Here is a 144,179-nt window from a genome sequence, read left to right as displayed (position 1 = left end):
AACCTCAGCCTTAGATACACTCAGCTGGTGACCTCCCTACTGTGAGTACCGGTTGGTTACTTTGGTCCCTCCTCTGACTTTTGTTGCCAAAATTCAGATTATAGAACATGGAACATAGAAGAGAACAGCACAGGAACAGGCCCTTTGTCCCACAATGTTGTGCCAAATTAATTAAGCTAATGATATCTAGTCCCTTCTGCCTGCACATGGGCCCATATCCCTCCATTCTCTGTATATTCATGTGCCTATCTAAGAGCCTCTTAAATGCCTCAGGAAGAAGCTCGTCGAATTTTTCTCGGGCAAGAGGACACACTGGATCCCTGCCTCAGTTCTGAGTCTCCTGATTGAGGAGGGTGGTCTGTTGTTAATGTGTGTCTGTACCCAGGTTCCAACTCAGCCACTGGACTCTGCAGAGATACCTGTACATAGAACACTTTCTTCTTCCATGGGTACTGCCTTCAGGATGACACACGGCTCCCATCAGTAAGTGTAAGGCACTCATCTCTGTACCAGCTCACCGAGATTTTTTTCAGAGTCTGGGACATAGTCGTCTCCACTCAAAGTGCTTCCCTGCTACAAGAGGAAGGAAATCTGGCTGTCAGGGTGGCCAGAACTGGGGATGGACAGGTGACAGAGAAGCAAAGCAGAAGCCTCAGAGAGCCCAATCACTCTGTGTGTTGTGGGGTCTTAGCACTTAGGGGTCTTGAGGGTCTTAGACAGGCCCAACCAAGCTGAACTCTGCTCAGCCAGATTTGTTCATCAGTCCCGGTCCTTAAAATCCTCATCAGGAGTTGGTCCCACACAACCTGAACTGTGTCCCAGAAATGCCCTCTATGCCATTCCAGGATTTCCTGTATGGACAGCTTCTGCACACTCTACCCTTCCTTGCCCTAGTCTGCTGTCCGACACACCATGACAGTCTGTTCTGCCACCTGACACCAGAGAACCTACCCAAAAAAATTCTCTTAAACCTGGGTTTAGTGTAAATGTGTGGTTGATGGTTGTGTGGACTCAGTAGACCGAAGGGCCTGTTTCCATACTGTATCTCTCTACAACTCAAATAAAGGAATCTTTATACAGGAGACCACCCCCTTTACATTGTGGACCTAGGATGGAGAGCACTTCACAGAGCTTTCCCATGTAATCTGTTTTAAAACTCATGGGCTCCCAGGTTGCCTATAATTTTTGCAGACTAAGTGAGCCGTAGCGGTTAGCGTAACGCTATTACAGCGCCAGCGACCCGGGTTCAATTCTGTCCACTGTCTGTAAGGAGTTTGCACGTTCTCCCCATGTCTGCATGGGTTTCCTCCGGGTGCTCCGGTTTCCTCCCACATTGGTTGATATAGTTATAATTGGCTATAATGGATAATAAAGAGATGGCAGAGGAACTAAATGAGTATTTTGCATTGGTCTTCACTGTGGAGGACATCAGCAATATACCGGTTACTCAGGGGTCTCAAGGGATGGAACTGAGTTCAGTTAAGATTACTAGAGAGAAGGTGCTAGGAAAACTAAATGGACTAAAGACTGATAAGTCTCCCGGACCGGATGAGGTACATCCCTGGGTTCTGAAGGAGGTGGCTTTTGAGATAGCGGAGGCATTGGTGATAATTTTCCAGGAATCGATAGACTCCGGCATGGTTCCAGAGGACTGGAGGGTCGCAAATGTAGCTCCACTGTATAAGAAAGGTGGGAGGCAGCACAAAGGAAATTACAGACCTATTAGTCTGACATTGGTGGTGGGAAAGTTATTAGAATCGATCCTCAAGGATGAGGTTATGGAATACCTAAAGATGCAAGGCAAGATAGGTCCTAGCCAACATGGTTTCATGAAGGGAAGATCCTGCCTGACCAACCTATTGGAGTTTTTTGAAGAAATCTCAGGTAGGGTGGATAAGGGAGAGGCGGTGGATGTTGTGTATTTAGACTTTCAAAAGGCCTTCAACAAGGTGCCGCACAACAGACTGATTAATAAGATGAGAGGTCATGGAATTACAGGTAGGATATTAGAATGGGTGGAGCATTGGCTGGTTGGCAGAAAGCAAAGGGTGGGAATAAAAGGATCCTGTTCTGGTTGGCTACCAGTTACTAGTGGTGTTCCACAGGGGTCGGTGTTGGGGCCGCTTCTTTTTACCTTGTACATTAACGACTTGGATGATGGAATAAATGGCTTTGTGGCTAAGTTTGTGGATGACACCAAGATAGGTGGAGGAGTAGAGAGTATTGAGGAGACAGGTAGGTTGCAGAGAGACCTAGATAGTTTAGGAGAATGGGCAAGGAAATGGCAGATGAGATTTAATGTTGAGAAATGTGCAGTTGTACACTTTGGAAATAGAAATAAACAGGCAGATTATTATCTAGAAGGGGAAAAAATTCAAAGTACAGAAGTATAAAGGGACTTGGGGGTACTCGTGCAGGATACCCTGAAGGTTAACCACCAGGTCAGATCGGTAGTAAAGAAAGCGAATGCTATGTCGGTATTCATTTCGAGAGGTATAGTGTATAAAAGTAAGGAAATGTTGATGAGGATCTACGAGGCACTAGTGAGGCCTCATTTGGAATAATGTGTACAGTTTTGGGCCCCATATCTTAAGAAGGATGTGCTGATGTTGAAGAGGGTTCAGAGGAGATTTACGAGGATGATTCCAGGAATTAAAGGGCTTACAGTTGATGAGCGTTTGTCGGCTCTTGGACTGTACTCACTGTTGTACAGAAGAATGAGAGGGAACCTCATAGAAACATTTAAAATGATGAAAGGACTGGACAGAGTAGATGTGGCCAAGCTGTTTCCCTTGGTGGGTGAGTCCAGGACCAGAGGGCACAATCTTAGAATTAGAGGGTACAGGTTTAAAACAGAGATGAGGAAAAATTTCTTTAGCCAGATGGTAGTGAATTTATGGAATTCCTTGCCACGTATAGCAGTGGAGGCCAGATCATTGGAGGCGTTTAAGGAAGAGATAGATAGATATCTAATTAGTCAAGGTATCAAGGGATATGGGGATAAGGCTGGAAATTGGGGTTAGAATAGTTTTTTTTTCATTGCCTCCCACCCCATTTCTCATTCTTTTTCTTTTTTTTCCCTTTTCTTTGGAACAGACTCGATGGGCCCAATGGCCTGCTTCTGCTCCCTTGTCTTGTGATCTTGTGATGTGAAGAAATAAAGAAATCTTATTTTATCTTACCTTAAATGCAGTGTGTGAGGGTGCAATCCCTGTTGGAATATTTAAGGAGCTGCTTCTCAAGGTCTGACTGCACCCAGTGAGGGTGGAGAAGTGGGTCAGTCAGGAGACCTCCTTGTCGGTCTGTCCTGGGCCTGGCTAAAGTGGCCATTCATGGGCCCAGGCTGTTGGCAATCAGGAGTTCCACCTATCCCGACTGCCTGCCCCACTTTCCAAGGTTATGTTGTGCCCAGGTGTGTCCCTGGAGGTGGGACACATGGTTTCTACTGGTTCCCTTGAGGCTTTCCGAGACAGGTAGGTACCTCAGAGATGGAGAGCATCATGGAAACCAAGAGCAGCATTAAGTTTTTATTTAATAAAATTATATAAATAAAAACACACACAAAATGGGGCCCTGGGTATAAAGGGCAAAAATAAATAAATATGGGTTGGATGCAGGGTAAAGCTCCCTGTACACAGAACAAGCAGTAAACCACGGTGGTGTGGTTTACTCCTGCCTTCCTGTGGTGTGACTTTCCACCTTCCTGAATCCCGGTGGTGTGCAATGACCCTGAGGAGGTGTTTCACTTCAATTCTCCGCGACCACACAACTGCATCAACAGTGGAAGTAGGAGGAAGGCAAGCGCTTCATTTGCCAGCAGCCAAACTGAAGGTCAGCTCCCTTCTGACACTCCCCTCATTAGTTACTAGCTCAAAGGTTGCTTTTGTTTTGTCTTCTACATTAACTGTTAATATCACAGTATTTGATTCAAGCAGTAGTATTATCTCCCTTCGGCATCACAGAAGTATATTCTAGATGATTTAATATTAAAAATATTAAAAAATTCAAGTTAACTTTTCCCATAATAATTTCCGATACCCTTGCTAAGAACAGACACAGTGCAAACCTTGGTGGCGCAGTTGGTCTTACTGCCTCACGGCTCCAGAGACTCAGGTTCAACCCTGACCATGGGTGCTCTCTATGTGGAGTTTGCACGTTCTCTGTGACCACGTGGGTTTCCCCTGGATGGTCCGGTTTCCTTCCAAATCCCAAAGACGTGCAGGTTGATGGGTTAACTATCTGCTGTCAAATGCTCCAGGTATGTAAGTGACTAGTAGAATCTGGGGAGAGTTGATGGGAATGTGAGGAGGACAGGTTACAGGGAAATTTAATGGGAGAGTAGGAATGTTCTGAGAGTTGGCAAAGAATCCGTGGGCCAAATGGGCTCCTTTGATGTTTTAAGAAAAATACAGAATTTTCTGACACTATTACAACCTTCCACCCTTTGGAATTGCTTGCACACAGACAGAAGGGGAAATGGACATGTTTCTAAAGGCAATCCCCTTGGAAAGATGGACATTGGCATTTGTAAGGGAAACAGAAATATAAGGACAGAAAGTAAAATCACGGACAAATCTCTGATGTGTTCTGATCCAGTTCTCTCTCCTGGAGTATTAAGTCTTGCAAGTAAGTCACATGGTCAGAGGAGGCAGTGACGTCATTACCTTCACATATAAGATGTTAGCACTACTGGGAGGGAGTTCTTTGCTGTTAGATTTGGAATAAGCACTCTAGTTCAAAGCTCCTGTATCCTCCAACCGTTATTGTAACAAGATCCTACCAGCATTGCCCCAGCATCCAAGGTCCACTTTAGTGTACATTATAATTGGTGACGGGGTGGATTAAAAACAGCAGGAAAACAAAAATTGCAAAAAAAAAATTTGTTGTGCCTTTGAAGCAGCATTCTCACCTCGCGATCTCTGTGAAAACTCCAAGGCCGTGATCAAAACCAACAAAAAAACTGAAGAAAACAGGAGCTGAAGGTTCAATGTCCCAGTGGCGGGCTCAGTGAGTCCAGTCTGAGCAGGTCCCAGGAGTCAGATCAAAGGGAGCCAGGGACAGCTCCAGGCAGCTGCTTCCAACTCTAGAGCCGCAGCGTTCGTTCTTAAAGCTGCACCAACCAACTGTTGACGTAACAGTAAAGTGAGGTAGGCAGTGAGTCTGCAGTCGGTGGAACAAGGTGAGAATTAAAGTGCAGCACAGGAAGTTTCAGCATTGCTACAGCTCTTTGGTGGGAGAGAGAGGAAATTATAAGTCAGACAAAACAGGGTCTATCGAAATGCCTGGGTATGTGTGACACGACGTACAGTATGAGTCACTCACCTGAAGATGTTTCTCAAGGCCAACAATATTATTGAGATGAAGGCAGTTCTGAAAAAGCACAGGCATTGAATACAGCAGCGTGAGTCTAAGAAAGCAATATTACTGGTGAGCATAGATTCTGGAGAGTATCACACAGGCACTAACCTAGCAGCTTTGCAGAACGCTGGAGAGCTCTCATTTCCAGGGAAGATTCAGAGGATGGAAAAATAACCTGCAGCGGAGAGCTATAAATTTAAAGTTGAGCAAAACCCCAGTGATTGCATCACCATATTAGACTATTGAACGGTCCCCTTGTATGATAAGATGGACTCTTGACCTCACAATCTATCTCGTTATAGCCTTGCACCTTATTGTCTGCCCGCACTGCACTTTCTCTCTAACTGTGACACTTAATTCTGCATTCAGTATTCCTTTCCCCTTATTATATCAGGGTGACTCCCTCATGTCCACGACCTTCACTCACTGGTAATATCAATGCAGATTGTTCTCTCTCTTTACTAGACTGGTACCTTGAATGGGCTAGTTGTCCCATGAGCAGATTACGTGTGTATCCACTGGAATTTGGATCAATGAGAGGGGGCTTGATTGAAATATATAAGATCTTAAGGGTGATCGCGTAGACAATGCCTCCTCTTGTGTGAGGACCAAGAGGTCACTGTTTCAAAATCAGGGCTCACCTGTTTAAGACAATTGTTTTTCTCCTGGAGTCAATCTCCTCAAAGGGCAGTGGAAGCAAAGTCTTTCAATATTTTTAAGACAGAAGTTGATAGATACTTGATAAGCCTGGGGGTGAAAGGTTACAAGGTTACAAGGTTACAGGCTCAGTTTGTACTCACTGGTGTTTAGAGGGGACGACTGAAAATTAGGAGATCATATGGGGTCTTGACAGGGGTCCACATGAAGGGTCTCGACCCGAAACTATCTATTTCCCTCCACAGATGCTGCCTGATCCTCTGAGTTCCTCCAGTAGTTTGTTTATTGCTCTTGACAGGGGTGGGTGTGGCAAAGATATTTCCTTTTGTGGGTAAATCTAGAACTAGGGGCTACTGTTTAAAGATAGGGGTTTCCCATTTAGGATAGAGATGAGGCATTTTTTTTTCGCTCAGAGGCATGTGGAGCTCTCTTCCTTAAAGGACAGTGGAAACTGTCTTTAATTATTTCTAAGACAGAGGTGGATAAATACTTGATAAGCAGGGGAGTGAAAGTTTCCATGTGTCGGCAGAAATGGTGAGTTGAGGTTACAGTCAGAGCAGCCGTGATGTTATTGAGTGGTGGAGAAGGCTAGAGTGATCAATTGGCCGAATGTTGTTAATAATTTGTACGCTCCGACGTATTCTTGCTTCGTTCTGCAATGCCATGGCTGCTGTGACTCAAAAGGAAGCTGCACTGCAATAAAAGCTGCCTAAGGTAGATCAATGCACAGAACCCTTCACAATGACTGCTCAACACTTCCATCAGGCCAGCTAACCACAGCACCTCCCAGTGGCAGGTTATGACTTGGCCCTACTTCACTCAAAGAAGTGACAACAAAGTGGCAGTCTTCCTCAATCACACTCCTTGCAAAAGACAAACAAACCCTCAGCCTCAAAGGTACAGACGACAGCCCATACCTGATTGAGGCAACAGCCCAGTGGTGATTGAATGAAAGGCTCTGTAAATGAAAGAATCTGCTAGTCAGATTATAATGACTGTCCCTTGTTTATCCTAGCTCTTAGTGTAATTATGTAATGCAGCATTAATTAAGAGATTATTAGCAATGTGCTTCACTTGGAGTGTTATAAGATATGTCAGTGGGAAACGGAGAAGGAGTGGATCCAGACTGTGTCACCATCATCAGCAGGATGTGAAGGCTCTGCTTCAGTCCTTGGGAATTAGTTCCAAGATTTTAATTGCCTGCATTCCAAAAATAACAAATTTAACATGCTCCCGGGTTTCCAGGCATGCCTGAACTCTTTTGTCTTGTTTTAGCTTTGCAGAGAGTGATTTTATTCATTGGCTAACCACCAACATTCATTGCCTGTACCTACTGCTCTTGAGGTGGTTTTCTGGCTTTCTTCTTAACTGCTGCATCCTGTGTAGCCAAGGTATTCCTGAAGGGAATTCCTAGATTCCAAATCCAAGACAGGAATGTTCCTATCAATAATCTCCTGCTGAATAAATTGGTTAAATTATTACATTAAAGCCAAAGCAAGGTACAGTATGATTATTTTTAATCCTGTACTGGCCTTGAAAGGGAGAGTTCCTATGGAGGAACAGTATTACAGCTGATGGCATAGGAATCAGACATGAAAGGGTTTGATACACAAAGGACAAGGAATCTGAAATGATACTGGAACTAACCTGCTTAACAAAATGGGATAAGTTATTTAATGGGAAATGTCTTATTTTCCCTGCTTTTCCTAACTAAGAGCAAATTTCCTACAAAACATTATTTCAGTCCTAATGGGAACTCGTAACACAGCTCAAGGAAACTCTTAAGATAATTCCAGTGCTGAAGTGCACACTAGCAAGTTGTGCACAGATTAAAATACAGAATAGATTCCTATTCATTTTACTGTTAAACAATCCAAGGCAAAAATGCCCAGGTGTCCCTGAGAGAGAGTACACAGTATCCATTGGGTCCCCGGAGGCCTTCCAGGACCACTAGGAGTCTGCTGCAGGGGCTGGACTGCATCCTGGACAAGGCTGGCAAGTTTTTAATTTGTTGGAATGTTCGTAAATATGAAGTGAGAAGTATGTAGATATTGTTAATGTGTTAATAGAACCTTTTTTGGAAAAAAAAGACAGATATGGAGTATAGCTCCCTAGATATTGCTTCATTGAGCAGTCGCAGGCTGTACGTAGCCTGAGGTGAGGATAAACCAGTACAGGCCAGAACAGTGTATCATGAAAAAAGTGGCTGACACAGTCAGTACAGCGAGTTAAATCAGCAATGTTAGTGATACAGCGTATCAGTAAGAAATTTACTTAAGAAACTTAAGTTACTTTCACCCTTCAATACAGCTCTGAGCATATACAAAAAAGACAAGAATACAAAGAATATAAGGCTTTTTATCCCACTGAGCTGGTTCCGTGATTCTTTGACATCATGATTGATCTGTGTCCTATCCCCATACACTCATCCACTCACCATATCCCTTAAAACAAAGAATCTATCAGTCTTGGATTTAAAATCAACTTTCTAATCTAATATCAATTTACGTTATTTGAAGATCTTATATTTCTACCACATGTAGAAATTTTTCCTAACTTCACTGCTAAAAAGTATAGCTCCAGTTTATAGACTATACCCATTGTTCTAGATTCCCCAAACAGCTGAGATAGTTCCTATCCACCCTATTGGTGCCCTTTAATATGTTGAAAACTAATTAAATCACCTCTTAATCCTCCAAATTCCAGGGACTATAACTCCAGTTGGTGTAATCTCTCCTTATATCTTAACCTTTGGAGTCCATCTGTCTTCCTGGTGCATCTACACTGCACTCTCTCCAAGGCCAATATACCATTCCTAAGGTGCAGCCCCCACTATTGAAGAGAATCCTTCTAGTGTGGTCTAACCAGGGCATCATATAGTGGTAGTATAACTTCAAATCCCTTGCATTACACTTCTCTCTATATGCAGATCAGTAAATCATTGGAAGTTTTGATTTCCTCTAACTGTTCAGGATACAGTCATGGGCAAATAGAATTGGTGTAGATAGACAAAAGGTTAGCATGGACGTGGTGGACCGAAGGGCCCATTTCTGTGCTGCAAAACACTATGACCATGGCATTTTAATGATCTACGGACATGGATGTCTGTCCCCTTAGACTTCATCACTTCTATTAACTACTTAAAAGGTGGTCTTTTTTTTAATCCTTTTTAGATCCTCGTAGGTGCCCACATTGAAATCCATTGCCATAGTTTTGCCTATTCAGTCAATCTGTTGATGTTTCTTTGTAATTTAATGCTGCCCTCTACAATGTCCCAATGCCACTTTCCAAATCTGCAAATTTTCTACCCCACCATTTAATGTTTTTATAATTAAGGTGTATAGTTGAGGCCCCCTGTACAGTTCCCAGTTGGATGTCATAGCATGGAAGCAGGCCATTCGACCTAACTCATCCATGCCAACCAAGATATCTATCTGAGCTAGTCCCATTTGCCTGCGTTTGGCCCATATCTCTCCAAGCCTTTCCTATCCATGTACCTGTTTAAATGCCTTTTAAACTTTGCAATTGTTTCCACCTCTACAGCTTCCTCTGGCAGCTCCTTCCACATACCCACCACCTTCTGCGCGAAAAAGCTTCTCCTCAAGTCCCTTTTAAATCTTTCCCCTCTCACCTTAAACCTTTGTCCTCTGGTTTTAAACTATCCTACCCTGGGAAAAAGACTGTGAACATTCACCTTTACTACACCCTTCATGATTTTAGATACCTCTATAAGGTCACCTCTCAGCTTATTACACTCCAGGGTAAAAAGTCCCAGCCTATCCAGCCTCTCCTTATAACTCAAACTCTCCAGTCTAGGAAATATCCTTGTGAATTTTTTCTGCACGCTTTACAGCTTAATGACATGCTTCCTTTAGCTGGGCTACCAGAACTATGCACAATACTCCAAGTGTGGTCTCACCAGTGACTTGTACAGTTGCAACGTGATGTCCCAACTCCTCTATTCAATGCACTGACGTATGAAGGCAAACATGCCAAATGCCTTTTTCACCACCCTGCCTACCTGTGCCACCACTTTCAGGGAACTATGCACCCCTAGGTCTCTTCATTCTACAACACTCTCCAGGGCTCTACCATTTACTGTTCAGGTTTAACTGACCAAAATGCAACACCTCACACTTCTCAGAGTTAAATTCCGTCTACCATTCCTTGGCCCACTTCACCAGTTCATCTAGATAACCTTCTCCACTGACCACTACACCACTAATTTTGGTGTCATCTGCAAACTAACATACTATGAAATGCAAGAACTTACAGCTGATGGAAATCTGAAGTCAATGGGGGTCAACACGTCACATCTGCCCACCGAGGTCTCCACTGCCTCCTCTCCATCAGTCCATTTCCCCACCTAGTCGCTATGTTTTCCTTCAATTCCATGAGTGCCAACCTTAGTCAACAGTTTCCTCAGCAGGACTTAATAAAAGTGACATCCACAGACATTACCCTGTCTACTACTTAGCACACTCCTTCAAAAAGCCCAGTGATGTTCCCCCTTCACCGTCCCATCAAATGCTCCCAGAGCAGGTACAACATGGGTTAGAAATAAGTATCTTGTACAACATCCCATGTAAGTGTACTAGTGAAAATCTTGCCTGAGTTAGTTACAGGGTAAATCTCACTTTATTCGTTCTTGAACTAACAAATTCAGTCAGGTTTAATAAAGCACTTTACTCCTGCTTCATTCACACTATAGCTGCCCAACAGAGTACAAGAAAACATGGGTATGTGTTCTCCACGTCATACCGACAGCAAAGGTAGAATGTAAATTGTAGATGTGCTGGGCTGGAAGGTTTTGCGAAAATGTCACTGCACCGGGGATCTGTACCAGTTTAATCAAGGGCTGCTGGAGAGCAGCTTTCCTACAGGCACAATATACAATGCAGCATGCAAATAATTACTGTGAATCTCAGCCATGTGAGAGGCGGAAACTTTAAAGTGTGACTTTGCACCTTGGTCAGAGCTCTTAAAGCAGCAGCTCTCAATGAGAATTCCAACTTCAAGTAGTGAGGCCAGTTTGGGGCAGCATGGTCTTCAGGTGGTGAGTCAGAAATGGGGGTGCACCTCACACACCTCTGACACACCATGGGCACTTGTTTAGGCCCCACCATTGGCTATTCTCCAGTTTACTGGGACCTCGCCTGTGGCTAAAGAGGGTACAAAGATCTCTATTAAGGCCACAGCAATGGAGAGGCCTGTGGTGAAAGCTGCTGATCTGTGAGTGTTGTTTTACACAATGTTTGCTTACATGCACTGTATGATACTTCTTCTCTGCACTTCTGAGGAGACCACGCAGCGGAAAGATCAGCCACAACAACCATTACATTTCTTTGTTCTTACAGTTCTCTAATTCTTTCTGCTTGAGCTTGAATGTATCTGTTCCTGTCGGTATTATTTATTCTTTTCACCTTGCCCACATGAGGCATTAATTTGTTTGTGGACCTGAAATAGCCTTGACAGCAAAATGCAGATACACCATCTCTCGCAGAAATTATCCTTACCTAAGCACCAACATGTGGATTAAACAAGAACCACGAAGGACCTGGACTGAAGCCTACAGAAGCCCAGTTAGCCAAACTAACACTCATTCATAATCTGGATCATTAGACCTTCCTCCACTGAACACTCACTCTTCAATCCTGACTGAATGCAGTGGACAAAGTTAGAATTAAGCAACCTCCATACTCCTTCTGTTGACCTATCTTGTGCTTCTCACGTGCATAGAAGACTGTTCCTATTTTCTTTTGTTCTTACGTTACCAGTTGCCGATACTTGTGGCTGCTCGCTGTTGGTTCAAAAACCAGTGGGCCACTGCAGTGCTGCAGTTTAATAGGTATCTTATCTCAAGACTGTGCCTGCTGCTCCTGTTCATTCATTGGTAGCCCAAGATTCATACTTGGTTACCAACTCCCTTCGGTCAACAATTTCACTTAATGTCACCTTTTCTTGGTTTATCTCAAAATGATGATAATCTTCAGGGTTCTAGATTCCAGAGTACTTTGCATTAAAGCTCTTCTCCTTGCTGGTAATATGTAAAACAAATGTTTCCTTCTGTTCCTCCTCAGGTCTACTGATAGACATCCCTTTCAGATGCACATCAGTAGAGATCTCATTATCCACTTCTTTTATATTTGAAGTAGATGACAACGAGGCTTGCTCTTTTACTAATGATTTTTCAGTAATCACATCATTATAATTTGATATCTAGATCGTTAACATACAAACATAAGAATTAGGAGCAGGAGTGGATCAAAAGGCTCTTTGAACCTGCCCTGCTATTCAATAAGATCAGAGCTGATTGTGACCTCAACACTTCAGTCCTGCCCACCCACACCAACCTTTCACGCCTTTGCTTATCAAATATCTATCTATCGCTGGCATAAAAATATTCAAAGTCTCTGCTTCCACTGCCCTTGAAGGAAGAGAGCTCCACGAGCCTCTTGAGAGAAAAAATTTGCCTCATCGCCACCTTAAAGGGGAAACCCTTATCTTTAAACAGTGGCCCCCTAGTTCTAGGTTCACCCACAGAAGGAAAAAATCCTCTTCACACCCACCCTGTCAAGACCCCACAAGATCCTTTCAATCAAGTCCCCTCACACTCTTCTAAACACCAGCAGATACAAGCCTAGCCTGTCAGTCTTTCCCCATGAGACACCCTACCCATTCCAAGTACCAGCTGAGTAACTGCTTTTGGCACTCCTTGCCGAAGCCAATAACATCAGGTTATAAACAGGATATTCAAGCACAGGCTGTCCCTGAATAACGAATGGGTGCCATTTTTACAGATTATATCCATAAACTGGAAAATATACAAAAGTCACTTGATATGGTAACAATACCTCCACAGTATTGTAATGAACGGCATCAAAAGCACATAAGACTGATAAGAAAGAACAATTACTAAAAGTGGAGAGAGAGAGGAAACAACTTCTCCCATTTGTAGAAACGAACATATGTACGTACATCGGACTTTTGAATTGAATAAAGTTACAGGACCTCGTTTATATGTAGATGTATTCATAAGTTGGGCGTTCGTAGCTCAGGGATCGACTATAACTCTGACAAAAATAAAACAAATGAAATAGAAAGTCCCAGGATTTCCTCTGCATTATAAATGACTTCCTCCCCTTCGTGCTTACCCAGTTCCTCTCAATTTTCCCATTTTTTACATAAAATATTTGAGAAGCCACATCTTAGAATAAACATCAGAGCTGGGATTGAGTGTCCTAACCATTTTGATTTCCTCTCTTATGGATATTATTTTGCATTTGGATCTATGTATTTTGGTGGATTTTGTCAAGTACAGACACCTCAGCGTTGACCTCCAACTAAACCCAACTCTTGGCCTCCTTGTCAAATCATGAAGTCAGCTTGTACCTGTCCAGATCCAGATACTGTATTAAGTCATCTTGAGGAAGGATAGATCACTCACTCTTATTTCCTAGCCTTCTGCAAAAAGCCCAATATAATTAAATTATTGGCATAGCGATTGAGTCTTCTAATTGCACATGGCAAGCAATATCATAAGCAGTTACCTACCTAGGGTACTCCAACAGCACCTCCCAAACTGAAAGAGTTATCTACTATAAACCTATACTCCCACAACTATCTTGACTACACCTCCTCCCACCCTGTTTCTTGTAAGAAGCCTCAACAACTTCTCTTTCCATTCTTCCTACTTTCTATAAATCAGAGTTCAGCCATGGGCAATCACATGGGATCCAGCTATGTCTGCCTTCATGTTGGCTATGTGAAACAGTCCTGATTCCAAGACCACTCTGTCACCCCTCGCCAACTCCTTTTCCACTACATCGACAACTGTGTTGGTGTTGCTTCCTGCACACATGTGAAACTCATCAACTTTATGCACCTTCTCGTTAGGGATTAGGAGAAGGACCGATGGGCCGATACTTGCTGTTGTCAGCAGATAAGTTTGTAAATCCTCAAGGACACTCTTTCTCTTGCTCCACCCATTTACATGGTTCGAAAGGCCATGATCACATATTTCAAAGAAGCCCCCTGTTGCTCTGCTCAAAACCCCCAAGGGGTTCAATTCAGAATTTGGTTCCATTGCCTGGGGAAAAAAATGAACTTACATTAAAAAAAATTAAAGCATAAATTCTGATTGTTCCAAATTATTTGGCAAATTTTGAAAGAGATTTTCTTGAGCTAAAGTTTGCTTCCTTGTTATGAGAAACGGCTGCCCACAATAAACTGGACAAACCTGCCTGCGGGTAAAACCACATCAGAGTATAAAGGGCTGCTCAAAAAGCATTTACTATGATAGAGAGCCAATTTGTACCCTAAGGGGCAAGAGCTCACACTGCCAAAAAAAATTCCTGCAGAAGATTAGATGTTAGGACTTACATAAAACTAAAATAAATAGCGTTCAAAAAGGCAAATTTTAGTGCAGGTCTTTGCAGCTGTAAGAAATACAAAATAGCAAATAGTGACAACATTGCAAGAACTAAAATAAATATACCAAAGTCAATACAATTTTTAAGTATGTTGGAAAGAAAAGGATGGTCAAAATAAAAGTAGAGCCCTTAAAATAATGATGGTGATAATGATAATAGTAATGATTTTGCAATAATAAATGAAAATAAGGTATCAGCAGGCTTGTTGAATGATTACATTGCATTAGTATTTTCAGTAAAGACTAGGGAAGTAATCTCTGTCCTTCCCAAGAAAACTAATTATTAAGTCTGGGGTAGATACTCATCAAAATCAACTGAAGCAAAGTAATGGAAACATGGAAAATAGTGGCACTTCAGACTGGCAGATCTCCAATACCTGATGGTTTTTACCACAGGGATTTAAAGGAAGGAAGTACAACATTGCAGGTGCCCTCTTTATAATTTTCCACAGTTTTTGCCATTCAGAAATCTTCCTTTAGATTGGAAAACTCTGCACATCACTGTTTTTTTAAAAAGATTAGAAGAGGAAACCAGGGAATTGTAGGCCAGTCAGCCTAACATCTGTTGTCAGGAAATTGTTTGAATCTGTAATTAAGCACAGAATGACTGAACACCTTGAAAATTTTCATTTGATCAGAGATTGCTGGCATGGATTTGTGAAAAGGGTAGGCCATCCCCAAAGAACCTGAGTGAAATTTTTGAAGAGAAGACTAGAAGTGCTGTGCAGAGTACGTCTACAGATGATGTATATTTTGACTTACAAAAGTCATTTAATAAAGTCTTTCATGAGAAACTGTTTTCTGGTGTTGAAACTCATGGGATTGAAAGCAATATATTCACTTGGCTAGCTAAAATGACTGAACAGCCACAAACAGGAGTAGATAATGGTCAGATACCACAACTGGGAGGATGTGATTAGTGGGATTCTTCAAGGGCCACCGTCAGGGTTGGAATGATTCACCACATTATAAATGATGGAAAGGTTAGGATAGAAACTCCATATCAAACCTTATTGGCAATGGTTTTAAGCAGTGTGCATGGGAACATTACATTGCAATGACGTGTTAATGTGCAAATGTATTTCAAAGTAGGCAAACTTTGGGCTTAAAACAAATACAATGCAGCACTTTCTAAAGAGTGAAAAAGTGCCAAGATTGGATGATCAAAGAAGCTTGTGGGTTCATGCACACCAATCACCAAATATCATGGGCAGGTGCAGGAAATAATCAACATACAAATCAAATAATCATGGAATGTCAACATTTATGTCTAGAGGAATGAGATACAGGGGGGTGCTACAATCATTCACTGGCTGGACACCTTGGGGAAATGTATAGCCTGGGAGGGCGTGCAGCATAGGTTTAATGGTAAAACACCCGCACAACAAGGGTTCAGTTATCAAGCAAGGTTAGAGAGACTGGAGTTGCATTTAGAAGGTGGAAGGGTAAATTAATAAAGACTATTTCCTCTGGACGGGGAATCTGGAGCATGTGTCTAAAGATTATAGCCAGCCTTTCAGCAATGCAATTAGGAAACACTTTGTACATGCAGGAGTGGCTTAAAATTTGTAACTCTCCCATAAAAGCCAATTCATGGTAGATCATTGTTAACTTCAAACTTATGATGGACTTTTATCAACCAAAGGTATTATTAAGGAATATGCAGGAGTGCCAGATACATGGAGTTAGGTGACAGACCAGCCGTGACCAGTGATCAGCCTACTTCTGTACCTTGTCTTATCTTCTTCTGCTGACCCTTGAGATTGAGGATGACTTGATTCCACTCTGGTTTTGTGGGATCTGAAGTCATTGATGAAACCAATATAGGAATTATAGACTCTTCCGCAAATGGACCAAGAGGACCCATGGGGTGGACAGGTTTGTGAGATGACTCTCTCCTTCTGCCACTTACATGGGGCTGCTGTGTGCCCCCAATGCATGGACCTGAGGTTCTCAATAAAATCCCATATGGCTATCTCCACTTTGAACGGTCAAGGACAGAGGTTCCCAGGAGTCAGTGGGTTGTTGCATTTATTCAAGGAGGCCTTGGAAACATCCTTGAATCGTTTCCTCCATCCACCTTGTATTGTCTTCCCATGACAGAACTCAGAATAGAGAGTCTGGTTTGGGAGTCTGGTATCAGGCATGCAAACATGGCCTGCCCAATGAAACCATCTGAGAGTAACTAGGGCTGGGATGTTGGCCTGGGAGAGAACACTAACATTGGTTTACTTCTAGTGGATTCGGAATGTTTTGCAGGTATCTTTCCAGTGCCTTGAGATGCCTGCTGTAGGTAGTCCAGTTTTCAGAAGCACATAGGAGGGCAAAGGTCACTGTTACCCAATAGACCATGAGATTTGTGCCAGTTCTGAGGTCTTGCTCCTCAAACACCTTATTCCTCAAACAATCAGCTATGCTGGTGTATTGAAGGCAGTGGAAAATTTCATCATCGCTGTCTGCCTTTGTGGATAGATACATGGAATTAGGTCACAGATCAGCCATGACCTGCACTCAACCTACTTCTGATCTCTGATTTCCCACCTTGAGAGAGGTGAATCCTGAGACATGGGAAGCAGCCCACATTTTCATGAACCCTTTATGGTGGGAGATGAGTGTGGTGCAGCGGGGGCCAGTTGGTAGAGGATGTCATGTGTAAGGCACATACACAAGGGGGTAGGCCCTACACTCAGCAAGTATTCCCGAGGTAATTAAAGAATCACCTCATGTGCCCCAAAGTTCCAATTCAAATCAAATCTATTAATTTTTATAACTGACAGTCTTGTTCAGAACTGGATTCTTTCACATAATTTACAGAATTTTACCAACACCATGGTTTTCATGATTTCATGGGTTAGTTAATCCTAATAATTGTAATTTAATTCAGAAAAAAAATGTTATTACTGAACATATAAAATAAGACAAAAGCAGCATGTGAAAATGGCAAGTTATATCATCTATCTTCAATTTTCTTCAGGTCACATTCTATACTGGTGTAAAATACTGAACAGATACAGTTAATGTGAATCACAGTCTGTCGAGGTCTTCTTCCATTTGGCCATATCCCTTAGACTCAAGGAGTTGTGCAGAGACGCAGCACAGAAACAGGCCTTTCAGTCCACTGAGAATGTGTTGACCATCAACCACCCATTTACACCAATCCAACATTAATCTCTTCTGTCCTTATCATGCAGAATAAATAAACCAGGACTAAAATGATAGGGCCTGCCTTATACTAATAGTGTCCACATTGTCGTAACAAGATATGACCATATTCAATATGTTTGTGATTTGGTATTGGTATTGGTATTGGTTTATTAAAGTCACTTGTACTGAGGTACAGTGAAAAACTTGTCTTGCAAACTGATCGTACAGATCAATTCATTACACAGTGCAGTTACATTGAGTTGGTACAGAGTGCATTGATGTAGTACAGGTAAAAACAGTAACAGTAAAGAGTAAAGTGTCACAGCTACAGAGAAAGTGCAGTGCAATAAGGTGCAAGGTCACAACAAGGTAGATCGTGAGGTCATAGTCCATTTCATTGTATAAGGGAACCGTTCAATAGTCTTATCACAGTGGGGTAGAAGCTGTCCTTAAGTCTGGTGGTACGTGCCCTCAGGCTCCTGTATCTTCTACCCGATGGAAGAGGAGAGAAGAGAGAATGTCCCGGGTGTCAACCATGTTGGGATAATTGTGCGTTAAATCTCAGCAAGTGGTGTATGTAATAGTGCAAACTAAATGAACTTTAAACCATGAACAATATTTAGCTACAAAGTTGGCATAATTCAGATAGTACTTCAATCCAACTAACATGTTGATATATGCAACAATATATATATTTAACAGTGAACTGTCAAACAAAGTAAGAAGTTAAAATGAAAGGCGCTATGTCTGAATGCACAAAGCATTTGTAGCAAAATAGATGATCCAAAGGCACAAATATAGATAAATAGGTTTGGCCTCTGAGGTTACAGCCAGAACTGTATAATGGCCAGCGTCAAGGATTAAACTTCCAGGGTGTTTGATGTTTAGAAAGAACAGACAAAATGGAAATGGAGTGGTGATGTGGTGGTAGTGGGGTGGGGGTGGGTGGGAAAGAGGGATTGGACTGGAGGAGTAGTCCTAATGATAAAGGCTGAATTAAGGGCAGTGATGAGGAATGATCTTGGCTCAGATAAATAGAAAGGTGATTCAATACATTGGAGATGGGAGATAACAAGGAACACAAAACACTGATGGGAGTGATTTGCCAATCCCCTAATAGCTACAACACTGTTGGAGAGAGAACTAATCAAGAAATGAAAAGAACTTGTAAGCAAAAGTAATCATGGGAGACTTTAATCTTCATATAAACTTGGCAAATCAAATTAGCAAAAGTAGTTTGGAGAATGAGTTCATAAAATGCATTTGGGACTGCTTCCTGGAGCAATATGTCATGATACCAACTAAGGAACAGATTATCTTAGAACTTACCTTGTATAATGAGAGAGAGATAATTAGCATTCTCCAAATAAGTGATCTTCCAGGGAATACAGATCACAATGATAAAAATTTGTATTCATTTCAGTAGAGACACATCTTAACAGTAGAGACATAACATTCAAAGAAGGCAAAGGGTCAATTTTGTCCTTCAGGAAGCTTATTTTTTTCATACTGAGTGCTCATGACTACAAACATTGTCCTTGGAGAGATCAACTAAACTGCCCTCTGCCAATGATGAAAATAGTGATACAAGCACCCCAAAAGCACAATGACCCCTGCTGGCTCAGAGAACAACTACAACTATAGACTTTCAATTAAGTATACCACATAAATATATTACTACAGTTGCATGCATCCACCACCAAAGTAATTCAACATTGTTTAATAAGGCCTTTCCAATGCACAGATTTCCTCTCTGGTCAAGCACTTGCCCTCTACTTGAAGCAGAACAGGTGTCCATTGTCTGATATGCAGAGTACTACAGGTAGAATGTTCAGATGATCTGTCATCAGCACTTGGTCCTGCATTCCTTTGTCAGCAGTTGTCTCTGTCACCAATGACTGAGAGCACCTACGGTATATCCATGGTGTTTCCTGGCTTTGGAAATAATAGTAAGGTCAAAGCTCATCTTTGAATTCATGGTGAAACCATTTGAGGCACTGGCTTGATTCCATGTGTGAGGGAAATCAGGGGTTGGGGATCTTTATAAGTTGTGAAATGTGTCCGTAAATATACTTAAGAAAATGCTGCACTCCAAACGTGACGGCTAAACTTCCTTTTCCAGCTGAGAGTACGTTTTCTCTGCACTGCCCACTGTCCTGGACATGAATCATATCAGCTTTTCAGAACCAGCTTCCATTCGAAGAGATAACACAGCACCAGCACCGTAGGGTGGTGTATCACAAGATAGAATTAACTCACCGTCTATGGAGTAGTGGACTACCACATCAACAAACTGCAGCAGTTCTTTGGAATGCAGACAAAACTGCAAATAAGTTTTCTATTCTCGGAATGGGATACTGTTCCAGGTATGAGCCTGTAATCTCTACAAATCTTGAAGAATCCACTGTGCTTCAATCCTGGTGCAATGGATGCTGCTCATTCAGAGTTCCTTAACATGTTCAACTTTGAGAAGCCTGACAACTTCTCCTTCCAATTTTGGTTTCATTGCATAAACTACTGACCATGGTTTCAATAAATGTGGTGGAATGTTGTGATCAACATCAGTTTTCGTTGGGTGCCCTTCAATACGCCCAGCTCACCTCTTCCTATCTCCCTAGCATCTCCTGTAATGTTGCAGCCTCACCCATTGTAACACGACAAGTGTTCCTCCAAACCAGGGGAATTTCTTTCAGCCAGTCTCTTCCCAACTGGTTTGGTCCAGAGCCTGCAATAACTACTGGTGGTAATGTTTTAACCTGTCTTTGGTATCTCACTATCACATCTCAACTTCCTGCATTCACCTCCATAGGTTTTCAGCTTTCACTGTGACTGTGTCTTGTTTCCTGGCCACCCTGGTACATGTCCGGTCAGGTTCAACAATGTAACATCACACCCCATGTCAAGCGTTGTCATTCACATTGACAATGATCTGCTCTTAAGTCACACACTCTTCATTAAACATGGTGCACTCTACCTCTGTGTTGCAGCCTCCACTTGCTTTCTTCAGGTGGTGAGAATGGTGGAAAATGGGAATCTTGTTCACCTTCCTTTAACTTCTTACTTTCACCTTATTCGCTCAAGTTTAGAACATAGAACATAGAACAGTACAGCACAGAAACAGGCCTTTCAGCCCACTATGTCTGTGCCAATCACAATGCCATTTTAAACTAATCCTTTCTGCCTGCACATGATCTATATCCCTCAATCCCCCACCTGTTCATGTGTCTGTCTAAATGCCTCTTTAATATTGCTATCATATCTACTTCCACCACTACCCCTGGCAGCGCGTTCCAAGCACCTACCACACTCTGTTTAAAAAAAACTTGCCTCGTAAATCTCCTTTAATCTTTCCGCCTCTCACCATAAAGTTATGCCCTCCAGTATTTGACATTTCTACCCCGGAAAAAAGATTCTGACTGTCTATCCTATCTATGCCTCTCATAATTTTATAAACTTCTATCAGGTTGCCCCACAGCCTCCAATGCTCCAGAGTAAACAATACAAGTTTGTCCAACCTGTCCTTATAGCTAACACTCTCTTATCCAGGCAACGTCCTTCTGCACCTGTTCCAAAGCCTCCACTTCCTTCCTGTAATGCGGCAACCAGAACTGCACACAATACTCCAAATGTGGCCTAACCAAAGTTTTATACAGCTGCAACATGATTTCCCAATTTTTATACTTAACACCCCGACCAATGAAGGCAGGTTTGCTGTATGCCTTCTTTACCACTCTATCTAGTTCTGTTGCCACTTTCAGGGAGCTATGGACTTGCACCCCAAGGTCCTAAGGGTCCTGCCATTTACTGTATACTTTATTCATACACTTGATCTCTAAAGATGAAGGGTCTCGAGCTGAAACATCGACTGTCCATTTCCCTCCACAGATGGTGCCTGACCCACTGAGTTTCTCCAGCCTCTTGTTTGTTGCTCCAGATTCCAGTATCAGCTGTCTCTTGTGTCAACACCTCTACTTGTCAGGTTTAAACTCCGTCTGCCATTTCTCCAGCTATACTTCCAACTGGTCTATATCCTGCTGAGCCCTTGGACAATGTTCTTCACTATCCACAACTCTGATCATTTGTGTCATCTGCAAACCAACTAATCAGCCTGGGTCAATGCTGGGACCTCTGTTAATTATGATATAGTATATAAATGATTTGGATCAAGATGTAGGAGGGCTGATTAGTTGGTTTGCAGATGACACAAATTACAAGGATGTTGCCAGGGCTTGAGGACATGAGTTATAGGGAAAGGTTGAATAGGTTAGGACTTTATTCCCTGGAGTGCAGGAGAATGAGGGGAGATCTTATACAAAATTATGAGGGGTACAGATAGGGTGAATGCATGCAGGCATTTTCCCCTCAGTTTGGGTGAGACTAGTACTAGAGGATGTAGGTTTAGGGTGAAAGGTGAAATATGTAATGGGAATCTGAGGGGAAACTTCTTCACCCAGAGGGTGATGTAAGTGTGAAACAAGCTGCCAGCGGAAGTGGTAGATGCGGGTTCAATTACAACATTTAAGAGAGGTTTGGATAGGTACATGCATGGGAGGGATTTGGAGGGCTATGGTCCGGTGCAAGTAGATGGGACTAGGCAGAATATCAGCTCGGTATGGACTATATGGGCCAAAGGGCCTGTTTCTGTGCTGTAGTACTCTATGACTCTATTGATTCCACTGTTTGGAACACTTTCAGTGAGCTCCCAGAGATCAGATTCCTCTCTAATAGCAACCACCTCTGAATCTGGTCAACATTAATTCCTCACGCCAACCTCTCCCTTCACGTCTGAGAGAACACACTGCCATAATTGCAGCCTTGTGGTAACTTCCTCAAATCAGCCACAAACTCAGCACTAGTTTGTTAGGTTTTCTTAACTGTGAATCAGACATAAATATTTGCACATTCTTGTGTGGCTTTGGGTTAAAGTGATCCTTCAAAAATTCCATCAATTCCTTATTGTTTTTGTCACTGGATTTCTCCAGGTTCAGCAGGTTTGTCATTAAACTGTACATCAGGGCTCCCATAATGCATAATGCATAAGGACATCCGTGTTTGTTTTCATTGTTAATATTGTCTGCAGCAAAGAAATGTGATAATATCTCAGAATATCCCTCCCATTGTCTGGGGTTATGAGTCAAATTCTGCAATTGTGCCATTTTCCTTCATTTATTCTTTTTTGTTTAAAGAAGATGGTTGTTGGTCTTTCCTTCTCTGCCCCTGGGTTTTTCTCTTTTGGAAAAGACCATAAGATAAAGGAACAGAATTACATTATTTGACCCATTGAGTCTATTCCTCCATTCATTCATGGCTTTTTTTTCAACCCCAATTTCCCGCCTTCTCTCCATAACCCTTAACCCCTTTACCTCTGTCTTAAATACACCCAATGACTTGGCCTCCACTGCCCTCTGTGGCAATGAATTCCACAGATTCACCACCCTTTGGCTGAAGAAATTCCTCCTCATATCAGTTTTAAAGGGACGTCCCTTTATTTTGAGGCTGTGCCCTCACATCCTAGACTCTCCCACTAATGGAAACATCCTCTCCATGTCCACTCTATCCAGACCTTTCAGTATCCAACAGGTTTCAATGAGGTCTCCCCTCATCCTTCTGAACTCCATTGAGTACAGGCCCAGAGACATCAAACACTCCTCATAGGTCAAGCCTTTCATTCTTGGGATCATTCTTGTGAACCTCTGTACCCCCTCCAGGGTCAGTACATCTTTCCTTAGATACAGGGCCCAAATTGCTCACAATATTCCAATATTCCAATGCCTTGTAAAGCCTCAGCAGTACATCCTTGCTCTTATGTTCAAGTCCTCTTGAAATGAATGCTAACATTGCATTTGCCTTCTTTACTACCGATTCAACCTGCAAGTTAACCTTAAGGCAATCCTGAACTAGGACTCCCAAGTCCCCTTTGCACCTCTGATTTCTGAATTCTCTCCCCATTTAGAAAACAGTCTGCACCTTTATTCTTCCTACCAAAGTGCATGACCCTGAGCTGTATTCCACTTGCCACTTCTTTGACCACTCTCCCAACCTGTCCAAGTCTATCTGCTGGCTCCCCACCTCCACAACACTACCTGTCCCTCCACTTATTTTGGTAGCAGTTTCTCTTCAGTCCTGTCTGACTTTAGGAATAATTTTCCTCAGTGTCAATATGCTATATCTTAACATGCAAAGAGGGTGTAGGCTGAGATTTGTCCTTCAGGAAATTGATTTCTTCTCTTCAAGCCTGCTGAGTGCACCTGTCTGCAAATGCAGCCCTTACCAAGATCGACCAAAGTGTCTTCTACCAAAGACCAATGCACTGGAGCATTCTGCTACAAGGTGGAGGAGAACTGACAAATGTTATACATTGAATTACATATACTACATAAATAATATACACTACCATACAGATCATGTCAATAAACTAAGGGGCCTGGCTTCTTTTGCCCTGAGATTGCTGGTTGCTGTCTCTGCACTAGGCTGACTCCTCCAGCTGTGGCCCATGCAGAGTCTACCATTAGGAGCTCGTGACCAAGGTCCCGGGCAGTACAAGACTCCTCTGTGTGCATGGTACAACACCTCTGTCAGTGGGTGAGGACCTACCACCACACCACTGCCTCACTAGCTGCCAAACCTGCCACTTACCTTGAACTGGACATTTGCAAACATTCAGCCCCATTAAGACCTGTAAATAATGCTAAAATAATTGCAAATGTGCCCACTTGAAACTATTCATCACAAATAAGTTAAATACGAACCTTCATTATTCTTTCTCTTGACAGCTGATTCAGGGTTCTCTGGATGGAATTTCCCAGGAAGCCCATGGGAGTTCACGCTGTCCTATTGGATTTGGTGAGGAGCCTGTGGGCAGGGCTCCGCTGAATGAAAAGCACTGCTACAGTCGCCAGTCAGGGATAATCCAGGCACAGGTGGATCTTGGCGGAAGATTTGTTCCCATTATTTTCAAACTTAAATAAAGTAAAATGTGGGTTGGGATTATCAGGTAGAAGATACAGAAGCCTGAGGGCATGTACCACCAGGCTGAAGGACAGCTTCTACCCCACTGTGATAAGACTATTATACGATGAGATGGACTCTAACTTCACGATCTACCTTGTTGTGACCTTGCACCTTATTGCACTGCACTTTCTCTGTATCTGTGACACTTTACTCTGGTACTGTTATTGTTTTTACCTGTACTACCTCAATGCACTCTGTACTAACTCAATGTAACTGCACTGTGTAATGAATTGACCCGTACGATCGGTATGCAAGACAAGTTTTTCACTGTACCTCGGTACAAGTGCTAATAGTAAACCAATACCAATAAGGAAAATTAAAAGGTTTGCCAGTGGATAAATAATAGCTGATATTTAAATTAGTATTTCATATTCTGAGAAGTAGCAGCTCCACGGAAGAAGTAATCCATGGCTAACTAAAGAGACCAAGGTTTGTATTAATTTAAGAGGTTTAATTGTTTCTAATTTGAGGAATGGAGGTCTTTAGGAACAAGCAAGAGATGACTAAGACATAAGTTGAGACAAAAATAGCAAGAAGTTTTTAAAAAAGACTCCAAGAGCTTCCACATGCATGTAGAAGGGAAGCGAATAGCAAAAATAAATGTAAGTACCTGAGAGACAAAATGACCTCAATAACACAACAGACTTAATGAGGAGCCATGTGTTTAATGACAGTGAGCAACTTAATGCAATTAATATCACTAAAGAGTAAGTACAAGAGCAATTAAGAAAACTGAACACTGACAAATCCTTTGGGCCTGTGGTCTACATCAAGAGTTTCAGAATAGGTGGCTTCAGAAGTAGTGGTGATCTTTGAAAATGTCTGAGATTCTGGAACTGTTCCAGTAGATTGGAAGGCACAAAATATGGCATCACTACAGGAAAGGGAGAGATAATGTGGAACCAATCAGCCTAATAACAGTTTTTGGGAAAATGCTTATAAAGACATAGCATTTGGACACATAGAAGATCATGATGAGATTCAGTAGTCTAATAACTTTGCAAAAGAGAAATAGTGTCCAAGTAATCTTACCATTTCTGAATTTGAACCTAGCAGGGTAGACTTCAGGAAACCAATGGATTTTAAATATCTGGATTTTCAAAGGGGATTTAATAAGTTGTATTGCAAAAGGTTTCTGGGCACAGTCAGGGCCTCAGCTTTGCGTCCCACCACTGAGAAGGGATTGCTTAAAGGACTCAAAACAGGAAGAAATGAGTCTTTCAAGTCAACGGGTGGCACGCCATAAAGGTCAACAGCTGTCCCTCATCTATTCACATTCGTTGCAATGGTATGGAGGAAAAGACAGAACGCACTGGGTACGAGCAGGAATGTGAGCCATGAGGAGGGCCATGCATGAAATTTCTGGCGCAATGGACAATGGAAAATATGCCACCAGGACCAAGGTAGGGACTAAGGGTCAGTGGAGGGAGGTCCAGCAGCCAGAGGACGAGAATCAGGATGAGGGGACCAGAGGCATCTTCACTGTGAATTGGCAATAGGGTTCAGAGGGACCTTTGCAGAGAATTGAGTCCAGGAATCAGGGCAGCAGTCATGTAAGTGTCTGGGTGGGGAGCTTGTAGAGATCACACCAACTGTCGGAGGCCCCAGGGTTCCTGTCGGAGGCCCCAGAGGCCCCCATTGGTTGGGCACTGAGCCTTGGAAGGCTGAGACATCAAAGGGTCTTTAGAGGGTCAGGGGAATTGAAGAGTCAGGGAGTAGGGGTCAGGAGTAAAATCAGAGGGTAGTGGGAACATCAGTGCCTGGAGGGAGGGAGCAGATAGATGGATCAGAGATTCAGGAGTCACGATCTAATACTGAGTTACCAAAATACCATTGCATGGGGAGTGCCCAAAAATGGGCACTCAAAGGACAATTCTTAAGTTGCATTACTTGGGAAATAATGTCAATCCATGCACAGGCAATGAGGAAATAGCATCAGGCACATCTAATATCAGGAAATGTCTGGTTGAATTTCCAGAGTAGCTCAAAGCAACACAGAAATGGTCATTTTTCTAAAAGTTAAACGGCAATTGTCCAGGGCTTTGGTGAGAGCAGAAGCTGCAGTACAACAGATAGGGTTTGGGTCTCCATAATCAAGGAATATGTGCCTTGAAACCAACACAGGATGAGGGGATAGATCTATGAGGAGGGAGGAAGAATGACCTCTACTCACTGATGTCTGGAAGAATGAGAAGTGACTGAATTCCAGGGGATTCACAGGACAGATAAGATAAGATATCTTTATTAGTCACATATACATCAAAACACACAGTGAAATGCATCTTTTGAGTAAAATGTTCTGGGGTCAGCCTGCAAGTGTCGCCACGCTTCCGGCGCCAACATAGCATGCCCACAACTTCCTAACCCATACGTCTTTGGAGTGTGGGAGGAAACCGGAGCACCTGGAGGAAACCCACGCAGACACGGGGAGAACGTACAAACTCCTTACAGACAGTGGCCGGATTTGAACCCGGGTCACTGGCCCTGTAATAGCGTTACGCTAACCGCTACACTATATGCAGTGAGCTCTCTCCTCAGATTGGAGAGTCTAATTTTTCCACTCCTCAGATAGGACTGAGAAGAGGAAAAATTTCCTTATGCAGAGGGCTCTAAATGTTTGGAATTCTCTCCCTCAGAGGGACACAGATGCTTGGTCTTTGGAAATGTTCAAACCTGGGACTGACAGATTTTTGCCCATTAAGGGAATCAGGGGTTATGAAGTCAGGAGGGAAAGTGGGCCTAAGGTATAGAAAAGACCAAGATCTGGTTGGATGATGGAGCAGGTTCTTACACCTTGTGTTCATCGGGCATCCCGTCTCTCCACAGGCACTTGGCGACTACAGGGCCCAAAGTGCCCACCTGCACTGCTCCCTCCAGCCAGGGTAAGCTGCTGCTGTGAGTTAACCTGTCATCACCCTCCACACTTCTACCTCCAGCTGTCCCGGACAGAGGGTGACAACAGCAGGGGATCACCCCCACCGTCATAGCCAATGGATTTCTCCCCACACACTCCAAGGGACGAGGCTGCCACGTTAGCCTTTAATCCTTTTATAGAATCATAGAATCATAGAACAGTACAGCACAATACAGGCCCTTCAGCCCACAATGTTGTGCTGAACTTTAAACCTCGCCTAAGACTATTTAACCTCTACCTCCCCCATATCTATTTTAAGTTCCTCCATATGCTTACCTAGCAATCTCTTGAATTTGACCAATGTATCTGCCTCCACCACCGCCCCAGGCAGCGCATTCCATGCCCCAACCACTGTCTAGGTAAAAAACCTTCCCCGGTATCTCCCTTGAACTTCCCGCCCATTACTTTAAAGCCATGCCCTCTTGTATTGAGCATTGGTGCCCTGGGAAAGAGGCGCTGGCTGTCTACTCTTTTATTTTTTACAATGACTTCCATCCCTCCATCTTTCTTCCAACAATTTCCTTACCACGCTGAGGGCCAGCACCAATGATGCTAACTAACACTCAGCAAATACCTGCCTCGTTCGGGGTACCATTGACCCAGCCTCCACTCCTTCATCCTCTCTAGCACAAAAATGAGCCCTCCACTCACCATGTCCGTGCCAATCTGTTTTGACCCTCCACACCAATCCCATTTGCCTGCAGTAGGACTATATCCTTCTAGGCCTTGCCTATTCAAGTGCCTGTCTAAATGTCTCTCAAATGTAGTGATTGTATCTGACTCCATCACCTCCTCTGGCAGCACGTTCCAGATATCAACCACTCTGTATAAAAAACTTTCCCTTCAGATCTTCTTTAAAACCCCTTCCTCTCACCTTAAACCTTTGCCCTCTTGTTTTTGATACTCCTACCATGGGAAAACGATTTTGACTATCTACCCTGTCAATGCTTCTTATAATGTTATCTTCCTCCCTCAGGTCACCTCTCAGCCTCCCTCGCTCCAGGGAAAACAAGCCCAACCTATCCAATCCCTCTCCATAACTAAAGCCCTCCAATTCGGGCAACATCCTGGTGAATCTCCTCTGCAGTCTTCCGGCACAACCACATCCTTCCTACAGTGTGGTGATCAGAAATGCACACAGTAGTCCAAGCATCATACAATGTGATATTCACTCTGCTCCCTCAATAAACTGAAACCTACTTACACTAGTCTGTGCACTTTATCCTGGGGTTTGCTGGCAACTTGTCAAGGGATATCATTTTTCAAATAACTACATTCATATCCTGGCTACGTACTTTACGGGAAGAAAATCAGGCAGTTTTATTCCTTGTTCAGCTGCGACTACTTAGTGTACAATTAAACATAGGTCTACCCCTTCCACATTGTGTTCCTTCCATTTTCCCTTTTTCTACTTTCGAACTTGGCATGCCAAGTACCTCAGTCAGATTTAGTTGTCGTCTACATGTATTTTCACAAGGGTTGTGACAAGGTCCCTCATGGCAGCGAAATGAATGTCCATGTCCCCAAGAAGGTTGAGTTGGATCCAAAACTCCCTCAGTGACAGAGAGTAAAGGAGTAATGGTCAAAGAGTTTTATTGACTGGGTTTTTCCTAGGCTCAGCACAAAGTCACTCATGGTTCTTGATAGTTATCTGTGATTTGGAATTAAATGTAGATGTTATGATTAAGAAACTTGCAGGTAATGTACAAAATAACAGAGAGGTTGATCATGAAGAAAAATGCCGTGGACCTCAACAAGATGGTCAGAAAAGTGGCAAATGAAACTCAGTCTAGAGATGTATTGGGGGAGGACAAATAAGTAAGGGAATATACGATGAATTGCTGGAAACTGGTAAGTGTCAGGCGGGAGAGGAACCTCCAGATCACTGGAGGTGAGAGGCCCAATGGTCAATGTTTTACAGGCCAAGTTTTACAGGCCAAGCAACAGAATATAACAGCAGGGAAGTCATGTTTGAATTGTATAAAACAGTGGTTAGACCACAGCTAAAATACTGCCTATAGTTTGCTTACCACATCGCTGCACTCTTATGTTTGCACTAGAGATGAGGTTAACATGTTGCCGGGACTGGGAAGATTGGCCTGACTGGAGTTATTTGCTTTGGAACAGAGGTGGATGAGGGGAGGTTTAATTGAGATGTACAGCATTAAATGTGGCTTCAATAGAATGGATGGGAAAGACCTAGCAGAGAGGTCCATAATTAAGGACAAAAGTTGAGAACAATTGATAGAAACATTAGAGAGATGTGAGGCTGTTTTATCGCCCAGAGTGTAACGGTGATCTGAAATTCACCGCAGAGGTGGGAGAAGCAGAAACTATTATTGTATTTATAACTCCCTTCCTAGTTGTGACCTGAAAGAACCAGTGGTGGGAAGTGGGATTAGACTGGAGAGCAGTTCATTAGCTGGAATGGGCTGAATAACTTCTTACTTTACTGCAAATCTACAGTCAGGTGCATGCTTCCTTGGCACTCGTCTTTGTGAGGAGATGTATTGTCCTGCTCGATATCCCGTGTGAATGTCATTCAGTTCCACTCCTTCACTTCTTGTAAATTCCACCAGATGAGGTTGATCAGAATTATGATACCAGTGCTCTGTTAATCAAAGCTCTGTCCTCACTTCCTCTTTTCTTCATGATCTTTATCTCCTGATTCTTATTCTCCCTCTTCCTTGCCACATTCTCCTCAGTCACTCACTCTTTCACACACTGTCCATCTTTGTTTCCCTCTATTCCTCCTTCCCCCTCTCTTTTGCTCTCCCTCTTTAGTTCACTCCTCTTTTTATCACGTTTCCCTTCTCCCTTTCGTCTCCTTGCCTCATTTTCCTTCCTTTTCCTTACTCCCACTTTTTTCTCCCTTTCTCCATCCCTCCTTTTCCCTTTCACTCTCCCTGTCAATTCCTCCTTCTTCTGCTTTCCCTTGCTCTCCCTCCATCATAGTTGGCCACAGAAAGACATACAATGATGAAGCATTCCCGGTTATGTGTGTTACCACTGCCACCTTCTGGTTGCTATCAGATATTTCCATAAGAACATAAGAATTGAGAGTAGGAGTAGGCCATTTGGCCCTTTGAACCTGCTCCACCATTCAACAAGATTATGGCTACTCTTCTAATGGCATGTTTCTGCCCTATCCTAAATCCCCTGAATATCTGGAAATTTATCTGTCTCAGTTTTTAATAAACTCAAAGACTGAGCCTTCACAGTCCTCCACGTTGCAGACTTCCAAAAGTTCACCAGCTTCTGAATGAAGAAATTTTCCTCATTTCAGCCCCATTTTGCAACAGTGACCCTTAGCTCTAAACTCCTCCGCCAGGGGAAAATCCTCCCTGCATCCACCCTATCAAATCCTCTAAAAATTTTGTATGTTTCAATGAGGTTCAATTCTTCTAAGCACTATAGAATAGAGGCTCCTCATGTGACAGACATATCCTCCCAACAACCATTCTGATAAAAATTTGCTGCATTCCCCCTAATGCAAGTAAATTCTTTTAGAGATAAGGAGGCCAAAACTGTGCACAATTTTCCAAGCTTAGCTTCACTAATACCCTATATAATTGTAGTTAGACATACTTACTTTTGTTTTCAGATCCTCTTGCAACTAATTCTGTATGGTTTAATTACATACTCTAAAAACAGGAATCCCCTTAACTAATTCTCTAACAGACTGAAGGTAGCTTTACTCTGTACCTAACCAGAGATGTCTCAGGAGCAATCAGCAAGAAGCTGGAGGAACTCAGCAGGTCAAACAGCATCTGTGGAGGGAAATGGACAGTCAACGTTTCGGTCAAGACCCTTCATCAGGTCTGAGCTGCCCCTGTGGATAAATGGATGGGATAGTGGATTGGGAGCAACACATGGGTAATGGAACAAATGGTCTTCTTATGCACTTATAAATGTATGCAAAAAGATTGAAGCTGCTGGTGAAAACAGGAGGCCCCATCGCTAAGGAACTAAACTGCGCCTGATTGCCTGACACAAGCAATAATACTTCACAGCAGCACCGACACAGTCTGAAATAAACTGCCAGGAGATCTTTGGACCCTTTTACAGATGAATGCTTCTATTTACTCTAGTGAAGGAAGGAGGAGATCTTACAGGATGAGGTCCCTCGCTGCATCTCATTCTGATGTGATGACTCGGCTGAGCTACTGGAAGTGAGCGAGCCATTGCATGTACATGAACTATGTGTCAAAAACTAATGACGGTAGTTTTGTTGATAGAGTAGATGAAAGAGTATGAGTGTTTCACCCAGTTACTAACTAGTAATAGCTGCATTACATCTCCAGCTCTATTACCCAACATACACCTATGAATTTGTCATACATAATATTTTTGATACTTCTCTTTGTCCAACATTACCTGAATCACTCCTCTGATTTATTTGCTTGCTTCTGTGCTCGGTGCTGGTGAAAGAGATACTCTCTCGTTTTATGTTCTTATTTCAAACTGCAGGTTTCTCTTAAATTTAAACAGCATTCAGAATTAAAAATCATCAATTTTCCTGATATTCAGGCACAGAGCAACAAACAGCATAAATCTAAAGTCCCGGAGGAAGCAACGCACCTGTTCTCTGCAGAAAGGGACCCTGTCGCATCCTCTGGCTGACATCCATCTATTAACCAGGCAGTGAGAGGATGGAGACAAGCCAAGGGATGTAAAAGAGCCATCAGAGTACAGGGCCTGTCCTTCACCATGGTGAAATCTCACCAACGGATGCTTTTCTGGTTAGTCTTCCACAGGTTGTATGCTGAACTGTCGTGGCTAGTTCTTATTGCTCATCCCTATCTGCCCTTGAATTGACTGCCCCTATTAATGGGGATTAAAAGTCAACAACTCTTAAAGTCATACAGTCATAGAGTAATACAGCATGGAAAAAGGCCCTTCAGCCCAACTCCTCCAGTCCGACCAAGATGTCCATCTAAACGAGTCCCATTTGCCTGCATTTCACCCATTTCCCTTTAAACCTTTCCTTTCCATGTACCCGTTGAACTGTCTTTTAAATGTTGTAACTGTACCTGCATCAACCACTTCCTCTGGCAGCTCTCTGCATCATGAAATTACCCATCAGGTCCTTTATAAGTCACCTTAAACCTATACCCTCTAGTTTTTGATTCTCTTCCCCTGGGAAAATGACATGAAAGTGTACATTCATCCTACCTTGGCCTTCATGATTTTATACACACAGAGAGAATAACGGCAAATTTCCATTCCTGGTTGATGTTAATGAACCAATTGCATTGTTGCAACAACACAGTAACCATTACAGATACAGGGTGATTATTTCAGGTTTATCTATCTTCTTGGAAAGCAAACTCACTGGTCTGGATCATTAGTCTGGGCCGCTAGATATCAGTCCAGAAATGTAACTGAAATGGCACCATACCTGGTTCTCAGACTGTATTACCTAAGCCACCAATGCAAGGCGGATATAGTATGTATGACCTAGGTCCCCTCTCCAACATTGCACCCCTGGTATGGAGAAGGGTAAAGACCAGCAGGTGCACGGGAACATCATAGCCCATTGGTTCTCTTGCTTTACACACGAACCCAGCTGCTGAAGTACTCTCTCTGTTGTGGGTCAATATCCTAAATTGCTCACCTAGCAACATCACGGATGTGCTATCACTGCACAGACTGTAGGAGATGACCCACTGGTACAACCAGTGATCAAATACACCCTGTTTTCTGAGAACAATACAGAAATATAGGCACTGGTAAAACAGCAAGTGACTCTGCACCCATTTAAGTGACAGCACATCCTGGATTTCTTGTTATTTAAAAATAAAATTATCATTTTTTATCGTTTTAGTTATTTGCTTCATTTGAATAGTTTTTTTTCAAATACTGGAGGGAATCAGGGATATTTAAAACGATTCACGGCTTTGACAGCTGGCACAACTGTGGACAGGGTTTTACCAGCTATCACAGGCTTTCACTTAAGGTTTGAGGATGGCCCCTCTTCAGTGCACCTTTGGAGGCACTGCTGATGCCTAGGCCACATCACTGGAGTCCAAGACATTTTGGGTCAACAAAGAAGGCCCCAGAATCTAGGCTATGCATATAGGGTGACTAGAGGCATTGGTTACAGGCAATAGGCCCAGGTCAACGAGAGCTGGCCCAACCGTCCCTTCAATCAGACTGTTTTCCATCTCATGAAAATTTAAAAAACTGCAGGTACTGGAAATCTGAAATTAAAGCAGAAAATGCTGGAAATACTCAATGGGTCAAGCAGCATCTGTGGAAAGGGAAACAGCTTTTCTTTCCACAGATTCTGCCTGACCTCCTGAAATGCTGTTTCCTGCATTTTCTGCTTTTATTCCTGTTTTTCATCACAATTGCTTTTGTTGATGTCCTGATCCCACAAATACCTTCCATTACCCAGCTGACCGTAAGTCTCCAGATCTGAGTGAGAGTGGGTTATACAGCTGTGGCAAGGTCATAACTGAACCCATTCCTGTCCTCACCTATAATTCTATTCCTTTCTTGGAAAACTGTTTGTCTTCCATCACTGGTTGTACCATTACCATCTCCTTTGGACTCACGCTGTCACCACTTCTGACATTTCACCTTTCTATTGTCTTTTTTTAATCTGTTACTACAATAGCTACAAGTCGTAACCTTGTTATCTAGTTTTAGGTCTGGTAATGCTTTGCAATACAACGCTATTGTTTTATAAGAGGATACATACAATAGCAGAGTCTGATAATTAACTACCCACATTTATGATTAACAGACTGCTCACATGTGAATTATTTGTATGAGTTACACTAAATCCTCACACTGGACAAACCTAAGGGGCAATTGGTACCCAAGCCCTTATCCCACCTCCTGCTCACTGCCTACCACCCTCCTTTACCACCCACCCCCCCCCCCCACCCACCTTTGAACTTGCTTACAACTTATGGCATCTCTTACCTTCCTCAGGTCACCCTTTCTGCCTCTGGTTCTCTTTGTCTCTGCCCTTCTCCTCTGTCACTGTCCATTGCTCCCTTTCTCTATCTCCACGTCTCTCTCCCCATGTCTTTCTGTCTGTTTCTCCTTTTCTCTTTCTGTCTCAGTTGTGTGCTTCCCTCTCCATGGTCTAATGAGCATTGCCTTATTACCTGTGTTTCTCATCTTCCCCCGGGAACATGCAATTTTCTCCCACTGAATAAGATCAAAACTGTATGTAAGTCTAATTCCCTTTTTATTCCTGCTGCCTGCTCTACCCCTAGAATGGACAGATGGTCCAGATCCTCTCACTCTTTAGTTATTTAAACATGTATAAAATCTTAACAATACTCATCAACTAATGCACACCTGAGAGGTGTTAAACTGGTGCTACACCGACCTGATGAGGTGGTGAGACTACTGCCTGATCTTGGTGAGCAAAACATAGACACCCTTAGACTGCAGTGCCCAATGCAATTCCTACTCCAAGAACTGTATTCTAAAATTCATGATTTGGCTGACTGTGTGTCAGTCAGATGATTGCATTTCACTATTCTAGCTGACAGGATCTCTCTTATCACATCCATCCAGTTATACTCTTCCCCTGTAGCTGACTGACCACCTGTCCCCATGGTCCAATTTAGACTCCCCAGTTCGTTCCCCTTTGGACAACTGCAAGTCATAACTTTGTTGCCTAGTTTCAGGTCTGGTAGTGCTTTACAATACCAAACTATTGTTTTATGATACAATGCATACAATAGCAGAGCCTGATAATTAGCAACCGACATTATGATTAATGTATTGGTCACATAGTAAGCGATTTGTATTTGTGTCAATTACCCTGATACTCACAGTAGATAAACCTATGGGCCAATTTGTATGCAGCCAAATCCCTGGATGCGAGGTACCATGGACCCATAATTCCATGATTTATCCACCAGGGAATTACATTCAAATTTCTACCAGCTTGGGAAAACCTGCAGGGAACCTTTCTGTTCCCCAATTCTTCCAGCATCACGGTTCTCTTATTCATATCTGTGAGTGAATACAAATTTAGTCTGGTCTCAGTGGCTGCATCAACCCCGCTTCTAACTAAAGATCAGAATGGATGGGTAACCAAGGGAGAAGCCCCTCGGGATAAAATACTCTGGTTCATCCACAATTCCAATACCTTGTGTGTCACAGGAACAAAACTCCGGAAACCTTCAAAACTTCATTAACCCCTGGAAAACAATCAAAAGCTGATAAAATCCCAGGTTGATTTGTGGGGAAGTGTCTGGGAAATTTCTTGCTGGGCCTTTAGGGGATCGAAATTCCTCCAGGAGATCAACACAATGCTGAATTTCATTGTGCACCTCCCCTAGTATTGGGTGATGTCCATCCAACCAGCTCTACTCACCCAACATGCCTCAATAGTCATGGACCTTGTCTGGGAGGGTTTAGTGCAATGCTTGCCTCTGGATACAGAGATAAAAAATTAAATGAAAGAATAAATCTGTTCTCAATAGCAACCTCATCCATATTTCCATATTTCCTTACCACATAGAAGGACTCTATACCAGCTTACAGTACAGTCCCATTCCCCACTAATGCTCCCTATAACCAATTCTCCTCACATTCCCATCAACTTTTCTCAGATTCTACACACAAGGGGCAATTTACAGTGACCAATTCGTCTACCAATCTACACACCTGTGGGAGGAAACTGGAACATCCAGAGGAAATTCACATGTTCACAGGGAGAATGTACAAATTCCACACAGGCAGCATCAGAGCTCAGGAGAAATCTTAACTGTGCATCAAACCTAAGTATATCTGTCCCTAGCTTATGAAGGATTCTGGTGAAAGGTCATTGGCCTCAAACGTTAGGCCTAATGTCTAAACTGATCATCCATGAGCAGGGAAACTTCCTTCATTTCAAGAATCATCAACATAGAAACTTTTAGAGTCATCGAGCCATACAGCACAGAAGTAGGCCCTTCAGCCCAACCCATCCATGCCAACCAAGCTGCCTGCTTGAGCTAGTCCCATTTGCCTGCATGTGGCCCATGTCGCTCTGAACCTTTCCTATCCATGAACCTGTCCAAACGTCTTTGAAACATTGTACTTGTACCTCCTCTACCCTGGCAGTTCGATCCATATGCCCACCTCCTCTGTATGAAAAGGTTGCCCCCCAGGTTCTCTTTCAATCTTTCCCCTCTCCTCTTAAGCCTACGCCCTCTAGTTTTAGACTCCTCTACCCTGCGAAAAAGACTGTGATCATCCACCTTATCTGTGCCCCTCATGATTTTGTAAACCTCTATAAGGTCACCCCTCAGCCTCCTACACTCCAGGGATAACAGCCCCAGCCTATCCAGTCTCTCCTTTTAACTCACACCCTCCAGTCCCGGTAGCATCCTCATGAATCTTTCCTGCAGCCTTTCCAGCGTAATGACGTCCTTCCTACAGCTGGGTGACCACAACTGTGCACAATACTCCAAGTGTGGTCTTGTACAGTTGTTACATGATGTCCCAACTCCTGCACTCAATAGCCCTATCGCTGAACGCAAGCATGCCAACTGACTTCCTCACCTGCCCCTACCCCACCATCTCTCAGCTTCTTTTTTGGGGTGGGGAGTGGCCTCATACACAACCCCTCCCACCCCAAAAAGAGACACAGCAGAAAAATGTCACCAGGGTTTCCAATTCAACCACCTGGGAGGAACTGGGAGGAAAAAAAATGTTAAAAGTATTTAAAAGTATATAAGTTCCAAGTGTTTTTTTTTACTTTGCTACTGACACCTCTATTTTGTTGGTTCATACTTAAGGCAAATAATTATATGAATATATGATATTTACAAAATGTACTTACCTCGATGTACTTAAATACGGAATGATCCATCTGGATGGCATGCAAGCAAAAGCTTTTCACTGTATCTTGGTACGTGTGACAATAATAAACCAATTACCCTCCTACCACCCACCCAGACTGAGCCAGAAGCACTGCAAGTCTCACACAGCCTGAGACCGTCCACTGGTCCGCCCCCAGGTTACAACTGAGTTCCGTTCCTGAGAACAGCCTGTAACCTGAGCTGTTCATAAGTTGGAAATGGACATCAGCAGTGCTTGGGAAAGGATCACGGAAGCAGCTGTGACGGGGAGAGCAGCCACCAGCCGGCCTCACTGGCTCAGGGAGTGAGTGAGCGAGCCTGCTCAGTTCGACCCAGACCCCGACTGTTGCAGGATTGGTGGGGAAGAGAAGACAGGCGGAAATTCCCCATTTTGTTCCCACCCTGCAGCCCTGCATCAGCCAGCAAATCTATCCTGCCAGTCTCCCATACGTTCGCCCGTACGTACAGGGTGTCCATAACCCAGACCTGTACATCAATAAAGCTCAGTGGAGTCAGATTGCTGAGTGGAAAGGCTGTGAGATTCTGGTTCCCAGTGGCGGGGCAAGAATTTGGTTTCACCCACATCTGGCTGGCTCAGAGAGGGTGAGCAGCAAGCCACTCCACCTGTCTGAACACCATCCCACCAGAAGCAAAGACAAGTCCTCATATTTACTCCAGTAACATCCAATAGGTCTGCCAATCTGGTCCCTGAACTCAGTTTCTCTCCCCACAGGTGCCGTCTGGCCTGCTGAGTATTTCCAGCACCATTTTTATTTCATATTTCCAGCTGTCTCAGTTATTTGCTTCTGTCCGTAGCGCAGTTGGACTTTTTGGGCCGATCTGGGTGTCCCTGCCAAGGCCAGCATTTATTGCCCATCCCTAAATGGCCTTGAATTGAGTGACTTCCTGGGCCATTTCTGAGTCAAATCCAGAGGTGGGTTTGGTGCCGGACTGGAAAAGAATGGCGGATTCCCTCCTCTGAGGGACAACGATAAACTAACTAGATTTTTTACAACAATCCAGTGGTTTTGTGGACAAGGTTAATAATTGTCACAGAGACACAAGGGACTGCAGATGCTGGAATCTGGAGCAAAAAAAAACTGCTGGAGCAATTCAGCCAGTCAGGCAGCATCTGTGGGAGGCAGAGAGGTGGTCAACATTTCAGGTCAAGACCCTGCATCAGGATGCATGATAATGTTTAGCTTTCCTTGAAGTTCCTTTGAAGTCCACGGCTGGTGGGTTTTATGAGATAAGATTTCTTTATTAGTCACACGTACGTCGAAACACACAGTGAAATGCATCTTTGCATAGAGTGTTCTGGGGGCAGCCTGCAAGTGTCGCCACGCTTTCGGCGCAAACATAGCATGCCCACAACTTCCTAACCCTTAGGTCTTTGGAATGTGGGAGGAAACCAGAGCACCCGGAGGAAACCCATGCAAAAACAGGGAGAACGTACAAACTCCTTACAGACAGTGGCCGGAATTGAACCTGGGTCGCTGGCACTGTAATAGCATTACACTAACCGCTACAGTACCGGGCCTGCTCAGATCTCTGGATTATTATTCCAGGCCTCTGGATTACTAATCCAGTAATTTAATGTCTGAATCACCACTGTATGCACTAGATGTCCAATTTGTGAGTGATGAGATATCCAGATAAAGAGAAACAATTGCAATTTTTTTGGCACCTTCTTTCATCCCAAAATGCTCCCCTGGCAATAAGATCGGAGCATTGTCATCAAGATAATATTGGAAAAGCTGCTGTTTATTTGCACACAGTAAACATCCATAAACAACAATATGATAATGACCATTTTTTTTATTAATGAATCATAAACTGCAGTGATTCATTAATATTCTTTAGGGAAGTAAAACAGTTTTCCTTTCCCAGTACAAGGGCAAATGTAACTCATGCCTGAACCCAGAGACATGTTATTTGACTGCAGTAGGTAATCTTGGTGATTTAACCACAAGTGCACTTGCAGAGGAAGGGGCGGGGCCCAAGCCACAGAGAAAACCTTAAGGTGACGGCTGACAGGGATTTAACCAGGGCCCTATGAATGTATAACAACCTAGCTGCCACAACAACTGTGGGACTCATGGACTCATTCCCTGCAGACATATTGAGCTGTTTTATGACAACAGTACAAACAATATCCACAGCACTGCGCACAGAGATTGCTTAAAATCACTCTTCTTGCCTTTCACTGTGACAGGCCTGCTTATTTTTAATCTATGTAGACTACACCCCACCTTCCATATAGTTCCATTCAGCTCTCCCAGAGGAGATACAGCATGTATTAAATGTAGAACCTAATTCCCTCCACATAGTCCCATCAAAAACACCTAGGACAGATTACAAAATGTCCAAAAACAGACAAAATTCCCTCTGCATTGCCTCATCAAACATTCCCAGGGATATGCAGCACATGTTAAATATGAGTAAAGCTCCTCCACAGAGTCCCATCCAATGTTGATACACCGAGGGGTACATACAATGTAAAGTTCCCTCCATCCTGGCTCATCACGAACTGGCAGGTAAACTGCAATCTGCATCAGATACAATGTAAATATTTCTCTACACTGATCCATAAAACATGCTTAGGACACGTACAGCGCAGGTTAGATTGTTGGATTTCTTCATCACCCACAAACCTGTCAAAGTATTGGTGCCATGCACTCCTCCAGGTTCACCCCTCTGAAGTTGAGTTAATCTCAGAAATGTTTGTGTAAATAAAATCAATTCCAGGACAAAAAATGGTTAGATACCATATAAAGCTCCTTCCACGCTCTCCCTTCAAACCTTTTGAGGGCAGGTACAGCAGCTGTTAGAGGCACAGTAAAAGCTTCCTCAGTACTGTCCCACCTGGTCATGGATGTGGATGATGAGACCCTCTTCTGGAGGCATTTTACTAGTCTTAGATCAATCAGAATCCATAAATAAATGACCCATGACCTGCATGCTGTCAGTCGATGTATGCTTGTGAAAGCAAGATACTCTGTGAAGTGTCATTCATCACAGGAAGTGTAATGCTCTTTGACTGTGACATTATAGCAATCGTTTACCCTTTTCCACATAATCTTTCCCCGGGGGAAATAATTAGATCTGACCCAGAAGGGATTCTTTCAGATCCTTATGTTTTACTTCAGTGATAAAATTGCCTGGTGTAATTACACTCAGCTCAGGCACCCGCGGGCTTTGGGTAGGGTACACACTGAGTGTGGTGATCACAGGGTCCTAATTTCCTACAAAACTATCTCTATGGTAATAATGAAGGTAAATTAGGGCTATTACACTGTAGGAGCTCCCCTCTCTCCCGTTCCTCTCAGTTCTTTAATAATGTGACTTTTCAGAGCTCTTCCTTAGACTCTCATTCCCTGTATCTCTTGTCTGCCTTTCTGATTGTTTCTCTCCCTTCCTCTCTCTTGACCTTTCTCCATGACATTGTTTCTCTGTGTCTTTATCTGTATATCTCTCCCTTGCTCCCTCAACGTTTTACATTCATTTTCTGGAATGTGGTCTCAATGGTCAGGCCAGCATTTATTGCCCCTCCTTAATTGCCCTTGAGAACGTGGTGGGGAGCTTCCTTCTTGAACCACTGCAATCCTTCCAGTGAAGTTATGCCCACAGTGTTTTTACTCAATGAGAAGCTGAATCACAAGTCTGAGTATTCGGGCTTCCTCTCCAGGCCTCCATCTCTGGCCTGTAGGTCTCCAATGCCACTGGCAGCAACCAACTTGTGCTTGGGTAGGGAGAGACAGTAAGTTCCTCATTGATATTTAGTAGATCCAGCTGGGTAGGGTGGATCCCTTCTGCGGAAATCCTTATCTGTGACTATGTATACTCGAGTGACACCACCCTCCCAACGTCCCTCCATGTTTTCTACCCTCAATAAACCTCAGGTCATCCACATATCTGCTGTCCCTATCCTAACTCTCACCTGACCCCGGACTGTTGACGCACACTGGCACCAGCTCAACAACAAGTTGATTTCAAAGTGCTCATCCTTATTTCCAATTCTTCCATGAACTTGCCCCTCCCTATCTCTGTGACAAAGAATCATAGAATCATGGCCATTCAACCAAGCAATGAGCACCATTCCATAGTAACCCCATCACCCAGCACTTTCTCTACAGCCCTCTATGTCCAGGTGGTTCAAATGCTCATCTAGACACTGCATAAATGCTGTCAGCAATCCAGCTTCAACCATTCACTCAAGCAGTGCATTCCAGGCACTTGCAACTCTCTTGGTGAAGAAAATCTCCCCCATATCCCCTCTGAATCTCTTCCTCCTTATCCTAAACTTCTGTCCTCTAGTTTTATCTGTCTCTGATATGGGGTGAGGTTTCCCTGTATATATCCCTCATAATTTTATACACCTCAATCTTGTCCCCTCTTTATCTCCTCTGCTTCAGAGAGAAAAGACCTTGTTTCTCCAGTCTCTTCTCATAATTGAACTGTTCCATCCCAGGCAATGTCCTGGTGAATCTCTTCTGCACCCTCTCCTGCACTATCACGTCCTTTTTCTATGGTGACCAAAACTGCATGCAATGTTCCAGCTGAGGTCTGACCAAGGCTTCATAAACTTGGAGCATAATCGCCCTATGCATAATTGCCTCAATTAATAAAGGCCAATATCTCATAGGCCTTCCTAACCATGTTGTCTACCTGCGTTGTCATCTTCAAGGATCTATGGATTGCACTCCAAGGTCCCTCCATTCCTCAATACTGCCTAAGACCCTAACATTCATGGTGCACGTCCTAACTTCATTAGTGCTCCCAAAATGTATCACATCACACTTATCTGGATTACAACATTTTTGAGCCCATTTCACCAAAACATCAATATCTTTCTGCAGCCTAAGTTCCACACCATCAACAACTCCACCAATCTTTGTGCCATCAGCAAACTTACCGACTGTGCCTCCAACATCCACATCCAAATCACTCAAGTTTATTGCAAGTAGCAAGGGTCCCAGCACCAATCCTTATTGGCCATTTGCATCCAATCACAAGAACAACCCTCTACCATCACCCTCTGTCTCCTATTGCTAACCCATATAGGACCTTATCAAAGGCTGTACTAAAGTCCATGTAAATCATATCTACTGCCCTGCTCTCATCAATACATTGCTACCTCTTCAAAGAATTCATCAAATTAATCAGACAAGGATCTGCCCAACAAAGTCACGTTGGCTGTCTCTGATTAGTCCCTGCTCTTCCAAATGATCATTAATCCTCTCCCTCAGAAATTTTTCCGGTATATGCCCTATCTTTGATGGTCAGTTCACAGGTCTATAACCAGGCTTTTCACTACTGCCTTTCTTGAAAAGAAGGATCACATTTGATATCCTGCAGTCATCTGGTACCTCACGTGTCCAGCAAAGATTTAAAAATCTCAGCCACAGTGCCAGCAATCTCCTCTCTTGCCTCCACAGCATCCTGGGATAAATCCCATCTGGTCCCAGGGATTTATCCACCTTTAACCCTGCCAAGGCAACAAGTACCTCCTCTTTATTTCTTGAGATTTGCACTGGACTTTCACCTACCCCTTCAATGGATTCTCCAACTACAAAGACTGTTTCTTTTGTGAATACCAGTGAAATATATTCATTTAGGACTTCACCTATACCTTCTGACTCCATTCACAGGCTGCCCCTGGTGTCCCTAATAGTCCCTACTTCTTTTCTGGTTATTCTTTTGCCCTCAATATACTTACAGAATGACTTTGGATTTACCTTAGTCCGGCATGCCTGTGATTTCTCGTGACCCCTCTTTGCCTTACTAATTTGCTTTGTAAGCATCTCCCTACACTTTGTATACTCATGGCAGGCCTCCCACATCAATAGTTCCCTATACCTGTTGTATGCTTCCATTTTTCTCTCTATCCAACCCTCAAATATTCCTCAATATCCAGGATTCCCTATACTTGCTACTCCTGGCATTTGCTCTTCCAGGAACATGTTAGCTGTGGACACTTGCTATTTCTCCTTTGAATGCTTTCAACTGTGCAGATGTAGACTTACCTGCAAGTAGATGCTCCCAGCCTACCATTTCCAGGTCCTCCCTTATGTTAATGAAAGTAGTCTTCCCCCAATTTAAGATCTTAATTACTGATCCACCCTTATCCTTTTCCATAATAACTTTAAAACATATGGAATTATGGTCACTATCTCTAAAGTGATCCCCCACTGACACTCCCTCTACTTGACCAGCTACATTCCCCAATATAAGGTTCAGTAATGCTTCTTCCTTCATTGGACTATTTACATACTGCACCAAAAAGCTTGCCTGGGTACACCTCAACAAGTTCGCTCTCTCTGAGCCTTTAACGCTAAGGCTGTCCCAGTTAATATTTGGGAAATTGAAAGCCCCCAGTACAATAACGTTATTTTTATTGCATCTCTCTGATATCTGCCTACATACCTGTTCCTCTATATCCTGTTGACTGTTGAGAGATCTGTAGTACATCCACAGCAAAGTGATTACATCCTTGTTGTTTCTAATCTCCACCTATATGTCCTTGCTTGAGGAGCCTTCCAGGATATCCAGGCTCAGTACTGTAATCTTTGACTTGGAATTGGAATTGGTTTATTATTGTCACTTGTACCAAGGTACAGTGAAAAACTTGCCTTGTGTACCATTCATACAGATCAATTCATTGCACAGTGCATTGAGGTTGTACAAGGTAAAACAACAACAGAATGCAGAATAAAGTGTAACAGCTACAGGGAAGGTGCAGTGCAGGTAGACAATAAGATGTAAAGTCATAACGAGATAGATTGTGAGGCCAAGAGTCCACCTTATCGTACCAGGAAACCATTCCAAAGACATATGGTTTAGTAGGTTAATATGGGTGTAATTGGACAGCATGGGCTTGATGGGCCAGAAGGGCCTGTTACCATGCTGTATAAATAAAGTTTTAAAGTTTTAAAAGTCTTATAACAGCAGGATACAAGCTGTCCTTGAGGCTGGTGGTACATACTTTCAGGCTTTTGTATTTACTGCCCAATGGGGGAGGGGAGAAGGGAGAAGGACTAGAGGAAGTCACTATAACGTCCCATGTTGCTCTAATTCTCTCCGAATGTAACTGCTCTACCAATGGTGGCCTCAGCTGCCAAGACCCTGAGGTCTGGAATTCCCTCAGAAAACCTCCCCACTTCTCTCTCATTCGTTAAATACACTCTTTAAACCCTACATATTTGGCCGTGCTTTGGGTCACCTGCTCTAACATCTCCTTATGTGGCTGAGAGTCAGATCTTTTTTGGTAACATTCCTGTAGAGAGCATTGAGCTATTGGATTACCTAAATGCACAATCTAAATAGGTTGTTGCTGTTATTTGGACATTACAATAAGACCCTCTTCTGGTTGAATAAATTACCAACATTCACTGATTGGATTATTTAAATGAAGTAGACAATCTGGAGGAATTTGGCTCATTTGTCCTGCTCACCTCAGGGGTAAACACAATTTACATTCCTTTCCAGTATTGTTATCTTGCTCACCATGCTGATTTAATCCGCTGTTTGGACTGTAACGGCCACTTTCTTATCACTATACTGTACCTTCATCTCTGGCTCACTAATTCTGAGGTCCCGAGGCCAATTATAGACCCTTTATTTTAGCTGAAGTCAGCTAACTCAGTACATACAGCAAAGAACATGAGGCAGTCAATTCAACTTTCAACAGATGAAATGGATTGCCTTTTGTTTGGTAGACCTCAGCTCATGGTTGCAATTCATGCTTTAACTGTTTCTCAGCTGCTGGGACCTGGGATTCTAAGTCTTTACAAAATTGTTAGTAGCTGCTGGTACAAAGTAATCACCCTTCTGTCAATCAAGCTTCCCCAGTTTATTTAGCCATAAACTGCAGGCAAACTGGAATGAATCCCAGCAGTGGCAATGCTCACTGCTTTATAATTGGAAATGCATGTGACAGGCAAAGCCTGGATGCTGTCAGGGCATTAGCCTTGGCTCAACGAATAGCATTCCCCCTCTGCTTCAGCAAGTTATGGGTTCAAATCCCACTCCAGAGACTTGACCACATAAACCAACAGGGTGAGACTCAAGTGCAATCCCAAGGGAATGCTACATCATCAGAGATGCTGTCTTTCCAGTGAAACATTAAGCCTGTGGTTTGTGGGCTGGAGCCTATATCAGTAATCAAGGATGCAGTGAAAATCTAAAAAAAACACAGATGCTGGAAATTTAAAATAAAAACAGAAAATGCTGGAAATACTCAGCAGGTCAGGCCGCATCTGTGGGAAGAGAAACAGAGTCAATGTTTCAGATCGGAGACTCTTCATCAGAACTGGGAAGGAGACAAGAGAAGCTTGTGAAGCTGCAGGGAGAGTGGGGAGACAAGATGTCTCTGATAGGGTGAAACTGGGGCGATTATGGGGATAAACTGTGACCAAGGTTTTCTGGTCAGTGAGTGAGTGGGAGCAGTTAGGGTGTGAGAACGAGAACATAGACATAGACATAGACAGAAGAATGTAGGAGTGTGAAATGCAGAGCAGAAAGACATGCACGGCAGGTCAGCCTGGACACGTCTGCCACTTCCAAAGAAATTTTAAAAAGGAGAAATAAGAAAACAAGCTGAACCAATATTACAGATGGACGACTGATACAGACGAATAAATCATGTTACCTTAAGTTGTGGAATTCAATATTGAGTCCAGAAGACTGCAACATGCTCAGACAGAAGATGAGGTGTTGTTGTTGGAGCTTGCATTGGGCTTCATTGTAACAGTACAGGAGGCCACAGACTAATAGATCAGAGTGGGAGTGGGATGGAGGATTAACATGGCAGGCAGTGGGAGACTCAGGGTCACCCCTGCTGACTGAAGGATACAGAGTGAATTGAGTCCCTCAAATTGAGGAACTCTATACGAGAGAATTGCAGTGTTATACAGTGGATCAAGAAGCCACTTATGCTATGGGGTGTACTTGTCCCTCCCAAACTGATCACCAGTCACATGAGCCTGAGAGACACCAGGAAGTCTGGAGATCACAGGCATGGCTGCAGCCTGTGTGGTTGCAGTAAGTACGACGGCTACAGTACAATACCTGAGAAGGTGAGTGAAGGTATAACTTGGGAGGAAAACAGGGCAGGTTAGCATAATGCTTTACAGTGCCAGCGACCCAGGTTCAATTCCGGCCGCTGTCTGTAAGGAGTTTGTACATTCTCCCTGTGTCTGCGTTGGTTTCCTCTGGGTGCTCTGGTTTCCTCCCACATTCCAAAGGTGTACAGGTTAGGAAGTTGTGGGCATGCTATATTGGCGCCGGAAGTGTGGCAATACCTGCGGGCTGTCCCACAGAACACTACGCAAAAAGATGCATTTCACTGTGCATTTCACTGTGCGTTTCAATGTGCATATAACTAATGAAGATCTTATCTTATCTATCTTATCAAAGACCAACTGCTTCCTCCATTTGTGTAAGTTTTGCAACCAAGGCATGGGTAGCAATGCATTGGCACCATTTCAGATATAGTTTGGTGATAGCTCATCTGAAGGCGAGTGTGAAGCTTGAGTTAAAAAGCAAGCACTGTATAAACATGAGACCTTACTGGGAGGAAATAACCCAGAAATTGGGCCAATGCATACAACAATAGTGAGCCAATAGTGATTGCAAAAAGGTTGAGTGACACTGAGCCAGAGTTAGGTGAAATCACACAGTGATATTCCCAGATGTGGGCTGTTGTGTGAATTAGTAATATCAATAAAAATTGCACCTTTCAGGATAGTAAGAGAACATTAAGTTCATTTGTTGAAATCCAGGGTTTGGAGTGTTGACTATTTGGGTGTCTGCCAGCAATAGTTGATTACTTACTTGCTAATTCCAACACAGGAGGCTTTTCACCCCAACAAGTCCATAGTAACTCCCAGCACAGCAATTCCTAATGTTTTGGAATGACTTGTATAGATGGCTGCAGAACAAAGTTTTTTCACTATATCTCAGTATACTATAACCAATTACCATCAGAACCATTCCACACTCTTTATTTCCCGGTAGCCCTGCTACTTTATTCTCATGCTCATTAACATCCCTTTAATTCTTTTGCTGCCTACCTATGCTGAGGGATAATTCACATTGGAACCTACCAGCACCTCTAAGGATATGGGAGGAACCCTGTGCACCCAGAGGAAGCCAGTGCAGTCACAGGGAGAATGTTCAAACTCCGCATGAGGTCAAGATCAAACTCAGGTCCTCGGAGTTGTGAGACAGCAGTATTAATGGCTGCGTCACTGTGACATGCACAAGTTTGCTTTGCAACTAAGCAGTAAAGAAAGCCAAAGCTACAGTCCACTGGCAGTGAGGTATTTTGGCAGAAAGCTGGGGTGCAAATGTGTGCAGAAGCTACCCAAATGTGGAAGGGCAAAGTTATTGAGCACAGCATCCAACTACACAGAAATACCAAGTGGGGTGTGATGTCCTGGATATTGAACAGACCCCGACGAGCAGATTGAGCATAGGCTTGCTTGAGATTGTGATTTTGCCTTTTCCCAGCAATGGGAATATTCGTAATCCTCAGTAGCAAAGAGACTGAAAGGACCTGGGATTTGTTTGGAGGATATGAGATAGTCAGTTTGCAGGGTGCTAGGAGAAGAAGAAACCACAGCCAAAGTGGGAGGTGAGAAGCTCAGCAGAGAGTGTAGCACTGCTGCTGTAGGTTAGACTTCACAAGCCTTGGAAAAGAACAGGTTTTCCACCAGACTTCTATTATTCATGCTGAATCATGATCAGATTGAACTGGGTACCTTCAGGGAGGATTATGTTACAATATGAAGGCAATTCAAGAGTTCTAATGATCTCATGAATGATGTTACACTAAAACTAGACCTATTTGTGGCCAAAGTATGCCAATTAAAACTGAAAAACCCTTCTGGTTGGAGCATAAGAATTGGAAATAATCCAGAAAGGAAAGTCAGAAATAATGACTTTCAAATTCAAAAGGGGCAGGGTAGAACTGAAAATATCCAGTACCCAAGATGTGAGAGAACATGCAAAAGCATGAGGATGGGGATACTTAAAAGTGGTTTAAATTGGAAAATTTTATTACTGAGCTTAGAGTGCTTGGGGATATATAGAAAATAAGTATAATTTAACTGTAAGGTTTATACTGTTCCTCAGAACTGATACCAATACAATAAAACTCTGTTAGTACAGCACACTTGGGATTTGCGACCAGATTAGCAGACTTTCTGGACTATTTTCTCACCACCCAACACAATTTACTTTACACTTTTTTAAAAAGTGTTACATCATAGAATAACATATTTTCCAGTGAACCTGGTAAGTTTAAAGCGAGGACGGGGAACAGAACCAAGTGGGTTTAAATGGAGTATAAGAACCAGGGTCCCAACGAGTGTAAAGAAGCGTAGGAACAGGAGCCCTGAGTAAGTGGAAGGAGCACTGGAACCGGGGCTCAGATGAGTGGAAGGGAGAAGGAATCATCACCCAGTGAGCCCAATATGAAACCATTAGGATTTCTCAATAGTCAGATAGTGGATTATCGGAGTTTTACTGTTGTTTGCCCACCACAAAAGCTAAAATAACTGTCCTATAAATACTTGGTTTATTCCCTTCTTCCCTTTTCAAACAATGTTACCATTGTATGACAAAGCAGGCAGATTTCAACTCTACCATCTCACTGATGCTGCTTTGCACCAAGGTGTTAAAGTCAATGTAAGAATCTTAGGTTTCTGATTCCAGTCCTGGACAGGCCAGAAAACCTTCCAGTTATATAGCACTTCACCTTTAGACAAAATACTTCACAACCAATAAATTACTTTTGAAGTGCAGTCACTGCTGATTTCTGTTAACGTCAGGAGAAGCCCTTCCGAAATTATTGGCAAATATGAGTGGCTCTAACCTTGCTCCTTAGAGGTGAGAGGTTTACCTGAGACAAGGTTGGCACCTGGACAAAGCCTCGTTCAATAAGGCCAAAACACAAAACTGACTAGCACCTTCAAATGGAGTTAACATAGCTCCAGAGAGGTACCATGGACACTGTCCCTTGACATATTCCTCCATTACTTTTTGGTGAGGAGGGAAAATAAGTGTTTGAAATCTACAGCCCAATTTAGATCAATGCAGTTCAAAGAATCCAGAGATCTTGGGGATAATTGTGTGTATGCAAAAATTTTATTTTTATGTTTATCTTTATAACAATAATTTGCATTTATTTAACATAAATATCACTGAAGTCAATAGACAATAGACAATAGGAGCAGAAGTAGACCATTCAGCCCTTCGAGTCTGCACCGCCATTTTGAGATCATGGCTGATCCTCAACAATCAATATCCTGTTCCTGCCTTGTCCCCATATCCCTTGATTCCCCTATCTATAAGAAACCTATCTAGCTCCTTCTTGAAAGTGCCCAGAGAATTGGCCTCCACTGCCCTCTGAGGCAGTGCATTCCACAAATTCACAACCCTCTGGGAGAAGAAGTTTTTCCTCACCTCTGTCCTAAATGGCCTAGCCCTTATTCTTAAATCATGCCCCCTGGTCCTGGACTTCCCCAACATCTGGAACATATTTCCTGTCTCTATCTTGTCCAATCCCTTAATAATCCTGTATGTTTCAATCAGATCCCCTCTCAATCTTCTCAATTCCAGCGTGTACGATCCCAGTCTCTCCAACCTCTCAGCATAAGACAGTCCCGACATCCCCGGAATTAACCTCGTAAACCTACGCTGCACGCCCTCTATAGCCAAGATATCCTTCCTTAACCCTGGAGACCAAAACTGTACACAATACTCCAGGAGTGGTCTCACCAGGGCCCTGTACAAATGCAAAAGAATCTCTTTGCTTTTGTACTCAATTCCCCTTGTAATACAGGCCAACATTCCATTAGCCTTCATCACTGCCTGCTGCCCTTGCTCATTCACTTTCAGTGACTGATGAACAAGGACTCCTAGATCCCTTTGTATTTCCCCCTTACCTAACTCCACACCATTCAGATAATAATCCGCCATCCTGTTCCTGCTCCCAAAGTGGACAACCTCACACTTATCCACATTAAACTTCATCTGCCAAGTATCTGCCCACTTACCCAACCTATCCAAATCACCTTGAATTCTCCTAACTTCCTCTACACATGTCGCACTGCCACCCAACTTTGTATCATCAGCAAACTTGCTAATGTTATTCACAATGCCTTCATCTAAATCATCAACATAGATCGTAAACAGCTGCGGTCCCAGCACCGAGCCCTGTGGCACCCCACTAGTCACGGCCTGCCATTCTGAGAAACATCCATTCACCCCTACCCTTTGTTTCCTATCCGCCAACCAGTTTTCTATCCATGTTAATACCCTCCCCCCCAATTCCATGAGCCCTAATTTTACCCATCAATCTCCTGTGCGGCACTTTATCAAATGCCTTCTGAAAGTCGAGGTATACAACATCCACTGAATCTCCCTCTTCTATTTTCCTGGTTACATCCTCAAAAAACTCCAGTAGATTAGTCAAGCACGATTTGCCCTTGGTAAATCCATGTTGACTCGACCCAATCCTATCATTGCTATCCAAATATGCCGCTATTTCATCCTTAATAATGGACTCTAGTATCTTCCCCACCACAGATGTTAGGCTAACTGGACGATAGTTCCCCGTTTTCTCCCTCCCTCCTTTCTTAAAAAGTGGGATAACATTAGCCATTCTCCAATCCTCAGGAACTGACCCTGAATCTAAGGAACATCGGAAAATAATCACCAATGCATCCACAATTTCTAGAGCCACCTCCTTTAGTACCCTGGGATGCAGACCATCTGGACCTGGGGATTTGTCAGTCTTCAGCCCCATTAGTCTACCCATCACCATTTCTTTCCTAATGTCAATCCACTTCAGTTCCTCTGTCACCCTCTGCCTTTTGTCCATCCTTACCTCTGGGAGATTTCTTACGTCTTCCCCCGTGAAGACAGATCCAAAGTACTTATTAAATTCGACTGCCATCTCCCTATTTCCCGTAATAATTTCACCCGATTCGGTCTTCAAGGGCCCAACATTGTTCCTAACTAACTTCTTTCCCTTCACATACCTAAAAAAGCTTTTGCTATCCTCCTTAATATTCCTGGCTAGCTTGCCTTCGTACCTCATTTTTCCTTCCCGAATTACCTTTTTAGTTAAATTCTGCTGCACCTTAAAAATTTCCCAATCTTCTATCTTCCCACTCAGCTTTGCTCTGCCATACTTCTTCCTTTTTAACACAATGCTATCTCTGACTTCCTTTGTCAGCCACGGTGGCCCCTTTCCCCTCTTTGAGTCTTTCCTTCTCTGGGGAATAAACTGATCCTGCACCTTGTACATTATTCCCAAGAATACCTGCCATTGCTGTTCCACTGACAATTCTGCTAGGATGCCCGCCCAGTCAACTTTAGCCAGCTCCTCCCTCATGGCTCCATAGTCTCCTTTGTTCAACTGCAAAATTGACCCTTCTGATTTACCCTTTTCCCTCTCCAATTGCAGATAAAAACTTATCATGTTATGGTCACTACCTCCAAATGGCTCCTTTACTTTGAGTTCTCTTATCAAATCCTGCTCATTACACAGCACTAAATCCAGAATAGCCCTCTCCCTGGTCGGCTCTCGTACCAGCTGCTCCAAGAATGCATCCCGGAGGCACTCTATAAACTCCCTTTCCTGGGGTCCAGTACCAGCCTGATTTTCCCAGTCCACTTGCATATTGAAATCCCCCATAACTACTGTGACATCACCCTTGCCACATGCCAACATTAACTCACTATTCGGCTTGCACCCAATATCCATGCCACCGTTTGGAGGCCTGTAGATAACACCCATTAGGGTCTTTTTGCCCTTACAGTTCCTCAGTTCTATCTACACTGACTCTACTTCTCCTGATTCAATGTCACCTCATGGAAGCTTGTGAAAGTGGATTCCAAACTGGAAGGGGGAAATTAAGTGAGTGTGACTGAAGAACTGTGTTTTAAGAAGGATTTAAAGGAGTGGAGAGGTAAAGCAGTAAGGTGGGGTAACGACCATTGTGGAAGAAGGAAAGGAATGCACAGAACAAAAAGGAATAGATTGTTTGGTGGTGGGGAGGAGGCTGAGGCAAAATAGCATGCCAAAGTTCAAATAGCCTAGGTTTAGTCAAGGAAAAAAGTTTTAAGTTCAGTACTAAAGATTTAATTTTTTTCAGTGCGTACAGAGGTGTTAGAAGCAGGACTATGATATGATACAGTCAGCAGTGTTGAATAAGATGAAGTTTATTGAGGATGGAAGATGTAAGATTGGTCAGGGGATAACTGGAACAGTCAAGGCTGAAGACAACATTAGCCTGAACAAGGGTTTCAGCAGAATATGGCCTGGAGCTGGAGAGGAAGGGCAGGAGATGTTATGTAAGTAGAGGTGGTTGGTCTTTGCGACAGTGTTGAATATTCGTACCAAGACTGCAAATGTAAATAGAGATGTAGACATAGAAACATACAGCAAGGAAACAGGCCCTTCAGCCTACTGAGTCAATGCTGAACATCAACCATCCATTTACAGACTTACCTACTTTTGTCCTCCTTTGCTCTGACAATAAAGCTGAACTCCTATGAGAGGAGTCTGAACAGTGTTTATAACCCTCCCCAATTCTTCCTTCAATGCCAATTTCCTATACGTCAAGATACTCAAACGTGGATTCTTTAAAAAGAAAATAATAATTCACTAAACCAGGAAGGGATTTAATTCAGAAAAGCAAATAAAAATTATGCCACTTGAAAACTGAGATCTCTAATGATATGTTTTCAACACAAACTGATATACTAATCACTGTTCCACAGAGAATTTGTGAAGTTTGGCAGTGACAGGGTTAAGTCACAGACACTGGCTGTTGGTGGAGATGAATGAATGGAGTTTGTGTCAAAAATAGTGTTTGTGGTGAGAGACAGAGTCGATAACTTTGGCTCTCCTGATAGACAGAACATAGAACAGTACGCCACAATACAGGCCCTTCAGCCCACAATGTTGTGCTGACCTTTAAACCTCGCCTAAGACTATCTGACCCCTTCCTCCCACATATCCCTCTATTTTAAATTCCTCCATATGCTTATCTAGTAATCTCTTGAATTTGACCAATGTACCTGCCTCCACCACTGCCCCAGGAAGCACATTCCATGCCCCAACCACTCTCTGGGTAAAAAATCTTCCTCTGATATCTCCCTTGAACTTCCCACCCATTATTTTAAAGCCATGCCCTCTTGTATTGAGCATTGATGCCCTGGGAAAGAGGCGCTGGCTGTCCACTCTATCTATTCCTCTTAATATTTTGTATACCTCTAACATGTCTCCCCTCATCCTCCTTCTCTCCAAAGAATAAAGCCCTAGCTCCCTTAGTCTCTCCTCATAATCCATACTCTCTAAACCAGGCAGCATCCTGGTAAATCTCCTCTGCACCCTTTCCAACACTTCCACATCCTTCCGGTAATGAGGCGACCAGAACTGGACACAGTACTCTGTGTGGTCTAACCAGAGTTTTGTAGAGCTGCATCATTACCTCGTGGTTCTTAAACTCGATCCCTCGACTTATGAAAGATAACACCCCATAAGCTTTCTTAACTACCCTATCCACCTGTGAGGCAACTTCCAGGGATCTGTGGATATGGATCCCCAGATCCCTCTGCTCCTCTGCACTACCAAGAATCCTGCCATTAACTTTGTACTCAGCCTTGGAGTTTGTCCTTCCAAAGTGTACCACCGCATACTTCTCCAGATTGAACTCCATCTGCCACCTCTCAGCCCAGCTCTGCATCCTATCAATGTCTCTCTGCAATTTTCGACAATCCCCTACACTATCCACAATGCCACCAACCTTTGTGTCGTCTGCAAACTTGCCAACCCACCCTTCTAACCACTCATCCTAGTCATTAATAAAAATCATGAAAAGCAGACGTCCCAGAACCGATCCTCGTGGGACACCGCTAGTCACAGCCCTCCAAACTGAATGCACTCCCTCCACCACAACCCTCTGGCTTTCTACAGGCAAGCCAATGCTGAATCCACATGGCCAAGCTTTCCTGGATCCCATGCCCTCTGACCTTCTGAAGAAGCCTACCATGTGGAACCTTGTCAAATACCTTACTAAAATGCATGTAGACCACATCTACTGCACTACCCTCATCTATCTGTCTGGTCACCTCCTCAAAGAACACTATCAGGCTTGTGAGACATGATCTGCCCTTCACAAAGCCATGCTGGCTGTCCCTGATCAGACCATGATTCTTTAAATGCCATAGATCCTATTTCTAAGAATCCTTTCCAACAGCTTGCCCATCACAGACGTAAAGCTCATTGGTTTATAATTCCCTGGACTATCCCTACTACCTATTTTGAATAAGGGGACAACATTCACCACCCTCCAATCCTCCAATACCATTCTCGTGGACAACGAGAACTCAAAGATTGAAGCCAAAGGCTCAGCAATCTCCTCCCTTGCCTCGCGGAGCAGCCTGGGGAATATTCCGTCAGGCCCCGGGGACTTATCTGTCCTAATATTTTCCAACAGCTCCAGCATATCCTCTCTCTTGATATCAACATGCTCTAGAACATTAACCTTACCAACACTGTCCTCAGCGTCATCAAGCCCCCTCTCCTTGGTGAATACCGAAGAGAAGTATTCATTGAGGACCTCACTTCTACAGCTTCCAGGCACATTTTCCCACCTTTATCCGTAATCGGTCCTACCTTTACTCCCGTCATCCTTCTGCTCTTCACATAAGTGAAAAATGCCTTGGGGTTTTCCTTAACCCTAACTCACCAAGGCCTTTTCATGTCCCCTTCTCGCTCTCCTCAGCCCCTCCTTAAGTTCCTTCCTTGCTACCCTATGTTCCTCAAGAGCACTATCTGATTCTTGCTGCCTAAACCTTATGTTTGCTGCCTTTTTCCTCCTAACTAGATATTCCACCTCTCTTGTCAACCATGGTTCCTTCACCCTGCCATTCTTCCTCTGCCTCACCGGGACAAATTTATCCCTAACATCCTGCAAGAGATCCCTGAACAACGACCACATCTCCATTTCCACATTTCCCCTCAAAAATGTCATCCCAATTCACACTCACAAATTCTAGCCTTATAGCCTGATAATTTGCCCTTCCCCATTAAATATTTTCCTGTCCTCTTTGCTCCTATCCTTGTCCATGACAATGCTAAATGTTAGGGAACGGTGGTCACTGTCCCCCAAATGCTCACCCACTGAGAGATCTGTCACCTGACCCGGTTCATTACCTAATACTAGATCTAATATGGCATTCACTCTAGTCAGCCTGTCAACATACTGTGACAGGAATCCGTCCTGGACACACTTAACAGACTCTGCCCCACCTAAACCTTTGGTACTAAGTAGGTGCCAATCAATATTTGGGAAGTTGAAGTCTCCCATAATAACAAGCTGGAGGGAACAGGATTCTACTAACCCAGCACCAGATAGCTGCAAACCAGTGTCATAGTGATTAGTGTAGACTTCAGTGAGTAGGAAGCAGGAAGCTCGTCAGGACCATGTGCATGAACTATGTGGTTTAGTTCATTAAACTCCAACTTCTCTCTACACCATGATCTACCCCAAATCTACAACAACTATACTCTCTGTGTGGTCTACAGTTAGAAGACTTTTCAATTCTCAGTTGGAATCTACTTACTTTTGTTTTAAACAGATGTGTAGGTTGACTTAATCGCAAATGACAAATGTTGAAAATACAAAATAGAAGAATAGAACAAGAAGGGTTAATAGCCTTTGAAAGGAGAAGTTCATGCTTTGGGACTGGTAGCCACATGCTACTTGCAAAAGTCTTCCTAAAACACTAACTCATCTTGTTCTCTTCCTGTGTTCCCACTTCTAATATTTTGTATTGTTCGCCATTGTGTATTTATTACAGCCTTTAAATGAACTCACTGCAGAACCCAGAATATAACCAGAAAATGCTGGAAATACTCACCATCTGTAAAAGTAGAAACAAACTTAATGTTTCAGGTCAATGATCTTCCATCAAACACTTTAGAAACAATGCATGTTTTAATTTGCAGAGAAGGTGGGGGGATGGCGACAGCAAATAGAATGTTTGTGAGAAGTGACCAAGCCAGAATGGATGGCAGCTTGGTGTCCACTGAGTGAGGGTCTGGTAACTAATCTTGATGGAGAAGATGTAAATCAAGGGAGAGAGAGGAAAGAGTAGCAAACAAAAATGTACTAGAACATGAGATACACAGCACTTGATGGAAATCTGAAATGAGGGAGAATGTTGGGAAAAGGCTAGTAGGTCAGTCAGCATCTGTGGAGACAGAAAAACTGTGTTATGTCACAACTGGCTAGGCACTGAAAAGCAATGAACGATGCTAGAAAGACCAGGTAGCATCCACACAGTGAAACACAGCTAGCGTCCCACTATTAAAGGTCATCAGCCCAAAACACCAGTTCTGTCCTCCTTCCAACTGTTGTCACCCAAACCATCAAGAAACAGCAGCATCCCCTACTCTTATAACAGAACTGTCCAGCTGGTCATCTTAAATGGCTGAACTCGCTGTTGAGGCCCGAAGTCTGTAGAATGCCTAGACCAGTGATCATCACTGTTTTCCAAGTGGGGCCACTTGGCAGAAAACCACATTAACAACTAAATTAACACATTCCCTCAGACTCCTTAATGGCCTGTTGTTTCCCACTTTCTCTGGTATCTTCTGATTTTGTTTCACACTCAGTCTCACTTAATTGTGTGCCTGCTCCTCTCTTAATATATTGTTCTTTCCCTCTTGCCATCTCCCTCTCTCTCCCTTTTTTAGGTTTGATATTTTTTCATGTTTTCTCTCCTTCCCTCTCTTTCTGTCTGCCTTGCTTTGTATCTCTCTCTGACTCTCTCGCTCACTGATTTGCTATGAGTCTATTCTTCTCTCTTCTGCACACACACCATGTTACTTTTCCACACCTACTCTCTGTCTCTCTTCCTCATTGTCTTCCTTTGACTCATTCTTTCTTTGTGTCTATTGTTTACTATCCCTTTGGGTGTGGTTGTGCACAACAGAGAGAGAAGAAAAAAGGGAGTCTCTCCTGCTCTGTCACACTACTGTTCTGTTTGTTCTTCATCAAGAGACAAACTTCGTGTGGGTTTAACACCTGACATTTTTATTAACTAACACACCAGACAGGCTGATTTCCCTCTCTTTTTACAGCCACTTCCTGTTCCCCCATGTGACCCCTTGCATTGCCTACTGGGAACTGTAGTTCTTTATTATAACTACATAATAACACATAGCAACACATCTTTCCCCTTTAAAGAAAAACAAACACAATACTTTGTCCTTATAAACCTGCCAAGAACCCTTGTCCACTCAGCAGCTTTCAACCAGTCTCTGAGGTGGTTTAATGGTCCTATTTGGTCTGGTACTTGTTTTCGCAGCTGTGTTGCTTTCATTTGCTGCATTACTGTTGGTATTTTCCTGGGAACTCTGGTCCACATGATCATTTTCTCCATATGCTGGCCCCTTTGGTGTACTGACAGGGGATGGGTCACAGCCATGGGTTGGAGCTTGTGGTCGTAGATCCACGCAGTTCCTGCTCAGAGGTGTCCCTCGCTCCGTCTGGGTCTGGTATGAATGTGGATTTACTTCCTCTTGCACAACTCCTTGCATGGACCATGTGCCAGAATCATGGTCTCAGATTCGCACTTGATCCCCAGGCTTCAGGATTTGTAGGCTTTTCGATGTCTTGTCATGATTCTGTTTCTGTTTTTCTTTCCTTTCCTCTTTAGCCTGTTTGACCTTGTGTGCTCCTTCAGGTGTCAACAGGTCTTCATGTATTGGAAGGTTAGTGCATATGCATCGATCCATCAGCATTTGGGCTGGTGAAAGGCCGTCCTGCAGTGGTGCCCTTCTGTAAATCATTAGACTTCTGTGGAAATCCTCTTGTCCATCTTGCGCTTTCTTCATGAGGCCCTTCACCACCTTAACTGAACTCTCTGCTAGGCCATTAGATTATGGATGACGTGGGCTTGAGGTTATATGTCGAAACCCCCCCAAACATTGGCAAAAATTCACATTCACAGCTCAAAAATTGTGGACCATTGTATGATACTACTTCACGTGGAACTCCATGCCTCGCAAACACAGCTTTTAGGAACGTGATAACTGCTATGCTGGATGTTGATTGCAGTGTCGCAACCTCTGGGTAATTGGAAAAGTAGTCTGTTACAACATATGGCTCTTCCCATTACAGTCAAACAAATCCACTCCAACTTTGAAATACGGCCTGTCTGCTACAGGGTGTGGTGTAAGTGGTTCTGCTTGCTGCTTTGGTCTGTAGGTAAGGCATATTTCACATGAAGCAGTGGTCCAGCTGATGTCTTGGTTCATTCTTGGCCAGTACCTCACTTCAAGTGCTCTACGTTTACATTTTTCCTCCCCAAGATGCCCTTTGTGTATCTTCTGGAGCATCTCCTTGCGTAGTGACATTGGAATCACAAACCTGTTCCCTTTGAAGACCATATCTTTCACTACTGACGGTTCAGCTCTGCATGCCCAATAATCCTGAATACACATTGGACAGTCATCTTTTGCTGCTGGCCATCCTTTCCGTATTGTATCCTTGAGTATTTTCATTGTTTCATCTGCCTCTGCTGCTTTCCTAATCTGCTCTGTTCTATCCGGAGATACTGGGAAGTGACAATCATGTCAGCATAGGCCTGTATATCTGCATTAACCTGCTGGTCTCTCTTTTCTGTCTTGTCGACTGCTCGAGACAGAGCATCAGCAGCAAACATATTTTGCCAGTGTGTAGATCATCTTCACATCATATTTCTGCAGCCTTATCAACGTGCGCTGTATCCTCATGGGACAGTCATTCAGTGGTTTGGACATAATTGAGACCAATGGTTTATAGTCTGTCTCCATTTCAATAGCTTGCCCATAGATGTACTGATGGAACCTTTCACAAGCATATGTACTGGCGAGAAGCTCTTTCTCTATCTGTGCATAATTGGTTTCCACACTTGTTAAAGCCCTTGATGCATAGGCCACAGGTTGCCATGTGCCATCATGCTGCTGCAGTAGTACTGATCCAAGGCCGTGCCAGGACGCATCAGCTGATATCCTGATACACCTTTCCGGATCATAAAACTTCAGCACGGGCTCTTCAGTTAGGACCCTTGTCAACGTCTGGAAACACTCTTCTTGCTCGTGAGACCAAATCCATTCATTTTGTTGCTCAATGAGTGACCTACGTGGTGCTGACACTGTTGACAATCGAGGGATGAACTTAGCTAGATAAGTCACCATCCCTAAGAAACGTCCAACCTCCTCTTTGTTTTGGGGCGCCTCCACGTTTTCAATGGCTGACGTCTTTCTTTCTTGGGTCAGGCTTCACTCCCTCTTCAGATATGACATCTCCTATGAAGATCGGTGTCTTAACACCAAACTCACATTTCTCTTTATTTAATTTCAAATCGACATTCCTTGTCACGTCAAGCACTTGTCTCAGTCGAGTATCATGTTCCTCCTTGGTGGACCCCCAGATGATGATGTCATCCATCACGGTCTTGACACCAGGTACGCCCTCAAGAATCATGTAGATGGTTTTATGGTAGACTTCTGGTGCGGACAGGATCCCATATGGCAGTCGAAGATAGCGATATCTTCCCTGTGGTGTGTTAAAAGTACACAGTCTCGAACTTGCCTCATCAAGCTTCATCTGCCAAAACCCAGACGGTGCGTCGAGCTTGCTAAACCATTTAGCACCTGAAAACTGGGACATGATCTCCTTCCGTGTTGACAATTTACAGTAAAATGCTCTCTCTTGATGGCTTTATTGAGATCTCTTGGGTCTAGACATATCCACAATTCTCCATTTTTCTTTTGCACAATGACCAGTGAACTCACCCAATCTGTTGGTTCTTCAATTTTCTGTATGACATTCATTCATTCCATGCATGCTAGTTCTTGTTTAAGTTTATCTCTAAGTCGAAACGGAACTTTCCTGCATGCATGGACAACAGGAGCCACTGCCTCATCTATGTAAATTTTGTGTACAACAGGTAAGCATCCAAGCCCCTTAATGACATCTGCATACTCTTCCATGAGTGTTGTGTGGTCATCTTTGGTATGTGAAGCTACTATGAAAACTCTTTTCACTAGGTTGAGCTTTTCACATGCACTCTGATATTGGCTGTATTCTCTTTTCTACAGTCAATAGCTGTGATTTCAAGTGCTGCCCCTTGTGCTTAAAGGTCACCATACAGCCCCCTTTTACTGGAACTTTCTCTCCAGTGTAGCTTGTCACTTTTAACTTCACAGGGTAAATCTTACTCTTTACTGTGAAAGTCTTATAATCATCCATGGATAACATTCACCTGAGCTCCGATGTCAAGCTTGAATGGAATTACTGTCTCATTCACAGTTACTGGAACAATCCATTCTGTTTTACCAGCAGCCACAGTCTGTACAGAATCTACAAAGAATTCCTCCATTTCCTCATCAACTGTGTGCATCTTTATCTTGTCAGCCCCAGCTTTGCAGCACCTTGCAAAGTGATTCTTCTTCCCACAGCTATTGCAGGACTTCCCATAAGCAGGACACATCTTTGGAATGTGTCTACCTCCACATCTGCTGCATTTGCTGTTTGAGCCTTCCCCTTTGCCTTGCTTTTGCTTTCGGAAATGCCTTGTGTGCTGCCTCTCTGTTTTCCCAGTATGCACTGTTGTGTCTACCCTGTGCAGCTCCTTAGCTTGTGCTCATGTGGTTTCTCCTGACCTACTCATATTCACTGCCTTTTCCAGGGTCAAATCTTTTTCATGTGACAGTCTTTCTCTGAGTCCATTATCTGGAATTCCACAAACTATTCTGTCTTTAACTAGTGAGTTTCTCAAATCTCCAAATTCACAAGACTTACTCAATGTGTGAAGCTCAGCTAAGTATTGGTCGAAGCTTACACCTTGTTTCTGGTCACAGGAAAAAAATTTATATCCCTCAAATGTGATGTTTTTACTTGGGATAAAATACTCAAATTTTTTCATCAAAGTGCCCAACTCAAAAGCTGTCTCATCAATTTGAAAGCTGTTATAGATGTCCAAAGCATCTTCACCAATCACATGCAGAAAAATAGACACTTTCAATTTTTCTTCATTCCCTCTCACTCCACTAGCATCTAAAAATACTTCGAATCGCTGTTTGAAGCGTTTCCAGTTATCGGTTAGATTGCCAGTAAACTGCATAGGCGTGGGAGGACTTAGCTTACCTATAATGGGAACTCTCGGCCTCTCACCTGAGTCTCTCTTGGCAAATCCGGTGACTGCTGAACTTCAGGAACAATGAGCTCCCTCGCCATGCCGGCCAGCTTTTTCTCCGTCTTATTACAGCTTTTCTTTCATACTCACTGCGTTTCTTTCTCAATTGCATACAGTATTCATCTACTCTCTCTGTTCAGACCTCACACCAACTTCTGACACCATGTTATGTTTGTTCTTCGTCAAAAGACAAACTTGGCATGGGTTTAACATTTGAACATGCTTATTAACCAACACACCAGACTGACTTGCTTTTCCTCTCTTTTTACAGCCACTTCTTGTTCCCCTATGTGATCCCTTGCATTGCCTACTGGGAACTGTAGTTCTTTATTATAACTATATAATAACACATAATAACACAACTACCCTTGTGATTCTTAGAGTTTCCTTTCAACCCCAACATTGCTCCCTGAGCCCCGCTCCCTCCATTCAGCCTATACACCCGCTCTGTCTCTAAGGCACAACTGGCCTGTATCCGGCCACATTCAAATCCCCCGATCCTACCATACCCTGCCCCTGGTTCCAGACAATGTATCTGCCTGTGTTGCCAACCACTCCCCTGCCTCAGCTCCAGACAGCCACAGTCATGTTGTAGGGAGCTACCAATGGCTCATGGGCCTCATAATGAAGAACATTGGCCTAGACAAGTGATGAGATGGTGTTCCTCGAGCTTGTCTGGGGCTACAATGAAAACTTACACTACTCCAACAAAGAAGTCAGAGTGAAAGTGAGATTAAAAATTAAAGTGGAAATTGGCACTTAACTCGGTCATCCATTTTTTTGAAGTTTCCACCCCAAGGTAGATATTCCCTTGATTCTCTCCACCCTCTCCCTACAAACATGCCTGATTTTTTTAATCGACCCAGCTCTGACAGGTCATCAATGTGAAGCATTAATTCTGCTTCTCTCTCCACAGATGCTGCCTGACCTGCCGAGCATTTCCAGCAGACTTCAGTTCTTATTTCATTTCATATTTGTCACATCTGCAGGGTTTTATTTCTGTTTTTCTATCTTTGCAGTGTCCATGAGAGTAATGGGGTGGGAATAGCACTGGAAAACTAAAGCAGAGACAGAGAATGCTGGCAGCACTCAGCAGCTCCAGCCCATCAACCACCCATTGGGATTGTCCCAATGACCAAATGGCGAACAACGCACATGAGCACATTCCGGAGAGAACGACTCAGAAGTTCCGTGACGTCAGGATGCGACTGCGGAACTTGCGCACGGAACCGATGTGCGTCATCAGAAGTTGTGTCCTTTTGGTGATCCGATCCGAATGGGGGGCGGGGGTGCAAAATGGCGTTTGTGATGTCGGGAGGTAAGAGGCGACGGGTGGGCAGGTACGGTTCTAATGGTGTCAAACCGAATTTTTTTTTATCTGTGCGCATTGTGAATCTATGTTATTATACACGTCGACAACAAACATTGTGGAGTTGTTCGTCTCTCCGCCTTGCCTTGTTTCCAGTGGGAGTTGCCAATTCCGGTTGGACATGTTCATATGATGATTATTACGTTACCGCCCTCTAACGTTTCTTGTTGGCCAACTGAGACGTCCATCTTCTGCCCCCAGATTCTTATGATTGGTCAGTTGGCATGTCAATCTTCACAGGGTTCTTTCCCCTCCCCCTGTATTCTTATGATTGGTTAGCTGACACTTCCATCTTCATAGGGTTCTGCCCCCAGATTCTCGTGATTAGTCAGCTCGCACGTCCATCTTCACAGGGTTCTGCCTCCAAATTCCCAGAGTTAGCAAATTGTTCATTTTCATAGCATTCTTGACTTCAGGAGACAAGAGACTGCAGATGCTGGAATATGGAGCAACACACAAAGTACTGGAGGAACTCAGCGGTTCAGGCAGCATCTGTGGAGGGGAATGGACAAGTTGTGACCTGAAGTGAGAGTTCCTCCAGCGCTTGTGTTGCTCTTGACTCCAGATTCTCTGCATTCCCACCAAGGCATTGCCATCCCTATCGGGTTCTCCCACCTCTCCAATCGCACCATTTGTCCACAGTGTAGATTACTGGGAGGACGTTCTCCCTGGCTGAAGAGTCTAGGAGTATGGTTACACTCTCCAAATACCGGGTAGGCCATTTAGGACTTAGTCACAAAGATGGTCAATCTGTGGAATTCTCCATTCTGGAGGGATGTGGAGGTGCAGTTATTGATGGACCAATTTCTGATATTGGAGGGCTTGAGGAAAATAGCATTCAAAAAGATTGTAGAAGGTCAAGCACAATCTTTTTGAATGGCAGAGCTAACTTTTAGAGCCAAATGGCCCACTCCTGTTCCTATTTATGTTCTAACATTTCCATCATGATGCTCTGTATACAAGAACTAGGAGCAGGAGTAAGCCATGTGACTCTGACTATGGTCTTCAATTTGATCACAACTTGATCTACCCTAAATCCACTTAATGTCTCGATTCTTAACTTGCCTAGACTCAAACAGATTTTCCCTCAAGATTGAAGTTGATAATGACTGCCCTTACAGAACCCTCTGGGGTGTTCACAACCCTTTAAGTGAAGAAATTCCTCCTGATCTCAGTCCTAAATATCTGACCCCCTCAAGCTTATACCATGTCCATTTGATTGATATCCCATCCACTGTTCTAAACATTCATTCACTCCCACCATTGACTGATGGTGACTGCAGTGCTAACTCTGACAGCACTCCCAAACCCATAACCTCTACCACCAAGTAGAACAAGGGAATACCACCATCAGTAGGTTCCACTCAAACTTGCACACCACTCTGATTTGGAAATATATTGCTGGTCCTTTATTGTTGCTGGGTCTAATCCTAGAATTCCCTACTCAACAGCACTGTGGGAGTACGTGAACTGCAGCAGTTCAAGAGGACAGTTAATCACCACCTTCTCAAGGGTGGTTAGGGGTGGGTTATAAAACTGGCCTTGCCAGCAATGCCCTCTAGTTTTAGATTCTTTAGCCAAGCAACAGTGTTTCTCAGCTTCCATCTTTCAGAATCTTGAATATTTCACTGAAATTACTTCCCCTAAACTCCAAAGGATATAAACCTATCCTACCCAATCTTCTGTTGGAGGACACTCCGCTCACACTAGGAATCAAATCTAATAAACCTGCACCATACTGCAACCCAGACAAGAACATCCTACTCAAGCAAAATAACGCAGATGATGGAAATCTGAAGTTAAAACAGAAGATGCTGGAAAATCTCAGCAATATCTATGGACAGAGACACACAAGTCGATGGCCTTTCATGATTAAATATAATTGATCTGAAATGCTAACTCTTCCTACATATATGGCCTGATCTGTGAATATTTCTAGAACTTTGTCTTAATTTTGTATATTCTTCCAGGGATGAGACCAAATCCATAAGCAGAGTTCCAGCTATGTCTCACTAAAATCTTCTTGCAAGGCTTCCCTATTTGTACTTTAATTCCTCTCCTCTTCCTGAATCAAAGCGAACATGCTGCTTGCTTTCCTAATTGAATGCCAAGCCTACATACTAACTTTGTGATTCACATGCAAGGATTCTCAAATTTATCTGAACACCAACATTTAAAAGTTTCTCACATTAAAAAAAATGTGAATGTCTTTTCTTCCTGCTAAGTGATTAACTTCACATTTTCCCATGTCATAATTCATCTACTGCTTTGCCCATTCACTAAGTCTGTCTAAATCCCTTTTCAGCTTCTTTGTCTTCTTCACGGCTTTCTGTCACCAAGCTTGGATATATTACAATTTGTCCCTTCATCTAAGTAATTAATGCAAATTGTAATAAAAGTTGAAAATAGTGGAAATACCCAGGCAGCCATCTGTGAGAGACAAGCAGAGTTAACATTTAAGTTCACCGACATTTCAGAGCAAGGAAAATTTAGTAAACAAGCATGTTTTAAATTTCGGAGAAAGGGTAGGGGTGGAGAGAACAAAGGGAATGTTTGTGATAGGGTGAAAATAGAGTGAGAACCTAAATGGCAGCATTGCCAGCTGAGAGAGGCCAGTGAGGCTTGATAATTGCAGCTATCTGTCTGGAGGAGGTGTAAATACAGAGAGAAAGAACAATGCTGGAGCTGTGAAATACAGAATACCACAGTGCTGGTAATCTGAAATAAAGGAATGCTGGAAGTACCCAGCAGGTCAGGCAGCACCTGCAGAGGGAGAAAGTCTGAGTTGGAGAGCTAGCTAATTAGATCCAAAATTGGCTTAGTGATGGGAGGCAGAGGGCAGTTGTGGAAGGATGTTTCTCTGATTGGAAGTCTGTGACCAGTGGTGGATGACAGGGATCGGTGCTGGGACCTTTACTGGTTGTGATTATATATTAATGACATAGATGTGAATGTAGGTATTGGTTAGTGAGTTTGTGCATGACATGAAAATCAGCGGTGTTGTGGATAACAAAGGAAGTTGTCTAAGGTTACACATCAGCTGGAAAATTGGGCTGAGCATTGGCAGATGGAATTTAATCCCGACAAGCACAAGGTAATGCATTTTGGGAAATCAAAGAGGGATAGGACAAACAGTAAATGGTAGGGCACTGAGGAATGATGAACAGAAAGATCTAGCGGACCAAGTCCATAGTTCCCTGAAAGTGACAACACAAATCGATAGGATGGTGAAGAAGGCATATGGCATGCTTGCCTTCATAGGTCGGAGCATAGAATATAAGTGTGGCCGTTATGTTGCAACTTTACAAAACACTGGTTAGGCTGCAACTGGAGCATTGTGTGCATTTCTGGTCTCCACATGGACAAGGGTATAATTGCACTGGAGAGAGTGCAGAGGAGATTCACCAGGATGTTGGCTGGATTGGAAGACTTCAGTCATGGGGTGAGATTGGATAGGGTGGGCTTGTTTTCCCTGGAATGAAAGATACTGAAGGGGTGACTTGACAGAAGTATGCAAGGTAATGAGAGGCATAGATAGGGTAGATAATCAAAATCTCTTTTTCCATGGTTGGCTATCAAAACTAAGAGGCCATAGGTATAAGTGAGCAGGAGTTTTAAAGGGGATCTGAGAGTTAAATTGTTTCCTCCCCAACCCCCCCCCCCCCCCCAAAGGGTGGTTGATATCTGGAATGTGCTGCAAGAAGAGGTGATAGAATCATTTACAATTACTAAATTTAAAAGACAATTAGACAGGTACTTAAATAGGCAAGGCATAGAAGGATAGGGCCCTAATGCAGGGAAATTGGATTAGTGTTGATGGGTAAAAAGGTTGGCATGGATGTGATGGGCTGAAGGGCCCATTTCTGAGCTGTTACATTCTATGACTAACGTTACAGGTGACTGGCCAGTTCCCCCAAACAGGGAAGAGTAGTACTCTGAAATTATTTACTTCACTATTGAGTCCCAAGGGTTACAACTGCCTAGGTGGAAGATGAGATGCTATTCCTTGAGCTCACTTCAGGCTTCATTGGATCAGTGTGGGAGTCCAAGGACAGAGGTCAGAGTGGTAGTGAGATGGAGCATTAAAGTGACAGGCAATTGGAAGCTAAGGGTCACCCTTAAAAGTGTAAGTAAATTGCTGCTTCATCAGGAATGAGAGAAGGAAAGAGGTCACTAAATAGTGGTAAGGGGAGGTGTTGCATGTCCTGCAGTTGCATGAGAAAAAGTCTTGAAAAGAGGAGTTTTTGATCAAACCAGTGTTTGGTGGAGGGAATAGGCACTTGGAATGCTGAAAGGGAAGGAAATGGTGATATCTTTTTAACAATGGCTTAAGGTGGTGGAAATTATGGAAAATGATATATTGCATGTGGAAACTGGTAAGGATAATGGGGTGAGGGGAGATGGGTTGAGAACAGAAGGGCAGGAAATGGAACGTAACCAGTTAAGAGTTTTGTTAAATGTGATTGAGAGGAAGTAATGGTTAAGGAAAAAGGAAGACATAGAAAACCTACAGCACAATTCAGGCCCTTTGGCCCACAAAACATCTCAGAAGTGCTGGTGTGGAAGGTCCCCTCATGAGAATGGCTATAACGGAGGTGGAGAAACTGCGACTATTAAGTGGAGCCCTTCCAAGAAGCAGGATAGGAAGAGCTGTGGAAACAGCTCAGCTTCTCAGAAAATTTGATTTCTGACCCATCCCTTAATTTGAAGAGAAGTAAGAAGGGGAAGGAAGAGTCAGATATGCATCATGTGAAAGCAACAATAGGATGGAAGTCAACAGTAAATGCTATTACATCTTTGAGATGTCTAAGGGCAGGAAGCAGCACTAATACAGTCAATGTACTGGATAAAGAGGTGAAGAAGAGGGCCCGAGTTGGACTGAAACATTAACTGTTCCATGTACCCCACAAAGATGGGTGCAGCTTAGATCCATGGTAAAGTGATTAGAGAAGTTACTCAATGCAAGAAAAGTTCAGTCAGGCAAATTATGCCGATGGCAATGGGTGGGAACTGGTTGGACCTTTTATTTTCAGACCATCTTGGTGTGGGTTGGAGGTGTAGAGGGGTTGAATGTCCATAGTGAAGGTGAGCCTGTTGGGATCTGGAAACCATCAAAGTAGCTCAGAAGGGTCGCAGATATAATTGGGAATGGACAAGACAGGGAGGGAAAGAACAGAGTCAAGATGGGTAGAAGTAAACTATGAGACAAGAGCAGACAGCAACGATGAGTCCACCAGGACGGTCCTGATTGTGGATCTTGGGGAGGAGGTAGAAGGTGTGGGGGTTGGGGAACCATGAGACTGGAGGCTGAGGAAGCAAATTCCCTTGAGGAAGTGAGTGACTGTCTGGGGTAAATGACCTGATGTTCAGCGTGGAGGTGTGAGAAGGTGTCTGAGGGCTGACATTTGACTGCCAAAAGGTAGAGGTCAGTTCATCAAACACCACCACCTCCCTTGTGAACAGGTTTGATGAAAATGTTGGGGTTGGTCTGTGTTGAGTGGAGCTCAGAGGGGGCTGAGGTAGAGTTTACGGGTAGTGGGAAAAATTAAGACATTAGCAGTGAATGAATCTAGAAATGAAACAGTAAGAGGCCAGAGGGAGGGGTTGCAGTTGGATTCTGAAGGAGGAGAAAGGGTCCACAGTCTGGGGTGAAAACTCCTAGCCAAAGAAATGGGCAGGGAGGTGAAAGTGGAGAAAAAGAGCAAGCATGTGTCAGACTTGTGAATTCACTAAGATGGGGACATAGGAGGAAGGTTCTACTCTTCAGGTAGAGAGGAAAGCAAAGGTTATAGGGGATTCAAGGAGCAGAGATGTGGTTCTTTGGTTGCAGGCCCAATTATCCACATTGTTTTGTGATATTGTGATAATATCAGATCAGACTGAAGAAAATGGGTTGTTCAGGAGAGATGGTTTTAGGGCCTGTTCCTGAGTTGTACAGTTCTATGTAGTCACCACATTTTAGAAAGGGCATGATTGCTCTGGAGAGGGTGCAGAGGAGATTCACCAGGATATTGCCTGGGAGGGAGTGTCCCAGTTAAGAAGAGAGACTGGATGGGCAGGTTTGTTTTCCTTGAGCAGAGAAGGCTGAGAAACTCAAGTATTCAAAATTACAAGGGGCATGGTTAGGGTCGATAGAAGTAACCTTTTCCCAGTAACAGAGGTATCTATAACCAGAGGGCGTAGATTTAAGGTAAGGAGTAAGAGATGTAGAGGGGATATGAGGAGGGGTTGTTGGAGTTTAGAATGCATTGCCTGAGTGGGTGGTGGTGACAGAGACTCTCACAGTAACAGGCATTTAAATCACTGAAGCGTAGAAAGCTGCAGACCAAGTGCTGAGATCAGTATAGATGGGGACTTGATGGTCAGCCTGGATGGGGTGGGCCAAAGAAAGGAGGGGGAGTTGTGGTATTGAATAAGGAGAATTTTGCATTGTTGGAGAGAGAGGATATTGTGGAACAATCAAGGGCAGTGTCTATCTGTTTAGAGGCAAGAAACAAGATATGGTTACATATTAGAACTACTCCAATAGATTGCCAACTAGTGGGAAGGATATGGAAGAGCAAATATGCATGGAAATTGCAGAGACATTGAAAAAGCCACGGTAGTGTGTACAGGGGCTGAAGGAGCAATAACATCTGTAGTAGCAATAACATAGGTAACAAAGGCTGGGGAGACAGGGTGGAGCTTTTGTGCTTCTAAGAACTCTCTGAATCAGTACATTTAAGATGTCTTTAGTCACATGTACATCAAAACACACAGTGAAATGCATCTTTTGCGTAGACTGTTCTGGGGGCAGCCCGCAAGTGTCGCCACTCTTCCGGCGTCAACATAACGTGCCCACAACTTCCTAACCTGTACGTCTTTAGAATGTGGGAGGAAACCGGAGCACCCAGAGGAAACCCACGCAGACATGGGGAGAACGTACAAACTCCTTACAGACAGTGGCCGGAATTGAACCTGGGTCACTGGCGCTGTAATAGCGTTAGGCTAACTGCTACACTACCGTGCCTGTCCTACAAAGAAGGCAGCATTGCCAGACCTGATCTTTGAGCCTGATTTTGCTGCCTCATAGCTCCGGCAACCGAGGTTCAATCCTGACCTCCAGTACTGTCTGTGTGGAATTTGCATGTTCTTTCTTTATCTGCATGGATTTCTTCTGGGTGCTCTGGTTTGCTCCCGCATCCCAAAACCTGCAGGTTGGGTTAATTGGCCACTGTAAACTGCCCCTAGTATGGAGGTGAGTGATAGAATCAGTAAGGACTTAAAGGGAATGTGGGCAGAATAAAATGGAGTTGGTCCAGGATTAGCCAAGCGGGTGCTTAATCGGCAGCACAGACTCAGTGGGCCAAAAGACCAGTTTTCATGCTGTATACACCATTGTGTGGACATTTGAAAAGATACCACATGATAGTTTTACCATCAATATTGAAGGCCATGGGGGGGGGGGGGGGGGGAATAAAAGGGGGGTTCTAGCAGGATGGATAGAAAATTAGCTAACTAGCAGGAGACAAGTGATGAAAGGATTTTTGTCCAAGAAGGAGACGTACCATTAAGTGGGTTTAAGCTGATTTGATAGAGGCATTGAAAATCATGAAGGGCAGGGAAAAAGTGTTCTCAATGGTTGAAAGGTCAAGAATCAGTGAAGAAAAATAGCAAAAGGACCAATAGTAACATGAGGAACAACGTTTTAAAGCAGCCAGTGTTTAAGATCTGAAATGTACTTTCATAGTAGTAGTTCAGGTAGATTCAATTGAGGTGTTCAAAGGAGGCTGGATATTTATTTGAAAAGAAAATGACCTTGCAATTACTCTTGTGTAAAGCTGGTATGAAGTTGAGGAACTGAGTAGTCTCCTTCTGTGCTGTAACCATTCTGTGACCTCTCTCCTCTTTCCTGCCCCCTCCTCTTCCCCATCCACAATAATGAAAAGTTGAGTGACAGGATGTTAGCAACTTAATGAGAGTTTAAAAAAAACTTTCCTCATTTCTCTTCGTGCTTTGCCACTCACCTAACTTATGTTTACCATTTCTGATCCTCCTGTCATCATTTACACTGCTTACATCTTGCATGATTTTGAACATTTCTATTAAATCAGATCTTTAAACTTTTCAACTCTTACAATAACAACCCACATCCGAATAACTGAAGTCCCTGATCCACGCTGCCAATCTGACTAATCTCTTCCCTTGACCGTCTTCTTAAAATGTGGCCCAGGGTCCAACCACAATTTTACAGAAGTTTACTTTCCTGGATTTTGAGCTCTAAACTTTTATTCATGAAGTTAAGAATCCTCGAATCTAAACTCAAATTGGCAAAATGTTCAGTTTAAAAAAAATTCTTGCATTTAACAGCACTTTTCATATGCCTTTCAGGTCATCCTAATTAGCTTCACAACCAGCAAAGTAATTTTTAGTGTAGTCACTGCAGTGATGCAGGAAACAGCCAATTGTTTTATATTGTGCAACCATGCAGATAGGAAACTAATTATAGTTAGAGATTTTACATGGACTACAACAGTATTTTGGACTAATGACAAAGAAATAGTATCTACACAGTTGCTGTTTGAAAAAAGTGCTGATTTCCAGCAAACATTGTAACAAGGTGCATAAATCATGGAAAGTAAAGACTGAGAAAGAGACCAATCAGCCCCAACTTGTCCATAAGGCTGAAAGATGCTACCTTCCCACTGCCAAGCCATAATCTGGTTTATCAGGTACACATGGAAATGCTGTTTAACTGTAATGATGGCTTAGACTTCCATCATTCATTAAGGCCACCAGATTTCTTTCAATCTCTGAAAAAAGATATTTCTTCACAATTCACTTGTAATCCTTCTAGCCATTACTTTATATGTACTTGCTAGTTATTATATTCCCTTTTTATGGGAAATAGAGTCTTCCTATCCACTGTCTTGTCACCTAAGAATTTCAAATTTGGACCCGATGACAAATGAAAATGTTGCAATACACTTCTAAATCAGGATTGTGTATGTTGAAGGGAAACTTGCAGCTGGAACGTTTCATATGCCTGTTGTCATTGTCCATCTAGATGGAGGTTGCACATTTGAGAGGTGCTGTGAAAATAGCCTCTATGAGTTGCTGCAGGCAGTTTCATAGATGCTACATATGGCATAGAGCCACACAGCAAGGGAACAGGTACTTTGGCCCAACTGGTTCATGCCAACCAAGATGCCCCATCCAAGCTAGTCCCATTTGCCAGCGTTTGACCCATAACCTTCTAAACCTATCCAATCCATGTACCTGTCCAACTGTCTTTTAAAAGTTGTTATTGTACCTGCCTCAACCACTTCCTCTGGCAGCTGATTCCACATAGATACCACCCTCTGTGTAAAAAATAAAAAGTTGCCCCTTAAGTTCCTCTTAAATCCTTCCCCCTCACCTTAAACGCATGCCCTCTAGTTCTTGATACCCCAACTCTGGGGGAAAAAGACTGAGTGTATTAACCTTATCTATGCCCCTCATGATTTTTGTACACTTCTATAAGATCAGCTCTCAGTCCACTACACTCTAAGGAATAAAGTCCAACCTCTCCCTATAACTCAGTCCCTCAAGTCCTGGCAGCATCCTTGTAAATCTTTTCTGCACTCTTTCCAGTTTAATAAGATCTTTCCCTTAAGCAGAGCAACCAAAACTGAACACAATACTCCCAAGTCCGACCTCACCAGCATCCTGTACAAATGCACCATGACCTCCCAACGTTTATACTCAGTGCCTTGACTTATGAAGGCCAGCGTGCTAAAAGCCTTCTTCACTACGCTGTATATCTGTGACTCCACTTTCAGTGAACTATGTACTGGTACTCCAAGGTCCCTCTGTTCTACAACACTCCCCAGGGCCCTGCCATTCACTGTGAAAAGTCCTACCTGGATTTGACATTCCAAAATGCAACACCTCACACTTATCTGAATTAAACTCAATTTGCCATTCCTTGGCCCACTTACTCAGCTGATTGATATCCCTCTGTAATTTTTGGTAACCTTCTTCATTGTAGACTATACCACCTACTTTAGTGTCGTCCACAAACTTACTAACCATGCCTTGTACATTCTTATCCAAGTCATTGATACAGATGATAAACAACAATGGGCCCAGCACTGACCCCTGAGGCACACCACTAGTCACGGGTCTCCAGTCCAAGAAACAACCTTCCACCATCACTCTCTGCTTTCTACCATCAAGCCAACTGTGTATCTACTTAGCCAGTTCTCCCTGGATTCCATGTGATCTAACTTTCCAGAGCAGCCTACCATGTGGAACCTTATCAAAGGCCTTACTGAAGTCCATATAAAACAGGTCTACTGCCCTGCCCTCAACTTTCTTGGTCACCTCAAAAAAAAAACTCAATCAAGTTCATAAGACATGATCGATGCACAAAGCCATGTTGACTACCCCTAATCAACATATACCTTATCCCTCAGAATCCTCCCTTACCTACCACAGATGTTAGACTTACTGGTCTATAGTTCCCAGGTTTTTCTTGCCACTCTTAAATAAAGGCACAACGTTTGCTACCATCCAGTCTACTGGCACCTCACCTGTGGCTAACGATGAGGCAAATATCTCAGCCTGGGCTCCCGTAATTTCTTCTCCAGCCTCCCATAGTGTTCTTGCATAAACCTGGTCAGGCCCTGGAGATTTGTCTACCTTCATACCTTTTGAGACATCCAGCACCTCCTCTACTGTAATGCAGACTATCCCCAAGACCTCCCCATTTACTTTTCCTAGTTCTGAAGTCTTCATGTCTTTCTTCATGGTAAAAACAGAGGAGAAATATTTATTAAGGACCTTGCCCATCTCCTGTGGCTCCACATAAAGGTGTCGCCTTTGGTCTTTGAGAGGCCCTATTCTCTCTAGTTACTCTATTTCCCTTAATGTACAGAAAACCTTTTTGGAATTTCCTTAATTTTTCTCTGCCAAAGTTATCTCATGCCCCCTTTTTGTCCTCCTGATTTCCTCCTTGAGTACACTTCTGTATACCTTATACTCCTCCAGGGAGTCACTTGATCCCAGCTGTCTGTACCTGACCCATGCCTCCTTTTTCCTGGCCAGGGCCTCAATATCCCTCATCATCCATGGTTTCCTACTCCTATCAGCCTTGCCTTTCACTCTAACAGGAATATGCAGATCTTGAGCTCTCACTGTCTCACCTTTAAAAGCCTCACTTACCTGTGGTCCCTTTGCCCACAAACAACCTACTCCAATCAACCTTTGCAAGCTCCTCATACCATCAAAATTCACCTTGCTCCAATTTAGAACTTGAACCTGTGGACCAGTTCTGTCCCTTTCCATAACTATTTTAAAATGGAACTATGGTCACTGGTACCAAAGTGCTCCCCCATGTCACCTCAGTAACTTTGCCGCCTCCCTAGTATGGCCCTCTATATATTGCCCAAGAAAAACTTTCCTGAATGCACCTAACAAATTCCACTCCATCCAAGCCTTTAACAGTATAGCAGTCCCAGTCTATGTTAGGAAAATTAAAATCCCCTACTGTGACAACCCTATTATTCTTACAACTCTGCACAATATCCCTGCATATTTGTTCTTCTAATTCCCATTGACTGCTTGGGGGCCTATACTACAATCCCAACAATGTGATCATCCCCTTCTTATTTCTCAGCTCCACCCATAGTGCCTCACTGGATGATCCTTCAGTAATTTCATCTCTGACCACCGCTGTGACATTCCCCTTAATCAAAAATGCAACTCCCTTCCTCCGCCTCTACCCCGCCCAAAGCACCTGTACCCTGGAACATTAAGCTTCCAGTCCTGTCCCTCCCTTAGCTATGTTTTCATAATGGCTATAATATCGCAGTCCCACATAACTATCCAGGCCCCAGGTTCATCTGCCTTTCTTGTCAGACCTCTTTCATTGAAATAAATACAATTTAATCCAACAGGCTTTCCTCACTCCCTGCCATTCTCCTGCCTGTTCAACTTGCTGTCATTGACTTCTGCATCACTTTCCAGCCTCTTATTTGCCTCCCTGGTGCTTGGGATCCCACCTCCTCCCCACCACCCCCCCCAATCTGGTTTAAACCCACCCCACTAGCAAATCTGCCTGCCAGGATATTGGTCTCCTTGCAGTTCAGGTGTAACCCATCCCTCTTGTACAAGTCACTTCTGCCCCAGAAGAGATCCCAATGGTCCAAAAATCTGAATCCCTGCCCCCCACACCAATTTTTCCAGCCACACATTCGTTTGCCATATCCTTCTATTCTCATCCTCACTAGCACATGGCACTGGAAGTAATCCAAAGATTACTACCCTCTAAGTCCTGCTTTTTAACTTCATCCTTAGGTCATTCCAAAGGACTTCATCCTTTTCTCTACCTTTGTCATTTGCACAACAACTTCTGGCTGCTCACCCTCCCCACGGAGAAGCTCTGTGACATCCTGGACCCTGGCACCAGGGAGGCAACACATCATTCCAGAGTGCCTTTTGCAGCCACAGAATCTCCTGTTCACCCCACTCACTATCAAGTCCCCTATCTCTAGAGTCCTTCCTGCCTTCCCTTCCCCACTGAGCCTCAGTGCCACAGGCCTTCTCCTTTCCGGGTGGTCACCCAACTACTTTCCGCCTGTACCTTGGGGTGTGACCACCTCACTAAAACTCATATCTATGAAACTCTCAGCATCTCAGATGATCCTGAGTGCATCCAGCCCCAGCTCCTTCACGTGGTTAGTCAGGAGATGCAGCTGGACACACTTCCCACAGGTGAAGTCCTCAGGGACACTGGAAATCTCCCTGATCTCCCACATCCTGCAGGAGGAGCATGCCGCTGCCCTAACTGCCATCTGAATACTCTGTAAGACTGAAAAGGAAATTCAAGGAAACTTACCTGCACCTTTGCTCACCGAAGTGTCATTAGCTAAAGCCTCTTAACTTACCACTCAAACACTGACCCACTATCACAATGGCCACTTTGATGAAGCCTAATTTCCTTTTACTGGCTGATGTGTCTCACGATTAGCCAACAAGAAGTGCTTTTCCGAAAAGATCTATTTTCCGAAAAGCTGTACGAGCCAGTCAAAAGCTTTGCAGCCATGGTGTGTTGGTACCGGAAAGTTTAGTGTTCCGGACTGGAGACCAATCATGCAGGATGCTTTGGCCTAGATGGTGTTTAGGTTCTTGAATACCGATGGAGCTGCACTCATCCATGCAAGTGGAAGGTATTCAGTCACGTTCCTGACTTGTATCTTGTAGATTGCAGAAAGGCTTCAAGGAGTCAGGAAATGATTCACCACAGTATACCCAGCCTCTGACCTGCACTCATGGCCATGATACATATGTGGCTGCTCCTGCTAAATTTCTAATTAATGATAATCTCTTTCCCAATGCCTCTCAGTATGTTACTTGTTGGGGACTTGGGTCTGGCAATGGTATTAAATGTCACGGACATATGTTGAACGCTTGTTGTCAGAGAAGACCATTTCCTGGCACTTGTATAGCATGAATGTCACTTGCCACACAATATCCTATGCATGCATAATGCCCAGGTCTTGCTGCAAGCTGGCAAGGGTTCCTTCATTTTTTAAGGAACTGTGTCATATAGAAACCTGATATCTCTCTTGCCTTCCCTGTTTCTGCTTCATATTACACTCGGCCTCTTTCATAGACATAGAACAATACAGCACAGGAACGGCCCATGATGCCAATTTAAAGTAATCCCATCTGCCTGCACATGGTTTATATCTCTCAATTCCCTGCCTGTTCATGTGCCCATCTAAATGCCTCTTAAATGTTGCTATCATATCTGCTTCTACCACCTCCCCCAGCTGCGTGTTCCAGGCACCCACTACTCTCTGTGCAGGGAAAAACAAAACTTGCCTTGTAAATCTCCTTTAAACTTTCCCCCTCTAACCTTAAACCTGTGCCCTCTAGAATTTAATATTTCCACCCTGGGAAAAAGACTTTTGACTGTCTGCCCTATCTATACCTCTCATAATTTTGTATGCTATCAGGTCGCCCCTCAGCCTCCAACACTCCAGAGAAAACAATCCAAGTTTGTCCAACCTCTCCTTATGGCACATGCTCTCTAATCCAGGCAATGTCCTGGTGAACCTCATCTGTGCCCTCACCAAGCCTCCATATCCTTCCTGTAATGCAGCAATCAGAACCGCACACAATACTCCAAATCTGGCCTAGTCAAAGTGTAGCGGTTGCTACCGCGGAATAAAACAAGACTCTACTCGGAGGATTGCCAAACAGAACTGGTTTATTTTCCCGCCTTGTGCGGGCCCTTTAAGGGAGAAAAACTCCCGCCCAAAAAACGGGCAATGACGTAAGTCCTACGTCATCAGGACTTTCCCGCGCGCGGGTTCTCCCCGTCGCTCGGAAAGACGAGGCCCGCCGCCATCTTGGGCCTCGTCGCTCCGACGCCGCGCGACCCGACTGCCGAGCCGGTTCGCCCGACTAGACGGTGAGTCGCCACACAACCCCCCCCAGAACCGGCGAGACAGTCCCCAAGGTCCGTGGGCTGTGCCAGCTGCCGCTTAGGGGGGCGGCCTCTGCGTCGTGGCGTGGCAACCTCGACAGGCTGTTGCAGATCCAAATGGGCCGGTTTGAGGCGGTCCGCCGTGAAAACCTGTTCCCTGCCTCCAATGTCCAAAATAAAAGTGGATCCGTTATTCCGTATGACTCGGAACGGTCCCTCATATGGTCGTTGCAATGGCGCCCGAGGTGTGCCCCTGCGAACGAAAACAAACTTACAGTCCCGTAGTTCCTTGGGCTGGCAGGATGGGGCTTGACCGTGCCATGAGGTGGGAATCGGGGCCAAGGCGCCGAGCTTCTCGCGCAGTCTTTGTAGAACTGCTGGGGGTTGTTCCCCTTGGTCCTGAAGGGCAGGTATGAAATCCCCGGGGACAACTAGTGGCGCCCCGTATACAAGCTCAGCTGACGAAGTGCGGAGGTCGTCTTTGGGGGCAGTGCGTATGCCGAGCAGGACCCAAGGCAGCTCGTCAACCCAGTTAGGACCCTTCAGGCGGGCCATCAAGGCCGATTTTAGATGGCGGTGAAAACGTTCCACCAACCCGTTTGATTGAGGATGGTAGGCCGTGGTGGTGTGCAGCTGCGTCCCTAGCAGGTTCGCTAATGCAGCCCAGAGACTGGAAGTGAATTGGGTGCCTCTGTCTGAAGTGATGTGGGCCGGAACGCCAAAACGTGAGACCCAAGTTGTGAGCAGCGCTCGGGCGCAGGAATCAGTTGTGATGTCAGTCAGGGGGGTTGCCTCAGGCCACCTCGTGAACCGGTCCACGATGGTAAGGAGGTACCGGGCTCCTCTTGAAACCGGCAGAGGGCCCACGAGGTCGACGTGTATGTGGTCGAACCTCCTACGGGTAGGCTCGAACTGCTGTGGTGGGACCTTGGTGTGTCGCTGGATTTTTGACGTCTGGCAGTGCAGACAAGTCCTGGCCCACTCACTGACCTGTTTGCGCAGGCCATGCCAGACAAACTTGCTGGCGACCAGTCGGACAGTAGATCTGATGGATGGGTGCGCCAACCCATGTACCGAGTCAAAAACGCGTCTCCGCCAGGCTGCAGGGACAATAGGGCGGGGCTGACCAGTCGCAACGTTGCAAAGTAGGGTCCGCTGACCTGGACCAACCAAGAAATCTCGGAGCTGCAGACCCGAGACTGCGGTTCTGTAGCTGGGCAGTTCGTCGTCGGCTTGCTGTGCGTCAGCCAGGGCCGTGTAGTCGACACCCAAGGATAGGTTGTGGATGGTTGGTCTGGAAAGTGCATCAGCAACGACATTATCCTTTCCGGAGACATGTTGGATGTCAGTTGTGAACTCGGAAATGTAGGATAAATGTCTCTGCTGACGAGCTGACCAGGGATCGGAGACTTTGGAGAAGGCAAAGGACAGAGGCTTATGATCGGTGAAAGCGGTGAAAGGCCTGCCTTCTAGAAAGTATCGGAAATGCCGGACCGCCAGATACAGCGCTAGAAGTTCCCGATCAAAAGCGCTGTACTTCAGTTCGGGCGGTCTAAGGTGTTTGCTGAAAAATGCCAAGGGTTGCCAGCGGCCTTCGAGTAGCTGTTCCAGTACCCCACCCACCGCGGTGTTGGACGCGTCTACCGTGAGGGCAGTCGGGACGTCAGTCCTAGGGTGTACCAGCATCGTGGCGTCTGCCAGGGCGTCTTTGGCCTTAACGAAAGCAGCCGCAGCCTCGTCAGTCCAGGTGATGTCCTTGCCCTTACCAGCCAGCAGCGAGAACAGAGGGCGCATGATACGGGCTGCTGCAGGGATGAAACGATGGTAAAAGTTGACCATCCCAAGGAATTCCTGTAGGCCTTTGACTGTGTCGGGGCGGGCAAAATGGCGGATAGCATCCACCTTGGCGGGTAGGGGTGTTGCCCCGTCGCTGGTGATTTTGTGGCCGAGGAAATCGATAGAGTCAAGTCCGAATTGGCACTTGGACGGGTTAATCGTGAGGCCGAAATCGCGGAGGCGGGAATACAGCTGGCGGAGGTGGGAAAGGTGTTCCTGGCGGTTACGGCTGGCGATCAGTATGTCGTCCAAGTAAATGAACACGAAGTCCAGGTCTCGGCCTACCGCGTCCATCAGCCGCTGGAAGGTCTGCGCGGCGTTCTTAAGGCCGAACGGCATCCGAAGGAATTCGAACAGGCCGAATGGGGTGATAATCGCAGTTTTGGGGACGTCATCCGGATGGACCGGGATTTGGTGGTATCCCCTAACGAGGTCCACTTTGGAAAAGATGCGGGCCCCGTGTAAGTTCGCTGCGAAGTCCTGGATGTGAGGGATGGGATAGCGGTCCGGGGTGGTGGCGTCATTCAGCCTGCGGTAGTCGCCGCAGGGCCTCCACCCTCCGGTGGCTTTGGGGACCATGTGCAGGGGGGAGGCCCAGGGGCTGTCTGACCTGCGAACAATCCCCAGCTCCTCCATGTGATGGAACTCTTCCTTTGCCAGGCGGAGCTTGTCTGGAGGTAATCGTCGTGCTCGGGCATGAAGGGGTGGCCCTGTGGTAATGATGTGGTGTCGTACCCCATGTGTGGGCCGAGAATTTGTAAACGAAGGTGCCAAAATCGATGGGAATTCGGCTAGGAGCTTGGCGAAATCGTCGCCAGAAAGGGTAATGGAGTCCAGGCGCGGGGCTGGTGGGCTGATTTCTCCCAGGGGATAGGTCCGGAGAGTGCTAGAGTGGACTAACCGCTTCCTTCGCAGGTCGACTAACAGGTTGTGGGCCCGAAGGAAATCGGCGCCTAGGAGTGGTCGGGCGACGGTGGCAAGGGTAAAGGTCCAGGTAAAACGGCTGCCGCCAAAGTGTAATTGAAGCGTACGGGTGCCGAAAGACCGTATCGTTGTACCGTTGGCGGCATTGAGTAGAGGACCTGGTGGCCTGTCACGAGTGTCGCGGCCTGTCGGGGGCAAAATACTGACCTCCGCTCCAGTATCAACGAGGAAATGCCGTCCAGATTTCTTGTCCTGAACGAAGAGGAGGCTCTGTCGGCGGCCAGCCGCCGTAGCCATCAGCGGCGGCTGGCCCTGGCGTTTCCCTGAAACTTGCAGGGTGGGCGGCATCGACGGGCCTCCGCACCCCACCTCTGATGGTAGAAGCACAGCTGGTCACCCGTGTCGTCGTCTGCGTTCCTGGGGCGTGGCTGCTCGGTTGCTGGGGCCGGGCGAGGCAGGCATTGGGCTCGCGGCCTGGTGATTTGACTGACGGACGAACCGCTCTCGCGCTTGGCCCTCCACAGGACATCTGCCCGGGCGGCCACCTCACGGGGGTTGCTGAAGTCGGCATCAGCTAACAACAAGTGGATGTCATCGGGGAGCTGTTCGAGGAAGGCCTGTTCGAACATCAGGCATGGCTTGTGTCCCTCGGCCAATGCCAGCATCTCATTCATTAGGGCGGATGGGGATCTGTCCCCCAGGCCATCCAGATGAAGCAGGCGGGCGGCGCGCTCACGACGGGAGAGGCCGAAGGTCCGGATCAAAAGATCTTTGAAAGCCGGGTACTTATCTTCCTCCGGAGGCGACTGGATGAAGTCTCCAACCTGGGCGGCTGTCTCCTGGTCCAGAGAGCTAACCACATGGTAGTACTTCGTGGAGTCGGAGGTGATCTGCCGAAGGTGGAATTGCGCTTCAGCCTGGTCAAACCAGACGCTGGGCCGAAGTGTCCAAAAGGTGGGCAGCTTGAGGGCCACTGCGTTGGCTGCTGCGCTGTCGTCCATTTCGCGGGTCCAAAAGCCGTTTGGACCATCGGGGTCACCAATGTAGCGGTTGCTACCGCGGAATAAAACAAGACTCTACTCGGAGGATTGCCAAACAGAACTGGTTTATTTTCCCGCCTTGTGCGGGCCCTTTAAGGGAGAAAAACTCCCGCCCAAAAAACGGGCAATGACGTAAGTCCTACGTCATCAGGACTTTCCCGCGCGCGGGTTCTCCCCGTCGCTCGGAAAGATGAGGCCCGCCGCCATCTTGGGCCTCGTTGCTCCGACGCCGCGCGACCCGACTGCCGAGCCAGTTCGCCCGACTAGACGGTGAGTCGCCACAAAAGTTTTATACAGCTGCACCATGACTTCCCAATTTTTATTTTTACTCAGTGCCCTGACCAATGAAGGCAAGTATTCCATACACCTTCTTTACCACCCCCTCTACTTATCTTGCCACTTTCAGTTATGGACTTGCATCCCAAGGTCCCTCTATGCATCAGTGCTCCTAAGAGTTCTGCCATTTACTGTGTACTTTCCTCTTACATTTGACCTCCCTAAGAGAAAACCTCGCACTTGTCCAGATGAAACTCCGTCTGCCTTTTCTTGCCCATATTTCTACAGGTCTATATCCTGCTGAATCCTTTGGCAACCTTCCTCAGTATCCACAACTCCACCAAATTTTGTGTCATCTGAAACTTACTGATCAGCCCACTTACATTTTCGTCCAAACCATTTCTATATATCATAAACAACAGAGGTCCCAGCAATGATCTCTGTGGAGCACTGCTGGTCACAGACTTCCAGTCAGAATAACACCCTTCCACCATAACCCTCTGTCTTCTATGGCCAAGCCAATGTTGAATCAAAACTATCAGGTCACTGTGGATCCCATGCACCTTAATCTTTTGGATCAACCGGCCATAAGGAGCCTTGTTGAATACTTTCCTAATGTCCATGCATACGACATCCATTGCCCTACTCCTATCAATCATCTTTGTAGCCTCCTCAAAAAAACTCAATCAAGTTTGTAAGACATGTCCTCCTGCACAAAGCCATGCTGATTATCCCTAATAAGACCATGTTTTTCATCATCTACAGAGTTCTGCTTTTGCTAGTTTTATCTGTCCAGTTGAAGGAAATATGTCTGGACTGTACTGAATCATTACCATTTCCAAAGCTGTTGTTCAAATACAGTCCTTTATTATAGTTTATCCATGTCAATTCAGTTCTCAACCCATTAAAACTGTCCAAATGCCAATTATTTTTACTCTATGTTTGCCCTTACCTTAGCAAATCTACACCTTGTGCTATAATTACTGTTCCTTAATTGTTATCCTGTAACATTCTCCATTCTCTGGAACAAGAACCAGCAATGCCATTGAAATCTGGAGCAAGGTGATCCTGACAAAAGCTGAACTGGGCATCAGATTGAGTACTGATTTTATAACAATGTCATTAACATCTTCCATCAATCGGCTGCTGATTGAAAGTAGGCTAATAAGTGGATATTAGTTTGACTGAATTTGTCCTTTTTTGTGTACAGGACATATCTGTGTAATTTCCACAAAGTTGGATGTTTACCTGTTGTTGCTTATTAGAAAAGCTTGACTAGAGGTGAAGCTGAATCTGGAGTGCACATCTTCAGCAATACAACTTGAAGACTGTCAAGTGCCACAGCCTTTGCTGCTTCCAGTGTTCTTGTCCACTGCTTGATATCACATGGAGTGACTGAAATTAGCTGAAGACTGACTGATGGTGGAGACCTCAGTAACAGGATGATTAAGAGAGTGTCCGTGGAGGTTATTTCTATGGAGTCCTACAAAATTTTGCACATGAGATTTGCAAAATTTGGATGAGTGTAATTGGATAAGAACTTTTGCCTTACATTGAATATACCATCCTCCCTCACCTCACCCCACATCACGTCACATCCTTTCCTTTTCCCTTGTTCTTTTCAAGCCCTCAAACTGATCTCTGTGGCAGCAAGATCCTTATTCTAACCACTCACTGAGTAACAGAATTTTCTCCTAAATTCCATGATTGGATGTTCTATTGATCTTATATCTATGGACTCTAGTTTGATCACCCTAAAAAGTGTAATCATATTCTCTAGAAACCTAATTTAGGCTTGTATAATCTTAGAGTCTAATGGTCACCCTTTGGCCTTTTCTTTCCAATAGAAAAAGGAACCACAGTCTTTCCTGATATGGATACCATTCTGTCTGGGGTTGGCAAATGATTTGGAGGCAGGAGGCAAAGCACAGTAGGGATAAAGAGTGTGTATATGGACGACAGGATGTCCTCTGAGATCTTGTATCACATCCTCAGTTTTTCACTGCACAGAATGATTTGGGTGATGGAGTAGGGATTGAGAAATCCAGATCTGCAGATAACACTAAGCTGGGTGGCACAATTAACAGTGGCTGACCCTGAACCACAGAACAAAGAACAATGTCATCCAGTGTTTATACTCCTGCGCTCCTGCAATTACCCTAAATGGAAATTGCATGAGGAGAGGGGCAGGCCCGGCTGTGCTGATTTCCGTGGTCCACTCGCCCCTCCGTCCCTGTCTGTGGTCTTGTGTGGTGCATAGCTATTTGGATAGGTTCTGCTTGTGGCATTGTCCCAGCTCAGGTCTACCCTTGTGAAAAGAATGACAAAAGTAGATGAATTATGAGGAGCTGTTGTGGGGTTGACTGTTACTGTTAGGAGCACTGAGCTCTGGTCTATGATTAAGGGTTGTCAAAAGCTCTCAACAAACTTCAAATTACACTGTGTTCTATTTCCTTAACCAACACAATTCATTTATTACAATTTTAGAAAGTGCAAATGGACAGCAGTTTTTAATTTTATTACTTCTAGGCTATGTCCAGAAACTCCTTTACACATGAGCTAATTGGATTTGCCTTGCCTAATTGTGACAGCTGGTTAATATTCACTGAACAGCCAGAAACAGCCACCCAGGGATGAATTAGCTACAAATGAAATACAAACAAACAGATGCTGTCACTTAAAAAGTCAATTCATCTCAGAAAAAACGAATACTTAAATCTTATATTCAGGTTCTCTCAACATGCACGCCTGCTGCAGCTTTTAATAAGATTAAGAAAAATAATGACTGTGCACTTTTAAAATGTGCGCAGATTCATTTAAAGTAGAATTTGAAAATGATTGCATAGAAAGACAGGGAATAGATCCTTGATGTTTTATATCCCATACTTTATTAATTTCAGAATATTATGTTTCTATGAAGAGGATTTTAATGGAATGGAAGTCTCTGTTGTACTTGGGCTTTGGCTGTGTAAGCTTTAAATTCGGAAGGTAGGAGTGCCTGCCTTTTTAAAGATCTCTTGTTGGGGATTTAAGGATCTCATGGTAATAGTTCAGGACTGAATCCGGAAAAGAAAAAGCGGCATCTTCTATGACCCCGATAATATCTTTGGGTAGGATGAGGAAAGGAATCAAGTAACAGTTTCCAATGTTTAATTGACTTGGTTACTGACATTTGCATCCATTATGGTGTAAGACAGATGATTATCAGGCACAAACCAGGATATATGCAAACAATAACCACCCAGACAAGTAATTAAACTGAGGCCTTGTGTGAGGATTCCACTGTGTACAGAAGGAAGCCTGTCATTCTTACCCAGTCTGATCTACCTTTGACTCCAGTCCCAGACAAATGTGACAGTGGGCACTCAAGTCCTGCAGTATGGTTTGAGTCACTGACTGGTTCAAGGCGAGAATGCTATGGACTGAGTTAAATTAATAATCAAGAATTGATATCCCAATGCGGATTTTGACTGTTGTATAACATGACTTGGTTTTCATTTTTAAAAGAATTGTTTAGAACTTGGAATCAGTGTGATTTCCCAATACTTCCCGGCACCCTTCTGTAGAGAATCCAATCAAAATTGTATCTCTGAGTAATGCCATTTCTAATTGCAATTACAGAACTTCATCAAAAGGAGACTCCAGAAAATTGTGCTGTGTTGTTGTTAGTCTCTTTTCATTCAGAAGCAATATAGAGCTGATTTTGTAAACCTGATATTAGATCCACAACAGGGAGGAGTATTTGTTCAGAGCTACACAGAAGATTCTGTATTCGGTCCCTGATTTAGTATTCGGACCCTGAGTTACCTGTATTAATTGGATGGCATTGCAGGGGAGTGGGGAAGGTTACACTTTACCTCATTGTCTGTGAACGCATAAGTGAACAGGCAGGCTTTCCACTCACTGTTGCTACTGAGGAATCTGTCCTAAATAGTACTTTTTGGATAAGATTTAAGTTAAATGCAAGACCTTGCATTTTATATTGCTTTTCTGTAATTCATGATGTTGAAAGGCATTGTACAGGTGCTTTTCATCATTGTTGAAATAGGAAAATAAAGCAGCAAGTTCTTTGGAATTCAGCCCTTTGCTGTCTGGTCATTCAGTAAGAACTTGGTGGATATGTTTAACTCTATCCACCTATTGTGGCTCCACATCTTGTAATAGGCCTGACTGGGATAATTCTACTGATCTCACATTCTTATTCAACAAACAAGATGCTGAAGGAACTCAGCCAGTCAGTCAGCATCTGTGGAGGGAAATAGACGGTGGACATTCTAGGTCAAGACCCTCCATCTAGTGTTTCCGTTCTTACCCAGTCTGATCTACCTTTGAATCCACAGAAGTGATTCTAGGCACTCTGGTTCTGATTTGAATCTCTGACCTAGTTTCAGGGAAGAATGTTAACAATTGAATAGCATCAACTGCCTTCTTTGGCAGATCTTTTCACACAACAGGTACCAGAAGTATTGACCCACTGAATTCCTCCAGCTGCTTGTTTTTTTTGTTTTTTTCCCAGAAGTGTGGAACTGTATTTCCAACCTCCTGTTCTGATGCAGGGTTTCAACCCGAAACATGGATGATTCCTTTCCCCCCACTGATGCTGCTCGACCTGCTGAATTCCTCCAGCAGGTTGTTTGTTCTTCCCAACTCCATCCTGAATAACCTGGAGCTGATTGTAAAGTTATGTCAAAACAAGTTTCCTTCACACTTTCCAAAATCCTTAAAACCCTACCTGTGTTTCAGGGAATGCAGACCTACTTTACATAATCTTTCCTCATTAATGTACCTTTTGGAGTCTTGTTCACATTCCAGGGAACCTCCACCTCGTGCCTTCCTTGTACAGTGCAGTGCCCAGAACCATTCACAGAACTCAATGCCATCGAATCAGGGCTTGGTAAAACTGTAAAGAATGATTTGGTGGAAGCTATTAATGCAGCCACAGTGTGTGGAAGAGGCTGAGGCTTACTTGAGGTACTTGGTTCAGTTTGAAACCGCACAAAGAGAGGAGTATTCCCTGATCAAGAATTGAATCGAAGCAATATCAGAGAAACGAAAAGTCCTAATCACTCGCCTTTCTGGTTACGTGGGAAGTTCCAAGGCCATTGCATGCACATGAAGATCCTAAAAATAGCAATAAAATAGATGACCAGATAATCAATTTTGGGGCATTTAATTGAGGGATAAATATATAAATATGAACCAATACACTGTGGTTGTCCACGCTTTTCCGAAGTGATGTGGGAAGTTTTTTGCATCTGCCAGAGAGGACTTGCATAACCCTGTTTTAATGTCTCAATGGAAGTAGGGCATCTCCAGAAGTGTAACACTCCAATAGTGCAGCACTACAATGTGCACTCTAGTTTCTGGAGTGAAGATTGAACTCTCAGCCTCCAGAATGGAGTGAGTGCTACTCCTCAGCTTTGCTGTTCTGTACTGGAGGCTAGCCAGCCGACATTCACTGACAGACCTCTCACATAAAGAACAGACAAGATTTCACTGGCAGAGAACGTGCATCCTGGAGGGCATCACATCTGGAACCAAAACCTGACATTACACAGCACTGTTAAGTTTGGTAGGACTTTTATAAAAGTGACTGAGACTGTCACTTGTATAACAGGCCATATTTCCTCAGTGTTACAGTGAAGGCACTTACTCGCACACTGTAACAGAGCTTTACTTGAATCTGATATTTCTAGTAACTGAGATAGGTATATTTGATGCTGAAGTTTGAGACCAAGGTGAGAAATTGGGATTCCTTGCCTATCCTGCCCCCACAGCAGTTATGTTGTAGAAGAAAATACTGTGACCTTTGTATGGCTGCATCTGGCACAAATATTTTAGGAAGTGGAAAGTAATCTCTCCTATTAGCCCAGAGTCCAGATACAGTGCCCTGTGTGGTGTGAGGTAAGAATTCAGACCAGGAAGGGTTCGGCTTCACTTCTGGCTGTACAATGTTATCTTGATTTTAAACATTTCCTGCAGAATCTTGGGCAGGTAGAGGAAAAATTAGCTCTATTTATTCCTTCTCATTTCTAAACTGCATGTATACGAACACCTGAGAGGAATAAGTCCATTTGAGGTTTCCGTCAGTTAAAGGCCACTTGAACAAGTTATCTGATGGTGGCAGGCACCTGTAGCACCCCGCCTCCCCCACCTCCCCCCCCCCCCCCCCCCCCACCCTGTTGTCTCTCAGCACTTTCCTGGTAGGTTGAGTAAACAGTAAGGACTTTCATGGGGAAGCCACTGTAATTCACCAGGCAGCAAACTATTTAGTTTTTCAGTCACGACTTTGACTGTAGGAAATGGAAACATCAGGGATTCAGACAGAAAGGAAAAGTCCCAAATTCTGACCAACACACAATGTTGCCCAGTTAAGTTGTGTATTTCTTTAAACAACACCTCTCCCTGTACTCCACATCCTGAATGTTTAATTTTAAGCAAGTGCTGTTTGATTAAACGATTGCAATCTTGAGCATGTTGCAAGTTGCAGAATAAATGAAGCACTCAAATCAAGAGAAGGTCAAACTTATTAGAATACACCAGGAACATACGGAGAAGAACATCTGCTTATCCTGCATTGCAATTGGAAGTGTCAGGCAAGGTAGGCACACAAATGTAGACATTAACAGTCCACTCACGAAAAGGAATAGGTACAACAAATTCTCAGCTCACTTGACAAGCCAGTTTTGTATTATTTATTTGGTGACTTTTTGTGCTAATTAGGGTCTGGTTGCATGCTAGTTCTTCAGCAGCACTCTGTCAGCCTGAAACACATTCTGGTTCAGTTTAACGTGAGCCTGGTACTAACTATCTCTCTTGTTCAGCTGTTCCAACCCCATGACTTAACCCCATCCTCCTAAAGCAGCTCCATGACAGCCCCTCGTGCAGATGTAAGCCTGAGCTGCTGCCGGCTGTGTTCTATGGATTCAAATTCACTTGGTTTTGAGTTGAAACAGACACGAACTTTAACACGGCCCTTGTCAAATCAGAAGGCAGCCTGCCAACACTGGTGCAGTATCTCCGTATGAGGGACTGTGTAGAAAGAGACCTGTTCCCAAGGCACACATTATTACCCCTGTAATCATTCCATTAACTTTTCAGAAGCCAGTTTTATGTTGTAGTTAGGTAATATGTTGCTTAATGGTGGAAATTTGCTGAATTGCTTCATAATCCTAATTGCCGTAAAGGGAACTGTTTCCACGGTTATGGGTGTGTCGGTGTTTTCATGGCTTGTGGGCAATGAAAGAGTTAGGAGCACAATCCCACATACTGTATTGTGAATTGGGAGTGCCCTCTATCTATCACTCTTGTCCTGGAAGCTTCTATTTGGGAAGTAGGAATTTCAAATGATATAAAGTGCACTTTCTTTAATACGCAGGGAGGACTAAGGTGAGGAATGGCTTAATTGTATGACTTTAATATAATGCTTTCAGATGCACCTTGTGTCTTATTTCCAAGTGGCTCAGAAAAATCATAAAACTGCTCTTTCAATAGTGTGTACTGTAATATTACCGGTAAAATGTATTCTCCAGATAACACATGTTCTCTGCAACATCTCTGTGACAATCCATTATTAATACTCATTCACTAACATTGCATGATGGGCCCTTATTGTAACATATTCTGTATGATACATCCTCTTTGTGACAACCTCATTTTAGCATTGTATTATGGACCTTCACTTTGATGCTCTCTGATTTAGTGAGTGAGCAGATATCAAACTTGCCCTCACTTTAACATAAACTCAGACTGGTTGCCATTGTATTTTGAAATGTTAATTAGTAAACAAGTGTGAAATGTGTGGCAGAATCAAACTACCACATAATTGAGATGAAATGGTTTCAACACAGTGGATGATTGGCCAAATTTTCCTCCTCTTTTGAAAGTAAAACTCCCCACTGCCAGCATCCCTCGATGCTTTGCGAAGTCCCTTTCTTTACCTATATATGAATTGGTTTGTCAGTCACATTGCACTACTTTACAGCCAGCTATAGATTTTAACTGTACCTTAGTGAGCAGAACTCTCAGCTCATAGTCAGAAGATTGTTGTTTAAAGCCCCATTTGAGACTTGAGCAGTTAATCTAAGTCTACGCTTCTGTGTTATTACTGTGGGAGTGCTGCATTGTTGGTGATGCTGTCTTTCAAATGAGATCTCCGAGGTCCTGTCTGATCTTTCATGTGGTGGTGAGGGAATGGAGCTGGCGTTCCTGGTATGTTTGTCACTTGTAGATTGATGGATTTACCAACTGAATAGACCACAATTTCTGTTAGTTTAGCTTGTCAGGACTTGTAGTTACCTCTTATTTTTATATTTGTGTCAGATTGTGAGGATTACGTATGAACAAATGATAAAATGGAAATTCTGCTGTGAGTCATCTGGTATGTCGCAATGCAGGAGGTGGTTCAAGCACATGCCCTTCTTGCAGGCTGATATATAATGTAATCAACTTAGTCTCAAATGCCCATCAATTGAATTGGTGCAGATTGGTATGTCAGCAATATTATTGCTGTCACCAGTGGGTCATAGCTCGTAGGTCAATCTCTATCCATTAGAGACAAATCGACGTGCCACAACTCCCAAATCTCAGTGCAGCTGTCAAGCTCAGCACATTGGTGCAGAGAGAGGGAGGGGGGTGGTGATGAGAAACTGGCTGTAATCCTGGAGAAGGGAGAAAGAAAGCAATAGGTGGAAAGAAATGTTGCTTTGTACACCAAACCATGTTTCCTCTGCAAGAGGACAAGTTAGCAAGTCCATCAAAGAAATTACACATTTAACATGTTAGTTGGAAGTAACATTAAATATTATGTGGATGGGTGTCCCTTATGAATATCAACAATTAATCCTTGTCCAGTAATAAGAAATGAAAACCTGAAACCATAACAGAGTAATACATCAATAATCCCTGCAATGGATGAACAGATACTCTACTGAGAACTCCTCTAAGATAAGATGAGATATCTTTATTAGTCACACGTACATTGAAACACACACATGAAATGCATCTTTTCTGGGGGCAGCCCGCAAATTTCACCACGCTTCCAGTGCCGACATAGCATGCCCACAACTTCCTAACCCGTACGTCTTTGGAATGTGGGAGGAAACCAGAGCACCCGGAGGAAACCCACGCAGACACGGGGAGAACGTACAAACTCCTAACAGACAGCAGCCGGAATTGAACCTGGGTCACTGGCGTTGTAAAGCGTTACGCTAACCGCTACGCTACCGTGCCTAAAGAATGATAGTGTGATTGAGTCTTGTTGTGTGGCTTTGGTGAAAGTATCTTCTGGAGAGGAGGAAAGAAAGCAAAAATATTCAATTTGAGAGAGGAGCAAGGACATTGATGTAATCTCTGTGAAGTTCCTGTCGCGCACATTTTCTTGTCTGAACATGCTGCATTCTCCCAAATCAGACTGCATCTTACCTTGAACACTGGCAGAGTACCAAAATAGATCTGATTAAGGTCACAAATGATATACTACGTAATTGTGGCAAAGGTAATTTATCCCTCCATATCCTTCACAACTTATTTCAGTGTTCATTGCACTTATCAGATTCTGTTGTCAAAAACTCAGCAATAGTGCCTTCTGTTCCTGTACCTTTCCATCTAGTGTTCCCCATTGTTGGCCCCTGCCTGTTTCTTATTTAAATACAGCACTTTGAGCTGTTTTTTGTGGGCTACGGCACCAGTTTCCAAATATGCCGTGATGAGGGCTGTTCCAGCATTCCAGATGCAGCTGTTTACTTGGTGGATGTTGGTTCACTCTGCCTTTTGCGACCTCTGAGAACTGTTGGAAACTAAACCAGACTGTTTGCAGCCTTAATGTCCACATTTTGACAGAGTTGATTTTTAGATCTTATATCTGTGTTATTGCTAATTCCACCTATTTCCACCTCTTAAACATTGCCCAGCTAGAACTCTACCACTAAATTCCTCCAATGCCTTGACTCAGCATTTGAAGCATACTCCTGGCTGACATTCCCTCTTCAACTCTCTGTAACTCAAAGTCAATCTGCTGCCATGTTATAACTTCACTCACATCCATTCACACACCTCTCCTCTGCTTGCCACTCTACATTGACAATTGGCTAAGCAATGCTGCAATTTAAAAATTCTCATGCTTCATGACTCTTTGACTTATGGACTCACCCTTAATCTATTTCTGCAATCTCCTCCAATCTTGTAATCCACAATGATATCCATTTCAATGATATCCAGTTCCATCATTTCTGAACTCTTGTGTACCTCCAAATATTGATGACAGCCACAGCTATCAAAACTAAGCTTCCTTCCTCAAACCTTTTGGTTGTCTATACCTCTTTCCTCATTTAAGATACTCCTTAGAAACAATCTGTGTGACAAACCTTTTAGTCTTCTGCATTTATATATGGGTCGAAGTCAGGGTTTTTTTTGTTTGAAAATGCTCCTGTGAAATGCTTTGGGGTGGTCTGCTGCATTAAGGGTGCTATATAAATGGAGATTGTTGCTGTTGCTACCATTTTATTAGAAATATAACTACAATCTTTGTTCTGGTTTGTTTAGAATCATCCACAACCAGTGTCTAGTAAGCAAGTAAAGACTAAGACAAGTCTCCAGACGGTGACCGTGTTTCTGCCTCAACACATTACTCAATCTCAGTCTGCCTCTCTGGCAATAGTTTGGAAACGGAGAAATCCTTTGCAGGTTTAATAAACTGCAAGTTAAAAGCAATTGGGCATTTTCTCACTGAACCTACACTTCAGAGAAAGTCATCAGGAGATGCCCTCCATCTGGGCAGAAGCAATGGCAGTGTTGCCACCTAAATTAGAGGATATGAACTTGGATTTCAGCAAAATGGTGAATGAGAGCCTTATTTTCTTATTAAGGCAGACAGCAGCATTACTTTATGAAGGCCAGGACATTGGCAAATGTCTGCAGCTCAGTCAGACCATCATAGACTTCTCCTGGGAGAAGCTCAACATTGGAACTTGGAGGGATGTGGACAAAGAGTGGAGAAGAGTCTTTTCATATGGCTGTCTCTTTAAGGCTGTGTGCCTGTGCAAGGAGGAGTCAGCGGTTAGAGAAGCAATCGAAACTTGCGACAGAGGATTGTTGATGGGGATGGCCATAATGGACAACATTCTCATCAGACTGGTTAAAGTCCTTCAGAATCACAATAATCCAAAGAAGAGGGCTTTAGAAGATGTTGGATCCAATCAGAATTCAAGCCAAAAGGTAGTATTTTCACGTTTTATGGATTTGCTGCAGTTGCTTTACCGTTATGTTTAAAATTTGGGCTGGTAAACAAACATTTCAGATTTCTGAAATGAGTCCTGAAGAAGGGTCCTGACCCGAAACGTTGACCACCTACTTTTCTCCACGGATGCTGCCTGGCCTGCTGAGTTCCTCCAGCATCATCGTGTTTTTCATCTAGATTCCAGCATCTGCAGTCCTTTGTTTCTCTTCTTCAGATTTCTTCTTATCCATTTAAAACACAGAGAGATAGGAGCAAAAGACAAACTGCTGGAGGAACTCAGTGGGTCAGGCAGCATCTGTGGAGGGAAATGGACAGTCGACATTGCTGACCCTTCAGCTGGACTGAAACAGCAGAGGGGAGATGGCCATTATAAGGAGGTCAGGGGGAGGGGTGAGGCAAGAGCTGGCAACTGAATTCAGGTGAGGATGGGTTACTGGCTGATGGAGTTAGGTGGGAGAGGGAAGGGTAGAGATAGCAACATGGATCGAGGCAATAAAGGGCTGCAGATGATGGAAGATAGGAAAGGAAGGTGGAACATGGAATCAGATAAAGGAGGAGGAGTGGGCAGATGGGAACGGTGGGAGGAGGGGACCCAGTGGAAGGAGTGTTTGGGTGATGGGCAGACGGAGTAGGTGGAAGAGGTGAAAGAAACAGGGTGATCGGAGGCCAGCGGAGGGGTTGGGTGTGTGTCGGAGGACCTGGGTAGGTCAGAAGGAGAGAGAAAAGGACTGAAGGGGAGCAGGTTACCTGAATGTGGAAAATTCAATGTTCATGCCTTTGGGGTGTAGACTACCCAGGCCGAATATGAGGTGCTGTTCCCCTAGTTCGCATTTGACCTCACCCTGGCAGTGGAGGAGGCTGAGGGCAGACAGGTTGCTGTGGGAATGGGAAGGGGAATTGAAATGGCTTGCAACTGGAAGCTCCAGATGGCCACGGCGGATAGAGTGTAGGAGCCTGGCAAAGCAGTCGCCCGGTTTGTGCTTAGTGTCACCAATGCAGAGGGGGCCAAGTCGAGAGCACTGAATGCAATAGGCAAAGTTGGAGGTGGTGCATGTGAATCTCTGCCTCACCTGGAAGAGCTGCTTGGGTCTCTGGATGGTGGTGGAGGTGTAGGGACAGGTGTTACACCTCCTACTGGAAAGTGCCTGGGGAGGGAGGGTCATAGAGTTATGCACAGAAAAGAGGCCCTTTGACCCAACTTGTCCATGCCAACCAAGTTGCCTAACAGAGTTAGTCCCATTTGCTTGCACTTGGCCCACATCAATCTGAACCTTTTCTACCATGTACCTGTTCAAGTGTCTTTTAAATGTCATAACTATACCTACCTCTACCAGTTCCTCTGGCAAAGTCAAAGAAGTACAATTAAATGCAAGTGAAAAGTTAATGTCTGTAACATGAGATACCAGTGTGGTGTTAAGAAAAAGAAGAGAACACAAGGTGACTCAAAACTTAGTGGATGGGTGATGCCAAATTAGTTTAAAATCCCATGGATTGAAGGAAAGAGACAGGTAGGTAGGCCATTCCAGAGTTTACTGGTCACTGTATGAGAACTCTGCGTGAGTAGCTGTAGAGTCATGAAGAAAGTGGTCCCTGTGGAAAGCAGAAAGGGGTCTGGGGGGAGGAAGAGTGACTGGGTGGTGGGCTTGTTTTGTAGCTGACAGACCTGGAATGAGTGGTACTTTAGAATAAGTATAGATTGGAGCGATATAAGACTGCTGCAAATGTGGATGAGCTTGGAGTGGTTTCAAACCAGTTCCTTCTGCCAGAAATTGAAGGCACAACCACTAATTGGCTATAGAGTGATGAAGAGGGTGAAATGATGGTTGCTGTGGGAAATGGAACTTTGAAACTGCCAATTTGCTGCTTGAACCATTAGCAGTTTCTGCACCTAAGATTAAGTGATGTTTTCCTGACTTTTCTCTCTGGACCCCAGGGTGATGTGTATTGTTGTGTAGTTGGAAGGCAAGGAGAAGAGCCTGACCTGCTGACCCATGCTAGTCTGTAATTAGACATTAAGGGCTAAATGCTGTGATTTAGCTTTGCAGTTGTGGAGGAGCCCAGCTCCTATTTGCTGTTGCAGATTGTGGGACTGGAATTGGGAAATGTCATAACGTGAGTCAGTTGGGCCTTTTAGCAGATGTTCTGCCAGTGTAGCACTGAAACACGCTGAGCACGAAAATCTCGGTGCAGCTCTCCTTCTGCTTGGCAAGGCTGAGGGAATCTTCAATACTTAAGCTCCTGAACTAACAATGCCTGGCTGGTAGATCATGAAGCGAGTGAATGCAGAGCCAGGTTGGACACTGAGTTAACTCCTCTCCCCACAACTGCCTCTGTTGCTTGAAACTACTTTGCTTGCTCTGATCAGTAGCCCATTGGGTGAGGTACATCTCTTCCCTTCTCTCTCAGAAAATCTCTTGGAATTGAGGATGACTTCCATTCCAGTTCTGTGGTGACTGCTGAAGCTGGGGTGGGATCCACAGACTGTGACACAGGATGTGCGATGATGCCTCATGGAATCACAGAACATTAATCATTTAAAAAGAGGCTGTTTAACCCATTATATCAGTGCCAGTCAATAAAAAAGTTACCCAGCCTCATCCCACTTTGCAGCACCTGGTCTGTAGTCCTGAAGAAACAACTCTTTGGTGTATATCCAGGTACTTTTTAAATGTGATTAAGGTTTCTGCCTCTGCAGTGAATTCCAGACTCTTATCTCCTTCTGGGTGAAATATAAATTTCCTCTCTAATCCTACACTCCCTAGTTTTTGACCCCCCCCCTGCTAAAGGAAACAGGTTCTTCCCATTTGTTCTTTCCTGGAACCTCATAGTTTTATATGTACCAATTATGTCTCTCCTCGGCCTCATCTGTTGCAAAGAACAGAGTCCTAGCTTGCTCAGTCTTTCCTCATAGGTGCATTTTTCCAATTCTGGCAACATCCTTGTACATCTCCTTTGCGTCCTCTCTATTCTGTACTGTAGTGTCCAGATCTGTGCACAGTATCCAAGCTACAGTCTAGCTAGTGTGGTAAGTAGTTCTTGCAAACCTTCCCTGCTTTTGTATTCTAGGCCTCTGCTAATAAAGGAAAATATTCTGTAGGCCTTTTTAACTAGCTTCTTGGCCCATTTTGCTTCTTTAAAGATTTGTGAACATTCACTCCAAGGACCCATTGTTTCTCCACATCACTTGGTATCCTTCCATTTGTTGTATATTCCCTTGCACCTCTCAAATAACATTACTTCACATTTTTCTGGATTAAAATGCATTGCCACTTTTCTGCCCAGTTGACCAGACCATCTATATCTTCCTGCAGACTAAAACTTTCCTCTTCATGGTCAACAACATCACACATTTTTGTATCATCTGCAAACCACTTTATCACTTAGATCTAAATTGTTACCGTAGAATATAAAAATTCAGGAACCGAGTGCCAAGCCCTGTGGAATTGCATTTTTTAACAACCTTCAAGTCCCAAAAACATCTACCCTTCACTTCGTGCCACTGAGCTAATTTTGGATCCAATTTGCCACTTTCTCTTCAATTCCAGGGGTTTTTACTTTTTGCCATGTGAGACCTTGTCAAAGGCCTTGCGAAAATCCATGTAGATTACATCGGATACTATGCCCTCTTTGACCCTCCTTGTTACCACCTCAAAACTAATCATTCACTTTGTCGTACACAACCATCCCTTAACAAATTCATACTGACTGTCCCTGATTAATCTGCCTTTCTAAGCGAAGGCTTAAATGCTCCTTTAGAATTGATTCCCATAATTTGTCCACTGCCAAAGCTAAGCCAATGGGCCTGTAATTGCGTGGTTTATCCCCTTTTCTCTTTTTTTTAAACAAGAATACCATGTTAACAGTCCTTCAATCCCCTAACACCACTCCTGTAGCTAGGGAGGATTGGTAAAAATAGAGTCAGTGACTCTTTGTGAAGAAAGCAGTATAGTATTAATTAAGAACCTTAGCCACAAGATCCACTTCCACACACAGGTTACCAAATTAGTCCTTAATAGGTCTTCAGCTTTCCTTGGATGACCTTATTGTTAATATCTTTGCATTTTCTTTGCCTTTTCTTTGCTTTTACTTGCCAATATTTTTCTCAAACCCACTCTTTGATTCCCTTTTAATTTCACTCCAGCACTTGGCAGGACAGTGGTGCAGCTGCCTCACAGCGCCAGAGAACTAGGTTCAGTCCTGATCTTCAATGCTGTCTGTATGGAGTTTGCACGTTCACCCTGTGACCTTGTAAGTTTCCTCTGATTCTCCAGATTCCTCCCACTTCCCAGAGACATGCAGGTGATAAATTAATTGGCTGCTGTAACTTGCCCTGATGTGTGTGGTCAAGTCTGGGTTGAAGAGGTGGTTGATGGGAATGTGGAGGGAATAGGATTAATGTAGGATTAGTGTAAATGGGTGGTTAATGGCCAGCGCAGAATTGGTGGGCCGGAGGGCCTATTTCTGTGCTGTATCTCTCGGACTCTTGGACTTCCTGTCCTCTTCTAGGATGACCACTGTCCGTGTCTTAGGTTACCCTCCTTTTTTTTATTTGCCTAATCTTGCTGTCTATATACTTTGTTATCTGTGGGGCTCTAGATTTGACAGTCTCACCCTTTTCCTTTGTGGGCACATTTACCCTGAAACCCTTGAATGTCTTTCATGAATGTCTCCCCTTGCTCTGAGACCAATTTGCCTTCCAAGATAATCTCCAAACCACTTCTGTTAAATCACTTCACAGTCTAGTAAACTCGGCCTTTCCAAACTTGAGAACCTTTACTCTTTTATCTCCATACTTTTCCATTTTCAAGCTAAGTCTAACTGAATTATGGTCACCACCACAAAAATGCAGTCCCATTCATACTCCTCCTTTCTGTCCAGCTTCATTTACTAAAACTAAATCCAGAACTGTACCACCTCTCTTGGGTTTGCAACACCCTTGCTAAAATCAAGTTCTTCTGAATGCAATTTAGAAATTTTCTGCCCTCTATACCTTTTTATGCTGAGCATATTGCAGTTAATATGAAGGTTTTTCCTCATGACTCGATGCTCAGCTCCCCATTCCCCTGCCAACCTGGTTTAAATGCTCCCCAAATAGCAATCCTACCCATGTGGATATTGCTCACAGCCCTATTGAGGTACAACCTGTCCTGCCTTCTCCAGAACATTACAGTTTCCTGAAAATTTCAAGCCTTCCCTCCTGCACCGTATCTTCAGTCACCTATTTCTATACTCAGTGGTGTGTGGCACCGAGAGTAATCTGGAGATTACTGCCTTTGAGGTCCTACGTCTTTCCTAACTCCAGGGAATTACAGACAAGTGAGCCTTATGTCTGTGGTGGGTAAGCTGTTAGAAAGGATTCTAAGAGATAGAATTTATGAGCATTTAGAGAAACATGGACTAATTAGGGACAGCCAGCATGGCTTTGTGAAGGGAAGATCTTGCCTCACAAGCTTGATAGGGTTCTTTGAGGAGGTGACCAGGAAGATTGATGAGGGTAGTGCAGTAAATGTGGTCTACATGGATTTTAGTGAGGCGTTTGACAAGGTTCTACATGGTAGGCTTCTTCAGAAGGTCAGAGGCTAAGGGATCCAGGGGGGCTTGACGGTATGGATTCAGAATTGGCTTGCCTCTAGAAAGCAGAGGGTTGTGGTGGAGGGAGTGCATTCGGATTGGAGGGCTGTGACTAGTGGTGTCCCACAGGGATTGGTTCTGGAACCTCTTCTTGTTGTGAAATTTATTAATGACTTAGATGAGGGGGTGGAAGGGTGGGTTAGCAAGTTTGCAGACGATACAAAGATCGTTGGTGTTGTGGATAGTGTGGAGGGCTATCGAAGTTTACAGAGGGATATTGATAGGATGCAGAGCTGGGCTGAGAAGTGGCAGATGGAGTTCAATCTGGAGAAGTGTGAGGTGGTACACTTTGGAAGGACTAACTCCAAGGTGTGGAGTACAAGGTAAATGGTAGGACTTTGGGCAGTGTGGAGGAGCAGAGGGATCTGGGGGTTCATATCCACAGATCACTGAAAGTAGCCTCACAGGTGGCTAGGGTAGTTAAGAAAGCTTATGGGATGTTAGCTTTCATAAATCAGGGGATCGAGTTTAAGAGCCGCGAAGTAATGATGCAGCTTTACAAAACTCTGGTTAGACCACACTTGGAGTACTGTGTCCAGTTCTGGTCGCCTCATTATAGAAAGGATATGGAAGTGTTGGAAAGGGTGCAGGGGAGATTTACCAGGATGCTGCCTGGATTAGAGAGTATGGATTATGAGGAGAGACTAAGGGAGCTAGGGCTTTACTCATTGGAGAGAAGGAGGATGAGAGGAGACATGATAGAGGTGCACAAAATAATAAGAGGAATAGATAGAGTGGACAGCCAGCGCCTCTTTCCCAGGGTACCAATGCTCAATACAAGAGGGCATGGCTTTAAGGTAATGGGTGGGAAGTTCAAGGGAGATGTCAGAGGGAGGTTTTTCACCCAGAGAGTGGTTGGTGCATGGAATGCGCTGCCTGGGGCGGTGGTGGAGGCTGATACATTGGTCAAGTTCAAGAGATTGTTAGATAAGCATATGGAGGAATTTAAAATAGAGGGATATGTGGGAGGAAGGGGTTAGATAGTCTTAGGAGTGGTTAGAAGGTCGGCACAACATGGTGGGCCAAAGGGCCTGTATTGTGCTGTACTGTTCTATGATTCTAACTCCTTAAAATCAGCCTGCAAACCTTCATTCCTTCTCGGCCTATACTAGAGTTACTGATATGGACCCCGACCTTTGCCTTTTCTACACCACTCAGTGATATCTTTGTGCCTGGGACCAAGGAGGCAATGTACCATCCTCGAATCACAGTTGTGACTGAAGAAATGCTCATCTACCATTCTGACTGTAGAATCCCCTGCGTCTATTACTATCTTACCCTTTCTTCACCTTCCCTGTACACCTTTATCACCTTCACCTCTTCAGGATTCAGAATTCAATACCTGTCAGACAGCAAGATGCCTTCTGGATCTCCTGAACTACCTGTCTGCATCCAGACTGTCTCTGTCTGCACTCTCTTGAACCGTGGGATGAACAAGCCCTGAGATGTGCTCTCCGTGAAGCACTTAGACCCATGGATGGACCCCAGTGACATCAGTTCTTGCTCAAGCTCCAGAACCCAGAACTTGTGCTCCTCCAACTGATGACACTTCCTTCTCCTTTTGGTTGCCCTGTCCCTGGCTTCGGATATACAGTCACAGAATGTACAGTCAATAGTTTGAGGTGTCCTGCCTTGCTGTGCTTCCATTTGTTAAATCAGCTCACTAAGCAGATAAGGGTAGAGGTTCCCACTAACAACATTGAATTCCCCCTCTGGCCAAGTTTCATGCTCTGTACAACCACTACTTTGTGCAAATGAACTCCGTGCCACTTACTGTGTGCATTGTAAAAGCCCTCTTTTTTTTAATGCTTGATGAGATGATTGAACCTGTGTATTGGAGGTAGTGTACTCCTCTCCAGTTATGTCTTTCCACGACTTTAGCAGTTTCTGACCCTGACTCTGCAGCAGCTCAGGAGGATGGGGTTGAGACAAGCTGGGGTTTTCTGAAAGCCAGGGTGGAAATCCTGCTTTGTCTCATACAGAGCATCCAGGGCTGGGGCATGTGGGCTGGTAACTGTATCATGCTCATTCTGCATTGCAGTGACCTGGGAGGTTATCATAGTTCATTCATCCCACCGCGGGAGTTGTTGAGCTACCAGTGTGGTTCATCCTTGACAGTGAAACCCACCCCTTGAAGACATCTTTCCTCCTACAGTTTGCCCTTCCAGAACAAGGTGTGTTCACTTGTCCTACTGAGTTTTGTGCTCACTGTCATGATCCTTGAGCTGGCCATCTCTGGCCCATTGTGTCTCACTCAGGGTGGCAATTTTAATATGAGAGCACCAGAGTTTGTGGGCCATGATAATGAGTGACATTCATGTCCATAAGGATCCTGGCATTCCAGACCCCAAAGTTCATACAAGGGAATGGAAGTTACCATTGTATGACAACTTCTTTTAACACGGGATGAGTGTTGTACACCAGCTATTGTGTGGATTTGACAGAACAGTCTTGGTCCTGTGGCAAAGGTGCCCAAGACACCTGCAGATGGGGTTCTACTTCATGATTGGTAACGTGCGCACACACACACAGACATGCACACAAAGCCTGTGTGCGCGCCTCTCCCCCTCTCTCTAGAGGACAACTGCTCACTCTGGCAGGAGTCAGCATCCACAGGAAGGAAAGGTGGTGAGCACCATAGCATCAAGACAGTTGGAAATTAACAGAAGTTGCTCAGCAACTGTGGATCATGTGACTGCCAGGCTGGTAGAAGGCAAACTAGATAGACCTCTCCTTTCCATTTATTGCATTTCTATGAGGGAAGAAATCCCGAGAAGTGAGTTGTAATCTTAGCCACTTGCTAGATTAGTCTTGGATAAATAAGAGAGAATTTGACAGTGATAAACCCTGGGATTGCGATTATACAGTAACAGGTTGCAAATTCTGTGAAACGTTTAACTGACTTTGTGATTCCAGAGACTGCAGGTTGCTCTCCCTTTGACAAAGGAGATCCGAACTGGAATGGAAGTTCCAAGGGTCCGTTGTCCTTCACTGGAACATTTCAGAGCTCAGTATCTCATTCCACATAAACCTGTCATACTACAGGGCATTGTTGATCATTGGCCTGCTGTGAGAGACAGCAAATGGAGGTAGGTACAGTGCGCCTGTCATTGGCAGCGTCATTCTCCGTGCACTAAATGTTGAATAAACTCTCAGCATGATCCGTCCTTCATGTGAATTCTGATGAGTAAATTGTGAGTTTTTTTTATTATTGCAAGAATATTGTATTAATTCTGTACCAGTATTAAGATGTAAAAGACATTTTTCAGGAAGCTATGTGCTCTGTACCTTTGTGAGCCTGTCTGGGTGGGAGTGTGATTAATGAACAATAATTACCCTATCTGCAGTAACCTTACACTGTAATGATGCCATGCATCATAGTGAAAGCAGCCCAGTCGTTTTTCTTCTGCTAACCGTATTCAGGTCCTTGCAATCCAAGTAAAACAACAGTGCAATGAGCCGTTCTCCCCTGCCCTTGGACGAGATTGCACACTTACTGAGTTTACAGAGGGTGAAACGGAGACTACCTGGGGCTCTTGAGTTAGACATTAAACATGAAACATGAGTTTCAGGACCAGAATTATCTGCTTGACTTGTGGTTTCAGTGAGAATAGACCTCCCACCTCTCAGACCAAAATTTAAAGATTCCTGCATCACTCCAAATGGACGTGACTATTTCCTGTAGCAGAACTAATAAGGACTGCATTGACAGAGATGTACTCTATGTCTAAACCATGCTGTGCCTCTCTTGGCAGTGTTTAAGAGGATGATGTTGAGGGAGTTTTGCACAGTATCTACCTTTGTAACTGCCCCAGAGGTATTGAACCTTGTTAAATGATAAGCATCCTTGGTACTAAAGTTGATATAATAACTGCTTTATATTATGTCTGAAGTAAGTGCTCCTGGGTTTTGTAGATGAATTGTGCATTCTTCACAGTGTGGAATACATCCATGAGATCGCAGGCTGCCGCACTGTCCCTGTAGAACTGGGCTCCCGCTACACTGATGACAAATGGTCCCAGACTCTGATGACTGTGGGCGAGTTCATTGACAAGTACATACTGCATCAGGTTGGTTCCTGGCATCAGCATTTATTCCAGTCCACTGAGTTCAGAACATAATTTATTTTCATAGCCAGTAAACTGTGTACATGCTATCTGCATGTCACCAATCATTTATTCTGCACCTGGAAATGATAGCTTCTTGTGTAGAAGTGGGCTGTCCATGGAAAGAGTTCAGAAGTTGTGGACTCCTGTACTCCACAGACATTTGTTTGCAAGAAACTGACATAACTGCCCCGAAATTAGAGCATGTAACATTGATTTTTCGGTGCTAGTAATCTGTAATTGATTCTTATGTGTTAGTGATCATTTCCCAATGAAACTGTGTCAGTTGCCAAACTGGACGGGACAATTTGGGTTGCAATTCGTGTTCGTATACCTGGTGTTTACCAGCATCAGATGTGTACCTAATGATTTCAATCATCATGCAGCATAAGTTCCAGCCTTTACCGAGGTAAATTATAGCTCAAAGCTGCAGAAAGCAGCCATCGTGGAATAGCCTTAACAGAACAAGCACAGTGTTCTTGATTTACTCGTGTCTTAAGGAGAAACCATTGGGAGACCTCAAAGGGCAGCTTCAGAACCTCCAGTTCCTTTGGCTTCTCTGTCATTCAGTGAGATCACAGCTGATCTTTTGCCTCACCCCACTTTCATGCACTAACCCCATATCTCTTGCTTCCCTTAATGTCTTTTTAAAATAACAAGTTCCATTCTTCTCCCTGTCAACTATCTGAAGCTGAGCTAATCTATTTACAACCCTACTGATGTATTTGAGTTGAATACTGGACTTCATATCCCCTGCAGCATCACAAATTTCCATCTCTGTAACATTGCCCAACTCCAACTCTCGCTTCATCTGCAGTGGAAGCCTTTGTTTCCTCTGGATCTGACCACTTCTGTGCATGCCTGGGTGGTCTCCTTCATAAACAAACTCACCCAAAATCCTGTTCCACGTACTCTAACTCGAACTTAGTTTCAAAACCCATTCCCTTTGTGCTTGTTGACATAAATTGGCATCTTTGGCAATCCTTCCATACACTTCTTATTCCCTATCTATCTGCTGTACTCCTGTAGCCCTCTGATTTGCCTGTGCTACTTTAATTCTAATATATTCATTCCTGTCTTTAATTACTTTACCCAGCTGCTAAGGTCTCCGATTATCTCCAAGACTAACTCAATGTAACTGCACTGTGTAATGAATTGACCTGTATGATCGGTATGCAAGACAAATTTTTCACTGTACCTCGGTACAAGTGACAATAATAAACCAAAACCAATACAAAGACCAAGACCTCTCCACCCATCTACAATTCCCTCTGTGTAAAACACTGTTAAAACCCATCACTTTGACCAAGCATTTGGTCATCTTTTGGCCCTAATCTCTGCTTATGTGGCTTAGTATCAAATGTTGCTCAATAACACTTCTAGAATGTGCCTTCAGTTGTTTTATTTATTAGTCCGTTATTGTTATTAATCACTGACTTTTTGATACTTTCTGCAGGAAGAGGGGAGCCCCATAGGATATCTAGCTCAGCATCAGCTGTTTGAGCAGGTGAGGAGTTATCTCTCTATCTGCTCCACAGACATGAGCAGGCAGTCTGGCTCAATGGCTGCATGTTGTGTCTGGTCCATCATGCTCCTTTGCATTTTTACAACATTACTGCGTTGCTGTGAGTTGGTTTCTGAAATTCAGGGGCTTTGATCCAGGCATCTGTCTTCTCGTCCATCCTTTATGTGCACCATACCACAAAGCTGCACCAGCAAACCAGTCACTTGCGCCATTGAGATGGTTCAGGTCACTCATGTTGAAGCAGGCCTTAGAACCAACATGAGGCCTACTTTGGCCTTACCTGGAGGAACTGCCTTCATGGGTTCCAGTCCGTCAAGTCCAGCACTTGGAACCTACAGCAAGTAGACACTCTTTAAGTAAGGGCAACATTTGCAATTTTTATTAGTAAATATCAATAAATGTCAATTTTCTCCTCATGCTCAACGATCGATGAAAATATATTTCCATTAATGAATCGACAATAAGACAAACTCCTCCTCTAATGAATGTTAGGTAACTGCCAAGTGAGCTCAATAATTTAAATCAAGTCAGATTTATATGATTTGATTTATATTTAATATTTATATTTTGACAGGTGATTGCCAAAAGCTTTTAATGTTTAATGATCTTTGGTCAGTCGTCTACCGCACACCTCTAATTTGGTGCAATCCTGTGAATTTAAATTGATTATAATCAGAAAAAAACAAAAATATTCTCTACTTATCGGAAGTCAAAGTGATTGAAAAATTCTGGTAAATCTCTCTCATCCTCTAGACCCAAGCCAGCACGCTGACTTTCACTGCCACGTCCCCACCCCCAGCACACAATGCGCTGACCAGCCGTGCATTAGCCATTTTATGCAGTTTTCTTATTGTGGAAGAATCCCTGAGCTAAGGGCTGATCCCTGACCACCATCAGCTTCTGTTTAACATGCACACTGTGTATGTGCTCTGGGCCACTCTAGCTGTCAGAACAAACTCACTCTGCTCTTACATGGGCATCAGGACTAGGAAATCCTGTTTACTTTTCCAGCCAGAAAGCCAAGAACTATTTGACTGTGATGAGGGATTCTGCTTCACCAATCTCTCAGACAATGAGTTCCAAACTCCCACCACCCTCTGGGTGAACATCTTTTCTTTCCAATTCCCTTCTCATCCATCTATGAATTACTTTATGTCAATCCCTCTGGTTTTTGACCCCCACCCCAGCTAAGGGAAATCAGTACTTCCTATTAACTCTATTCATGCCCTTCAGAATTTTATACACCTCTGTTAAGTCTCACCTCAGTTTCATCTGATCAAAAGAAAACAACCCTAGCTTATCCAGTCTTTCCTCATAACTAGTTAACAGTCATGGAAACATCCTTGTAAATCCCCTCTGCATTGCAATCACATCCTTCCTGTAATGACTGCGGTGACCAGAAGTTTATGCACTACTCAAGTGTGGTCTAACTAGTGTTGAATACAATTCCAACATGAACTCCCTGCACTTCTGTGCACATCTAATGAAAGAAAGCATCCCGAATGTTTATCTGTCCATATTATTGACTTGTCTTGCTGGCATTTAAGGATCTGTGGATGTTTACTGCAAGGCTCTTTTGTTCTCCCACACTCAGTATCCTGCCACTCACTGCATCTCTCTAAATTAAATTCAATTGTCCACTTTTCTGCCCAAGTGGTCAGAATGTCCGTCCGTACCTTCCTATAGTCTGAAATGTTCCTCCTTTCTGCCAATCACAGGATTAACTTTTACGCCATCTGTAAAGTATTATCATGCCCCCTGCATTTAAGTCTAAATAATTAATATACATTAGAAAAAGCAAGGGAATGAGCGTTTAGCCCTGTGGAAACCCACTGGGTAACAGCCTTTCAATCATAACAATAGCTGTCACACATTGCCCTTTGGATCCAAAATTGTCTGTGGCAAGAAACAATTTGCCACGTTCTCTATGAGACTTTTGTATTTTTAACCAGTCTGCAATGTGGGATCCCAAAAGCCTTGCTGAAATCTATGCAAACCACAACAAACACACTGCCTTCAACAACCCACCTTGATACCTCCTGAAAAAAATTGAGTTGTTAGACAATTACTTGCTCATCAAAGCTAAATCAACTGGCCAGTAATTCTTGGTTAGTCCCATCCTCCCTTTTTAAACAATACTGTAGAAATGTACAGTCCTCTCACACCAGTCCCCAATGCCGGGAGGACTGAAAATTTGCAGAATTTCCTCCCTTGCTTTTAATAGCCTGAGATATTTTTCATCTGGGACTGGTGAATTTATCCACTTTCAAATATGCTAACCCCTTAATACTTTACTAGCATTATCAATAGTTTGCACGTTGACCATAATTACAACATTGGCATCATCCCACTCTTGTGGGAACACAGCTCAGCCTAGTAAAATTGACCTTGCCACAATATTTAAACATTACTCCTATTTTACCTATGACTTCTTCTGTAACAAGTCTAACTGAATAATGTTCACTATCACAAATATGCTACTCTGGTATTCTGTCCCACTGATACACTTTCCATCTGCCCAGCCTCATTCCCCAAGGCCAAATGCAAAGTTGCCCATCTCTTATTGATTGTTTCATTTCTGAAGTTTATTTCCTATGAGGGATTGATTCGGTTACATTCTTTCTTTGCACAGATCCCAGAGTTGAAGCAGGATATCCAAATACCAGATTACTGCTGTCTAGGTGACACAGATGAAGAAGAGATCACCATAAACGCCTGGTTTGGGCCAATGGGAACAATTTCTCCTCTGCACCAGGATCCACAGCACAACTTTCTGACACAGGTTAGTTCAGAAGCAAGGGTGTACTAAAGTGGGAGGGGTGGCATTACTCATCAGGGAAAATGTCACGGCAGTGCTCAGAGAGGTCATACTGGAAGGCTCGACTACTGAGACAATTTGGGTGGAACTGAGGAATAAAAAAGGGACGACCACGTTAATGGGACTATATTTATAGACCTCCCAATAGTCAACGGGATTTAGAGGAGCAAATTTGTGGACAGATAGCAGACAGTTGTAGGAAAGTGAGACGTTGCGATAGTAGGTGATTTTAACTTTCCACATACTGACTGGACTCCCATACTGTAAATGGACTGGATGGGATAGAGTTTGTCAAATGTGTTCAGGAAAGTTTCCTTAATCAATCTGTAGAGGTCCCAACTAGAGGGAGCACGATACTGGATCTCCTCTTAGGGAATGAGACAGGGCAGGTGACAGAAGTGAGTGTAGGGGAACACTTTGGATCTAGTGATCATAATTCCATTAATTTCAAGATAATTATGGAGAAGGTTAGGACTGGTCCTAGGGTTAATATTCTAAACTGGAGGAAGGCCAATTTTGAGGGCATCAGAAGGGATCTTGCAGGCATGCATTGGGTTAGGTTGTTTTCAGGCAAAGAGATGCTTGGTAAGTGGGAGGCCTTCAAAAGTGAAATATTGAGAGTACAGAAACTGTATGTTCCTGCTAGAGTAAAAGGCAAGGCTAACAGGTTTAGGGAACCTTGGTTATTGAGGGATATTGAGGCCCTGTTAAAGAAAAAGGAGGCGCATACCTATATATTAGGTATAGGCAGTTAGGATCAAACGAGGCACTTGAGGAGTATAAGGAATGCAAGAGAATACTTAAGAGAAATCCAAGGGTTTCTAAAGCTATATTAAGAGCAAAAGGGTAGTAAGGGACAAAATTGGTCCTCTTGAAGATCAGCGTGGTCATCTATGCATGGAGTCAAAAGAGATGGGGAGATCTTAAATAAATTTTTTTGTCTGTATTTACTTGAGAGACAGACAGTCTATAGAACTGAGGAAAAAGAGTAGTGAGGTCATGGACCGTATCCGGATAACAGAAGAGGAGGTGCTTGCTATCTTGAGATGAATTTGGGTAGATAAATCCCCAAGGTCTAGTCATGGTGTCCCCTTGGACCTTGTGGGAGACTGGTGCAGAAATTGTAGGGGCCCTGGCAGAGATATTTAGAATGTCCTTAGCCACAGGTGAGGTGCCAGAGGACTGGAGGATAACTAATGTTGTTCCGTTGTTTAAGAAAAGCTCTAAGAATAAGCCAGGAAATTATAGGCCAGTGAGCGTGACGTCAATTGTGGGTAAATTATTGGAAGGTATTCTGAGGGATAGGATATATAAGTATTTGGATAGACAGGGCTTAATTAAGGATAGTCCACATGGCTTTGTGCATGGCAGGTCATGTCTAACCAATTTTATAGAGTTTTTTGAGGAGGTTATCAGGAAGGTTGATCGGGGAAAGGCAGTGGAAGTTGTCTACGTGGACTTTAGCAAGGCCTTTGACAAGGTCCCACATGGGAGGCTGGTCCAGAAGGTTAAGTCACTTGGCATTCAGGATGAAGTAGTCAATTGCATTCAACGTTGGCTTAGTGGGAGAAGCCAGAGACTGGTAGTAGATGATTATTTCTTTGATTGTCCTCACTTTGGGAGAACAAACCAGGGTAAGAATTACATAGTGAATGGTAAGGCACTGAGGTGTGCAGTAGAACAAAGGGACCTGGGAGTACAGATCCATAATTCCTGAAAGTGGCGTCACAGGCAGATAGGGTTGTAAAGTGAACTTTTGGTACATTGGCCTTCGTAAATCGGGGCATTGAGTAGAGGAGTTGGGCTGTTTTGTTGAAGTTGTACAAGATGTTGGTGTGGCCAAATTTGGAGTATTTTGTGCAGTTCTGGTCACCTACCTACAGGAAAGATGTACTGTAAGCTTGAAAGAGTGCAGAGAAATTTTACACGGATGTTGCCGGGACTTGAGTTATAGGGAAAGATTGAATAGGTTAGGACTTTATTCCCTGGAGCGCAGGAGAACGAGGAGAGATCTTAGAGGTATACAAAATTATGAGGGGTATAGATAGGGCGAATGTATGCAGGCTTTTTCCCCTCAGGTTGGGTGAGACTAGAACTAGAGCTTACAGGTTTAGAGTGAAAGGTGAAATATTTAAGGGGAATTTGAGGGGGAACTACTTGACTCAGAGGGTGGTGCAAGTGTGGAATGAGCTGCCAGCAGAAGTGGTGGATACAGGTTCAATTGTAACATTTAAGAGAAGTTTGGATAGGTGCATGGATGAGAGAGGTTTAGAGGACTATGGTCCAGTGCAGGTAGATGGGACTAGGCAGAAAACCAGGCCAGTATGTACTAGATGGGCCGAAGGGCCTGTTTCTGTGCTGTAGTGCTCTATGACCCTATGACTCTAAGCAAGCTACAAATGCTCAATCAGCAGCTAAAGGGAAAGGCAAATGGTGCGGAGTCAGAGGAAGGCCAAAGAATGGTGACAAGTCAGGAATAAACTTGGCGAAGACCATAATGTTGGAAGAATCAGGAGATCAGAATCAGTGTGTGGTGATGATCTGGGAACCGCGTTCTGCATACAGTGCTCAGTAATGCAGACAGAACCCTGGAATCATTTAATAGAACATCTGAACCAGGATGAGCATGATCCTCTCCTTCACTGTATCTGTCTTGTGAAGTAGTGGCATGCTCAGCATTTAAATATTTGTATACTCGAGAGAGAGGGAAGTGCAAGGATGATATGGAGTTGAGATTGGATCTTGGTGACTGTGTGGCATCATAAGATAATGAGAAATTTAGATAACAGGTTTTGGAGTGGATAATTTAGTTGGGCTAGACAGGTTTCTGCTAATCAACATTTTATAAGGTAGCACATCCTAATAAAAGGCCGAAGAGAGTACACTTTTTAGCCAGGATTTGAGATAATTCTTCTGCATTGTTGAAGGGTTTTTTTTACTTCCAAACTCCCAGAGGATTAGAAACTAATCTCCAAGAGATGGTGCATGCTGTCCTTTGAATCACATTCTCACTGAGCAGGGACAAAGATAACTTTAAAGGAAGAGATTCATTGTGGACTTTCTCTTCATATGTATCATGTGCAGTCTTGTCTGTGTGACAGAAATTTGTGCTCTGCACTCCAATTGTGTGTGTGTGTGTGTGTGTGTGTGTGTGTGTGGGCAAACACCAAGAATTACCAGTTGGTCAAGGTGCAAGGAGGGAACTGGAAGCAGAGAAAGGAAAATAGGTCATTGTAAGTTTTTTCTTTACCTGAGTAAGGAATTTTCAACCATTTGTCTTTGATAGGTAGTGGGACAGAAATACATCCGCCTGTATTCACCAGAACAAAGCCCAAAGCTGTATCCCCACCCAACACAACTCCTGCACAACACCAGCCAGGTAAGGACCAAAACAGGGATCAGATTTCTGAAACTATTTGTTTGAGGTAGGCAGAGTGGATTGTCAATAGATGAGTGGAAGTAGGGCAGATATTTGAGGGATGGAGAGTAGAGATAACAGGCCAGAGAAGGAAGGGAAACAGAACAGCAGAAGGAATCAATGGGATGGCGTAGAGGATCGAGAGGCGAGGGGACAGATTTGTGGTGTAGATCATTGCTTCCATTTCCCTTGGCTGATTGACTTGGATACAGCTGAATGAATTTTCCTTTTGGGAATTAGTGACGTTACAGATAAGGAGGGAAAAGGCTTATAATGCGCCAAAGGAACCAGTAAGTCTGAGAATTGGGAACATTTGACAAAGGAGGACCCAGGAAAGGGAAAGTAAAAGAATCGGCTCACAAGAAACATAAAAACAGATTTTAAGATCTCCTATGGATAAGTGGAATAGAAAAGCTCAGCAGAAGTGGAAAATAGCAGTGAAATTAAATATTTTCTGTCTAACCTCACAGAGGAAAACAAAAAGACTTCCTGTAGCAAAAAACCAAACTGCTGGAAGAACTCAGTGGGTCAAGCAGCATCTGTGGAGGCAAAAGGACGGTCGACGTTTCAGGTCAAGACCCTGCATCAAGCCTCAAAATATTGACCATCCCTTTTCTTATGTAGATGCTGCCTGACCCTCTGAGTTCTTCCGGCAATTTATTTTTAAGATTCCAGCATCTGCAGTCTCTTGTGTCTCTAAAACAAGAAAAACCTTCTTGACAGAATGGACACACAAAATATAATGAACAAATGGAAATCTTTATTTCAGAATCAGGTTTATTATCACTGACATATGTCATGAAATTTGTTGTTTTACGGCAGCAGTACAGTTCAAGACATAAAGACATAAAAATTACTATAAGTTACAAAAATAAATAAATAGTGGAAAAAAGGAATAACGAGCTAGTGTTCATGGACTGTTTAGAAATCTGATGGTGGAGGGGAAGAAGCTTTTCCTGAAATTTTGATTGTGGGTCTTCAGGATCCTGTAACTTTTCATCGATGGTAGTAACGTGAAGAGGGTATGTCCTGGGTGGTGAGGGTCCTTAATGATAGATGCTGCCTTCTTGAGGACGTCCTCGATGGCGGGGAGGGCTGTGCCCATGATGGAGCTGGCTGAGTCTACAACCATCTGCAGCCTCTTTCGATACTGCACATTGGAGCCTTCATACCAGGCGGTGATGCAACCAGTCAGAATGCTCTTGACCGTACATCTGTAGAAATTTGCAATACCAAATCTCCTCAAACTCCTAATGAAGTAGAGCCACTGGCGTGCCTTCTTCGTGATTGCATCAATGTGTTGGGCCCAAGATGGATCCTCTTGAGATGTTGATGCCCAGGAACTTGAAGCTGCTCACCCTTTCCACCACTGACCCCTCAATGAAGACTGGTGTGTGTTCTCCCAACTTCCCCTTCCTGAAGTCTGCAATCAATTCCTTGGTTTGCTGACGTTGAGTGCGAGGTTGTTGTTGCAACACCACTCAACCAGCCGATCTATCTCACTCCTGTATGCCTCCTCATCGCTGTCTGAGATTCTGCCAACAACTGTGGCGTCATCGGTGAATTTATAGATTGCATTTGAGCTGTGCCTAGCCACACAGTCAAGAGTGTAGGGAGAGTAGAGCAGTGGGCTAAGCACGCATCCTTGAGGTGCACCTGTGTTGATTGTCAGCGAGGAGGAGATGTTACAACCGATCCGCACTAACTGTGGTCTCCTGATAAGGAAGTCGAAGATCCAGTTGCAGAGGGAGGTACAGATAGAGTGATACAGCACATTTGGCCCAACTTGTACATGCCAACCAAGTTGTGTGCCTGAAGTAGTCCCCTTACCTGTATTTGGACCATGTTCCTCTAAACCTTTACTATCCATGTACCTGTCTAGAGGTCTTTTAAACATTGTAATTGTACAATCTGGCAGCTCATTCCATATACCCACCACCCTCTGTGTGAAAAAGTTGCCCCTCAGGCCCCTTTTAAATCTTTTCCCTCTCACCTTAAATCTATGTCCTCTAATTTTAGACTCCCCTAACCCTGGGAAAAAGACTGCCCCCTCATGATTTTACAAACCTCTATAAGGTCACCCCTCAGCCTCCTACACTCCATGGGGAGAAGAAAGTCCCAGCTGTTCAGCCTCTTATACCCAAGCCCTCCAGTCCCGGTAACATCCTCCTGAATCTTTCCTGAACCCTTTCCAGTTTAATGACATCCTTCCTATAACTGGGCGACCAGAACTGCACACAATACTCAACAACGACTTGTACAGTTGTAATATGACATCCCAACTCATGTACTCAGTGCCCTGATCGATGAAGGCAAGCTTGCCAAAAGCCACCTTCACCAGCCTGCCTACCTGTGTCTCCACTTTCAGGGAACTATGTGCATGTATCCCTAGGTCTCTCTGTTCTACAACACTCTCCAGAGCCCTACCATTTACTGTGCAAGTCCTGCCCTGGTTTAACTTACCAAGGTGCAAAACCTCGCAGTCTGAATTAAATTTCACCTGCCGTTCGTTGGCCCACTTCCCCTTGTACATCCTTGCCATTGTCTACTATGTCACCAATTTTGGTGTCATCCACAAACTTACTAATCATGCCAACTATATTATTATCCAGATTGTTAATACAGATGACAAATAGCAGTGGACCCAGCACCGATCCCTGTGGCACACCACAGGTCACAGGCCTCCAATATAAGAAACAGCACTCCTCACCACCCTCTGACTCCTTCCATCAAGCTAATTTTGTATTCAATTGGCTAGCTCACCCTGGATCCCATGTGATCTAATCATCTGAATTAGCCTACTGTGCGGGACCTTGTCAAAGGCCTTGGTAAAGTCCACATAGACAATATCCACTGCCCTGCCCTCATCAATCCTCTTCATCACCTTTTCAAAAAACTCAATTAAATTCATAAGACACAAAATTCACCACGCACAAAGCCATGCTGACTATCCCTAATCAGTCCTTGCCTTTCCAAATGCAGGTAGATTCTGTCCCTCTGAATCCCCTCCAGTAACTTTACCACCACTGATGTTAGGCCCACCAGCCTGTAGTTCCCTGGCTTGTCCTTGCAGCCCTTTTTAAATAAAGGCACAACATTACCCACCCTCTAGTCTTCTGGTACCTCATCCATGGCTAAAGATGATGCAAGTATCTCTGCTAAGGCCCCTGTAATTTCTTCCTTAGCTTCCCACAATGTCCTAGGATACACTTGGTCAGGCCCCAGGGACTTTCCACCTTAATATGCTTTAAGACTGCTAGCACCTCCTTTTGTAATGTGGATATGTTCCAAGACATCAGTATTCATTTCCCTTAATTCCTTAGCTTCCACGACTTCCTCCACAGTAAATAGAGATGAGAAATATTCATTTAACAAATCGCCCATCTCCAGTGGCTCCACACTTAGACAACCACATTGATCCTTAAGGTGAACTATTATCTCCCTAGTTACACTTTTGCTCTTAATATGCTTGTAGAATCTCTTAGGATTCTCCTTTACCTCATCTATCAGAGCTATTTCACATCTTTTTGCCTTCCTGATTTCCTTGTAAGTGTACATGGTGAGAGATTGAAAGGTGTTGGTGTTCAGAGGGACCCAAGAGTCCTTGTAAATGAATTGCTGGTTCAACAAGCTATGAGGAAGGCAGAGGGTATGTTTATTTATTGCAAAAGGATTTGAGTACAAGAGTAGAGACTTCATGCTCCAATTATACAGTGGGGAAAAAAAAACACATCAGGAATATTCTGTCCAGCTCTGGACTCCCTCCCTGATGGAGGATATAATTGTGATAGAGGGAGTGCAGCAAAGGTTCACCAGATTGAGGTTTATCATATGAGGAGAGATTAAGCAGGCTAGGTCTGTTTAGAAGAATGAGAGTTTTTTTATTGAAACATACAAAATTCTTAAGGGGCTTGCCAGGCTAGATGAGGACTTCATATTTCCCTGAGCTTGGGCATCTAGAACCAGGGTCATTCTCCAAGTAAGAGTTATGCTATTCAGAACACAAGAATTAGGAACAGGGGTAGGTCCTCAGCTCTTCAAGCCTGCTCTACCATTCATCAAGATCGTGGCTGATCTTCCACCTCAGTTCCATTTACTTGCACTAACCCCACATCCCGTGACTCCCTTCATATCCAGAAATCTATCAATCTCTGTTTTGATTTAACTTGATGACTGACCCTCCACAGCACTCCGGAATGAAGACTTCACCACCTACTAAAGAAATTTCTTCTCATCTCGGTCCTAAATTGGGTCTACCCCTTATTTCTGGCACAGTGCCCTCTGGTCCTAAGCTCAGCCACAGGAAATATCCTCCCTGCATCCACCCTGATGACTGCTGTAAGAATTTTGGTAGTGAGATCACCTCTCATTCTTCTAGAAAACAGAGGCCTAGTCTACTCAACCTCTCCTTGTATTGGTAAACCCACCATCCCAGGAACCAGTCTAGTGAACCTTTGTTGCATTCTCTCTGTGGCAAGTACATCTTTATTAGGTAAGGAGACTAATACTCCAGGTGTAGTGTCAACAAGGCCCAATATAATTACAATTAGTTATCTTTATTCCTGTGTTCAAATCCTATCGTAATAGAATCCAACATACTAATTGCCTTCCTAATTGCTTGCTGTACCTGCACATTAACTTTCACTGACTTGTATGTTTCCCAACATATCATCGTTTTAAAATCCTCCTGCTTTTCTGTTTTGTGCACCAAAGTGAACTCTTTTTTTTCTACATTATATTCCATCTCCTATATTCTCGCTCATTCACTTGGCTTGTATATAACCCCTTAAAGCCTCTGCGTGTTCTCCTCCTTACTTACAATCCCACCTATTTTTGTATCAGAAACGTGGAAAAGTTACATTTGGTCCCCTCAGCCTAATGTTGCTATAGATTGTGCCTAATCAGGGCCCAAGCACTGATCCCTGCAGTACGTGACTAATATCAGCCTGCCAACCTGAGAGTCATTTGTTCCCACTGTTTGCTTTCTGAATGCTAACCATATCTGTATCCTTGCTAGTATATTACCCTCAATCTTATGTGCTCTTGCCTTGTTGCCCAACCTTGTCCGTGGTATCCTATTGAATGCCTTTGAAAATATGCATACACCGCATCCACTGGTTCCTCCTTATCTATTCTACTTGTCATATACTCAAAACCTCCAATAGATTAGTCAAATATGATTTCTCATTCATAGATTTGTGCTGACTCTGCTCAATCCTATTCTTTTCAGTCGTGAAATCAGAAATTTCTTCCCTCGGAAGGTGATGGTTCTTTGGCATTCTCTACCTCAATTGCCAAGGGTATTGAAGACAGAGATCGATAGATATTAAGGGAATCAAGGGATTATGGGGTTAGTGCAGGACGGTGGAGCTGAACTAATATATCAGCCATGATCAAGCTAATTGATCCCAATTCCAGGTTACCAGTAATTTTGTCATTTTCAGGTGGATGTGGAACAACCAGATTTGGTGAATTTTCCAGAGTTTGAATTGGCTGATTTCCAGGAATGCATCCTGAGCCCTGGAGATGTCCTTTTTATCCCAGTCAACTACTGGCATTACGTAAGGTCTTTAGACGTCAGCTTCTCTGTCAGTTTCTGGTGGTCCTGATCACTGCTCCTGGAATGTGGAACATCAATGGGGGAATGGTGTGTGAATTCTAAAGCTCAAGGTGAATGCATCAGCAATTGACCTCACACAGGAAGACATGCAGACTGAGCAAAAGATCGGGAGTGATGCTGGATGGGAACTGCAGAAAGTTGCACGACCAGTGAGGGAAAGGAAGCTGTGTACAGGCTTTTGATCATTACTGTACCAGTAATCAAAAAAAATTCTCAGTGCAGCTGCCAACAGCTTCCAGATTATACTACAGTTCATTGTCAGGAGCAACTCAGCGCAGTGCAGCTGATCTGATTACCTCTGGGTGGAGATTTCTACAAGACTAACAATCCCTTACGTTCAGTCCCACCTCCAGGCAGCTGCTAGACCAGAGTGAATAAGGAAGGTTACAAAGACGGGCAAACCCAAAGGCTTTTGAAGACTATGAGAATTTTAAACTGTATCATTAGGTTTAAGGCAAAGCATTTTTCATTTGATCAATCAAAATTAAAGGCAAAGCATTTTCAAGTATTCAAACATATTGGTATTTTGTTATTGTGTAAAGCAGTGAATAACTTTCTTCTAGATAACTTGACAGGTCTGTTCAGAATGCAGCAAAACCTTTTTTATGGACGGGTGAAGGAAAATATCTGTATCTGACAGCATCTGCAGTCTCTTGTGTCTCTCTGAAAGAAAATGATACTCCCACTAAGTGAGGAGAAATAGTTTGAATCCAGAGGATTTCCTAAGGCTCCTTAACCTTCCCACACTGTGTGGATTCAGGATGAATTGCTGCCGAATTCATCCTTCTCACTTGTACCAGCATCATGTGCTGGTGAGTTCCATGCTAGGTCTCCCACTGGAGGCACTACAGTGTGGTCTTTCATGCTGGAATTGTTTGAGGCATTGCTACCAGCTGGGAATATCTCAGCCTTGATTCCTTGGCGGATGAATCCCATCATTCCCCTGCTCACCTGGATGTAGAAGTTTCCCTCCCTCAGTGATCAAGGAGTGAAGTTCCCTCCTCAGGCAGCAGATTCACTGATGTATCAGCTCGCAGCAAGAGACTGGTGATACTCCTTCTCACACAACAACAGTGACAGCTGCAGTATTTTGACATGTGAAACAGTTTGGAATATTTTGAGACTTTCAAGGCCTTCAGTAAGCAAAACCTTGCTTCACATTGTGGCATGAATTGTGTTTGGGAGAGGGGAAACACGAAGATGGTAATGAGGTTGGTGTTGGATTTGTTTTATCGTACTGCTGTAAAACGTGTACCACAATAGTGCGGGTGTTTGAGAATATTTGAGAAGTGATATAAGATTACAAGAGGCATAGATGGGGTGGATTGTCAAAGATTTCATGGTAGGGGTATCAAAAACAAGGCATAGGTTTAAGGTGAGAGGGAGGAATTTTAAGCAAGGCATAGAAGGATATGGTTCTAATGTAGGCAAATGAGATTAGTGTAGCTAGGTAAAAAGGTAAGCATTCATATGGTGGACTGAAGGGCCTTGTTCCGTGCTGTACATTAAAGGGCCTTAATGTTTGTACAAGAATTTGCTGCTCTGGTTATCTATAGGCTCTTTGTGGGTTATGTTGTAGTAATGCTGCCTCAGGGAGCTCTGCACATTCTCTGACTTAATTTGTCTGTTGTAATTGGGCAGTTAATATAAGAAATACATGTGGTTTAAAGTAAGGGTACCAGTAAGAACAGGAGTGTTAAAACAGACACTGGTATAAATACTCAATCGATAGACACGAGTTCATTATCACCATTATGTCCTGTGCCCAACACACTGATCTATGAGTAAGAATAAAATCAATTACAATCTGAGCAAATAAACATTAAACAGTGCAAATTTCTACAGAGCTGTAAACCAGAATTAAAGAGGTGGAAGCTCAAGCACAGAATAGGAGCTTTATACAGAGGATAAAGAGATATCATTTTGCACCAAGACTTTGAGCTGATCTCAACAAGGGCAGCTTTGTGTTCAAAGTTCCTGGATAAGGAGATGGTGAGAGTGAGGACACAATTGGCACAGATTAGAGTGAGGAGAAGCAGGTTATTTGGCCAAGTTCACAGTAAGAGCAACTAATAGAACGAGTGCGAGTTAAATTTTACTGTACAAGTGTGGTCTTCTGTCCAACCACAAGGCCAAATCCAGTAACTGAAATTGACATTTGAATCCAGTGTAGACAAAAGAAATTCTATCCCTGCCAACTAAGTGAGGTTGGATCAATCTAACTGATGGCTGCTCAAAGAATTTGTTCATGAGGTGGAATTTGGTGCATTATTGTGCATTTAAATAGGTAATCAACCTGAGCTACACCAGCCATGGGGACAGTTTATGATTCAGAGAACATCAGTCTTTACACCAGTGGCCTTCAAGTGCTTTCCTTCAGTAATTTTTTTTTCAGATCCAAATGCTTATTGGTTATTTCCTATATATCTATGATTGTGAACCAAAATACCTCATTACAAACCTGCTAATATTGATTTGAATACATTTGCAGATAACATGAAACTCAAATGTAGTAAAAGTTAGTATACTAAGACTTCAGAATGACATTGTCTGGCCTCCACCCATTTTACAAGTCAATTTGATCTAAAGCAGAGAAATGAGATGTGATTGACTCTGATGGCAAAAATGAGCAGGTAAGAATGCTTGGCTTTGAAAATAGTGTGTTATGGAGTATAGGAGGATATTTCTAAACTGTTAAGAAGTATCAATCAAGCCAATCCTGGCACCACATTTTAGGAAGGAATGTTGAGGCTTTAACAAGTGTTACAGATGAGATTTGCCATGACAATAGGAAAGGTTTAGAGGGATAATGGGCCAAATGCAGGCAGCACCTTGGTTGGCATGGATAAGTTGGACTTGTTTTCCATGCTGTATCACTCTATGACTCTAATACTGCTAACAATCTTGTTTCTCCTGTGCTCAGCTCAGAACTACTTTCATTTAAAGAATCCATTTCTCTATTAAAAGTTGCTAATTAATGAAAAGCAGACTGTGATTTTAACATTGTTGGGAAATACTAGTTGCTGAGCAGTCACTAAATGAATATCAGTTAAGATAGAGGTGTGGCGACTCACTGTTTAGTCAGGCGAACCGGCTCGGCAGTCGGGTAGCGCGGCGTCGGAGCGACGAGGCCCAAGGTGGTGGCGGGCCTCGTCTTTCCGAGCGACGGGGAGAACCCACGCACGGGAAAGTCTTGATGACGTAATACTTACGTCATTGCTGGTTTCATTGGGCGGGAACAGTCTCCCTTAAAGGGCCCGCGCAAGGCGGGAAAATAAACCAGTTCTTGTTCGGCAATCCTCCGACTAGTGTCTTGTTTTATTCCGCGGTAGCAACCGCTACAGAGGTGTCTTTGTGATACACGATATTAGTACTTGAATTTTATACCAAACCCCTCAAGGCAAGGGCAAGAAAGAGGTTAAAAGAATTTTAACAAGGGGAGGAAACTAAATTTATTTTATTAAGTAACTCCTTAACATGCTTCACATTTTGAGTCTATTGATGATGGGAACGAGATTTCAAACTAATTCCCAGCACTTGTCCTCTCCAGGATAGGTTCATATAGAGAATGCAAAGGTGTCCAACTCCCTGTTTGAAGACTCAGGGCATCCAAACATAGAGCAAATTGGCAACAGTGGAGCCACCATGCCCTGCACTGTAATATACAGCAATACAGTTAAAATGCAAGGTTCAGAATGTCAATGTGTCAGCTCTATGAGACCAACACAGTGGAAGCAAACACTTTAATGCAGGAAAATCCTTTGGCTCAGAACAAATTCTTCCCTCTCTAGTTAGCAGAGTGTCCTCCCAGAGCCTGTTGGGATACTTCTCTGGCTGCTACACCATCAAAGTGAATAACCTCAGATTTCTCAGTATGCCAACTTAACAACCTCCTCCTTCCATTCAAGTGGCTGCCATATCTTGCTTGATGCCTCATTCCCGATATCGGTGTCGCATCTTCGGCGCGGAGGAGGGAGGGGGCATTGATGGCTCTGTCCTGTGGACATCTGCATGAGAGAAGAGTTCGGGTCAATTCAGCAGTAATGAGCAACCCGTTACTCTGCAAAATAAAAGACTCAACACAATTAAAACAAACCAAGGTAGCAAGGGCAGGGACACAGTGACATTTCACAGCAAGTCAACTGCTGCAGAGTTCCAGTTCTTCCCAGGTTAACTACAAACTCTGGGATACCACTAGTGTGAAAATTCAGTAAAATATCTTTGGCTGTAGGCTTGAAATGTAATTTCTAAAATGATTGCTGCGAGTAAAATAAAATTATTTTTTCAGTGCTGCCCTGCAATAGATTACAATCCAGAGAATTTACCACGGTCTCCCGGTAACAGCTCGACTACAAAACCGAAACAAGGGACTTGGTGACTGCATCAAATCCATTGCTTGAATAATCTGCAGGACCTGTAGGTTTTACTCTATTGAGTTCCAAGGATGGTGTGATATTGTCCTGTCTAATGGCTATTTTCTATAAACATCCTCCCACCTTTTATAGACCTTAAATATAATTCAGTGCCCTGACCTTGAGGTGAGAGGCAGAATCGAACCATCTGCACTCCAGCTGTTCGTGGTGGATTAGATGTGGGCTGTGACCAGGCAAATTAATGATTATGCACTTTATATAATAATCTTGTTGATTAAACAGTTGTTACCTGGGATCTCGTGAGGCCAGAACTGCCTGCAGTTTGGACAGCAAGGGTCATCCCGACCTTGGAAATACTTTGCAGCACAAGGGAGATGGATCTTGGCTCCACACATCTCGCACGTTTGACCCTGGAAGTAAATGTATGAGATAGTCGAGATTAAAAAAAACTAATCTAAAAAGCACATCAATAGTGGCTGAGTAGTGAGTTCCAGTACAGTTACACAATTCCTACACTCCAACATTTATTGGTACTGGCAGGTATGGCGGTAGAATAAATACTATTTCAACCATCCCCTTCCCCCGACACCACCTGATCCCAAGAGTAAGGACAGAGCTCCATCTCAGTACCTGCTAAATTCTAACCCCACGCTGATAAGAAGGAAGAATCAACAGCTGCAGAAACCATTCTACAGAAGCAGCAGCAGTACCTGGATAGTGATGTTATGGCAGATGTTGCATTCCTTCACTAGATCCTGGTACATGTTGCGAATGTACTGTTCTAGCTCCATAATGCAACGAGTGCTGAGAATGTACTCGCCGTCGTTCTAATGAGAACAAAACATACAACAATACAGTCACCACAGGGAGACAAAGCTAAATGTTTTCTCGCACAGTTAAATGTGCAATCAGTCAGCTGCCACCTGCCTCAGAGAGCCACTTGTCCTGCACAAATCTCTGCAGCACCTGCTCCACCTCCTTCTTCTTCAGTTTCTTGGGCTGCAGTTGATCAGCCAGATTCAGAATGTCTGTAGAAGAGACAATGCCACTCTCGGACTCCAGAACCACATCCATCTGAAAAAAATACTATAAATGTGAGCTTTTGGAGGGACCCAAAGCATCTAAAAAAAGGCATGTGGACAGGTTAAGTTGGCACACTGAGAAATCTGAGGTTATTCATTTTGGTGATGTAGCAGCCAGACAAGTATCCCAACAGGCTCTGGGAGGACACTCTGCTAGCTAGAGAAAGGTGCTGGAAACCACAAAACAAAGTACAGTGAAAGGTCACATGATTAGCTCCTGGTCAGTATCAATGTGAGAGACTCTGAGCACAGAACACGCAGGTAAGGATGTTTTGGGAATTGACACCTTGTGAAAGGGACAGTCTGATGAATTTCTAAAGTACAAACGTGCACTTTTTAATTAAAGAACTGGTGGTCGAGGTAGTTGTGGGATGGCACCAGTTGGGAATTGAGGAGTTAAAGAAACCAGTCTGGATAAGGACTGGACTTCTAGCCATATAATTGTCTATAAAGAACTAAGCAATGTAAGGGAAGTACGTGCAGAAATATACAAAAAGGTGCCTTCCGAGATAACTGGCAGCAGTCAGTTTGAGACCAACCATTGAAGGCGACCCTGAGTCAGGGACTCAAAACTCGCCAAATCTAACCCCAGCCAGGTTCATCAAGAATGGATAATATCTAAATACAGGTAGTGAGTTTTGTAAGTTGTGAGAGTAAACTAAAGAGCTGTATAACTGAAAGAATTGCGAAACTAAAGAGCTACTCATGATTAATAAAGAATTGTTATTTAGCAACGTTGCAGTCTGGTGTATTTTATCGTGTGCTGCATTTAATTGACAACACTAGTAATAGAATTTTCTTTTCTAAGTGGTGAAAAACCAGGTGGTGTGCAGATAGATCCAATTACATTTGGAACATATCAAATTAACATGCAGATACGACAAGCAAGTAGGAAGGAAAATGGTATATTGATTTTTAATCCAACATGGTTAAAGTGCAAGAATAAAAAGTCTTGCAGGGCTTAGATGAAACCATAGCTGGAATACAGTTTTGGTTTTCGTGCCCAAAGATTTACCTGCTTAAAAGCGATGCAGTATTGATGCACTAGATTGACTCTTAGGGATAAGGGGGTTGGCATGGGTGGAGAGATTGAGCAGGATGGACCAATGCTTACTAGAGTTTACAAGAATGAGGGGCGATCGCTTTGAAATATGTAAGAATTAAGAGAGGTGGACAGGGTACACACAATGCTTACTCTGGCTAGATCTAAAAATAGGGGATGGTCTCAGATTTTGGGCTAAGGAGAAATATCTTTACTTGGGAATTATGATTCTTTGAAAACGTCTGTGGATGCTCTGTCATTTTGTTTATTCAAGACTATGAAAGACTTTGGGACAGGATGGGGATCAGGCGGGGGAAGTGGTATTGAGGCAGTTGATCAGTCATGATCCTATAAAAGGTGAAGTTGGCTTTGGGCCTAAATTTCTGTTTCACATGCTCTTAGGTCTTCATCCTGAGAAACTGCTTCCAGTATCCAGCCTTTAGTCAGCTTACTATTCAAGCAGTTCAGCCTATTCTTTAATCACCTTACTAATGCACGTGGGGCAGAGGGTCAGGCACATACTCTTAGAGCAAGCATCAACACTCCTGGTCAAAACTGATTCTTCCAGCAGAACAAGGAAGCCAGTTCTTGCAATAGAACCCGGGGAGACTGAGATGTGCGCATCACCCATTGATGGCCACCTGCGCTATCCCTCAGGAGCAGGGAGCTGATCAGGTTGTATGGATTGAGCAGATACATGTACACTAACCTCAAAAGTGAGAGGGTGATGACTGAGCCCCCATGTAACTCTGAAAGTGCAACTCCACTCTATCAATCTATTTTTTAAAAAAAAACTGGCAATGAGTATCCTGAAATAAGACCTTACAAATGGGGTGGTCTGAAATGGCCTTTCACATTCCCAATAACTAGAAACTGTTTAAAAGAATGGCTGCATTTACTTTGTCCAATTTTACAGCTGAATTAGTGTGTGAAGTTTGTATAACTTGCAAGCCAGATGTCTAAAAGGGTCAGGGAAGGTGATGATAATTTGTTGTAGTTTCCGAGATTCTTTTGACCTCGACAACAATTCTCCTCTACAGATGAATCACTATTAACCTGTCACTTTTTGTTTTAAAAAGGTTTTAACTTTAGTTAACATTTGCCCAATAGAAAATTCATAGATGTGAGCAATTTAGACACCAAAATAGTGCTGAATGAGGCTGCACTGTACCCACCGTTTTCTTGAACAATTCCAGTTCAGTTTCTGTGTAATCGAAAGCCATCCTAGTGATCTCCGTCTCAGCGAGGTTAATCTGGAGACAGTGCAAAAGGAAGATAAATGGTGTGTTACAGCCACCTGCAGCCTGGGCACATTAACTGCATGTTGTTCTGTTGTGCAAACACAAAAGGGGTAGCAATCCAAGAGGATGGGAACGGCTGGCAAACATGAGCCGTCTTGCCTGCAGCGATCAGGTTAGGGCTGTGTTAGTGGACTGGAGTACAAATTGTCAGAGCTCAGGCATGTTCAGGGCATTAAACACCCTTGTACAGATTGACTGGGTTTTAACATACATTACCCATCTTCCACATACTTCACCTTTGGTCAATACACACACTGCCCTTTTCACACAGCACAGAAATCATTGACGACTGATTTCTCAACAGTTGTCATCAGCGTTGTTCTGCTAAAAGATTGACTGAAGATAAACTGGGAGTCAAGCCAAAAAATAGCATAGCCTAACCAAACAGCAACACGGTCATATGCTTATGTCCTCAATGTAACAAAATCGAGGCACACACAAGGCTTGTAGCACTGAGCAGAGGTTGGAAGTGCAGGAGGTACAGCAATGTAAGCCTCCATAGAGCACCTGTAACAGTCTCCTCTGCTTAAACTAGTCTACTAGTGTGGGGAAAAAATAGGGGCCAAAATTGGACCCTGAATTCTATCCTCAATGATGTTTGGGTCTGGAGTCAAATGTTCCCACAGAACAACAGAACAAGAAACATGCAAATCTAAGGGAGAATCAGATATCGCTGGAAGGGAACTTCACAGACGATACAAAACAGGAAAGGCGTCTCAGCACCGGTGGTTAGCTTCACGGATTCTGAGTCAACGTGAGGCTCCTTGTTGCCCAGTAGTATTTCATCCCCAGCAACAACAGGAAGAGTTGACGGTGAATGCAGTTCTAGGTATGGTTAGCTCACAGATCACCGCACCTGCAACTGGTTCCCCATTCCTAGTTCCATACACATGGTTACTTTGCCATAAGTAGAGCTCTGCACTATAGTACTGCTGCCATCCCAAGTTTCAGACAAAATTCCACAATGGCACCGTATGTCCAACTTACCAGAGCGTAATACTGCTGTCCATTATCCTCACTCATCCCTTTCCTGATCTCCATGAACAGAGGCTGCAGATGAGTGTTGATATTTTTGATAAACTCGTCCAACTGGTCATGTCTGTAATGCACTGGAGAGTGAAAAGAAAGACTCATTGTACTGGGTCACGTCAGCAAAGTGCATCCGCGCTTTCAGACAAGAAGCAAATGTACTCTCAATCTCTCTCATAAACCACCCCCAACCCACCATCACCATTATTCATTGGTAGGCAGCTAGGGAAAGTCTCTAATTTTACAAGAGAAATTTAATACATTATTAATATAATACATATGGGTAAAGGCTAAATGAGCTAGCAGACAGGAGGGAGCAACTGGGGTGTGGGACTCGTCGGTCTATAGCAATAACAGGCAGGAAGCTGGGACTTTTGTGGGGGAAAAAGCAAGTGGCAAAGGTAAGCCACGTATCAGCAGGAGAGGATGTTTGCGAGTGAGGGGAGAAAAAAATACCCGAGGGGTGGGATAGAGGTTTGTTGTAGGTGGCAAATGGTGTAGAGGGGAAGAGAGACCAATTAGATATGAACTAATGACCAGGCAGAGAGGAGGTGGTGAGAAGATGACGTGAAGCTTAGTTATAATGTGCTACTACCTCAGCTGTCAACAGGCAACCTGTTTTTTCCAGTGAAAATAATGGTCAGTCAGAGATGGGAAAATGTAGAGATGGAGAGGCAGGTTCACATGTTCCTAAGTATACCGAGGAACAATAGGCAGGGATTTAATTTGATTGTTGCAGTTTAAATATGGGGTCCAGACTCAAATGATAACACTGTCTGTTCTTTGGTGCCTCTGGATTTCATTGCATTTTCAGCTGTATTTTCTTTTTATCTCTGCAGCAGTGCTTTCTAGCTTCTAGCACCCCCCCTCCTACCCACAGGTGCACGGTGCTTTAATCAAACTGAGGTGTCCTCTTGTGAAGGTTTAGCGGGGAGAGTGAGTGGAATGGTCACCACTCAAATATCAGGACAGCAGTGGCTTAGTGAAACAGCTGACTGCATCTCACTTTTAAACCGTGACAGGAGAGATACATAGCATTAGGGGAAGTTAAATAAAGCTAAGAGTAATCCTGGTTCATTGAGTAGTTTTGTTACTAGTCACACATATGTACAAGTCATAAAACCCGAAGCCCTTTTAGTGGGATACAATCAGAATAACATGCATTAACATTCCAAAAACACTGGTGAGATTGAGCTGAATAAAGATAAAACTACTACTGTGACTGAATTAAAAATCTTGACAAATTCAAGATCCTTTCATATAGCAATGATCACCTAACTCCAAACTAGGGTTATACTAAAATTTAATGAGAAGGGTGATAAAAGTTCATTCGTCTCACACATGTTCTACACATATTATCTACACCACTGCACTTTCTCAACCACAGTTTGAACTGAGGAGAACCATTTAAAACAGCAACACATTTTGTTTTGCAGGTCCAGTTTCAATTCCATACATGAGGTGAGTTGAAATTACAACCCCAGTGCTACAGTAACAAACCCCATAGATGTGCTTTGGACCGACATGGAGGCTTTTGTACCCAGTCACGAGGATGAGAATTTTAAATTCTGGACTCGGCAGAACTGAGAGCAATGTGGATGTGAATGAAAGGAGAGCACAATGGTGAGGGTTGGGACACAGGCAGTAGAACTTTAGATGAGTTAAAAAAATCTTGAGAAACTATGAAGTCAGAGGTAGCTGGTCTTGGTGACAGCGCAGATATTGGAGAAATGTACTTCAAGGTTGAATAGAGCACCAACAATACCAGGAACACAGGATGATGTTCTTTTTGGAGGGAAACTTTCAACTTTATCCAATCTATGTCTGTGTTTGACTCGAGTCCCACACAAGCTACATTAACCGTTCTCTGAAGTGACTTAGCAGGACACTTAGTCATACCAAAGCACTACAAAGTCAACCAGCAGTGGTTCAAAAAGGCAGTCCTCCACCACTACTAAGATAACCAGGGAAGAGCAGAGAATAATGAGCTCTCCTCAAGGGTGCACTAAAACAATTGAAATGGATTCAGTTTCTGTTTCCCTGATTATGTATATGGGGGCAACACCAGGCAAGGCTCCTTCCAGTGACTTCTGATGAAAGGCGTTTGGTTGGTCATGATGCACACACAAAGTGCCTGACCTCAGCTAAGTCCCTACACAATTTCCTGTCTTTTATCACTAGACCACTTCCACAAAATGTTATTCAGAATTTTTTTTAAATGGGCTCACGATATTATCAACAAGGAGCACTCTGACTCGGCTTTCTCCCTTGCCACACCTCTCAAACAAACAAACCTTTATCAAAAATCAAATATTGGCTGCTTATCAAGCAACTGTTATGCAAATCTTGCAAGGGGAGGGAGAGAGTGGTGATATGAAGTTAAGTAATGGTGTGCCACTATCTCTGCTATCAACTGAGCTCAACAAAACCCTGGACAAGCGAGTTACATTGAAAGTGAAAATGAGACCTCCAAATTACTTTCCAGAAATGAAGGTTAAGGGTCAGGGTGTAAAAAAGGCTCCTCCAGGTCACCTTTCACAATCACATGGCACCACAAAGCCCCTCACTGCCAGTGAACTACTTTTTAAAGCTTAATTACTGGTATAATATAGGAAATATGGCAGCTGATTTGTTCATAGCAAAAATCTCAAACTTCAGTGTGACAGCAACCAGGTAATCCATGCTCCCATGGTTGAAAGGTAATATTAGCCAAGACACCAGGAAGAACTCTTCTTGAAAAGATATCATGGGATCCTTTTCACAACTTCCTAACTCCATGCACACACTATGCATCTTTCTTAAACCATGGATGCTGGTACTATCTCATCAGCTGATGCACATACACCATGCAGCCATTCAAAAATACCCCAATATTACAAACAGCATTTAACTCTGATCTTAAAGAAGCACCGAGGAAAGAGTCTAAAACTGTACACAGTGGTCCAACGGTGATTATACCTAAGGTCTATATATAATTTGAAGATATTCCACATTCTACCTTTTAAGCATTCTTGCAATAAAGGCTACCATACCAATCTGTCTTCCTAAATGCTTGCTGTATCTACATGGGAATCTTGCATACCAACACTTACAAGTCTCTCCCCTTCTACATAATATTCTGCTGTTCCATAATTCCCTACCAAAGTAGATAATTTCATTTATTTCCCCACACCGTGCTCCATCTATTACTTTCCTGCCTAATCACTCAAATTTGCAGATGCTTCCTGCTTACAGTCCAGTTTTCCACCCAATTGTTCATCATCAACAGATGTAAGTATACTGCACTCCATCCACTCACCTAATGCATGGATAAAGGTTGTACTTAGCCAAGGCCCAGGTACTGTTCATTGCACCACTCTACTGGTTACATTCCGCCATGCCAGAAATAATGTTTACTTGTACAGTTTACTCCCTACTAATCAATCCAACAAAAATACAAGAAAAGAGACAGTAGCACGTGGTCTTTGAGCTGGCTCCATCATTGATCAAAATCAAGGCTGATTTTCAAGTCTACTTTCCTATTCTAACCCTATATCATCTGATTCCCCTACATTGCATAAGTCTTGATAACTGAGCATCCACAGCCCTCTTGAGTGAAGAATTCCAAAGATTCACAAGCCTCCAAGTGAAAAGATTCCTCCTGAACTCAGTTCCAGAGCTTGAAGTTCCTAGGTGTAAATATCACCAATAATCTGTCCTGGTCCAGCCATGTTGACGCTATGGCCAAGAAAGAACAAAAACACCCATCTACTTCCTCAGAAGGCTAAGGGAATTTGGCACATCCCCAATGATTCTTACCAATTTTTATAAATCCACCACAGAAAGCATCCTATCCGGAATCATCACAGTTTGGTATGGCAACTGCTCTGCCCAAGACTGCAACAAATTGAGTTGTAATCACAGCCCAGTCCATCATGCAAACCAGCCTCCTCTCCATTGACTCTTTCACCACTTCCCGCTGCCTCGGGAAAGCAGCCAACATAGTCAAAGACCCCTCCCACCCCGGTCATTCTCCCTTTCTCCCCTCCCTCCCATCATGCAAGAGATTTAAAAGTTTGAGAGCATGAACCACCAGCCTCAAGGCCAGCTTCTATCCCACTGTTATCAGACCTTGAACAGACCTCTCATATGTAAAAAGATGAACTCTTGGTCTCCCAATCTACCTTGTCGTGGCCCTTGCACTTTATTTGTCCACCTGCACTCCACTTTCTCTGTAACTACAACAGAATATTCTTCATTCTGTTTTCTTTTCACTACCTCGATGCAGTTATGAAAGCATGATCTGTCTGGATGGCACGCAAAACAAAAGCTTTACACTGTATCTCAGTACATGTGACAATAATGAACCAATACCAATAATAAACCAATACTACCCCCATATCCTAAGATGATACCCAAATGCTAAACTCTCTAATCAAGGGAATTGTCCTCTCAGCATCCACACTATCAAGCTCCTTCAAAAACATATTTATTTCAATGACATCAACCTTCATTCTTCTAAATTTCAGAGAACATTGCCCCATTCTACTCAATCTTTTCCCAAAGGATAGCACTCTCGTCCCAGGGACCTATCCAGTAGATACTCATTGCATAGTATGTAAAGTAAATAAATCCTCGTCTAGATAAGAGGACCAAAATTTTACATGGTTCTCCAGGTGAAATCTCACCAAAGTTATATACAACTGCAGCAAGACTTCCCTGCGCTTGCACTCACTTTGCATGGTTTTTCCACTCCCTAATTAGGAAGGCAAACATGATAATTCTATCTTGCCATCATCACTGCCTTGAATGGATTTCATAAACTTGCTCTCCAAGATATTTTGCCAATTTGTTTTGCTTTGTCAATACAAAGTTTAAAGCCCTACTGCATGCTTACATAACCCCTATTAGACATCCCTTAAATTTCCTGATTTATAGTATATTCAACACTATGATTGTCGACAGTGTGTCCAATATCTACTCCTACCAGCCATCCCTGTTCTACATCTTCATTTTTTGGACAAACATTATTTGTCTCAACTGCCTTTAACTTTTATCCTTTACAACCATATCTCGTTCTCCGTTTTGCCCATCTTCCCTATCAAGTATTGTGAAATATTTAGTTCCCAACATAAGACCATAAGATATAGTAGCAGCATTACGCCATTCGACCCATCAAATCTGGTCCAACATTCAATCATGGCTGATTTTTATTTCTTTTCTCAACCTCACTCTCCCGCCTTCTCCCCATAACCCTTCAGCCCCCCCCCTTACCATTCGAGAACTAATCAACAACCTACATGTACAACTTCGACATCATCTATCATTCTTTTAAATTCCAAAGAATATAGGCCCATTCCACTCAAACTTTCCTCAATTTCCCCTCATCACAGGATCCAATCCAGTAAATTCTTTGTTGTATTGTCTATTAGTTCAAACATAGTTTTCTCTATTTATGCCATTACTTCATCTACTTTCAAATTCTTCATCCAATCAGCTCTCACCTCTTTAAATTTAAACCATTTATTATATTTTCCTTTTGTGAGTTTAGTTCTGCATTAGAATTATTAAAATCATTATACTGGAACTTCTACTACACTCAAATGGATGTGCTAAGTGTGCATTGCATCTTCAGATGTGCCCGAGACCTGTATTTGAATGAGCATTGCACATTTTCACCAACTGCAGGGAGAGAGCTGACTTATTTGGAGATTTTAGTGCAAGGGATGATCACACCTCTCGATTTGGAATTGAGACCAAGGCTTGGTTCGCTGGGAAATGGGGAGGGATGGCCAGTAGCCGTGGACCCGACCGTAATCTGTGCTCTGGTCAGGAGAGGAATGAACTGGCTCGTGCCTTGATCGAGGAGGCAGAGTGTGTAGATGGGCCACAGCAGGATGTGAAGATAGATCAGAAGGGTGCGGCGCCTGAGGGAGGGAAGTGGTGAGCTAAGGGAAGGGGTGGGTTGCTGACTGAAACCTCTGTAGATGACCTTGGGAAATTGTGTGGATGGCAGGATTGAAAGGCCAACAATTGGGCGGGATAGAGCAATGTCAGTAACCTTTGGACCAGAACAATGAATGGATTGTAAGGGACTCACCTGACATAAGCCCCAATCCAATGCTGGGAAGATCTAGTTTACTTGGGACTGACCAATCTCTTTCCATGGATGCTACAATGTTTTTCAGCATTTCATATTTTTTTCTTATCCCACACACATAAGGCTAGCCAGCTGGACAAGTCCCACCTTAACATTAACCATTCATTAGATGTGCTAGTAGCTAACGTGCTCAGAACTGAACCCATAAAGCCATTTTGACACATCCTTTCATAAATGCTCCTTTTCCTCCAGACATCCCTTCCACTGAAAACCTACTCATATCTCTCTCTTCCCCATTTCTGATGAAGGCTCACAGACCCGAAACATTTCTCTTTCCACTGATGCTGCCTGACTTGCTGAGTTTTTCCAGCACTATGTGTTTTGTTTCTGATTTTCAATGATAGTTGCTTCTGGTACAATGTAGACTGAGCTTTTTAATCCTGTGCACTCCCAGCTAGGGTGACTTAAGCTTAAAAGTTCCTGCATAGAATGTTTGGAGTGACACAAATTGACCTGTAGTCATCGCTGCACTTCACTGCAGAGAACAATGGAATGCTTTTAAATTGTAATGCAACTGAACATCCACAGCTCTCCATTTCTCTTGTACAGTCTGCTTGATAATTAGCTAGACTTACTTTTACAGCATTGACTTTTTCCTGATTTCTATATTTACCCTTCCTGAACCTTCCATCCCATTTACATTTACAGTTTTATCTGCTGCCCTAGGCATTAGATATGCCTGATCACTGCTTCCAGCCCAGCTTAGGCAAAATTCATAAATTAGAACTGCTCCAGTTCTCTCCAGTTTAGCTGAATTAAAACCACACTGAAATCAAGGGAGTGTGACTATCTCCTTGATCAAAATCTCCAAGCAACTGTCCCCACCCACTTTCTGAAGCACTGCATTATCTGGTACTTAGATTCCAGCTCTTCTATGAACTGCAGACACAATCACATTTATTGCTTGGTGTTCTGCTCAATATCTGTACAAATATATTTTAATCACCTTACAGATCCCTCCACATCATCAGGAAGAAAACATATCAAGGATTCTCTCCACTCTCCCCAATCCCCGTCGTTGTCTGTAAGGAGTTTGTACGTTCTCCCGTGTCTGCGTGGGTTTCTTCCGGGTGCTCCGGTTTCCTCCCACATTGCAAAGACATATGGGTAGGTTAATATGGGTTTAAAATGAGTGGCACAGACTCGTTGGGCCAGAAGGGCCTGTTACCACACTGTAAATAAAACTTTAAAAACTTATCTCAGTGCAAAGCAATGGCATCTACGAGACATGTCCTCCAGCTGGTGCTTCCAGGAAACCAGCCCCTCCACATACTCAAACCCAACCCTAACCCCTTGCTCTAAGAAACCACCCCAATTGCTCCCCGATCCCAGCTTACTGCTGCAGCCCCATTCACTCGGTAAACTGTCCCCTTCCCGACTCTCCAGGGAACACTCACTTCCCTGTGCTTTTAAGAAAGTCTCCAAGCATGTTCTCCACTCCCCACGCTCTCAGGAAACTGCCCCTGCTTATTGGAAACCATTTCCTCTCTGTTCTGCTGGTACTAACCTACCTTCCCACCCTCATCCCCCACCATGCTCTTGAGCAAGTACCCACTTCCCATCTCCCAGAAACTACCTCCTCCTCACATTCCATTTCTAGTACCCCCCCACCCCCCCCCCCCATTGCTGCCTGACCTTGGAAAACTTCCATTCCTCATGCTCCCATCTCTCTGAAACTTCCCCCAAGCCCCAGGATATCATCCCCTTCCTACAATCTCTAGGGCCAGGGAACTCTCCCCTTCCTGTACTTCCTACGCACCCAGACCCCACAACAGGCCTCTCCCCTTCCTCAAGCAAATGACTTGTTTATAAGATATCCATGTGTTTAACTATCACCAAAACATGAAAAGTTCCAGGATATTGATCTGAAGCTGAACACTGACAGCTGTTATGTAAATGCATTTATCATGAGCTACAGTATTCTGAACGGAACAATTAAAGAGTGGAGCAGATCAGTTTTGCAACTATAGTTCTCTCTCGAGGTACTGCATAAAATCCTGTGCCTCTCTCAGATCTGTGCATTACAAGGCAGGGATTAAGACTAAAAGTGTAGCGGTTAGCATAATGCTTTACAGCACCAGCGACCCAGGTTCAAATCCCGCCGCTATCCGTAAGGAGTTTGTACATTCTCCCCGTGTCTGGGTGGGTTTCCTCCTGGTGCTCCAGTTTCCTCCCACATTCCAAAGACGTATGGGTTAGGAAGTTGTGGGCATGCTATGTTGGCGCCGGAAGGATGGCGACACATATGGGCTGCCCCTAGAACACTCTACGCAAAAGATGCATTTCACTGTGTGTTTCGATGTACATGTGACTAATAAAGAAATCTAAATAAAGATATCTAATACTTTATAATACATAAACCTGGAGAGTGTGGAATGCATGATACAAAGAGTTGGCTGACCTTTGTGCAATTCACAGCAATGCCTGTGCAACTTCCGTGTCGCGGAGCCTTCCAGGATTCCCTGAGACATCATCGTCTGCAGGAATCGTCGATGGCTGTCATTTAGCGCAGCTGCCATGGTGACAACTCAATCTCCTGGAGGAAAATTGGGATTTTAATGAGATCCTTAACATCATGGCAACATTATATGATAGTCACACAACAAATTGTACAGTTTTGTACTGTTTAAGCCCTGGATCTGTGAATAGCACTCTTGCCTCATAGTCTGAAGATTGTGATTCAAAAGCCTCATTCCAGAATCTTGAGTGCAAAACCTTGGGTGGCGATCCAGTACAATACTGAGGAGGTGAGGCACTGTTAGGAGCTGGCTTTTGAATGAGATGCCAAGATGTCAGTCAGCTGGATATAAAAGAGCCCACAGAACAAGTGGGGAGCTCTTCCTGATTTCATGATCAACATTTAATCCTCAATGAAGAATATTAAAAGGACTGATTTACTCATTGCTTTTTAAGGGAGTTTTCTGTGTTATCTGGCTTCTGCATTTCATTTATTAAAAACTGACGGATGCAACGTTTCTGATTTTCCGTAACACCCTTTCTTTTTACTTATACTTTTGGTGCAGGGCATCAATAAGGCGGCCGGTGTTTATTGCCCATCCCTAACTGCCCTTGAAGTGGTGGTGATAAGCCACCTTCCAAATGTGCCAGTTAAGAGTCAAGCACATTGCTTCAGGTTGAGTCACGCGGAGGCCAGTGGTGGTTTTGTGGCTGTTATTACCAAAATTACTTTTTAAAATTCTCAATTATTATACCTATTTAAATTCTACACACCCAAGAGATTTGAACTGTCTCACTGGATTGTTGGCCTTTGGGTTAAATTTAACGGCTATGCCACCACTTTGACCACATTTCTGAATAGTCTCCATGTATTACAAAGTAGCAACCACAGCCCCACTACTCAAGGAGGAAGAAAGAAAACAGAAGTACAACCCACTCTGTTCAGTTAATAGTGGGGAAAATACTAGAACATATTAGGGATAAAGTAGCAGGTCACAAGAAGAAACACAAATTAATTTAAGATCACAAGACAAAGGAGCAGAAGTAGGCCATTCAGCCCATCAAGTCTGCTCCCTGAGCTAAACTAACACTATTCCTATCTAGCCCCAATTTCTGGCCTTATTCCCATATCCCTAGATACCTTGACTAATTAGATACTTATCTATCTCCTCCTTAAACGCCCCCAATGGTTGGGCCTCCACAGCTGTACATGGCAAAGAATTCCATAATTTCACTACCCTCTGGCTAAAGAAATTTCTCATTTCTGTTTTAAACCAGTACCCTCTAATTCAAAAATTGTGTCCTCTAGTCCTGGACTCACCACCAAGGAAAACAGCTTAACCACATCTACTCTGTCCAGTCCTTTCAACATTCTAAATGCTTCTGAGGTCCCCTCTCATTCTTCTGTACTCCAGTGAGTACAGTTCAAGAGCCGACAAACACTCATCATATGTAAGCCCTTTCATTCCAGGAATCATCCTCGTAAATCTCTTCTGAACCCTCTCCAACATCAGTACATCCTTCCTAAGATATGGGGCCCAAAACTGCACACAGTATTCCAAATGAGGCCTCACCAGTGCTCCATAGAGCCTCATCAACACTTCCCTACTTTTATACACTATACTTCTCGAAATGAATGCCAACATAGCATTTGCTTTCTTTACCGCCAATCCAACCTGGTGGTTAACCTTTAGGGTTAGAGAATAAAGGATTTATAGAAAAAAAATTATGCTTGGCAAATTTTGAAGTATCCTGAGGATTCAACTAACTGGGAACCAGCACCTGTAGTATAACTGGAGTTTTCAAAAAGTACTCAAAAAATTGAGGCTCATGTGATTGGGAGTAATAGTGCAATTGTAGCGACTCATCGTCCGAGCAAGCGAACCGGCTCGGCGGTCGGGTCGCGCGTCGTCGGAGCGGCGAGGCCCAAGGTGGCGCTGGGCCTTCATCTTCCCCGAGCGACGGGGAGAACCCGCGCGCGAGAAAAGTTTGATGACGTAGCAGGAACCATTCCTCTTAAAAGGCCCGCGGAAGGCGGGAAAATAAATCAGTTTTGTTCTGCAACTCATCAACCAGTGTCTTACTTTCGCATCGCAGTAGCAGCCGCTACACAATGTTCCCAAACTTGATGTTTTAAAGTTAGCTGGCAAAGTTAGGCTACCTCAGCTTTAGCAGCAATTTAAAAGTATACTACCAACGTTTGGCATGCTTTGTGTAAATTTTAGTCATCCTTACACCTTACTGGCATTTTAAAGGAGCACCTGAATTTAACATTTAAGTGCACTCAATTTATCATAGTTACATGAGAGTTAGGGCCATGCTTGATTTTAATTTTAATAAAGGCAGTATGGAAAGGCAATGGATTGCAGACTTTGCAGTTAATGGGGTAGTTCCTCAATGTGGCCACTTCTCTAACATAAGAAAGGCAGCAGAGTATGTGCACAAAGCAAGTTCCACAAACAGTACTGAAACCAATGAGGTGTTCTGCACTGATGTCAACTGGTCAGGTCATCAGCCAAGAGAGCTGTCGAGAGAGCACAATATAACCCATGACAACCCACCTCCACCAGTTGGCTACTCTGACCCCAGACTCCATCAAGCTGCCCCAACTTCCACTCTCTACCTCCCACAAGCAAAGCCTTGCTCCCTTTCTTTTGCTGTTGCCTCTCTTCTCACTCCCTTCCATACACACCCCCAGCCACCTACCCAGCCTCTCCTCCACCTCTCTAGTCTCCCACAGCTTTTCTCACCCTCCTGCTTCCGACTCTCTGGCCGCTCCCCCTCCCATCTCATACCTCAACAGCCCTTGCTGTTTCTTCCCTACCCATATTTCACCCTCTCTCCACATTCCCAGTCTCTCTCACTCCTTTTCACCCCATCGCTGAACTCAGTCTCTCTCCCCACCACTCCACGCTGCCTCGCACTCTCTGCAACCTCAAAGCCCCTATCTACTGTCTGGCCTGTCTTATTCAGTCACAGCCCACCTGCACTGCTGTAACCCCCCCCCCCCCCCCCCCCGACATCCCAAAACCTCCAGGCCTCTCCCAGTCTCACTTTCCCCCAATCAACTTCCCTTCCTGCCAATCCCACTGGCTGTACTCCCCAAACTGAAATTTCCAACCTGACCTCTCTCTCTCTCTCTCTCTCACGCATACACACTGCTCTCTACCCACCCCTTCCTACCTACTGTCCTCACACATCCCAGATTCTAGCCTGTTTCTATCCTTTCATTCTCCACCCTTAGTAGACAGCCTTTCACTCTACTACCCTTACAACTACCCATATGACCACACTCTACTGTCTCCCTCCCTCCCCTATCCCCCGACCCCCTCCCGTTCCCTCAACGCCCTTCAAATACCCCTTCCTGTGCCCTCAACTCCTTACCCATACACTACCCCCCGACTGACCCCTCCATCCCCCTCCCCACTGTCCAACCCCTTCCCCATCCCCCCTTCCACTAAACCTCCCGTTACCCTCCCTGTCCCCACACCCTATCCCATACCCCACCGTCCCCCCTCCTCCTCCCTGTCCACCTCCCTCCCCCTGCTCCGTCCCCTCTACCCCATCCTTATCACCCACCCCATCCCCCACCCCCGACCCCCCTCCCTCCCCTACCAATCCCCCGCACCCCCCCATCCCTCCCCCTCCCTCCTATCCCTCCACCATCCACTCTCTCCCTCTGTCCTTCCCCCATCCCCCACCCCTGCCCCTCCTCCTGTCCACTCCCTCCCCGTCACCCCGTTCCTCCCCCCTTGCCTGTCCCCCATTCCACCCCCCCAGCTCCTCCCTTGCCCATCCACTCCCTCACCCCCCTGTACCCCTCCCTCCTCCCATCCCCCTCCCTCCCTCCCCGTACCGCCATCCCTCCCCATCCTTCCCCCATCCCCCCTGCTTCACCCCTCGCTGTCCCCCTTCAGTACCAGCCATCCCCCCTTTCACCCCACTGCCCCCCATTTTCACCCCGCCATCCCCCTCCCCCCACATCCCCATCCATCCGTCCATCATTCCCATCCCCCGCTTCCCTCCCCCCGCCTCCCTCTTCCCCTTTGGGAAGCCAACCAAAGTATGATAACATATTATAAATGATAGGATATTCAGTACAGAGGAGGAGAAGCATCTGATTTTCCACAGATTTCAAAAGGTAGCAAGGCAGGGAGACGTGGTTAAGAAGGAATATGGGATGCTTCCCCCCGCCCCTCTTCCCCTCCCCCCATCTTCCCCTCCCCCCCTCCAAAACTCCCCCTCTTCCCCTCCCCCTCCCAAACTCCCCCCTCTTCCCCTCCCCCTCCCAAACTCCCCCCTCGTCCCCTCCCTCCCCCTTCCCCCCTCCTCCCTCTTCCCTCCTCTTCCCCTCCCTCTTTCCCTCCCCCTCCCCCCTCCTCCCTCCCCCCTCCCCCCTCCTCCCTCTTCCCTCCCCCCCTCCTCCCTCTTCCCTCCCCCCCTCCTCCCTCTTCCCTCCTCTTCCCCTCCCCCTCCCTCCCCCCTCCTCCCCTCCCCCCCTTCCCCCCCCTCCCCTCCCCCTCCTCCCCCTTCCCCCCCCTCCCCTCCCCCTCTCCCCCCTCCCTCCCCTCCCTCCTCCCTCCCCCCCCTCACCCCTCCCCCCCTCCCTCCCCTCACCCCTCCCCCCCTCCCCTCCCTCACCCCTCCCTCCCCTCCCTCACCCCTCCCCTCCCCCCCTCACCCCTCCCCCCCTCACCCCTCCCTCCCCTCCCTCACCCCTCCCCTCCCCCCCTCCCTCACCCCTCCCCCCTCACCCCCCCCTCCCTCCCTCACCCCTCCCCCCCTCCCTCCCTCACCCCTCCCCCCCTCCCTCCCTCCCCTCCCTCACCCCTCCCCCCCTCCCTCCCTCCCCTCCCTCACCCCTCCCCCCCTCCCTCCCTCCCCTCACCCCTCCCCCCTCACCGCTCCCCCCCCTCCCCTCCCCCCTCCCCCCCCTCCCCCTCCCCCCCCTCCCCCTCCCCCCCCCTCCCTCACCCCTCCCCCCCTCACCGCTCCCCCCTCCCTCCCCTCCCCCCCCCTCCCCCCCTCCCCCCCCTCACCCCTCCCCTCCCCCCCTCCCCCCTCCCCTCCTCCCCTCCCCCCTCCCTCCCCTCCCCCCTTCTCCCTCCCCTCCCCCCTCCCTTCCCCCCTCTCCCCCTTCTCCCTCCCTCCCCTCCCTCCCCCCCCTCTCCCTCCCTCCCCCCCCTCTCTCCCCCCCTTCTCCCTCCCCCCCCTCTCTCCCCCCCTTCTCCCTCCCTCCCCTCCCTCCCTCCCCCCCTCTCTCCCCCCCTTCTCCCTCCCTCCCCTCCCTCCCTCCCCCCCTCTCCCCCCCTTCTCCCTCCCTCCCCCCCTCCCCCCTCTCTCCCTCCCTCCCCCCCTCCCCCCTCTCTCCCTCCCTCCCCCCCTCCCCCCTCTCTCCCCCCCCTCCCCCCCTCCCCCCTCTCTCCCCCCTCTCTCCCCCCCTTCTCCCTCCCTCCCCTCCCTCCCCTCCCTCCCCCCCTCTCCCCCCTTCTCCCTCCCTCCCTCCCCCCCTCTCCCCCCTTCTCCCTCCCTCCCTCCCCCCCTCCCCCCCCTCTCTCCCCCCCCTCCCCCCCCTCTCTCCCCCCCTCCCCCCCCTCTCTCCCCCCCTCCCCCCCTCCCCCCCCTCCCCCCTCCCCCCCCTCTCTCCCCCCCTCCCCCCCCTCTCCCCCCCTTCTCCCTCCCTCCCCCCCCCTCTCCCCCCCTTCTCCCTCCCCTCTCCCCCCCTTCTCCCTCCCTCCCCCCCCCTCCCCCCCTTCTCCCTCCCTCCCCTCCCTCCCCCCCTCTCTCCCCCCTTCTCCCTCCCCCCTCTCCCCCCTTCTCCCTCCCTCCCCTCTCTCCCCTCCCTCCCCCCTCTCTCCCCCCTTCTCCCTCCCTCCCCTCTCTCCCCTCCCTCCCCCCTCTCTCCCTTCCCTCCCTCCCCCCCTCTCTCCCTTCCCTCCCTCCCCCTCTCTCCCTTCCCTCCCTCCCCCCCTCCCTCCCCCCCCTCCCTCCCTCCCCCCCTCCCCCCCCTCCCTCCCTCCCCCCCTCCCTCCCCCCCCTCCCTCCCTCCCCCCTCCCCCCCCTCCCTCCCCCCCCTCCCTCCCCCCTCCCCCCCCTCCCCCCTCCCCCCCCTCCGCCCTCCCCCCCCCTCCCCCCCCCTCCCCCCTCCCCCCCCCTCCCCCCTCCCCCCCCCTCCCTCCCCCCTCCCCCCCTCCCCCCTCCCCCCTCCCCCCTTCCCTCCCTCCCCCCTTCCCTCCCTCCCCCCTCTCTCCCTTCCCTCCCTCCCCCCCTCCCCCCCCTCCCCCCCTCTCTCCCTTCCCTCCCTCCCCCCTCTCTCCCTTCCCTCCCTCCCCCCTCTCTCCCTTCCCTCCCTCCCCCTCTCTCCCTTCCCTCCCTCCCCCTCTCTCCCTTCCCTCACTCTCTCTGCCCCTCTCTCCCTTCCCTCCCTCCCCCCTCTCTCCCTTCCCTCCCTCCCCCCTCTCTCCCTTCCCTCCCTCCCCCCTCTCTTCCTTCCCTCCCTCCCCCTCTCTTCCTTCCCTCCCTCCCCCCTCTCTTCCCTCCCTCCCCCCTCTCTTCCCTCTCTTCCCTCCCTTCCCCCCTCTCTTCCCTCCCTTCCCCCCTCTCTTCCCTCCCTTCCCCCCTCTCTTCCCTCCCTTCCCCCCTCTCTTCCCTCCCTTCCCCCCTCTCTTCCCTCCCTTCCCCCCTCTCTTCCCTCCCTTCCCCCCTCTCTTCCCTCCCTCTCTCTCTCTCCCTAGCACCCTCCGTCCTCTCCCACTATCCTTCTCACCCAGCTACTCTCTCCCTTCGTCCTACTTGCACTTTTCATCCTCCCCTCCCTCTGACGACCCCTCCGTGCGGCCCCTCACCCTCAGCTCTCAGCCTCCGGTCTCCACAGCGCCAGCTTCCCAGCACACCCCGCGCGGCTCCCCGTCGCGGTGCATTGTGGCCGGCAGAGGGCCGGGCCGGGCCGATCTGGGCCGGCGGAGCCCGGGACCCTCGGCTCCCCCACCTTCAGCTGCTCCGCGGGCAAACCCAGCTCTAATTCACGGAGGAGCTCGTGTTTCCCTCCCGCACGACGAGGAGCGGCGATCCCGAGGTACAGAGCCCCGGAGAACGGCGGGAGGGAAGGGAGAGCCACCCCCACACGGGGCTGCTGGCAGACCTCATGCACTGGCGGCCAGCACTGGGGCTGTTCGTTCTGCTGAGTGTTTGGGGAAGCTCAGTGTCTAATTGAGGGTTTCAGTTAAAAGCAAGAGCTTGCTCATCCAGAGGAGACACAAGAGACTGCGGATGCTGGAGTCTGGAGCAACAAACAATCTGCTGGAGGAGCTCAGTGGGTCGAGCAGCATCTGTGGGGGTTGGAGGGAGGAATTGTCGACATTTCAGGTCAAAAACCCTGTCCTGATGCAGGGTTTTGACCCAAAACGTCAACAGTTCCTTTCCCCTCACAGGTGCTGCTTGACCCGCTGCGTTCCTCCAGCTGATTGTTTGTTGCTTGCACTCCAGTTCCATAGCTTCTGAGGTGGCTGATGAGGCCGGTGTTGGACCCTGTAGATTTGGCCACCATTGTGGCAGAGTAAGAGTACAGAATAGCCCCTTCAGCAGCCCACCGAGGCCACGCCAACCATCAACCATCCATTAACACCAATCCTACTTCAATCACTTATTCTCCCCACATTCTCATCTCCCCCACTCACCTTTACACTGGGGGCAATTTTCAGTGGCAGACTAACAGACCATCTTTGGGATATCAGAGGGAGAACGTGCAAGCTCCACACAGACAGAACCCACATTCAGGATTTTACCAGGTCTCTGGCACAGTGAGGCAGCGGTTCTACTAGCTGTGCCACTGTGCTGCCTATGTGCTTGGTAAGAAGGATGGGTAGGTCATTTGGAGTACATTTCTTCCACCACTTGGGCTTCATCATTTACACTGGGCTTAAAGAGGACTGCTACTCAGGTTCTGGCTGCAATTCAGCCCCAGTCTCCTGATCTTTGAGCACCCAGTGCAGAAGAGGGCAAGTAGGTCAGGGTTCTCCTCGTCATTTCTGCTCCTGGGTCTGGTCAAGTTGGCCATTCACAGGTCCTGGTCACATGCCTCTGCAGGAACCATCCATGCCAACTGCCAAGAATACATTTGTGCCCAGGAGGGAGTGTGCAGTGTCCACCAGCTTCCTGGTGGCCTTCTGGGACAGGTAGGTGCCTCAGGGGCTGGAGTGCATCCTGGATAAGGATGATAATGCTTTAATTTGAATATGATGTAAAGCTTTCTAAATAAAAAGGTACCAATGCTTGTGGAATAGTCTACATTATCAGTGCAAAATATCTCCCAAATCCACTTTGTTGTAAATCACAGAGAGTCACTTGAGAACGACAGCACTGCAACCAAAAATGAACTTGGTTCTTTGTTCCTCTCTGATGCAGTTCGTTCCCAACAACGCAATAACAGGTGACTCTGAGCAACATAGGTTCTTTCCAGGGATGCTTAGCAACCTACACAGCAACTGCTGCTGGGAAACCTTAAACTTAGTGAAAGAGGTCATGTGATCTTCCCAGAACCTGATCTTCTACTGGAAGGAACTATCCCCACTGACCAACATGATCTAAGATCCAGGAGTATATACTGCAGGATGCATTCCAGGCTTCTGTACCTCCTGCCCGATGGTAGCAGCAAGAAGGGGGTATGACCCGGATGGTGGGGATATTGTAAGTTAAAAAAATAACTTACAATATTCCCACCGTGGGTGCACTCAAGGTGCAATTCCTATCACAACACAAGTGCCTGGTTCAGCTGGTGTGTTCACCCAATGCCAAGACTAGGAGGATGTCAAAACCAATAAGAAGGGAAGGCTGCAGGTGAAGAGATTGAGTCATTTTGAATGAGAGAGGTGTCCTGCAAAGATGGAATTTCATCATTGAGAGAAGGTGCTGAGAGGAAACCATCTCTGCCTACTTGTAGAGAATTGGCATCCAGAGAAGTCACCTTTAGGGCATTACTGGTAGAATTTTCATTCCCGCACAAAGTTTGCTGTATTGGTATTGGTTTATTATTGTCACATGTACTGAGATACAGTGAAAACCTTTTGCATGCCATCCAGATAGGTCATGCTATTTATAATTACATTGAGGTAGTGAAAAGAATGCAGAATATGGTGTTGTAGTTACAGAGAAAGTGGAGTGCAGATTGACAAATAAAGTGCAAGGGCCATGACAAGCTAGATTGGGAGACCAAGAGTTCAAGGATTCATTTTTTAGCATATGAGATCAAGAGTCTGGTAACAGTAGGATAGAATCTGTCCTTGAGTCTGGTGATTCGTGCTCTCAGGCTTTGCACCTTCTGCCCGACAGGAGAGGGAGAAGAGAGAATGGCCAGGGTGGGAGGGGTCCTTGATCATGTTGGCTGCTTATCCAAGGCAGTGGGAAGTGTAGACGGAGTAAACGGAGGCTGGTTTGCACAATGGACTGGGCAGGTGTAGATTTGTGACACCAATACCTACCAGTTTTCTTGCTGCCCAACTTCAGCACCTGCCACACCACTCCCTGCAGGCTTAATATTAAACAAATCTGGGCAGCATCAAATATTGGCACAATTGCAGCAGAAGCCAATGGAATCAGCAAGCCAGAAATGTAAATTATAACTTATGGTAGCATTCACTGAGTGTTGGGGTTGAGGTTTGGTGATTTCAGAGTTGTATGAATAAAATGTGGCAATGACTGGAACTCAAAAATAGGACTCATTTGTTGTGACCAGTTAGTCTGTCAGCACACCCTTGGGATGTAGAAGGAAACACCCTGGGAAATCTACATGGTCACAGGGAAAACATGTAAACTACATACAGACAGGCTCCCGGAGCTGGGAGGAAGTTGCACAACCTGCTTTGTCACTCTGCTGCCCCTTTGACTCTCACCAACTTTTATCAATGCACCATAGAAAGCATCCTATCTGAATGCATCACGGCTTGGTACGGCAACTGCTCTGCCCAGGACCTCAAGAAACTGCAGAGAGTTGTGGACACAGCCCAGCGCGTCACGGAAACCTGCCTCCCCTCCTTGGACTCTTGTCTTTACCTCTCGCTGTCTTGGTGAAGCAGCCAGCATAATCAAAGACCCACCCACCCGGGTCAATCTCTCTTCTCTCCTCTTCCATCGGGTAGAAGATACAGGAGCCTGAGGGCACATACCACCAGACTTAAGGACAGCTTCTACCCCACTGTGATAAGACTATTGAACAGTTCCCTTATAGGATGAGCTGGACTATGACCTCATGATCTACCTTGTTGTGACCTTGCACCTTATTGCACTGCACTTTCTCTGTAGCTGTGATATTTTACTCTGTACTGTTATTGTTTTAACGTGTACTACGTCAATGCACTCTGTACTAACCCAATGTAACTGCACTGTACAATCAGTATGCAAGACAAGTTTTTCACTGTACCTTGGTACAAGTGACAATAATAAACCAATACCAAATGTCACCCAACAGGAGCATTTTAAAGCTCTTGTAGCCAAGGCTGACACTTTTGAGTTCCCGCCAGCACCCTCTTTTAATCATGTAACTCTGAAAATGCCCTACTCTCACTGAGTTATACTTTACATTTCCATTTGGTTGCTGATTCCATTGATCTCTGCTGCAATTGGACAAGTACTTGATGCCTCCCAGGTCTCTTTAACGTTATACCTACAGGGAGTAGTGAGGCAGATGCTGACGGACTTTATGCCTCTGCACAAGCTAGTTGCAACCAAACAAGGGTGCATTAGTGAGCAATCCTTTTTGAATATAGCATGACTAACAAATGAGGGCACACAAAAGAGGACAAGTGAGTGGAGGAGGATAAGAAAGGCTGTCACCAGGAGCAACAATGATCCCACATGGCCCTCTGCAAGGAACATGTGCAAACTTAAGTAAGGATGCGTGCCCAC

At 44.6% G+C, this 144,179-nt stretch overlaps 2 protein-coding genes across 5 annotated transcripts; one reads left to right on the top strand and one right to left on the bottom strand.

Annotated features, from left to right (window-relative positions):
* Window positions 1–62,847: 62,847 nt before the first annotated feature.
* kdm8 (lysine (K)-specific demethylase 8) lies at window positions 62,848–119,153 on the top strand. 3 transcript variants are annotated; one of them, XM_052020795.1, is made up of 8 exons: window positions 62,848–62,943; window positions 92,046–92,717; window positions 101,287–101,459; window positions 102,308–102,440; window positions 103,933–103,983; window positions 106,634–106,783; window positions 110,106–110,198; window positions 115,682–119,153. In XM_052020795.1, the coding sequence occupies exons 2-8, from the start codon at window positions 92,262–92,264 to the stop codon at window positions 115,844–115,846; spliced, it is 1,221 nt and encodes a 406-aa protein (XP_051876755.1). In that variant the 5' UTR covers window positions 62,848–62,943; window positions 92,046–92,261; the 3' UTR covers window positions 115,847–119,153. The 3 variants fall into 3 exon arrangements, with proteins under 3 accessions (XP_051876755.1, XP_051876754.1, XP_051876756.1); XM_052020794.1 differs by having other exon boundaries at window positions 62,857–62,921; XM_052020796.1 differs by lacking the exon at window positions 62,848–62,943 and adding an exon at window positions 89,641–89,714.
* A 146-nt stretch (window positions 119,154–119,299) lies between these two features.
* Window positions 119,300–140,300, bottom strand: nsmce1 (NSE1 homolog, SMC5-SMC6 complex component). Of its 2 annotated transcripts, none has more exons than XM_052020797.1 (8): window positions 140,126–140,300; window positions 133,225–133,359; window positions 124,643–124,764; window positions 123,530–123,607; window positions 121,158–121,304; window positions 120,941–121,057; window positions 120,520–120,640; window positions 119,300–119,864 (listed from the first exon to the last, which is right to left on the bottom strand). In XM_052020797.1, exons 2-8 carry the CDS (start codon window positions 133,340–133,342, stop codon window positions 119,791–119,793), a joined length of 777 nt encoding a protein of 258 aa, XP_051876757.1. In that variant the 5' UTR covers window positions 133,343–133,359; window positions 140,126–140,300; the 3' UTR covers window positions 119,300–119,790. The 2 variants fall into 2 exon arrangements, with proteins under 2 accessions (XP_051876757.1, XP_051876758.1); XM_052020798.1 differs by lacking the exon at window positions 140,126–140,300 and adding an exon at window positions 133,482–135,945.
* Between the last annotated feature and the right edge of the window lie 3,879 nt (window positions 140,301–144,179).

The sequence above is a fragment of the Pristis pectinata genome, chromosome 8, assembly GCF_009764475.1.
Source record: "Pristis pectinata isolate sPriPec2 chromosome 8, sPriPec2.1.pri, whole genome shotgun sequence".
In the NCBI taxonomy this organism is placed as follows: Eukaryota; Metazoa; Chordata; class Chondrichthyes; order Rhinopristiformes; family Pristidae; genus Pristis; species Pristis pectinata.
Note: the sequence above shows the minus strand (reverse complement) of the source record. Positions and strands in the feature narration are given on the sequence as shown.

Bases quoted from the DNA above. Each gene is read 5' to 3' on its own strand.
- kdm8 (XM_052020795.1), top strand. From the start codon at position 92,262: ATGCCCTCCATCTGGGCAGAAGCAATGGCAGTGTTGCCACCTAAATTA. The intron at 92,718-101,286 runs GTAGTATTTTCA...TTGTGATTCCAG, and splicing joins ATCAGAATTCAAGCCAAAAG to AGACTGCAGGTTGCTCTCCC. The intron at 110,199-115,681 runs GTAAGGACCAAA...TGTCATTTTCAG, and splicing joins TCCTGCACAACACCAGCCAG to GTGGATGTGGAACAACCAGA.
- nsmce1 (XM_052020797.1), bottom strand. From the start codon at position 133,342: ATGGCAGCTGCGCTAAATGACAGCCATCGACGATTCCTGCAGACGATG. The intron at 121,058-121,157 runs GCAGGTGGCAGC...TGTTCTCATTAG, and splicing joins AGGACAAGTGGCTCTCTGAG to AACGACGGCGAGTACATTCT. The intron at 120,641-120,940 runs GTACTGCTGCTG...ATTTACTTCCAG, and splicing joins GCCATAACATCACTATCCAG to GGTCAAACGTGCGAGATGTG.